At 41.8% G+C, this 142,732-nt stretch overlaps 8 protein-coding genes and 1 long non-coding RNA gene across 31 annotated transcripts in view; 3 read left to right on the top strand and 6 right to left on the bottom strand.

Annotated features, from left to right (window-relative positions):
• The window catches only part of LOC101464743 (uncharacterized), a 16,470-nt gene extending 14,556 nt beyond the window's left edge, over positions 1-1,914 (top strand). For all 5 annotated transcript variants that reach the window (XM_076879164.1, XM_076879167.1, XM_012922784.3 and 2 more), the window contains 3 exons: positions 370-405; positions 1,060-1,104; positions 1,579-1,914. In XM_076879164.1, the coding sequence (XP_076735279.1) occupies positions 370-405; positions 1,060-1,104; positions 1,579-1,613 (116 nt within the window). In that variant the 3' untranslated portion in view covers positions 1,614-1,914. The remainder of the gene's footprint in view (positions 1-369; positions 406-1,059; positions 1,105-1,578) is intronic.
• Positions 1,915-5,597: 3,683 nt separating this feature from the next.
• On the bottom strand, positions 5,598-14,141 carry hsf1 (heat shock transcription factor 1). 3 transcript variants are annotated; one of them, XM_012922789.4, is made up of 15 exons: positions 13,758-14,141; positions 11,633-11,741; positions 10,583-10,719; positions 10,180-10,304; positions 10,032-10,107; positions 9,802-9,863; positions 9,347-9,419; positions 9,051-9,169; positions 8,789-8,970; positions 8,560-8,713; positions 7,849-7,920; positions 7,263-7,368; positions 7,121-7,174; positions 6,970-7,015; positions 5,598-6,884 (listed from the first exon to the last, which is right to left on the bottom strand). In XM_012922789.4, exons 1-15 carry the CDS (start codon positions 13,875-13,877, stop codon positions 6,715-6,717), a joined length of 1,605 nt encoding a protein of 534 aa, XP_012778243.1. In that variant the 5' UTR covers positions 13,878-14,141; the 3' UTR covers positions 5,598-6,714. The 3 variants fall into 3 exon arrangements, with proteins under 3 accessions (XP_012778243.1, XP_012778244.1, XP_023009000.1); XM_012922790.4 differs by having other exon boundaries at positions 8,560-8,710; XM_023153232.3 differs by lacking the exon at positions 7,849-7,920 and having other exon boundaries at positions 13,758-14,140.
• A 5,353-nt stretch (positions 14,142-19,494) lies between these two features.
• ntaq1 (N-terminal glutamine amidase 1) lies at positions 19,495-27,093 on the bottom strand. 2 transcript variants are annotated; one of them, XM_004564422.6, is made up of 6 exons: positions 26,943-27,093; positions 22,109-22,208; positions 20,460-20,510; positions 20,225-20,370; positions 20,017-20,141; positions 19,495-19,928 (listed from the first exon to the last, which is right to left on the bottom strand). In XM_004564422.6, exons 1-6 carry the CDS (start codon positions 26,996-26,998, stop codon positions 19,780-19,782), a joined length of 627 nt encoding a protein of 208 aa, XP_004564479.1. In that variant the 5' UTR covers positions 26,999-27,093; the 3' UTR covers positions 19,495-19,779. The 2 variants fall into 2 exon arrangements, with proteins under 2 accessions (XP_004564479.1, XP_004564480.1); XM_004564423.6 differs by having other exon boundaries at positions 20,040-20,141.
• A 767-nt stretch (positions 27,094-27,860) lies between these two features.
• bop1 (BOP1 ribosomal biogenesis factor) lies at positions 27,861-36,128 on the bottom strand. The gene is made up of 16 exons (XM_014409487.4): positions 35,957-36,128; positions 34,913-35,077; positions 34,712-34,789; positions 33,487-33,641; positions 33,290-33,407; positions 33,013-33,114; positions 32,721-32,933; positions 32,442-32,603; positions 32,271-32,351; positions 32,123-32,192; positions 31,312-31,444; positions 30,366-30,552; positions 29,980-30,271; positions 29,732-29,816; positions 28,304-28,411; positions 27,861-28,164 (listed from the first exon to the last, which is right to left on the bottom strand). The coding sequence occupies exons 1-16, from the start codon at positions 36,020-36,022 to the stop codon at positions 28,011-28,013; spliced, it is 2,169 nt and encodes a 722-aa protein (XP_014264973.3). The 5' UTR covers positions 36,023-36,128; the 3' UTR covers positions 27,861-28,010.
• Positions 36,129-41,357: 5,229 nt separating this feature from the next.
• Positions 41,358-50,134, top strand: lrp12 (low density lipoprotein receptor-related protein 12). The gene is made up of 11 exons (XM_004564424.5): positions 41,358-41,913; positions 43,897-43,953; positions 44,053-44,188; positions 44,321-44,523; positions 44,614-44,861; positions 45,520-45,669; positions 45,748-45,969; positions 46,057-46,323; positions 46,877-47,079; positions 47,159-47,291; positions 47,493-50,134. Exons 1-11 carry the CDS (start codon positions 41,859-41,861, stop codon positions 48,420-48,422), a joined length of 2,604 nt encoding a protein of 867 aa, XP_004564481.1. The 5' UTR covers positions 41,358-41,858; the 3' UTR covers positions 48,423-50,134.
• A 4,157-nt stretch (positions 50,135-54,291) lies between these two features.
• On the bottom strand, positions 54,292-112,987 carry LOC101485948 (regulating synaptic membrane exocytosis protein 2). Of its 15 annotated transcripts, XM_023153223.3 has the most exons (40): positions 112,765-112,986; positions 112,349-112,518; positions 107,234-107,266; positions 106,995-107,096; positions 106,527-106,737; positions 100,091-100,260; positions 98,849-99,029; positions 97,937-98,171; positions 97,412-97,693; positions 89,071-89,138; positions 88,833-88,952; positions 88,623-88,722; positions 88,392-88,515; positions 88,243-88,289; positions 88,042-88,130; positions 87,921-87,956; positions 87,008-87,138; positions 86,694-86,865; positions 83,361-83,520; positions 82,535-82,558; positions 80,763-80,831; positions 80,376-80,511; positions 78,581-78,688; positions 76,944-76,991; positions 76,765-76,830; positions 76,613-76,672; positions 70,443-70,552; positions 64,856-65,365; positions 64,647-64,688; positions 63,673-63,711; positions 63,307-63,333; positions 63,095-63,117; positions 62,906-63,003; positions 61,291-61,437; positions 60,941-61,122; positions 60,386-60,521; positions 59,568-59,680; positions 59,268-59,369; positions 57,895-58,034; positions 54,292-55,046 (listed from the first exon to the last, which is right to left on the bottom strand). In XM_023153223.3, exons 2-40 carry the CDS (start codon positions 112,501-112,503, stop codon positions 54,858-54,860), a joined length of 4,785 nt encoding a protein of 1,594 aa, XP_023008991.3. In that variant the 5' UTR covers positions 112,504-112,518; positions 112,765-112,986; the 3' UTR covers positions 54,292-54,857. The 15 variants fall into 15 exon arrangements, with proteins under 15 accessions (XP_023008991.3, XP_023008990.3, XP_012778239.3 ...); XM_023153222.3 differs by having other exon boundaries at positions 112,349-112,986; XM_012922785.3 differs by having other exon boundaries at positions 88,833-88,949; positions 112,349-112,986.
• LOC143414613 (uncharacterized) lies at positions 89,147-94,423 on the bottom strand. The gene is made up of 3 exons (XR_013095262.1): positions 91,582-94,423; positions 91,356-91,493; positions 89,147-91,157 (listed from the first exon to the last, which is right to left on the bottom strand). It is a non-coding gene; the product is annotated as an uncharacterized LOC143414613 (long non-coding RNA).
• Positions 112,988-117,637: 4,650 nt separating the features above from the next.
• Positions 117,638-123,982, top strand: LOC101486452 (uncharacterized). Its single transcript, XM_004564431.6, has 2 exons — positions 117,638-117,812; positions 122,685-123,982. Exons 1-2 carry the CDS (start codon positions 117,794-117,796, stop codon positions 123,641-123,643), a joined length of 978 nt encoding a protein of 325 aa, XP_004564488.1. The 5' UTR covers positions 117,638-117,793; the 3' UTR covers positions 123,644-123,982.
• A 3,016-nt stretch (positions 123,983-126,998) lies between these two features.
• Positions 126,999-137,670, bottom strand: jtb (jumping translocation breakpoint). 2 transcript variants are annotated; one of them, XM_012922804.4, is made up of 6 exons: positions 137,456-137,670; positions 136,849-137,103; positions 136,717-136,769; positions 134,675-134,757; positions 129,966-130,045; positions 126,999-128,462 (listed from the first exon to the last, which is right to left on the bottom strand). In XM_012922804.4, the coding sequence occupies exons 2-6, from the start codon at positions 136,935-136,937 to the stop codon at positions 128,306-128,308; spliced, it is 462 nt and encodes a 153-aa protein (XP_012778258.3). In that variant the 5' UTR covers positions 136,938-137,103; positions 137,456-137,670; the 3' UTR covers positions 126,999-128,305. The 2 variants fall into 2 exon arrangements, with proteins under 2 accessions (XP_012778258.3, XP_004564489.3); XM_004564432.5 differs by having other exon boundaries at positions 134,675-134,760; positions 137,456-137,669.
• Positions 137,671-142,732: the final 5,062 nt, after the last annotated feature.

The raw sequence follows: 142,732 nt of genomic DNA, 5'->3' as shown, positions 1-142,732 counted from the left end.
ATCCCACTGTCCAGACGCTTTTCTTTCCAAGCTCCTTCCATTACGATGACCTGGGTGACTGAGAACCTGCACAGACACTCTTACAAATCCGGCAGTTTAAAGTGTGAGCATGAAACAAAGCAGCATCGCTGAGAAAGGTGTAGATCAGTGTCATGTGGTCTATCACGAGGTTCTGGCTCATTCCCGTTAATAAACTCACATTCAAACGCAGGAGAAGATCAAGTTGTGAGGTTTAGTGTTTGTGACTGACTGGGATTGAGTTCATGTTTCAGAGTGTCTGTTCTTATTCTGCTGTAGGTCTGTGTCTCTTTGTGGGTGTGTCAACACCCACTGAATACACAATGTGTGTGTCGTTTTTTTCTTTTGCAGGTCCTCCAGCTGTGACAGATCACACACAGATGGCTGGTAAGTCTTAAAAATGTTCACAGCTTTAAAAGGTTTAGAACACATACCTGAAATACGGACAGAGCCTGTATGTCACGTGGAAACCTATGCCCTCTAGAGGACTAAGACTGCATATGCTCTTTTCCACATTGCCACCATATTGGAAAATTCCATGTATTCCATGGCTTCTATGTACTAGCGGGGAATTGTAATCTTACCAAGTAGTTAAAAACACACACATTGGGGGGATTCTGTATTTGTGATTTTTGTATAAAAGCATCAGAGGTAATAAGTAAGAAATCTTTGTCATCCTCAGGGTGAAAACATCTAGTATATCAGACCACTGACTAATGATTGCATAGTTTCTTCAGGGGGAGGGGCTTAAGCTTTTCAAGCCTGGGTTAATGCTAAGATAAGTTTCTTCTTTGGTTGTTAATATCAGTATTTTTGTAAAAAATAAATAAATAAATAAATTGCAGATTGGATGAAGAGAATTCTTCCCTCCAAGTGTACTTTCTCCTTTGCATCTGTGCCCCAGAAGGTTCAAAGGTGTGCTGGATGCGGTTTGGGGTCCCATTTTTTGGTTAAAGGATATTTTGCTGTTTGTATCTGATATGAGATCAGGTGCTGAAGGCTTGTTCTTTCTCTTTTCTTGGTTCTGCTTGTTCTCTGCAGGTTCAGTTACTGAACAGTACAACCCATCTGGTCAGGGTCCTGAAGGTTTGTTATCATCACACTCTTGACTCGAATCTTTACAATATTTCATTTAATACATTTTCTCTATCACTGAAGATGTCCTGAGCAGTCTGATGTTTCCTGTTTAGTTTACACTTTCTTTGTATTCAATGTTCATCAAACCCTGAAACTGATTTTTATTTAAAAGAACCTTATGTCAGGGTCATGAAAACCCTGCAGCATCAGTACTGGATGTGTTAGATCTGTCCCTCCAGATCCAGATAGTAAAAACCCCCACATAAATTCATTATGTGTTTTAACTCATACCAGAGGGTATAAAAATGATCCAAAATATGATCCATTATTTAAACCGTCTATTGTAGCATGCAACAGAGAAGCTTTGCAAACACATGCTGGAACATGTTGAAAACGTGTGTTAATTAATATGTTTGTTCGGAATGTTTTTATTTTTATTGTTCTCATGTGAAGCTTTTCACTGAATCTTAGTTTCTCGTTCAGGTACAGAAAATGTGGAACTGGAGGATACCTGCTGACTTCCACATCAAACCGCGAGTTCGCTTCCTGCGTTACCGTTTCCAGTGTACCGACCAATCAGCACGGCCAATGAAATCTGACCCCTCCCACTAGCTGTAGGCCCCTCCAGTGAATGGCAGCAGGTGTTTTTTTGTTTGTTTGTTTTTTTAATATTTAAAAATGTCGGTTTATAGACATTTATTTTGTCTTAGAGAATCATGGAGGGAAAGTAAAGAAAATTAGTCTCAACAGTGTGCTGATTCAGATTTGATCTGATGACAAAAAGGAAGTGACATGTTCATTGTAAAACATGGTTTAAAAATTCTGTAATAAATGTGTTTGTTGAACATCAAAACTGAGAATTTGTCTTTTGCCCAAACTGGTGACTAAACTGTCGTCCTGGATTTTGTGAGCTCTGAATAAATCTTATTATTCATCACTGATTGAAGAAAATAAGAACAACCCCAGGTTTCTTAGACTCCATTTCTTCTGCTATCTGGACCATCTAGTTGACACAGCCCAGGTCCACATCACCCTGAACCCTGGTGAAGGTCTGGTCTGGTGACCCCAGTATGACACTATAAACAGATTACTGGAGGCCAGCATGATCATCCCATATCAGTCATCATGGAATATGCCAATATTTCCCGTCTTTATGGGCCCAGGTAAGGGTAGATGAATGGTACAGGATTTTAGACCCGTGAACAACACCACAACACCAGACGTTCTTCATCCCACTGTAACCATTTGCTTTACTCATCTTCCTGTTTAGGTTTGGAGGCAAAGTCACCCTCTACAATGTAGGCGATTGTAAATTCTCCTTAATTTTCTCTGCTCATGTTCTACATCCTGCTTCTATCATTTAAGAAACATTTCTAAATTGAGCCCTATGGTATCTCATTCTGAACTGGAGATTGTTATTCGTGCATTCATTTCATCGTAATTGGACTACTGTGATTCACTGTTTACATGTGTAAACAAAAACTCCCCGGAGCGTCTGCAGATTGTCCAAAATGCTGCAGCAAGGATTCTGACAAAAACATCTAAGTACTCTCATGTAACACCATTGCTTATACAGCTGCACTGGCTCCCCGCTGAATTCAGAGTCCATTTTAAGACACTGGTTCTGACATTTAAAGCTCTTCAAGGACAAGCACCAGCCGACATTATTGACCTTTTACAGCCCTATGTCCCTATAGTAGGTCCCTGAGGTCTTGTGATCAGGGCCTGCTTGTTATTCAGCATATAGAGTGGGGCAAAAAAGCATTTAGTCAGCCACCGATTGTGCAAGTTCCCCCACCTAAAATGATGACAGAGGTCAGTAATTTGCACCAGAGGTACACTTCAACTGTGAGAGACAGAATGTGAAAAACAAATCCATGAATCCACATGGTAGGATTTGTAAAGAATTTATTCGTAAATCAGGGTGGAAAATAAGTATTTGGTCAATAACAAAAATACAACTCAATACTTTGTAACATAACCTTTGTTGGCAATAACAGAGGTCAAACGTTTACTATAGGTCTTTACCAGGTTTGCACACACAGTAGCTGGTATTTTGGCCCATTCCTCCATGCAGATCTTCTCGAGAGCAGTGATGTTTTGGGGCTGTCGCCGAGCAACACGGACTTTCAACTCCCGCCACAGATTTTCTATGGGGTTGAGGTCTGGAGACTGGCTAGGCCACTCCAGGACTTTCAAATGCTTCTTATGGAGCCACTCCTTTGTTGCCCGGGCGGTGTGTTTTGGATCATTGTCATGTTGGAAGACCCAGCCTCGTTTCATCTTCAAAGTTCTCACTGATGGAAGGAGGTTTTGGCTCAAAATCTCACGATACATGGCCCCATTCATTCTGTCCTTAACACGGATCAGTCGTCCTGTCCCCTTGGCAGAAAAACAGCCCCATAGCATGATGTTTCCACCCCCATGCTTCACAGTAGGTATGGTGTTCTTGGGATGCAACTCAGTATTCTTCTTCCTCCAAACACGACGAGTTGAGTTTATACCAAAAAGTTCTACTTTGGTTTCATCTGACCACATGACATTCTCCCAATCCTCTGCTGTATCATCCATGTGCTCTCTGGCAAACTTCAGACGGGCCTGGACATGCACTGGCTTCAGCAGCGCAACACGTCTGGCACTGCGGGATTTGATTCCCTGCCGTTGTAGTGTGTTACTGATGGTGACCTTTGTTACTTTGGTCCCAGCTCTCTGCAGGTCATTCACCAGGTCCCCCCGTGTGGTTCTGGGATCTTTGCTCACCGTTCTCATGATCATTTTGACCCCACGGGATGAGATCTTGCGTGGAGCCCCAGATCGAGGGAGATTATCAGTGGTCTTGTATGTCTTCCATTTTCTGATGATTGCTCCCACAGTTGATTTTTTTCACACCAAGCTGCTTGCCTATTGTAGATTCACTCTTCCCAGTCTGGTGCAGGTCTACAATACTTTTCCTGGTGTCCTTCGAAAGCTCTTTGGTCTTGGCCATGGCGGAGTTTGGAGTCTGACTGTTTGAGGCTGTGGACAGGTGTCTTTTATACAGATGATGAGTTCAAACAGGTGCCATTCATACAGGTAACGAGTGGGGGACAGAAAAGCTTCTTACAGAAGACGTTACAGGTCTGTGAGAGCCAGAGATTTTCCTTGTTTGAGGTGACCAAATACTTATTTTCCACCCTGATTTACGAATAAATTCTTTACAAATCCTACCATGTGGATTCATGGATTTTTTTTTCACATTCTGTCTCTCACAGTTGAAGTGTACCTCTGGTGCAAATTACTGACCTCTGTTAACTTTTGACTGTTTTTGTTTTATACCTTGTGAAGCACTTTGTGATCTTTTATCTAGAAACATGCTATATAAATAAAATTTTACATACTTACTTACATAATTGATTCAACCTGAGTACATTTATTAGAATTGTTTTTATTAGAATTTAGACTGAAATTATGTTTGCATTTCCATCTAACTAATATGATTTTATTGTATTATTATAGCACAAGGTTCAGTTAGCGTTGCAGAACTTCTTTTTTACTTTTACTTGAGTAAAGACATTGAATCACTTCTTTAACTTTTACCAGAATATTATTTTTAAACCATGTCTGCACTTATTTCAGTTGCTCCAGGGGTCTTAACAGCGGATTATCTGCCTCCATGTCCTCCTATCCCAGCATTCTCCTCTGTCACAACAGTCCTCCCTCTCTACATCCATGAACCTCCTCTGAGGTCTTTCTATTCTCCTTGTGCCTAGCAGCTCCATCTTCATCCTCCTTTGTCCAGTGTATCCATTCTTCCTCCTCTGCACGTGCCCAATCTTACCTCACCTCTCTGTATCCAAACTGCTCAAAGTGGGCATCCTACACATTACCATCATATGTCTAACTACATTCTCCTCTAACACCACCTTTTAGATTGCAGTCTCTGCATACAATACAGTCCATCTGTGAGTACCTTCCTCCCTCTTGATGAAGTAAATGTTCACCAAATTTATTTACATCATTTTCTCACAGTGCTGCTGTGTATGTCAAAGAATGTGCAAATGTGAAAGACAAAAGCTATGCTTTAAACTGGATCTGGACTGATACATTTAAGCTTCCTGTTCCACAGCCAGATATAGCAAACATGGAAATCAAATTAATTTTGACTGACTGAAAAGATATTTCTTGTGTGTTCTATTCTAGTAGCTGCAGGGGGTAAAAGGTCTGAGCTAACTTTACAGCTGAGCTTCACTGACTGTTGTTAGAAAAGTAGCGCTTACTATAAAACATGGTTTCCTAACAGATAATCTATCAGGCTGAAAACATGCTGGAAATAAACATAGTTGATGTTAAACTGAAACTCTGAACTTTACCTGCTCCTGACCAGGTGATCTGTTCAGCATCAGTTAACGTGGTGATTTAGCTTACTCACACATTCATTTCACTTTGTAGAGACAACGCAGTATTACCAACCTTATGACATCCTCACAGTTTGATTTAAATCAACCAGTCATTCATTCACATGCTGCTGTTTAAAAACATTTTATTGAATCAAAATTTTACACTCAGAATACATCAACATTTCATCTGCCCTTTGACCCCGTCTTTGTCCTCTCTACACGTGGAGCGCCATCATGTTAGCCTGGAGGACTCGGGTGGATTTACCACTTGCCTTAAATATAATTGTACTATATTAACAGATGTGTTAATACTGAAGGGAGCTTTCTGTTTGTTCAGCTCTGACCATGTGACCAATAAAATATCCTCAGGACTTCAGGTGTTTCTTAGCCATCAAAGAGACGACTGGTTCAGGTGAGCCACAGGTGACTTAGCATACAGAAAAGCTGCTCAGTAAGAATGACGACATCACAGATGAGCCCTGTATCACAGCACTGAGCCTGAGATGTGGTTAAGATCTCGGCCTTTGTTTAAACTTTAACCAAGTGAAGCTGTGAGGAATGTTAACCCTGTGTCTGATGACATAACAACGTGCAACCCCGACAAATTCAAACAAAGTTTCCTTAAACTGGCCTTGCAAACACAAACACAATTGGCAGCACGGACCATCATTTGGTTACCTTCAGAGTTCCATCCATGAAGCTTCTGCAGACAAGAATCTCAAATCTGATCCAAAGCATCTCTAATATACAAGTCAAAAAAGGCGCTCATACCATCTCAGACATGTCTCTGCATTATTTCTGAAACATGGGGACACAGCAGTGAGCAGTGATGTGAACTCATGTTTCGGGAACTAACTGAATATAATAGTAATATAAACTGATGGAAACAAACTAATGAGAAATAACACTGATCCACATGGCTCTTTCATATGGGTAGGCAGTCAGTCAGGTCGCACAGCACTTGTTGATAAAACTCCAAAAATATTCTGATTCTTTTCAATCTATTTTACACAAGAAAATAAAGACGACCATAAAATCTGACTTCAACATGCATTCAACAGCAACAAAGGCTTCCATTTAAGCTTCAACAAAGAAGAAAAGAACAAGAGTAGAAGAAGAAGACAGATTAATATCAATAACATCTGTGTAATAAAAACACAACCTTTGACCTATCGACTGTTCTCATCTATTGCTGCAACTGAGTCAGTGCTCAGGTGTCACATTGCTATGGTTACTCGAGAGGTCAGAGGTTGGAGTCCAGATTGCCATGGTTCAACAAGGTGATGCCTGGGTCCTCGGTGTGGGGGTCAGAGCTGAGAAATGGCTCAGTTTCCAACTCCAGCAGCGCTGGCAGGTCAGCCCCGCTGTCAGATTCAGACGTTTGGACAGGTGTATACTGAACCAGCTGCTTTCCTGCACCAATCAGAGAGCAGCACAGTGTCATGACATGACAACAGACAGGTGGATGGAGCAGCAACTTACTGAAGGCATGACTCACCCGTTCCGCTTTCTTCACTTCCCTTAGGAGCTTCATCAGACAGCAGCTAGTGGGAAACGGTAACATCAGTGAGACAGGTCTGACATCATCGGCAACAGTACGCTCTTATTTTTGAAACAGCAGACCAAAGAATGTGAAATTTGCAACTCACGTTGTCCAAACTGTCGAGGTCAAAGTCTGCAGGCGAGCCAGATGAACTGAAAAACTAAGCACCCACACACACGCACACACAGTTAGTGACACACAAACACAAGTGATAATAATGTGAGGTGGTAACAAGAAGTCAGACTAACCTCAATAAATGGAACTGTATCCAAGGAGAACGTCTGTGTGTTGAGTATGTTCTGCAGGTTCTCTAAGCCGCTGTCGATAGTATCCACATGATCCAAAAGCTCAGACCTGAGGCACACAGGTGAGACAGGTCTGATGTTAGGTCACATGTCTGCCGTTATTCTACATTTTCCTTTATGTCTGCAGAGATCCAAATAAATACATGATCTGCATCTCAACTGTTCCATACAGGTGAGCTCAGTTTGAACCTGCCAGTTCTCTGCTGTTAATAATCTTATGCAAAGGCTCCACCCCTCACTGTGGCCACACACAGTATTTCCTGTAGTCAGAACATGCCTGAAACATTTCCTGCTGTGAGCCACCTAAGAAACCTTTTTTGACCTGTTGACCGGATTGCTTACTTCTGCACTTAATATTGACCAAATATAATCAATTAACTATCTCATGACCTCTGACATCTGATCAGCTAAAGAAGCTGATCTGGACCTCACACATTTGACAAGAAGAAAATGCAGAATGTCACCAGAAGACTTCAAAACTTTACAAATATTTACAAATCAATAATTGTTTGTAGAGTTAGTGATTCACTTGTCAGGTTGTGCTGAGAGGAACCGCCAAACATCAGGTGGGAGTCCACCTGCAGAGGGAATGGGGCGTGGTCTGAAGGAAGCACAGGGGTTTTAATGACACACTTGTCCTGCAACAGGACCATCACCTTAAATGTAAGACAAACTGAAACCACACCATGGTTAGTTAAGAGGCTTTCAGATAAGGCAGCGCTGCACTTGCTATTCAAGTGGGCTGAATAGGAGGAGGTTCCTAAACTTGTAGCACAAACTTCAGACTGAGGTCTAACTCGCACACTCCTGACACAAGCTTGCAATCTGCATTCAGCAGAACACTTTCAGTATCCTGTCTGAAAGACACTTTTCAGAAAGACACTCAGAATGTCAAGGTGACGGATGCAGGGGGTGGGGCAGCTGTTCAGGGAAGCTGCAGGTGTTTGTTGGGGCAGTTTCTGGAGAGATGCTGGGGAAGCTGTCAGTAAAGGGTGACGCCTTCCCCAGCGTAAGGGTGGACTGAGGACAGTTTAATAGACAGTCTACTGAGACGGTTTGTTGGGCAGCTCTTTGCAACCTCGAACACAGTTTCAGCTTTAGTCAGAGCAGGGCCACTGTTGGGGAAATACTTGGGCTAACTCTTGGTAAACACTCATAGTTGTTCATTGCAGGTGGTACTAACTCTATTAGAAGTCTCTATGAATGTTTCACAACTGCATACTGGTGTAGTCACACTTACCTGTCAATACAGGCGATGGCTTGACATTTCTTCTGAGGTGCTGTTGTGCTGGGGGCTGTGTTTGCTGTGGTAACAGAGGTGAGTGATTGGGTGGATGAGGCAGAAGACAGGGGGCCAGTGGAGACGGGGCTCATCACCACAATGGGACTGGCTGCTGAGAGAAAGATTTTTATTTACCAGAAATGCTCTGAACAGGAATCAAACTGCTAACCACAAACTTAATGTCTACCAGTGGGAGCACTGCTCGTGGAGGTGACTGGGGTGGGTGGCTCATTCTCCTCTAGGATGGAGTTAATGAAGGTGGTGGGGGAGAAGGGCGTGTCCACTGGTGCAGCCACTTCCTCCAGAACAGGACACACCTCCACCTCTGGACTGGACGGCTCCTCTTTGATATCGACTGATTGGCTCTCTCTGCAAGGAGGTTATGCACTCTGACTTCTGAAGGATCAATCACTTACTGACTAAGCAGGACTAATCTGATCAGTACTCACCCTTGGTCCGTCCAATCACTAGCCAATTCATCTGAACCAGATGTGGCCATGTCTGTGATGTCAGAAATGATGGGTCCTGAAGTCACAGAGGTGTCAGCTGAGAAGAGATTGGCTGCAGCCTGAAATGAAAAACACAAAAGCACAAGTGACCAAGTGAGGACAAAGATCTGCACAGGTAGATATGAAGAGTCTAGTTTTCAAAGCTAAAGCTAGACAATCAGCTAATGTCACTCTGAAAGATAATCACCGCTGACTGTGCAGCTCTGAGTGAAAGATGTAAATCAGAGACAAGTTACCTGCTCCAATGAGAAGGGACGGCTATATTTGGGCATTGAGTGGGTGTTGCCAGAGTCGTTGAGCATCAGAGGACTGCAGAGAGAGTTAAAATGAATAAACGAAAATGCAAAACATGTAGCAGCTTAGGCTGCTGCCCCTGCGACCCGGCCTCGGATAAAGCGGATGAAGATGGATGGATGGCAAAACATGTACAGACGAAACTGAATTTAAGGTCAGGTATGAGAGGGAAATGGAACTGGTACTTCAAAATAAAAGCAAAAGTCAGAAATTTGGGCAGTTGGATCCTCATTTTATCACCTGGGAACATTTTCTTGAAAATGTTCTTAGCAGAGAAAATCTCACAGCATCCAATCTGCACTTTGAAATTATCTAGTGTCTAAGTCACAATTGTAACATTTTGTGGTGTACAGTGTAGCATTTGTTGTAGTATCTATGGTATCAAAAAAACACTTGCATCTTCCTCTTGACTCCTAGCAGTCTGTTGGACTGAATGAGAGACACCAGGAACTGTATGAGCTGGAGAGAGAGAAAGACAGGCAGAGAGTTCATTAATGTTAAGATAATGTCTGACAACTATGTGGCATCACTCTCCCCTGAGGTTTTCATATTTTTAGAGGGATCACATCAGGTGTATTCTTACAGAGTTCTGCTAATTGGAAAGGTGTGGACAGTGAGAACAGGTACCTTGTTGACAACTTTCTGCTGCTGAGTGTGTTTCTGTCTCAGACTGGCCACCTCTCTCCACAGAGCCTCGTTCTCACTGAAATACAAAATCAGCCTTTAGTCAACACTGCCGAGTGGTTTCTAGCCCCGATTCTGGTTTGGTACTTACTGTTTCATTGTGACGATCCTGGAGTCGATGGTTTCTTGTTTTCCCTTCATCAACTGGACATCGTTCAGGATCTTATTCACTTCCTCTGCTGAGATTTTCGCATCATCCTGACGCACTGATGACACCTGTTCCAATCACAGCATACCGTTACCAAGGAGATGGACAGGACAGGTCAGATTGGGTTCTGAGTTCGTAGTACCACATGCACAGCGATAGATTAAAGGCCACTCTGACCCCACATTAAGGGGGCTATACAAAGTATTTATGATTGATTAGCTGTATCCTGTGATGTCACACAGCACTCTGAATCATCACCTTTCAGAGGAAGTCCAGCAGAGTCTGCCTTTAGTCTATCACCTGTCTGCATTTTTAGGTATTCTCTGGTGTGTGAGGCACTACATACGTTGGTGACTTTGCGTTTGATGTTCTCCAGCAGATGTTCTTGTCCTCTGATGAAGAATGGGTGCTGAAACTCTGTGTCATCTCTCTCTGGTTTCACCAGACCACCCTGCTCAATGTGCACCACCTTACGGAAACCATCTGAGAGAAGTACCATTACACCATCAATAAAGGATGTGGACACCATCAATACAATGCTACACTTGCTAATATCACAGCTGCTCTTTCTGGCTCTTCCATAGTCCAGATGCCTTTGCATGCACAGTGCTAGAGGTGGAGCATGCACAGGTGGGCCTGTCCTTTTCTTCTATCCTACTTTTTATAAAGATGGTTCTGCTGAGTGTTGAGAAAAGTTAAGCTTTTCAGCATACCAGTCAACTAGCACTTCTTCAGTGACATGGAGAAAAAGAAGTTGCTCATGCACAAAGATCATCATGATGAACGATCAGTTGATATACACAAACCGGTACCTCCAGCGCACAGACCAGTACCGGTCTGTGAGTCGTTTGGTACCGGACCACGAGAGTTGAGGCTCAGGTGTGAAATTTGTGGTTTTTATCCGTTTTTATCGTTAACTCTGTTTCCCTGGGTCTTTTCCCATGTGTTATGAATAAATGTTCTTTTTTGGGGGGTACCGATACTCGTTTTATTTGTTGTATTTATCCACAACACCTTTAAAACCAGTCCGTGAAAATATTGTCGGACATAAACTAGTCTGTGCCGCAACAAAGGTTGGGGAGCACTGGCTTAGCTCATTAACTGCTATCTTCTCATTAACTGCTATGTTAACTGCAGGCTACCTTGCCTTGTGATGACTGGTTGTTGCTGCTATGATAATTACAGCAGCAAAGAAAACCCGCTAAACACCAGACATTTCACTCATATCTCAATGTTTCTTCACAAAGCACACTTGATTGGGTGAATCTTCTTTCCCAAAAAATAAATCAATGAAAAAAAACAAAAAAAAACAACCAGTGGTGATAGCCCCACCTCTGAACAAGCTACCATTCAGAGGTGGGGCTAACACACTGATGATTCCTTGCTGGTTACTCACACATGTTGAGTTGGCGGATAAAAGAGGCCATGTTGTTGTGCTTGAAGAACTTTGGGAGAACTTCTTTGGAAAACCGCCCCTGGTCGAACACATGGAAACTGGTACCACTCTTATACAACAGGAGAAAAAGAAAAAGAATCTGTATTATTGTGGTGGCTGTGATTCAGGATGCAAAGCAGGTCATCTGTTAATCAGAAGGTTAGTGGTTTAATTCCTCTCTGCTCCATTCCTTGGGCCACAAACTGAACCCTGAGGTCCGGGTGCTCTTCGATGCGTTCATTAGTGTGTGACTGTTCGACAGAAAGCGCGCAGGTTGAAAAAAGTGTCGCATGAATGTGTGTAAATGAGACATGGTGTATAAAGCACTTTGAGTACTTGAGTATTAAGGAATGTATAAGAACCACTCCATTTACCTTATAATCAACCGATAAAAACAGAGACTATATACGCTCTTACGCTCTCAGGAATCTCCAGGAATAGATCTGAAAGTCAGAGCACACTGCTAACACTTTAATCTCAGCTGTCTGCTCTCCTGCAGACTGTGTCTGACCAGCTCACAGTTTATTGATTATTTCAACATTTTGGTTTTTTTGCACATCAGGCACTGATGAATAGATTACTGATTGGAACTCTTATTTAAACAGAACACACACACACTGCAGATGAAAGTGAACTCTTTATTTGGATCATCTATCCATGGAAGAAAAACAACGATATAAAGAGAACCCATTAATTTTGGGGACTTGTGATCCATATCCTGCCGCGGAAGCTTTATGTAAAGGAGGTGAAGAACAAGAAAATGTTTGTTGTTAAAGCAAAAGTAAGCGCTACATAGCTAGCTTAATTATGACAACCTCAATCAGGATTTTTTTTTCTTAAGTATTTTTAATGATCTTTAGGCATGAAAAAAATATCTTGCAACTTCATTTCTTAAACATGTATTTTTCAAATAGTTTTTTACATGTCCACTTAGGTGGACATTTGGAATGGGTGGCAGGGTATGGGGTGACACATCAGTGTCCAGTGTAGTGGTTTATGTGCAAGTATACCATCAACTCTGACACAAATACAAGAAAACAGCCTTTGAATAGGTGTCCACTGTAGTGAGCACTGTGCGTGAAAGGGTTAAACACAAACTACCAAATGTAAATCTTACATTTTGTTGACTTGGATATTTACAGTGTAGTTCCAGAAAAGTTCAGGTAGTATTAACTTGTCACAATAATATCATGTCATAACAGTAAAGTTGACCGAGTATTTTTCTAATGCCAGTTAAATCATTCCTGCACTGCACAGCCAGGGTTGTTGTGAAAAGCAGATGTAGCCAGTAAGAGTTAGGAGGTGTGCTTACATGTTGGTGCCATAATCAAAACTCCTCTCTGGCAGTTGTAAATAAATGTTGATTACTGCATCTGATAGCCCAGCAACTATCTGGCACTTTGGTTTCTAGTTAAACTAGGAGACGTTCACAGGGAGGCTGGAGAGCAAAGGACCGCAGTATTGTTTTTGCCATCTAGGTGGGGGTGTGGCAGTAATGAAAACCATGGATTAAAGGTTCATTTTCCTTTTTAAACTACACTAGGAAATTACACTTGAGAATCTTTAATCTGGTGTTACATGACCTTCAGCTGTGGGCGGAGCCTAATAGTTATGCAATTTAAAAAAAACAAATAAACAAAAAAAAAACCCACCTAAAAATCAGGAAAATAAAGATGGAGACCTCTTGGTGATAAGTGACTGATTTCAGTGCAACTGGTAGTTAACACCTGCAGCTGTACATTGTGTGGGCTATGACACTACAGTGACATCAGCTTATTTGAATTCAGGCTTTATGCCAATCACCAAAACAGCTGCTGGGATCTGTTAGTCAGAAAAACAACCGTCAACTGATCATTTACTGACTAGCTGATGATGTCTGAAATCATTTGACCTCTGACGTGAGATCTGTTAGCCTTAATAGCTCACTGAAGCCAAGCTAACTGAGCTGACCTCTTTTCCTTAGTCAGTAAATAAAGTTTGTCAACAAACCTGTCTGCATTCCAGTTTAAATAAAGTTGTGTCTGTTTCTGCAGTGTAATTAAAGTTAAACTTGTCTGCGTTAGCTGTTAGCTATTAACGTGCGTACCGGACTCCAACAGATGAGCGGGTCGGTGTCCGGGTCCTCCACCAGGGTCCACAATTTGGTCAGGAAGGCCGGGACGTTCCCGCTGCTCAGCACCGCCCCCCCTCCTCCGGGATATTCCATCTGAGAGACGAAAATCGAGCACACACCTGAGCTAACGACGCTAACTGCTAGCTGCGTCAGAAAGAAAACAACGAACTACGACTCGGGTCCTTGATCTGACTCGGACCGTGCCTGTTTGGTCCCACTGCTGAACTCAGAGTCCCCCGCGGGGCTGCAAACAGACGTCCTGAACTTTATTTCACTTAGAGCAGCGACAACTCCGCAAATCCGATAAAACACAACTGCGCAGATAGCTGCCCAGCGCGGTCTGATGGCGTCAGCACAATACGTAACCCTAAAGTTCTGTCGCGCTGTGATGTGATGTGCAGTAATGCGGATTATTATTATTATTATTATTTTAACTTCATTAGCAATTCAAACATTACAGATATAAATGAGCAAAAGACAATGTCAGGGGGTTTCGTGTAATAACAATTAGACACAGGCTAATCACAAGATACCAAACAAGGAGCATAAATTTATAGTTTTATTGCTTTTATATTATGAGAATGTTGTATAGTTTTAAAATATTGTCTGGTTTCATTTATAAAGCATTGAAAAGACGGTTTTGCATTAGAAATTTTGGATTCATGTATATGAAATTTAGCCATTAAGATTAGTAAATTAATCAAATGAAATGTGTTTGACCTATTTGCAGGGCAATCAAAGAAGCCAAACAATATTTTTCCGTAACAAAGATAAGATAAAAGAAACAACAAAAGCACAAACATCTTGCCAGAAAAGATTAGCGCATAAGTAGGATCAAAATAAGAGAGAAATATCTTTCTTCTAACAGTTAAAAAGAAATAACAGTTAGCATCAATGTCTTTTTATATCGTACAAGAAAGGTTCTGGTGGGTTAAAAACTATGAATAATTTTAAAAGATATTTCCTTTAATTTCTTGGTTAACAGGAATTTCAATGGTGTGGTCCAAATTTTCTTCCATTCCAGGTCCTAGTATAAATTATTCCATATATATATATATATATATATATATATATATATATATATATATATATATATATATATATATATATATATATATATATATATATATATATATATATATATATATAGATAGATATATAGATATATAGATATATAGATATAGATATAGATATATATCTTTATCTACATATAGATATAGTTCCAAATATAGTATCTGTGCAGAGAAAAGTTGTGTTTATAAAGCAACGACCAGGAAAGAAGCATCTGGTCGTTGGCAAAGTTGGACAGTTTTAAGGGGATTTTATCAATACTGTAATTACAAGATAAAACAAAGACTAAAATTTATTTATTTATTTTTTAATTTGGAATAAAGTTCCAAATTGATGTTGGGTTCCTGAGAAATTGTTTGATCCAGTTTACTTTAAACACATTGTTTACTGTAGAAAAGTCAAGAAAGTTTATTCCACCATGTTGGTATGAGTTGGATAAACTGCTCCCTTAATATAATGTATTGTATTCTTATAAAGGAGTCTGTCAATATCCACCAGGGTTTCTGTATTTACATCAAGAGACAAAGCAGCATAAGTCAATCGAGATAATCCCTCCGCTTTGGTGTGTAAAACTGAAAAGCCTTTCAGAGATAAATCCTGTTGGAGCCAAGAATTTAGTTTTTTGTTGTGTTTTATGTCAAACTGGATTGAAATTGAAGAAGTATCTGGTGGTTTGACTTTTATTAATTACCAAGGTAAGTGATCGACTCTTTCACTGGAATGCCAGCAATAGAGGGACTGGTAGAGTTTCTGAGGGCAAGCAGTTCACATTTACCGATGTTTAAGTGGAGTGCTGAAGCTACAGAAAAAGCATCAGTTGTGTTAATGTTTATCTGCACCTGTGAAGCACTTTTTTAAAAAGAGGGTGGCATCATCAGTAAGCTGACTAATGAATTTTTCTTTTCTGCAATTGTAATGCCTTTCAGGGGACTACGTTTAATATAGTCAGAGAGGAGCTGAGCACAGATGAGAAACAAATATAGGGAGATGGGGCAACCTCGCCTGATACTACGGTTCAACTTAAACCTAAAGGATGTACCGGCATGTAATTTGATGGAACAATTAGCATTTTTGTACATTGTTTAAATAGCATTCTGAACATAAGGGCCAAAATAAGATGAGTGTTGTTTGCCTTCTTCTAACCACCATCTATCTCCTTGATCTCATAAAGCCTCCCGCATTCAATTTATAAATGTCATTTAATTTATTCTGTTGCAAAACAAAATCAATCTCATCATCTTCCGATCGGTTCTGGAGCAGTTATCCTTGTAACTACATTAATTCCTTCAGTTTTCCTTTGTTTTGCTGTTGAAAAGCCATACTCAAATATTTAGCGGCTTCAAATTTGAAAAGCTCCCAGTTTTGACAGTAAACATGACTGGCTAGGGATTTATCCCAGAAACATTTAATCAATACCAGAATATCTTCAATCCCTGTCTCATGTTTTAGAAGGGAATTATTACGTTTCTAGTAGCAGCTCCTACGTGCTTGGGCAGCATGAAGACTTAAAGAAACCTGAAGTGATACCGCTTTGTGTTCTGTAAGTGGAGTTGGCATTATATTGACTATTATGTTATTCTTATCTAAGCAATCAGGGACTAACCAGAAATCAATACAGGATTTAGAAGAGCTGGATTTATTATTCCATGTACAGTTTGGCTTTAGGGTTCTTAACTCTCCAAATGTCTATTAAAAGAATTTTTTGCATAAATGTATTTATAGCAGAGTTATTTGAGCAAGGTGGGCATCTGTCTAAGGAAGGATCTATTATATTAAAGTCACCTCACACTAGTAACAGAAGATTAGGGTATTTGATAATCAGAACAAAAAGCATGTTTCTGGGGCGTCCAACAAAAAGTATTTTTCTGACTGGCAAGAAGAAAGACATTATCAACACTGATGGTAAATTCTAACACATAATGACCTACTGGGGTATACTTCAGAGTGTATAACATTCTCATTAAATTTGTTCTTTTTTTTTTCAACTTTAATTTTTATTAGTTTTAGTTAACATTGAAAACGATACAGTAAAGAAAATTACAAACAAACGAACATATATGCAGTCTGGAGTTTACATTTCTTTTTCCACCTATCAAATTTCTTTTTATGGTGTGTTTTTGGTGCCACTTTGGAATGCTTTCCACTTCCTCCATTGTCTATCTTTACATCCCATCAGTCTAATATTGAATGTGATTTTTTTCCATCTCTGAGATACCCTCTACAATCCTAATCCAATCTTGTTGAGTAGGAGGGTCTGGGTGTAACCACTTCTTTGTGATTGCTTTTTTAGTTCCGGCTAGAATTATTTTTACCAGATATAAGTCCTCCTTTTGTATCTGTTCCTTTATGTTTCCAAGGTACATCACTTGACAGGTGTTTAGGAGTGCATAACCCAGATTATTATCTATGGTCATTTTAAGGTCTTCCCAATACTTTTTAATTTTTATGCACTTCCAGGATACATGTGAATGATCTGCTTCTGTTTCTCCACACAGTCTCCAACATTTCTGTGGACTTGAGATCTGTTTACTTTTTATTTTGGATGTAATGAAAAAACGCATCAAATTTTTCCAGCAAAATTCCCTCCACAACGGCGAATTCGTTGTGCTGTGTTGTATTTCACACATACTAACCCATTCCTTCTCTGTTATAGTTATGGCAAGTTCAGCTTCCCATTTCTTTTTAAGGTAAAAGGTTGTGTCCTGTCTATCTTCTTCTAAAGATCTATAGAAGGTGGAAATTGCTTTGAATTGTTTATGTTCATAGCAATTTTTTACTAGTCCAATAACACCCAATGGTTCTTCAAGCCATTCAGTCTTTATTTGCTTTACACAATAGTCCCTTACTTGCAGATATCTAAAAAAAAATCTCTATTTTCCAATTTGTATTTATTTTTTAGTTGTTGGAAACTCAGTAGTGTTCCATTTTTCATTAGAGTAAAAACTGCTGTAATCCCTTTTAACTCCCATCATTTGAATGTTTGGTCCAATTGTCCCGGCTTAATTTTTTTTTCGTGTCTAAACCATCTCAGCAAAAATAATTGTTCTTTTAACTGATGTTTTTCTATTACTGTGTGTCTAATGTAAATTTCACAATTTGATTCATTCTACTTTTGTAAGAGGTCATTGTTTGTCAGAGATAAAAATTTGAATTTTGTTTCCCTCATTTTCTTTCTCAATTTCCTTCCACCGTGCCTCATAATCTGGTCTACACCAACAAACAAGAGGTCTAAATTGGGCTGCGTAAAAGTATTCCCTTAGGTTAGGCAAAGCCATCCCTCCCTTACACTTCGGGAGTTGAAATGTTGTTAACCTTGTTCTGGGCTTCTTCCCATCCCATATAAACCTTGACATCATCTTATCCCATATTTTAAATTTACTTTGAGGTATAGAAAGTGGGAGTGATTGAAACATGTAAAGCAATCTTGGGAGAACGTTCATCTTTATTATTTGGATTCTAGAGTAAAAAATTTGTAGGTATTGTTGACCACCGTTCTAAGTCTCTTTTGTTACCCTCCACCTGATTGTAGTTTGTGTCAAACATAGCAGATAATGATTTTGTCAAGGTTATGCCCAAATATTTCATGGTATTCAAGTGCCACTTTAGTTTATATTCATCTCTAATCTTTTGAGAAGGTGTATAGTTGAATGATAGAATTTGTGTTTTGGATACATTAATTTTGTAGCCCAATAAGTGTTCGAAGGTATGGAATAGTTGCATCAAACACTTGTCAGGATCTCGTAAAAAAACAATGACATCATCAGCAAATAATCCAATAAGATGTTTTTGTCCGGCTAGAGTTACCCCCTCCATTAAATTTGTTCTTAAAAGTAATAACTCCTGCCGATCTTTCTGATCCATTTGAAAACCATAGGTCATTGTCCCATTGCGTTTTCCAAAAAGCAGTATCCTTTTAAACAGAGTGTGATTCTTGAAAAAGATGAATAAAAAAGACAGTATTCTGTTGATTTGCAAACAAAAACAAAGCTTTACGCTTAACAGTGTCTCTTAAACACCTGACAATGAGAGAAAAAAATTGATATAGACAATGTGGCCTTAACACAAAATAATGAACAGTTTACTTCCCTTAGTGAACATAGTACTGACATTAACAACTTTTAGCCTGAACCTCAAAATTGTAGATAATCCCTTATGTGACATCTGTAACTTTATACCTCATCAGCGCTGGTGCTGCTTGATCCTCAGGCAAAGTGGGTGCACCTCCTTTCCCTCAATAATCACACGGACCCCGGCAAAGTGAGCTCTTTTTCCTTCTTTCCTTGCAGTGCTCTGTCAGCAGAGGACATCTTCAGTGACTCTCAGGTAGTTTTTTCTTCAGGAAGGTGGTTTTTAGCTTTTCTCCAGATCTGGTCGCAAGCTGATCTTGTTGAAAACCGAATGATAACCAACCTTGACTTCTGATTTTCGTTGTAGCGGCCCAAGTGATGAACTACATCAACGCTGTCCCTAAATCCTGCACTAGTCTACCCGACAACGGCGCAGCAGATGTCAAAAACCTCTGATGTTATTTCTGGAAACTGACAATCATGTTAAACATACCAACTGTACCCCAAACAAACAGAAACCTACTACTGTTTCCTTATTTTTAAATTCTAACAGTGAATTGAAGATGCTCAAAGACATTATGGAGAGTTTTATTGATCGGGGTGAAAGCACTCTTCTGATCAACAAGTTCACCAATAAGTCATCAAATGATCAATATGTTCATATGTACATCGATGGTTTTTGGCTGAACAACTATCAAAATATCTTGGATTTTATAAGGGGGTGGGACAATGGTGAACAGTTACAAGAACCAATTTCGTTTCACATGGTCATGTGGGACAGCAGCTGGCAGGAGGACTCTTCATTCCACTTCAAACATCTGGAGCCCACAATCGAAAAAAAACCCTCAAAGCCACAACTACCACGATCTTGCTGCTGATGAAGAAGAGGATGAGGCTGATGAGGTGCTTCCAATGTATCTCTGCAGGAAGTGGTTAAGGCTGAAGACCACACCCCAGCCGATGGCAGGGTCCATGTTGATGAAACCATCTAGGTTCATCTGGCACTCTGAGGGGAAAATGCAGCCCAGTATGATGACATCATAACTAAATGGTACACGCGATTACACACGCTAATAACTGGGAAGTCATGTGACCTGCAGTGCATATAGGGGCGTACGTAGGGGGAGGCATCTTCCACGATCCATCAGAGTTCCTCATGTGAGATCGATCAGATGCGAAGTTCAACAGGAAGCTGTCAGCAGGAACCACACGAAACTTCCTGGCAGACAGAAGGGGAAATTGTAACTATGATGTCACTCAGGTGTGTGTAGTTTCATGTCATGATGCTCAGCTGTGTCTTACCTGTGGTATTCTGGTCTGATGTCACTCTCTGAGCGTAAGGCTTGGGCAGCGTAAAGCTTCAGGCTACAGGGAAACGAGAGCGTTGAATCCAGATCATACACTAGAGAGTCCGATTGATCTGCCTGCAGCAGGATCACATGGTAGTCCTGAAACAACAATGTTATCTTTAATGTCATTTTGACATCATTTGTGTTTATGTCTGTGCTCTCACAGTATTAACAGTGACATCACAAACCCAGATAACCGGCAGCTCTCCGTGTCCAGACTTCTGCTTCCACAGAGGAACCTCAAAGGAGAACAAATACAGAACATCAGCTTTAGAACCTCACCTGAGATGTTTCAAAAAACCTAAAAAACCAAGTGGATGTTTTTAGAATGTGACAGAAGTTCATGTGTTATTGTAGGGTCTTTACCTAAGAATATAAAGCACCTGGAGGCACCTTTTGTTTTTGCGATTTGGTGCTATATATGTAAAACTTAAATGACAGATGTCTAAAAGAGCATGACAGGTGTTTCACAGAACCATCCTTTAATCCATTTTTTGCCACTTATCCGCATTCGGGTTACGGAGCGGCAGTCTGAACAGAGAAGCCCTCACCCAAGCCACCTCCTTTAGCTTATCCAGGGGGGCGCTGAGATGTTTCTAACCCAGCTCTGAAATGTAATTTGCCTCCTCCTAGCATTTCATGCGCAGAATAACTCACCTGGGAGTTATCCAGGAGGCATCCTTGCAGGATGCCCGGACTACCTCAAACTGGCTCATTTCAATGTGGAGGAGCAGTTGGCTGTATTCTGAGTCCCTCACGAATAACCAAACTCTATCTCTAAGAGAGCCCAGCAACTCTTTGAAGGAGACGCATTTCATTCAGTTTCATTTATATAGCGACAAATCCCAACAACATTTGCCTGAAGGCACTTTATATTGTAAAGTATATAAAATAATAGTTTCTTCATAACCTCTCAGACCGGTTTCCTCTTTTTCTGTATTTCTTTGGTATAGTCGTGATTAACTTAAGACGGTCCAGCCTTCATATGTTACTTTTTGTTTCTATGCCTGCCATATTATGTGCTTTTTAACCTGGTACTCCAGGAAGCAAACAATAATAGCTCAGTGGGCCCTTTCACTGTGTGTGTTTACATTCTTGGCAATCTTCAGCAATGAGCAAAAAAAGTTTGTCACAAATCCTATGCTGTCATTTCTTCCAGACCCCTCAGGAATTCCGTGTATCCGTATGCTGTTGCGTCAATCTGGACTCTAGATCATGACATTTAGCAGCTAGTTTAGCCACTTCTTGAAGTGCAAGACAGCAGTCCTACGTATTGGTTTAATATGCATGCTGAAGGATATATCCTGATCAAAAATGACTCCAAGATTCCTCACAGTGTTGGAGACCAAGGTAATGCCAACCAGAGTAAGCATATTGTTAGATACCAAATTCAGAAGCTGAAAAGTTAGAGGTCATCCAGGTCTTTAAGACATTCCTGCAGTTTAACTAATTGGTCTGTTTTATCTGGCTTCATGGGTAGATAAAGTTAGGTGTGATCTGCATAGCAGAGAAAATATGTGCTATGCCTTTTAATGCTCCTATCACATAACCCCGTGGAACTCCATAATTAATCTTGGCGACGTCTGTGGAGAGGACTGTCCATGTACATAAACAAATTGGAATCTATTACATAGATATGATTCAAACCACTGCTGTGCATTATGTTTAATACCTACAAGCATGTTCCAATCGCTGTAATAAAATGTTTCCCCACCACCTGCTCCAACTCACCACCAGACGGTGATTAATTGACATAGAGCAGCAGATCTGATGATACAATTACAAAATCCATCATCTTCATTTTAAATCTGACATTATACTGGCATTTGGTTCTCACCGTTCTCGTCTCATTGGAGATGAAGATCACAAACAGATGTTCCAGCGGTGCGGTTCTCTGTTTTCTGACATAGTCACAGAGTTTCCAGACATTTTCTTCACTGCAGAACAAGAACAGACAGAAGGGCAACAGACAGTCAGCCTGTAGGACTTCCTGAAAGTTCTGAAGGATTAGTGTGTCCTGCTGATCCATATGATCGTTTTTATTGATGGCTAATAGAAAATGTTTCACCAAGTCTTTAACTCCAATTCCAATTCCACACGTTGCTATCAAAAACATTCACTCCTCAGTCAGAACCTACACAACACAGAGAAAAACACACACCTGAGGACAGTCAGAAAAAAGGGATGAAGAACTTTTCAAACCGGAATCTCACTGAACCTGAAAAGAAAGTGCTAGCCAAAGGACTCCATTTTGCCATTTCTCCTCAACAGTTGCCCATAGTGGACCTCATCACAGCCACAGAAACCGCCATACGGATTAATAAATTATCACAAACAGAAGCAGAGCAAATCAAGATGAAAGTTTCAGCCACCCTCTCCAGTGCCAAAGTCCCTCCGTCTAACCTCACAATTAGAGCTGGGCGATAGAACGATAACGATATGTATCGCGATATAACTTTTACTCGATAGAGAAATTAAGCTATCGCGATAGACCTCGCCGCTCTTGTCCTCTTAAAAAAAAAAAAAAAAAAAAAAAAAAAGGTCAGCCAATCCAAATTAAGTAGCGCAGAGCCGAACCAATCACAGCCGCAGCGTCACGTCGCGTGACTTGTTACGTACAGCACAAGTGCCAAGCCGCACGTGTGTTTGTTTGGGAAGCAGCCAGCGGGTAATGGAGCCAGCACGTAATGGAGGAAATGAGCGTGACCGAAGAGAAAACAGATGATGGTTCCAATGCCGGAGAGATTGTCAAACGGAAGAGCCAAAGAAGTTCCGTAGTGTGAAGGTATTTCGGCTATTTCAAGTCTGACAAAAAACAGAGTAGCGTGCACTGTAAATTGTGCCGAAAGCAAGTCTGGAAATACAATAAACTGGTGCATGCGTCACACTGTGCGCCACGTTATTGTTTCGGTGAAATGAATTTCTACAATACTGTTACTGTTAATTGTACTCTCTGCAGTGTTTAAATGCTTACATATACACACAGTTACTGTCCGTCCACACATACGACTCGGTTCTGCTTCTATGCCCCAGCTTTGTTTACTTTTTCCCACCGAGGCTTCTAGACTTCTGATTGGCCAACATTTCTGCACGGTTAGGAATCTAGCGCCACCTGCTGCTTTGGCATGTTCATAGCAGCGTTTTCCTTCATTTCTGCCTTTATGTGTGGACGGGATTATTTTTTAAAACGAAAACGGAAAATCTCAGTTTTCAAAAATACCCGTGTACGTGTGGACGTAGGCTCAGTCTCTGACTGGAAGCGCTAATTCGTCATTCGGCTTTTGTCAGACTAAAGTAACTGTTAAAACTGTTTGAAAAGCTCAGCTATACAACAAGGAGAGATTGAGAATTTCCTTTTAGTTCTCAGTTTATTTGATATTGACAAAAGTTAGTCAGTTTTGTCTGATCTTCTGTAAAACAAACTAAGATTTATTTTTAGAATTAATATTTTGTTTCTAAGTGGAATTGACAATTTAGTTTGTTTCGTTTGTTCTATTTTGAAACTTAAACGCTTTAGCGGCTGCCTTTTGTGTAGTTTGCAATATTTGCCTTTATTTATCTGAAAAAGTCTCATGTTCCTTATGTACATCTACCCTGTTGAACTTATTATGGGAAATAAATATTTAAATAAAAACAAGCTGCTGATTATTTCACATTTTACTTGTGAGCAACGGCACATTTAAATCTTACAAATATAGTTATTTGGCTTATATCGTGATAGATATCGTTATCGCCTGAAATGAAAAAAACATATCGTGATATGAAAAAATCTCATATCGCCCAGCTCTACTCACAATACAAGAAAAGAAGGCCGTTGCTTCCCTGAGCATAGACCACAACATCACCAGCTGACAAAGGAAGGTGCACCGTGGTCCTAAACACAACAGATTACCACACAAAGATCACTACTCTCCTCAGTGACAAAAATACCTACGAAGCCTTAAAGCGAGACCCCACAAGCAGCTACAAAAATAAAGTTATAGCTTGCCTTCAAGACCTTGAAAAGGACAAAATCATTGAGCGCCCTTTATATCATCGCCTAAACCCAGGGGATGCCATACCCTGCATTTATGGACTTCCTAAGATCCACAAAGAAGGTGTCCCACTCAGACCCATTGTTAGCAGCATAAACTCAGCTACTTACAACATTTCAAAACACCTAGCTACCATTTTAGCACCTCTGGTGGGGACCACCACATATCACATCAAGAACTCCACCGACTTCACCGACAAGGTCCAGAAACTTACCCTGGATCCAGATGAAACCATGGTGTCCTTTGATGTAATAATAATAATAATGGATTGGATTTATATAGCGCTTTTCAAGGCACCCAAAGCGCTTTACAATGCCACTATTCATTCACTCTCACATTCACACACTGGTGGAGGCAAGCTACAGTTGTAGCCACAGCTGCCCTGGGACAGACTGACAGAAGCGAGGCTGCCATATCGCGCCATCGGCCCCTCTGGCTAACACCAGTAGGCGGTAGGGTAAAGTGTCTTGCCCAAGGACACAACGGCCAGGACAGAGAGCCCGGGGATCGAACCGGCGACCTTCCAGATACAGATACGATGTTTGCCTTTCCTGGACTGCGCCGTGCGCATTGAAGAGAATGGAAACCTCAACATTGAAGTTTACTGGAAGCCCACACACACGGACCAGTACCTCCTCTTTGACTCCCACCACCCTCTGGAACACAAATTTGGAGTAATTAGGACCCTACATCACCGGGGAGAACATGTTCCCTCTAAGCCTGAAGTGAAAAAGAAGGAACACACACATGTTAATGAAGCTATTAAAACAAGCGGTTATTCTAATTGGGCTTTCATCAAGTCTGCAAAGATGCACAGAAAAGAAGATCAGGCACCAGCGAGGGAGGATAAGAAAGAAAAATGCAACAACATTGTCATTCCCTACGTAGCCGGTGTATCAGAAAAACTCCAGAGAGTCTTCTCCAAGCATGACATCCCAGTTTACTTCAGACCCAGCAACACACTCAAACAAAAACTAGTTCATCCCAAAGACAAAACTCCTAAACACAAACTTAACAATGTAGTGTATGCTGTACAGTGTAGCGAGGAATGCCCAGACCTCTACATTGGAGAGACCAAACAGCCACTTCATAAATGCATGGCACAACACAGAAGAGCCATCTCCACAGGACAAGACTCGGCATCTAAGAGGACAAAGGTCACTCTTTCGAGGATGCAAATGTTCATATTTTGGGTCCTTCACTCTAGTTAGCAGTGAGCGCAGCACACGCCACGTCCGATATGAAAGGGCCTTTCATATCAGATCAGGAGCGCTGATATAAACAAACTGAAGCAAGAGCGGCAGAGGCTGCTTGGGCTGATCCGCTCCCTGGAGAGTGACATTGAAGACCTGAAGAGGCAGATCTCTGGAGATGAAAAGACCAGTCAGGACAAGGAGAGAAAGAATCAGGAACTGGAGAAGTTTGTTCTTGAATTCCAGCTGAAAAGCAGAAAACTGAGCCTCTGCAACATGACATCAGTGTGAAGAAGGAGCGGATCAGTCAGCTGGAGGAAGAGCTGATACAAACCGACAAGAGCAATGCTCAGCTGAAGCTCACCGTCTCTGAGCTGAAGCTCAAACTGAAGACCAGAGACAAAGAGATGTACAAAGAGAGTCAGAAGGTCAAAGATTTGGAGACGCGTCTCCAGCGATTGAAATCAGACCTGGACAACTGTGTGGGCTTCATCCAGGAGCCTAAAACCCTGAAGGACAACATACAGATGCTATACGCTCGATATGTCCAGCAGACTGAAAGGGTGGAGAGAACCAATGCAGATGATACTGTTCAGAAGGCGCTGCGTCACCAGTGTGAGCAACAGGAGAGGACAGTAAATGGCCTCAAAATGAGGCTGGTCAAATCTGCAGAGGAGCACGAAAAGGTCTACACCAAAATCATGAAGGAAACATGACTCTGATAGCTGAAATCAACAAGCTGCGGAAGGAGCTGCATTTGGCCAGGACTCAGGCTAAAGACGTCAAAGATCAGCTGGCTCTCTTAAAGAAGCCCAAGAGGTCACAGCCCATCAGAAGAAGCAGCCTACCAGGAGCCCAAACAGCTAGGAGTCAGCTGATTGTCTTTTACCTCAGCAATAGCTCTGCAACTAACACACAGCAACAGATACACATACAAGAAGAAAGTTGTTAGTATGATTGTTGTATTCATTCTTAATGTAAATTGATAATGAATGTGTGGATTTGTATGTTACCATAGCAATTTACTGCAGAAAACAATCATATTGATAAAGGTTTGATCACTGACCTGTTAAAAAAATAAAAAATAAATGAAAGGGCCTTTAAAGAAGATGGGGCGATAGTCAAACTGACCAGCAGATGTCACTGTGGACATGGGTTTCACATTTTTTCGAAGCCTCGATACAGTTCGGTTGTATGTTTGTTGATAACCTGATATTACCACTGTTTAAAGGAGGATTATTATTCCTTTAAATGTTCTTGTGATTTTTATTCTCTCACTGACAAATTTAAAGAAACTGCGCTAAAAATTAAACGGAAATCTGAACTAGCCAATCATTGTAGTTGCAGCTGCTTTGACCAGACGTGTGTTTACAATTCTCAGGAGCCAAGTAATGTTCTGACACAGAGCCTGCACGTCACCTGTTGCAGGTATGTCGAGACTCACCAGTAGCAGCTCGTGTACACGCAGTCCTCTCGCGTCGGAACGAGTCTCCGATTCATGATCGGGTGTTACACTGAAAGAGCTCCAAGGGAAACGGGCTGACGCCAAATCCGCTAAGGAAAGGGGACTTTCAAATTAAAAGCATCGACAAAGTAACAGTAAGACTGGGGTCTAACTGCTAATTTCACTTCGCTGCCGCCACAAGAAATTAGCTTCAGTGCTCCCTTATTTACCTCCTACATTAGTGACACTGCATCCTTCATGAAAGGAGAACACCGTTTACAGCAAAGCACTATGAGAGAAACAAACTGACCTCTGAACCTGTTAGCTAGCTTAGATTTTCAGAGAATAACTACTTTAGCAGGATACAGTCCCCATTCACTCAGGAGTTATCCTTCTGCTCAGCACCATAAATCATCAGAAAAGACTTGTTTTTCATTAAATCTCTTAGAAATTGTAATTTTTGTAAACATCTGCACTGCAAATTTCTCAAGTTTTAATTAGATTTTAGATCAAATACTTCATCAAACTGAACTGAACAAATCTGTTCATATCATATTGATTATACGGTGAACTAAAAACTACATGAGTGAAATTTTCTCACTGAAATATAAATAAAACCCAGACAGATCTGGATCATCACTCCAGAAACTAATTCGAAACAAGCTAATGAGCAAATCTAAAACTAGAATAACTGTGGTGAGATGGGCGGAGTTCACAGGGGGTCCAGGCTCCTCAGCTAACTCTGTAAATATGGCTGTCATGATATCTGAACTTAACATCTTAAACCTGATCGATCACCCACAAATAGCCAATTATGCATGTTTTTATTCATCTTTAATGGCCCTAGACAGGAAAGGGATGTCACACTGCTGATCAATATCAGCTCCTTTCACCAGACTGACAGCGCGCACACGCACACACTCAAAAACAGTTCAGTTTATTCAAAAAGGAACTGACATCACAGCAAGGAGACCAGTGAGGCAAGGACTCATGGTGTCACATGTTAAGACATTGTGTCTGAAAGTAAAAACATTAGAAAAACGGCATCTGTGGTTGCTAAGCATGTTGCTATGTGAAGAGGCAGATAGTAGCATCAGCGCCAGAGGAGAAGACCCAGGGTTGCGTGGGGTGAAAGGTCACATCCAGAACACCAAGATCATGAGTCATCACATGACCTCTGAGGACTTTCACTGGGACGATGAGTGGATTCTGCAAAAGGTCACTGTGGAGGTAGGAAGGAGGGGTTAGAGTGTAACTGAGAGGAGGAAAAATGTGTGTGTGTGTGTGTGTGTGTGTGTGTGTGTGTGTGTGTGTGTGTGTGTGTGTGTGTGTGTGTGTGTGTGTGTGTGTGTGTGTATTACTTGTAAACAGTCCCGTGACAGACTATCACTGAGCCATCATCCGACGCCGAGGCAAACAGCGGGTACAGTCTGTGATAGGCCACACCCCTCACTGCTTTCTTATGGTGTCTGCAGAGAGAAGGTGATCCATACCACATGATAAATGATTAAAAACAAACAAACAAAAGAAAACAACATCTGATCAATATGTAGTATTCAAAAATCAATGATGACACACCAATGTCAGCGTCATGACTGAGTACACATGCTTTGAGACCACTCTGAACCAATCACAGCTCTGATTTGTTTGAGGTGAGACTCAGGTAAGGTCTTTGTTTGCTCAGCAGGATTTAAACTCCTCACCTTCCTGGTGCACGTCTGACTGAAATCTAATTTCCTGAACTGCTGCACCTGCTGGACTGTGAAGGCACTGCAGATCTTTCTTTTTTTTTGTCAATTTAAACAATGCTGCTTTATGTACAAATCAGCTCTGGCTATGCAAAATTCTGTTGGCATCAATGTATAAAATGTGAAAAATACAAGCTGAACACAAGAGGGAGCATTATAAAATAAAATAAAGAGCTATAATCATTTTAAAACCGGGATACCATACAAATAAACTACATGGCAGTTCTGAATAGAGTAATTCACACTTTTCTTAGGGTTTAAATGTAAACCAGACACTTCAGAAAATATGTGGATTTTATTGATGACAAGAGGGATTTGTTCTGACCTTTTGAGGAAAACTGTAGTATCATCTACCAGCTGAGTGCTTAGGTCTATACATGTGACATTGTGATTTTCATAACAGTCACAGCTTGTGTGACTGTTGCGCAGTGGTTGTGGTTTCATTGTCAGAGTTAGGCACATCAAATGTAGCAGATATGAATTATTTTAGATTCATGCCCTGAATTCCACTTTCATACCAGCTGTATAGTGTCTAATATAAAGAGAGCATAAACAGTGATGGTAATTACCCAGGACAACTCAAACTCACAAAACACTTGTTAAATTTAGGTGTGTAAAGAGCAGTAAACCTCCAAATCTGTAATTAATCTTAAAAATATTCACTTGTTAACTCTTAACCCACCTGTGCTTTCCCTTTACTCAGCATTGATGCAGCTGTCTGTGAATCTACTTAATTTATAACTTCTGACAAAGTCTAGTCAAGCTGTGTTAGATAATCACTCTAACAACACCACCTTCTGTAGGGGACTACATAAACCTGCAATATTTGTAACCTTGAGAGTTACTAAGTACAGCCACCATTTGAAGAAACCCTGACCCCCATTCTGGAGATCAGGTCTGAACGAAGACAGGAGCACTCAAGGTCACCTGTAGCTGACCAAGACATTGCTTCCATTGTAACAATTAACAAAGTGGTAATGTTGACAGCTCATGTCTAAAAGGGTTAAACTCAGATGATCAGAGTGACTGGCAGGTACGTACCGGAGCATCTTGTAGGGTTTAGTTGACAGATCGAGGTCAAACCAGCTCAGCTTACAGTCATAACTCCCACAGATCACATGATCACCTGCAGACACACGAACAGACAGGTGGGACAGCTGTGAAGAGAATACTGCTCGTATAAATACAAATGACTTTAGGACGAAGCAACTGCGGCGAGCGAAATGACCATTGCGGCGGGTTTATTGGAGCCTTTAAGACTTGTGTGTGGGGGACTGGGGTGCGGTTACCTCCTGGATGGACAGCCATGCTGGAGATCCACTTGGAGTTGGTTTGGAGTTTTTTAGTCATTTCTTGTTTGACGAGGTTGTAGATGCGGATCGAGCGCTGTGTGGCCACAAAGAAATAGGGCCTGATTGGGTGGAAGGATATGCACTGGACCAGGCCTTTGTTCCTGCTGAAGGGGTTCTGACTCCGCCTCCGGCTCAGCTGGTGGATATACACCTGCAGGTGGCTTGTGTTATCTGGCATCACTGATGCTAGGTAGTCTCCTTTAGCATGCCACACCACCTGGTGAACAGCCTGCAGAGATCAACAGCGATTAGGCCAGATGTGGATCAGAGTGGGGGGGTTTAAAAACAAATGAATAAATCAACCAATCAGGTGGTTTTCTCACTTTGGGGTGTTGGATTTTGAGGCGGAGCCCCTGGTTTAGCTCTTCCCCCTCAGCCTCGCTCCAGACAACAGACCCATTTCCTTCTGCTGGCTCCTCCCCCTCCTGCTGGGCACTGAGGAGTCGTTCTGACGACAAGATGACCTGTTTATCTGCCAGAGAGGGAGACAGGATCAAGACCACAGAGTCCCTGAAACCAGAGAGAAACAGAGGGACAGGATCACATCAGTGGGAGAGGAGGGAAGAGTTTAAAATCCTGCTTGTTTCTAGAGTATTTAAAAGTATAATGGGAGGCAGATCCTTAAGCTTTCAGATCTCCCTCTGTGGAACCAGCTCCCAGTTTGGATTCAGGAGAGAGAAACACTCTACTTTTAACATTAGGCTTAAAAGTTTTCTTCTTGATAAAGCATATAGTTAGGTCTGGATCAGGTGACCCTGAATCCTTCCTTAGTTACGCTGCAATCGTGCTCATAAAGTTGGATGTCCACAACAACAAAAAACCCAGTTTAAACCATCATTAGAAATCACTGAATTAAATTATTAATACATGCTCTCTTCCTCATATGACATATTTATCCCCATCTCGCTCCAGGGGTTATGTGATTGATGGGATATTCTTTGTATTACTGTAGGACAGGGGTGGGCAACCCCAGGCCTCGAAGGCCAGTGTCCTGCAGGTTTTAGATGTGTCCTTGATCCAACACAGTTGATTCAAATGGCTAAATTCTCCAGAGGCTTGAGAACGAACTAATCATGTGATTCAGGTGTGCTGACCCAGGGTAATATCTAAAACCTGCAGGACCTGGAGTTGCCCCCACTGCTGCTGTAGGATCTTTACCTTAGAATGCACAGCACCATGAAGCAAATGCTGTTGTGATGTTGTGCTATACAAATAAAACTGAATGTCACAGGCAGACGGAGAAAGAGAGAGAGACAGAGAGGTGCTCACAGGGCAACAGCCAGCAAACAGACAGACGGATTTGGGTTCCAGGCAACGCTCTTCACAGCTCCGCCCACCTGGACCGTCTTCATACAACGAGACGAACAGACCTCCCAGAATCTGACAGAGCCATCATCACTTCCTGTGAACAGGGAGGAGAGAGATTACAGTCCCGCCCACACTCAATGAACCCATCCAAAGGATGCATGTTTTATTTAAACATCACCTTCAAACTGGGTTTTCAGGAAGTGCTCTGACCACAACACAGAAAACTCAAAGAAAAGAAGATAAAAATGAATATGGAGTTTAAAAAAAATTTAAAAAATCCAAAACAGGTTGTTTTTAGGAAGAATTTCAAAGACAGAGTCGTGAAAAGCATTATCATGGATACTCTGTGGCAGTACAGTCGGTCTTTACAAAACACAGACTCCTGAATCAAATACTTATTTCCTGATACTAATTCAAAGACGACTGGACTCCGCCTTTCCAATAAATACATCAAGGAAAGTGTAAATGGATAAGACCACACAGAATAAAGCTGCTTTGTGCACAGACACAATTTGAGATTATCAGGCTGAGGTCTCTGTGTGGAACTGTCATCATGTCTGGTTTTAAAACAGTAACAACAGAATGCTCATCTTGAGACTCAATCAATGAAGCTGCCTGCATCTTTTACACACTCTGTGGTGCAGGTGTGTAGACTGGTCGGTCAACAACCCTGCCTGGGATCAAACACTTGACTCTCACTGTGAGCTTTACACCACTCCGTCACGATGTCAACAGTTTCTATTGATGTGTGAGTGGGACAAGCTGAGGTTACCTGAGGCAAGCCACTGTCCCGATGGAGACACACTGATAGAGCGAACCAGACCGCTGTGACCTCGATAGACCTGAACACACAGATAAAAGATGTGAGAAAGGGTTCACCACTTTGTTTGTGTGCATGTGTTCAGGTGTGTGTGCTGTACCAGCGACCGTGTGGTGGGAAATGGCTGAAGGTCCTTTGGTTTGGGAAGTTGGGGAATCAGATCCTCTGGATTCACATTCACCTACATGCAGACAAACAGGAAATTATTTAAACTGCATGCCTAAAAGGGCAGCTCCAGCTTTAGGTAGTAGGACAGACTGAGAAAGGTTACCCTCATCTTCCTCTGTCGTGGGCACAGATAAAGGTCCAGGCAGCGCTCAAACCTCTCGTGGATGAATTGAGAAAATGCTGGAACCTGACGGAGGCTCGAGTACTTCCTTGGAACAAACGGCAACTTTCTGTCTGCTGGATCCTGTTGCTCCCACAGTGCTCGCTGCAGACAGGTGAGGTAAGTGAGGACAGACAGACGGGGGGGAAGAAAAATGTGTCTTTGAATGCAGTTCTATCTATCCTCTGAACAGAAACCAGGTGAGGCAACGCATTGACAAACCTCCTCGTCAGTAAACAGATACTCGGGCGGTGGGTTGTAGGACTCATGGTGACCAGGTAAAGGGATTTTGGGGGCGGGCAGGTGCATCTTATGTCTGGCCAGAATGGAAGAGTCTTCGCTGGCCCACAAGTTGTAATACCGCCCCCTGCCATCATCCTCTACCCGCCTGGGTTTGATCCAACCCATTTTTATGGCATGGACCAGTTTGGACACCTGCAGACAGGCAAGTCAGACAGGTGAGTGACAGACAGCTGAGAACAGCCAGGTAAGCCAAGTGAGTCAGGTGCATTACCTTCTCCTTCTCTGTGAGCGAGGGGATAAAGCTGCGTTTGTCTGCGGGTCTGTTGGTGACGGGATGAATCATCACGTCGCTGCTGAAGAATTCTACCATTGGCTGCGGAAGAGGGGTAAAGAGACAGGTAGCCAGCGTGTTCTACATTTTTAAGCCACACTCACTTCTTCTAGCTGGTCTGGGACATGTGGGGGACATGTGGTTACTAAAGGGTGGATCAAGCAGGTAAATGCGAGGCTAGTGAACAGAACCCCGGTGTCACTCTGTGAGGGCATACCTCGCACTCATTGAAGTTGACATCTCCAAACTGTCCTCTCTGCAGACGGTTCACCAGCTCCACCTGATCATCGGACAGCACAACGTCACTTCCTGTCTGCTTGTCATGCACCGTTCTCCTGCAGACAGCAACCTGTTAGCTTCATCAGCATTCCCTATCAAACCTATGAAGAAGTTAGCATCATGCTAACTGCTCACCAGTACTCCGGGTTCTCCATCTTATCCAAGAAGTCATCAAGCTCATCCTTGTTCCTTATAGGCTTGTAGATTTTTTTCCCATCCAGATTGTACCCAATGTGAGGGAAATCTTTGTACCACTCCATAGGAATGTTCCCCACTGTGTTCCTGATATCCTGAAGAACAATGTGAGCATGAGAAACCACCACAGGACGGAGAGGAGAACATAAAAGAAGCAAATGCACCAATCAGAACATGTGTAAAGAAACATGTATCCTGTACAAAACATGTTGTATTGTAGCCACTTTAACAGGAACACTGACAGGGATTTGTCTTAGTTATGCTCACATATATCACAAGGCAAATGTTGATTATGTTAAATTTGGTTATGGATTTAACAGGAGCCAAAGAAGAGAAGCCAGTATGGGAGAAATATACTCTCTCTTTTTAGTCCCTGTAAGTTTTCTTACTGTAGCATTTTGGAACGATTGAAGGCTTTTCACGAAGCTTTTAGGACATCCTGATAATAATGAATTACAGTAGTCCAACCTAGAAATAATAAATGCATGAACTAGTTTTTCAGCATCACTCTGAGACAGGATGTTGCTAATGTTAGAGCTATTGAATAAAGCAGTGTTTAATGTGCAGGAAGGACATAATTTTTTTGTTTTGGTAAAACACCGGTCCTGTCTGGCAGGCATGATCCGAATGCGTTGTTGTACCAAATACATTTGTTTTCACAAAAACAGCACTATGGATTCTCTGAAGGCTCTCTTGTTAATCTTTTTTCTTTTAGTATTAATAGTATTATTTTTATGGATATTATGTTAGGTCAAGGCCAGGTTGGTAAAAGACAGAAGAAAGCCGCTGAAGACCCAAGGCCACACATTCAGATGACAACCGTGTGTCTACTCCAACCAAGGAACTATGGACAGAGCTCCCACAGTCAAGGGTAGGTGTGACAGGGGCCAGAGGCAGCGGGTGGATAACCAACCAGCACAAGCTATGGGTGGGCCCTAAATCCCAGACCCCTTGAGAACGACACCTGGGGGAGCAGGGATTCTCATCACAGCTTTTTCAGGCTAATAAAGGTCAACATCGGGTGAAACAGAGAACTCTGAGCTTCACCAGGAGCAAAAATCTCCCAGCTTTTTATTAGTGTACATGTGGCTAAAATTGCATACAATACACCAGACAAGCATAAGAAAAGTAATGACAAGCACACAAATGAATAAGTTTAGATCACCTCTTCATCTGAAGAATCGTGTTCATACTCATGTTTCTTCTTTTCTTCACTCACTTCTCCCTCTTTTTTTTCCTTCATCTACAGATGGAACAAAGTTCAGGTGATGTTCTGCAGCAGAACACTGAGGACACTTTTAACAGCAACCAATCAGCAGTCAGACCAACACAGAATTAAAACCCCTCTTATCTGCTTACACTTTACCTTGTCGTCATTGTCATCAGATCCCTCTTCCTCATCGTCATCAGATCCCTCTTCCTCCTCAGAGTCACTCCCAGAATCCTCCAGTCCTGAGTAGACACTGTCCTCGCTATCTGATAAATCATCATCCTTATCTTCATCAGCAGGTTTCCTGTTAAAGTTGAAGATCTGAGAAGGAAAACCCAGAATTACTCAATTAAAAAACCATCAGTTTTTTGCTGAGATTTCCAAGAAGAGTGTAATTAAAGAGCAGAAAAATAAAACCTATGAATCATTCGCACAAGCTAATAGCATGTGCGAATGATTCTGTGAGTGATCACACACACTTAAATCAAACAATAACCAGCAACTAAAAGCAAAACATGTCAAATCAGGATAAACTTATGTACTCTACTCAGGATTGACGTCACCCTGTGCAACCCTAACCGTACACATGTACTCTGACACACTACCTGCTGCAGTGCTCGTTCCATCACAGTATGTCTGAAGGTTCTCAGTCATCCAGGTGATCGTAGTCAAAGGAGCTTGCAAAGAAAAGCGTCTGGACTTCTTTAAGTTGCTTGAAGAGGTTTCACCTCTCATCCGAGAAGCTTCTTCAGTTCTATTTGACCTTAGAACTGAAGAAGCTTCTCGGATGAGAGGTGAAACGTCTTCAAGCAACTTAAAGAAGTCCAGACGCTTTTCTTTGCAAGCTCCTTTGACTCGTTCCGTCACAGTTTTACTGCCATTTGCGTCACTGCTTCCATGTTGGATCGTTAGCTCTGGGTCGGTGAGGTTGCTCCGACAATGCGAGTTAAAATCTGAGTTGAGGAGGTCTTCCGTTTAAAACTCCGACATTATAACGGAGCCCTAACCCGAGACTGACATCACACATGTGCACAGAGGATAGTTCTGTGTTTATTATAGAAGCAGCATCGCCCCGGTCCGGTCTCATGGCTCTGTGTCTGCTCTGAGGGCTAAACAGCAGCCTGCCCCGTGTTAGCATGCTAGCTCGTTACTAGCATGTTACCAGATCTTCATCACTTTCCTCCTGTGTGTGTGGCTCACCTGGTTCTGCTCCTCATCCTCTTCTTTACTCCTCTTCAACGCTGTTTTCCCCCCTGCTTTCTTCATCGCTCCTCTCCGGTCGCTCCACGCGTTTCTATCCTCCTCGATTCAACCACGTGAAACCGAAGGTTAGAGGTCACGTGTCACAGCTCGAGGGCGGGGCCTGCTGGTGACGCCTCGAGCTTCTGGCAGAAAGTCATAGTTACAGTGACACGACCTCTGCCGGGGAGTTTGCTGTTCTCCCCGGCTCAGATATTTGAAGTTTACGCAGCTACATTCTGGCCTGAAAATATCTTAATAGTTCATTTTGCGACCCAGAAAGAGTAATAAGGGTAATATTAAAAGGAGTAATTAAAAGTAATAAAGGTAATATTAAAACTAAGTTGCTGCAGTAGTAGTAGTAGTTGGAAGCTGGAATTAGCTGGGCCAATCTGGGATATGGTTTTTCAATTTTGTTGTCCGGGTGGAAAATCGGGAGAAATTCGGTAGAATGGTGACACCGGGAGATTTTCGGGACGGGCACTGAAATTCGGGATTCTCCCGGAAAAATCGGGAGGGCTAGCTTGTATGACTACGTCCCGCTGGTTAGCCACCACCACTTTGTCCGTATCTGGAAGTCCCACAGGATCTTAGCTCAGTCATTCTCGACCACCTTAGCTGGCATCTCCCATTTTGACCTTGGGACTTCCAGGCCATTCCTCAGCACAGATGTTTCTGTATACTATACTCTGTTGCCTGTTGTAGTGTGTGCTAGAAATTAGGACTGGGCGATGTGAGGAAAATATGAGTAATATGACTAGGGTTGCCAACTCCCTGAAAAATAAATAAGGGACACCTCGTGGCCAGGGCCGGGCGACCCAGTTGTCTTCACCCTTCCCAGTGTGGTGAATTTTCTAGCTCTTTTTTTGTGTGTGAAATTATTTTTTTTAACCATTTGACTTGAATTTGATTTAAGTAGATGTGTATTCTTTGTGATATGAACACATGTGAAACAAATGATCATTTAGCCATTTATTTTTAGCTCAAAATGACAACATTAACACAGTAAAACAGGTCTCTTTCTTAAACAGAAGCCTGTCATGCTTAACTTTTGAGAATATAAGTAAATATTTCTTTAAAAGAATTCTGTCCTGCTTAACTTAAAATAATAGAAAACAATAGAAAGAAAAATATTCTTGTAACAGTGCACATTTAGTGCATTTAGTACAATTGGCTTCAGCTGAGGTATTATTTCAGCTTTTCTAATGCTAATCAGCTGCTCCCGTTTGAAAACCCGCTTGTTCCCATGATTACGCATCTTAACTCATCATCATTATTCATCTATGTATTACTTTTATGTATTAGTCATCTATTTGTTGTAATCATCCATCCTTGCAGTTGTTTATTACACAAAATAAATTATATTATCACACTTCTGGCCACATAGCGCTGATATTCACTGCACATGCCCATATTAACTTTTTCCAGCCAGGTGTTTTCCTTTTCCCATTCTTCCCTTTCTCTGAGGGGAACAAACATTGCTGCTCTAACGCTGGGCTTACACTGTGCAGTTTTTGGCCCATTTTGAGCCGATTTTTGAGTGATCGGACCGATTTTGGCCTTCATCGTGTAGTATACGTGGGGTAACGAGAAGTGATTAACACCTCACGACCAGCTCCCGATCATCAATCGCTCGTGAAGGTGTCACCACAGGCGCTCACACTGCTCGCGCGCAAACACGTAAACGCCGTGAAAAAGACTGAGCAGCACGGCTGTGCAGCGTGTGATCTGGACACAAGCGATGGAGGCACAACTTGTAGAACTTTGAAAAGCTCATCCGAGCCTTTTCGATGTGGCCTCACAAAATTATCACGACCACAACAACCGTGAAAATAGTTGGATCTACATCGCTGCTAAATCACAGCTGCCTGATCATGTTTTTCATTAGCAATTTAGCAAAGTTGATGGTGGTGGTGTGTCTGTGTGAGTGAGAGACAGAGAGAGAGAGGGAGAGCGACAGATTTTCTGTTATAACCTTAATTTTATGGACGCACAGTGTGAGCACTCAGGTCGCATCAGAGCATCGGGCGGTATAGTGTGAGACCTGCATCGTGACCTACCAACTTCTAACCCCTGCGAGTCAAGATAAGATAAGATAAGATAAGATAACCTTTATTAGTCCCACACGTGGGAAATTTGTTTTGTCACAGCAGGAAGTGGACAGTGCAAAAGTTATGACGCAAAAATTAGAATACAATAAGAATAAATACAGTACACAGCTGTACAGAATAGAATAAAATAATATACTATATACAGTAGAATAAAATAGAATAAAAATATACAATAAGATAAAAATAGAATACGAATGCTATATACAACTGAGTAAAAATACAACGATGCCAGAAAAGATTATTGCACTTAGTGTTATTGCACATGTGTGGATGTGTGTGCTTGATCAGTTAAAGTCTTTGTTGTGGAGTCTGACAGCAGTGGGGAGGAAAGACCTGCGAAATCTCTCCGTCCCACACCGTGGGTGCCGCAGTCTCCCACTGAAGGAGCTGCTCAGTGCTGTCACAGTCTGCTGCATGGGGTGGGAGACGTTGTCCAACAGGGATGACAGCTTAGCCGCCATTCTCCTGTCACTCACCACCTCCACTGGGTCCAGAGGGCATCCTAGAACAGAGCTGGCCCTTCGGATCACCCTGTTCAGTCTCTTCCTGTCCCCAGCAGAGATGCTGCCGCCCCAGCAGACCACACCATAAAAGATAGCAGAAGCCACCACAGAGTCATAGAAGGTCTTCAGGAGTGGGCCCTCCACCCCAAACGACCTGAGTCTCCGCAGCAGGTACAGCCTGCTCTGCCCTTTCCTGTAGAGGGCGTCTGAGTTATGAGTCCAGTCCAGTCTATTGTTCAGATGAACACCAAGGTACCTGTAGCTGTCCACAGCCTCAATGTCCATACCCTGGATGTTCAGTGGTTGCAGTGGAGAATGCTTGTGCCTGCGGAAGTCTACCACCAGCTCCTTGGTTTTACTGGCGTTGATCTGGAGGTAGTTCAGCTGGCACCAGTCCACAAAGTCTTGAGCCAGTCCTCTGTACTCCTTGTCGTCCCCATCAGTGATGAGGCCGACTATTGCAGAGTCATCAGAGAACTTCTGCAGGAAGCACTGGGTGGAATTGTGGGAGAAGTCTGCAGTGTAGATGGTGAAGAGGAACGGAGCCAGAACCGTTCCCTGTGGGGCCCCCGTACTGCAGACGACCCTGTCCGACACACAGCCCTGAGTCCTCACATACTGTGGTCGGTCGGTGAGGTAGTCCAGGATCCAGGTAGTGAGGTGATGGTCCACTCCAGAGTTCACCAGCTTGTCCTTTAGAACCGAGGGAAGAATAGTGTTGAAGGCACTGGAGAAATCAAAGAACATGATTCTCACAGTGCTTCCAGCGGTCTCCAGGTGAGCGAGGGAACGATGTAGGAGGTGAATGACGGCATCATCCGCGCCAATGCCAGGCTGGTAGGCAAACTGAAGTGGGTCCAGTGATGAGCTTGTTAGGCACCGAAGCTGAGCCAGGACCAACCGCTCCAGGGTCTTCATCAGGTGGGATGTCAGAGCCACCGGCCTGTAGCTGTTGAGGTCCTTGGGGCGTGAAGTCTTTGGCACTGGTACAACACAGGAGGTTTTCCAGAGCTGTGGGACTCTTCCCAACCTCAGGCTCAGGTTGAAGAGGTGCTCCATCACCCCACACAGTTGGTCCGCGCAGGACCTGACGACCCTCGAGCTGATGCCATCTGGGCCCGCTGCCTTCTTGCCATTAATCCTCCTCAGTTCCCTCCTAACCTGGGTGGTTGAGAGAGACAGGCTGGAGCCTTGTGTTGAGTGTGTATTGGATGCTGTTGTTGGGGGTGGGGGGGAGTGAGCAGGGTGAATAGAGGAGGTGTGAAGTGTCTGAGGTGTCAGAGGTGGAACAGCAGCAGTGGGGGTGGGTGAGTCTGCAGCCGATGTTGTAGACTGTCTCATGGTTGAATCAAATCTGTTGAAGAAATGATTCAGTTCATTTGCCCACCTCACATCCCTCCCAGGCAGAGAGTTCTGCTGTTTGTGGCCTGAGATGGTTCTGAGGCCTCTCCAGACTTCACCAACGTTGTTTTGCTGAAGCTGGTTCTCCATCTTCTGCCTGTAGCTCTCCTTCCCATTCCTTATCAGTCCCCTCAACTCTCTCTGCACCCTTTTCAACTCCTCTTTGTCTTTGGAATCAATCGTGCAGTTTGAGCAGGAGCTGAATAACGCGACTGAAAAAATCGCACAGTGTCTGCCCAGCTTTAGGTGTACTGTCGTCCGAGACTTGCACCGCAGTGACGGCGTTTGTTTCCCTGTTGGCCATGCTTCTTGTTGTGGTCATCTGTTGTCTTCCGGTATTTTCTCCGTAAGTGACCTTTCCTCGACCAATGAGATGAGCGGTAATCTGAATTGTCATACTCGAATTGTCATAAGTGTGCTGTCAGCTCATTGGTCACAAAGCAGGAGAGAGGCTGGGAATTATGTTTTCAAACAAAGCGTTAATTCCATAAACATTTATAGACTACTTTTGATTCTCACTGTATTACGGGACAAAGTGCGTCCCTTATTAGCTCAATACGGGACGTGTACTTTTGTTTCTAAATACGGGACGATTCCGTATTTTAAGGGACGGTTGGCAACCCTAGTTACAGCCACAGATATTGGGTAATATCTGCCAAACATCACAGTGCTGCAATAGAGACTTATACATAACACTACACTAATATTTTGCTTTTCTTTAAACATAGGATTCAATTTACAGGATAGTAAAGAATTGTTTTGGTTTAGAATTTATTTATTTATACAATCACGTGATCCTGTATTCTAAAATAAATGCACATATTTTACTTTACACTGTTATGTGTATGATTTAGCCTTTATTTGTTTTCTGAGTTACCTGAGTGGCAGTTCTTCTAGTCCCTTGGTTGATGAGCTAAGAGGTGGAAAAGGAGCGGAGCAAGCATGGAGACTTGCAAACTGGGTCATATTTAGGGTTGCCAACCGTCCCTTAAAATACGGAATCGTCCCGTATTTAGAAACAAAAGTACACGTCCCGTATTGAGCTAATAAGGGACGCACTTTGTCCCGTAATACAGTGAGAATCACTATATATATATATATATATATATATATATATATATATATATATATATATATATATATATATATATATATATATAGATAGATAGATAGATAGATAGATAGATAGATAGATAGATAGATAGATAGATAGATAGATAGATAGATAGATGCCAGAACATATGAAGGACGTTCGGCTCTTTGATTAATGAAGTTCTTTGGCATCTTCAGGAAACAGGAAGTTCACATAAACCAACAAATGACAAAAACGGCGGGGCCATGTTAGTGACGCCACTGTCAAAGGGGCGGGGATTCTCTCTGCGGTCTGTTGTTGTTGTTCGGCTCGACGGAGGCTAAAAGCTAACAGCTTCGCACGGAAATGCGCTCACACATACTATCAGATCGACACTACTGCTGCTGACTCGGTGCCGGTCCCGTGAGCTCGGATTGACCCGGTTCGGGCCCCCCGCTCCGGGTCGGATGACTCTGTCCCGTTAGCATGTTGAAGCTAACGGGCCGGTGTTCTTAGTGTCAGCCTGTTAGTCGGCAGCTAGCGGCCCTTTGTTTGCGAGCTAACCGAGGTTCTTCGCAGGATGCGGACCAACCTTGTTAACGTCCCGTTTAGCGGCTCGTGTCTGTGTTAATTGAATGCCGGGTTTATCGGTGAGATCCGTTATCCTCGGTAGCCGCTCGGTTCGGAGCCGAGGTCTGCTAACAGCTGACATGCAGCGCTCAGCTCTGTGACCTTGGACTCTTCACCATTATCTTCATCATAACATCAGGGTTAGCATGGCCCTCAGAACAGACTGCAGGCAGGGTGTGGTTTGCCTGCTCCTCCTCACAGGTAAGTGCAGACTGACCTGTTGTCAGGTGTGTACACTTATGTTTTGTTCTGATGACGCCGGGTCCTGTCTCTTTAAGACTTCCCCCCTTTCCTGAAAACCTACTTTGTCCTGAATAAAGTGCGTCTGGAAGACTGCAGAAGGGCAGAGCTGTACTACTGTAACCATACAAGGACAAAGTATTACAAGCTAGTGTTACTTAATTTAATGTTTAACATAGACATGTGGCAGGAAGTGATTGTGGGCACTTACCAGTCTAAGTTAATAGCCTTCCAGGATTAACTGTCACCCAGATTTTATATCCCAAAAACCTGGACCTGAATCTGTAATATTTCACAGTACAGCTCTTGCTATATCAGTGTGTGCTCAGGGCCCCACAGTGCGTTACAGCAGCATCCAATCTGCTCCAAATCCACCAGTAGAGAAAGCGGAAGTACAATGGAGAGGCAGATGTGGAAGGAGGAGACCATCTAGTAGTGACAGCTGCAAATGGCTCTTACAGATTTCTTTACATTCGGTCTGCTGTGATCTGTTGACAGGTGTCACTACAGCCATTACTCCTTTTTTCTGTGTAGTAACCATAGCAGTTGGAAGATATCAATCAGTTTCTATTAAAGCTTGAAGATGTTGAGCATGGTTCAGTAATAATAACAATCATGATAATGAAACGGTCTATGTAAGTGATCAGGGCTTCACAAGTATCTTAACAGGGACCATCTTCTCTTAACCACTTTGGGCTGGAGTCAGAATGACACGCAGGTACACCTGACTAGGTCCTGTCCACCACAGGGCTAGCACTTACCACCAATAAGAATCACCAGTTGACCGGCAAGCTCTTCTTTAGTCTGTAGGAGAACAGATACCACAGAAAGGACAGGAAGTCTGATCCTTTTTCCTTAACAGCTGTAACCCCTGCAACACCCGACCTCAGACTGCTTTATGACACAACTACACTAAAACTGGCAAAACAGCACCCGTGGTGGTCAAACTTGTAACATTTGATTATCAATTGTTGAAAATTAACAATGTTGAGCATTGGCCAGCTATTTGACCCTGCAAGATTGAGCAGTCTTTAAGATGCCAAATTTTCAAAATAGAATCCTCCCATGAAGTATCATCTGCTATCTTCCTTCAGCGTTTTGTCCATCCTGTTTAACTTTTTCTTTTTTACATGTAACTTTTAATAGGAACTTGCTGGATGTAGAACACTGTGTTAAGACCACAGACGGGATAAACAATGACTAAAGCTTGTGGATGTGAAAAGCAAACCTGCATTCTTTTTTTTCTAATGATCACCAAGGCCAAGTACCTGTAGTTCTTTAGTCTGTGTGAAACCTGACCCCTGACCTCCGTAGACACGTTCCCGATTCGTTTAGGGGCTCAGTCATTTGTTTGAGTGATTTAAATATGAAGTCCTGATTACTAAGGATATACTAATGACTGATTGACAGGTCATTAGCCAATAATGGGGCAGTTTCACAGTAAGCTCCAGCTCTCACTCTGTTTTAAAAACAGCAAGATGGCTGCAGCAAAAACATTCAAAGCTTCATAATATGATTGTAAACTGACTGCAAAAGTCCTTATCTGATCTTCAAAGGGGATAATCTGAGTCCATGATCTAAACATATAAAAATAAGCTGCTCATGAATCAGGGTGATCACCTGGCATACTGTCTCCTTGCATGGTTTTCCAGCTGCACAGGAGCACAGAAGAGAGCACTACGCAGGGCTGTACAGGTTGCCTAGCAGATCGTCAGATATCCTCTCCTCCTCTTTTCTCAGGAAGATTAACAAATTCCTTCCAGGCCCATAACATTCTGGTCATGTACTGTTTCAACATCTACCTTCAGGCAGACGTTTCAGATCCATAAAGACAAAAACTAACAGAATAAGGAACAGCATTGTCCAGCGGTTCATCAGCTGTACGTCAGACTGTTATCAATATGACATCACTTCTAACCATGTGTTGTTGTGATTTTCCCCCAGGATGCATTGCTGTCTCTCAGAGGAATGAAAATGTCTATGTGTCAGGGATTTCTAATGGTGAGGTCACAGTCACATCTAGACATCAGGGCAGCACTAATGGCACACACACACCCACAAACACAGTGTCACACTAACAGTCCAACCCTGCCCCCCCAGCCTGCAGTGATGTGGCAGAGCTCCTACGGGCATCCAGCGGTATAATCACCAGCCCCGGATGGCCCTTCCAGTATCCAGCCCGACTGAACTGCAGCTGGAATATTAGGGCGCGACCTGGAGATGCCATCACCATCAGGTACTACACTTACTGTCTCCATAGTTACAGCTGCCACACCCACATCAGGGCACATAGTGAAAAGCAATAACCACATCCTCATTTTAACCCCATCTTTGCTCTCACAATGCCCTCCCTGTTCTGTCTTTGCAGCTTCCAGGACTTTGACCTACAGGGTTCCCATCGCTGCACCTCAGACTGGATGTCCATCAGCAGCTACAGGAACCTGGATGGACTCCGGGTTTGTGGCTCTTCCTTGCCACCACCCTACATCTCCTCTCAGGACCATTTGTGGATCCACTTCCACTCGGATGACAGCCTGACGGGAAAGGGCTTCAGACTGTCATACATCAGCGGTGAGGAAACACTGTGTGCTATTGGTGATGTAACTGGAGTAGAGGCTGATGCTCTGGATAGGAAACAAGTAAGATTTGCTGTGTGTGCAGGTAAGCCGCTGGCATCCAGCTGTGATGTGGACCAGTTCCACTGCTCAAATGGGAAGTGCATCCCAGACTGGTGGCGCTGTAACTCGATGGACGAATGCGGCGACAATTCAGATGAGGAGATGTGTGTGGACTCGCCGTTCTCCTTCCAGCCCTGCAGCCTGAACCAGTTCCCCTGCCTGTCTCGCTACACCCGCATCTACACCTGCCTGCCCCACAGCCTGCGCTGCGACGGTAGCATAGACTGCCAGGTAACACGCCACCTAGGTGACCCATTGCAACTGCTCAAATGGTTCCTTGTCCACTTGCCGCTGCTGCTTATGTGACTTACATTAATGTGTCAAACAATAACAGGCAGCCGGAGTACCGAACCGGTACTCCGAGCATTCGCCCAATGCATATCCTCGGGTGCACCACTCACAGCACATGTGGGCTAATCACCACAAAGAGTTCTGCTGACTCAGATCTAACAGATTTATAAGGGTCCGTTAAGTCACCCATAGTTTGTGGTACGCCTGTGCTGCTCTGCTATCGTGAGTGTAACTTCAGCTGATCTGTTGGAGTTTATGAAATGGTCTCTTTATGATGCAGACATCATGTCAGAGCTAAAGATGAGCAGAATGCAAGCTATGGCGTTAGGATTGTAAGCATGTTTAATATGAATATAGCTGTTTATATCTTACGAGGTATTAGTATTGTACTAATGCTGTGTTTACACAACATATTGCTACAAGTCGTTACATCTATGAGAAGGAGCACCTTATGTTGAAGATTTAACCCAGTGCTTTAGAGCTCAGGTGATCGGGACTCTGCCTGGTCTCCAAAGGACACAACAATCCACTTCAGGGGTTCCTTGGGCCGGACTGCTGACCATGTCCTCAACTTGGTGTGTCACAACGTCTCTTTCAGGACCTTGGCGATGAGATAGACTGTGATGTTCCCACCTGTGGCGAGTTGTTGAGGAACTTCTATGGTTCTTTCAGCTCTCCAAACTATCCTGATTTCTACCCTCCAGGAAGTAACTGCACCTGGCTGATTGACACTGGAGACCACCGAAAGGTAACCTCTGATCCCCGAGTGTGTTTGGGTAGCAAAGGACATCAACATTCCTGATGTTGTTCCTGTCTTCTCCTGCAGGTTATTCTAAGGTTCACAGATTTTAAACTTGATGGGACTGGCTATGGCGACTATGTCAAAGTCTATGACGGGCTGGAGGAGAACCCCCGTCGCCTCCTCAGGGTGCTGACTGCCTTTGACTCCAGAGCGCCGGTCGCTGTAGTTTCATCATCCGGTCAGCTCCGAGTTCACTTCTACGCTGACAAGATCAATGCGGCCAGAGGCTTCAACGTCACCTACCAGGTGTGTTTGATTTTTGAGGTGTTGTGCAGGTGGCCGTGTTCTGTTCTATTGTTCTTGATTAAGTAGTCTTTGTGGTCCTGTTTTTAGGTGGATGGGTTCTGCCTGCCCTGGGAGGTTCCATGCGGGGGGAACTGGGGCTGTTACACCGAGCAGCAGCGCTGCGATGGGTACTGGCACTGCCCCAACGGTCGGGATGAGCTAAACTGCTCCTCTTGTCAGGAGGATGAGTTCCCCTGCTCCAGAAATGGAGCCTGTTACCCTCGGTCGGACCGCTGCAACTACCAGAACCGCTGCCCCAATGGTTCTGATGAGAAGAACTGCTTCTTCTGTCAGCCAGGAAACTTCCACTGTAAGGTACGATGGTAAGACCAGACTGGTGTGTTCTGACTTTAGTCTTTAACGATTCAAATCAAATGAGAAGCAGTAGGGTGGTCCTGTGAATCATCACAGAAATATGATCTCACTCACACAATAAACTGGAGGTGAACTTTGTTTAAAGCAGGTTCCATATTCAACTTTTTGTAGATGATTGTTGGGTTTTTCTCTGTATGCATTATTTTCGGGTCTACCTTATAATATAGAGAGCCTTGAGGCGACTGTTTTTGTGATTTGGCGCTGTATAAATAAAATTGAATAGATGTAGTTTACAAATGCCTTCCAAACGCCTGACATCACAGCTAAAACATTAGAAATGCTAACCAAATAACTCCAAACACATTTCGGTTTGAGGCCGATCGCATTAAGGCAGCATCAGGACAACTTTGTGGAGTCCAAGTCACATTTCCCACATTTGTCTTTCGGTGTGTGCCATTCTGTCTAATACAGAGAAAGGCATGTTTAACATCCAGTTACAGAAGACTAGAACACTTTAACCTCTGACTGATCCCTGTGTGTCTGATCCCTTCAGAATAATCGCTGTGTGTTTGAGTCGTGGGTTTGTGACGCACAGGATGACTGTGGGGATGGCAGCGACGAGGAGAGTTGTCCTGTCATTGTTCCCACACGAGTCATCACAGCTGCCGTCATTGGCAGCCTCATCTGTGGCCTCTTATTGGTCATTGCCCTTGGTTGCACATGCAAGCTGTACTCTCTGCGCATGTTTGAACGCAGGTAAGAATGTCAACAAATTTCTGTTCACCTCATGCTTCTGAACTCATTGTGAGTCAAGGCTTGTGATTGGTTGTTCCAGGTCATTTGAGACCCAGCTGTCCAGAGTGGAGGCGGAGCTGCTGAGGAGGGAAGCCCCGCCCTCTTATGGTCAGCTGATTGCGCAGGGACTGATCCCACCTGTGGAGGATTTCCCAGTGTGCTCAGGGAGCCAGGTACAGTTCTTATCTCACATAGCAGGAAGCTCCTGATTAAAGTTTTTGCGCACACTCTCTCTGTACACTGAAGAATGATCATATGGTTAGGTCCAAGGTCAAATGGAGGTTAAATAGCACCTTATTAAAGGTGACTCTATGTGGTCCTCAGGGACTTCAGGTAGATCCAGTTTGAACTGGTTCTCTCGTCTCTATCCTCAGGCTTCTGTCCTGGAAAATCTTCGTCTGGCGGTCCGCTCTCAGCTTGGCTTCACATCCCTCAGGCTGCCTTCCTCTGGTCGTCGTAGCAACCTGTGGCGTCGCCTCTTTAATTTCTCACGGTCCCGGCGCTCAGGTTCTTTGGCTCTGGTCTCTGCAGACCTGGAGGACAGCGCTGGCACTGGCAGCACCGGAAGCTCCGGCTCAGACCTGTTGTCTCCAGACTCGGATGACACAGACACTGAGGGCGAGCGAGGGCGAGGCATCAGTGCAGTGGGTGGACCTGTTGCACCCCTCCCCCAGAAGACCCCGCCTCCCTCCGCTGTAGAGGCTGTGCTTTCGGTGACACCTTCTGTGACCCTGACATCTGGCCGAGACAATGACAGGCCTAGAGAGGCCCTGCCCCCATCCAGCCCTGTCACTATAGTAACCTCCAGTCCAGATCCCGAATGTCACAGTGACACCTCTGACCTCCCTGCCCCAGCTGCCTCTGCCCTGCAGCGCCTGGCCCAAAACCTGCACCGCTTAGCTAGAAATCTGACAAGAACAAGTCAGAACCAGCAGAGCCAGACCTGGACCAATCATAGCCCACTGCACCAGCTGGAGACAGGAAGAGGTGGGGTTGAAGTCACAGAGCGACGGGGGAGTGGAGAGGAAGACGAAGATGTGGAGCTCCTGATCCCCATCTCTGACTCAGACTCCTCTTCCTCGTCCTTGCTTGTCAGCGACATCCGACAACCTCTGCTCGAGTCATACCCCTCCTCCACCGTGAACCATGCCCCCCGCCATCACAATGGGAACAGTGGTCGAGGAGGGCGGGATGGCCCCTGTGAACACTGCGGAATGGTCCACACAGCTCAGATCCCTGATGCTTGCCTGGAAGCGACTGGCAAAACAGAGAGCAGTGATGATGAGCTGCTGCTGCTGTGCTAACAGGCTAACTGAAAGGCTAACGCTAGCCCTACTCCTTCAGTGTTCTAACTACACTAAGTGCAGCTGTAAGCCTGTCAGTTAGCATGTTAACAACATGCTAACTGACAGGATAGCACTGCACAATGCCACACAACTCACTCCTCAGACACTCAGAGGGGTGGGATTATTATATTATAGCACCCTAGCTGGATCAGTGATGTCAAAGGTAAACAAACTGAGTGATGTCACAAATTGAATTTTATTTGGTACGACTTTAAAAACAGTCCCTCTGTTTCCCGGTCTGTCTGTTAAGGTACTGCCCACCTTATGGTACGACTGAATTGTAGAGCTCCCAAGCAGGAGAGGGTCATTGACTGTTGGAGGCAGCCAAACGCTTCTTCTAAGGCCAGGCCACATATAGCCCTCCCCCAAAAAAGTTCAGTTGGCATTTCCTTTACTCTCATTGGTCCTTATTTCAGTCACTGACATCAGAGTTCAGGTTATTTCCTTTGGTACTGCACACAAACTGAGGAAGAGCTGAGTTCAACAGGTTCTCCTGTCGCCTGCAGTCACTTGAGAGTGGTGCCAAGTACGAAGGAATATTAGGGCCACATTAGGCAAAAACATATATATATATATTATTGATTATTTAGATAATAAACTCGTAATTTTGAGAACAGTCAAAACGTGGAAATCACATTTTCAATACAAACTGCCACGGCGTCTATACCCTCTACAAAATGCCTTGTGTAGCTGAGTTAGTGAAATGACTTCAGAATTGATTTTCATTATAGAAACTTGTTTCTCTTTTAGCTCATAAACAAAATGACACTGAAGAGATGGTGCCAGAAAGCTGCATCTGGTCAGAAGGAAAAAAATACACAAACTTGAAAGAGTGGGTCGGATTTGTGCAAAATGAAATGGCTGGCAATGGACAGATGCAAAGATACCAATGGTTGTATCACAAAACACAATAAGACGGATCATCTGTTTGTTTCACTAACTTATCTACACAAGCCATTTTATAGAGGATATGGGAGCCGTGGCAGTTTTTTGGCTTGAAATAACTGTAATCTCCACATTTTGACTATTTAAAATTTTAAATACTATTTCAAGTTTGAGCTTACATTTCAACTTTAATCTAAAAATGGACACTTTTTTTTTTATTAATGTGACCCTAACACTTCATCCTATTCAAGAGACACTGGATGATTAGGTCAAATATTTGGTGTTTTGAGTAGGTGAATGTTCATTGGCTATTGACGGTAAAGCACAATGTGACATGTTCAACAGTTGAGTTTGATTTTAGAACCAGACCTAAATTATGTGACCCTCATGTCCAGTTCAAAGAAAAGGAAAGTCAAAGGTCAGTGTTTACAGCTCACATGGGACCTGAAGGGTTTGGTACAGCGGAGGATCAGAACTCGAGTCAGACTTACCTGAATTATAAAGGTTTTGTAGCCCCGCCCATCGTCACTACTTCTAGACTGAAGCCATTTCTGATGTTTGTTACAGTTTTTGGTACTCAGCTGACCTTGTGTGTGTGTGTGACTATGTATATTTATTATTATTATTATTATTATTCATGATGTGGTTATTATTGTTGTAGTTATTATTCTTGTTGTTGTGGTTTTGCTGTTTTCTGGCCTGCATGAATTTGGCCATTTCGTGTTTTTCTTTGTAGTTAAAAACTGATAAACTGCACTAAACATTAAAGGTTCACCTCCAGTGTCTCTTGTATTCTTTTTATTTTGCTCAGCTTTCCACATGAACGAACATAAAGGTAAAGGTGAAAAAAAAGTAGGTAATTCAGAGCAAGCAAGTGAACTTAGCTCCTGTCAAATGTGTCAAATATCAATTTTATTTATTTAGAAAAATTTTATTATTTCACTATTTTATGACTGCATGCTCAGTGCACGCTGTTTATTTGTAAGGTGACGTTAGAGCTGTGAAACTGAATCAATTTAATCATTAAAGCTTAAATCACTGCATTTTGCCACAGATCAAAGTAAAATGAATTCGATTGATTGAACACAGGTGCTGAGCTGTCAACTGATCGGTACTTGGTGTTGGCTTTGATCAGGTAGGGGAACATGCTGAACTGATGTGGTGTATCCAAATGCATAGTGAGAGTGCACTGACAACACCTAGCAGAGGCCCCTAAGACTCCTACCTCCAAAAAGCTTTGATTGCATTCCAAGGGAGCCTGGGGGGACAGTCCATGTGGATTCAGTGGACTCAGCCCTTTGTCACCAATACTGTTCATAGTTTTTAATGAACAGAATATCTGGTTTTGCCAGATGGTGGACAGTGGTCTCCGCTTCATTTGCCTTGGGATTTTATCTATGCTTTTTGCAGATGATGTGGTTCTGTTGGTTTCATCAAGCAGGTGACCTGCAGCTTGAGCTGGAGCAGTTCGCATCCGAATGTGAAGTAGTGGGAATGAGAATCAGCACCTCCTTGTCCAAGTCTAGGAGTGCCCAGGAGTCCAGGTCAGGTACGAGTTAATTTCCCAGGTGGCAGAGTTGAAGTATCTTGGGGTCATGGTCACAAAAGAGTGGAGAATGAAGTGTGAGAGCTACCAGTGGATTGGGGGCAGTGTCCGCAGTGACGTGGCTGCTGTATTGATCTTTTGTAGTGAAGAGAAGCGAATTTTGATTTACTCGTCAATCTATATTACTACCCTTACCTATGGTCACAAGCTCTGGGTAGTGACAAAAAGAATGAGATTGCAGATATAAACAGCAGACACTTGATTGCAGTTGTTGCTGCTATGGGTGGCCCAACCAGTCATTAGTTATAGGGAATCAGTCCCACTCATAACCACTGTTAGCAGTATCAAATGAATCACCTACAACCACTTTCCAAGTGCCTCACTACAATACTACAGAGTACTAGAAGTGTGGTGCGCATCAAAATATTTATATTTTATACACAGTGTGTGCAACGACTGCAGCCTTTAAACTTGTGATTAAAATACTGTCTGCAAACATCAGTCCAGATGTCACCACATTACTTTTCTGATACTTCTAGTTAAAAGAACAGGGTGATTAAAATAATAGCTGTCAGTTCTCTCATTATTTATATTACTGCCCTCTGCCAAGATTGAAGAGGACACTATTGATTTCATTTTGTTTATTATTATTTATCTTTAAAATCTGATCGCTTAGATTTCTGAATCTAAAGAATGAATGCATTTAAATTAGGAACTGCACACCTAGCTTTTAAAAGTCTGGTAAAGTATGAGTACCGTTTTTAAGTGTTGTAACACCCTGTTAAAGATCACATAAGAAACACACCACATCTCATTTTATATAGTACATTGTTGAAATTATAAACTATATATTCCAGTTCCGCTTATCAGTCATTTTTCACTGATATCACTGATAAACCAGTTGTGAAATTCACCTGGAAATGTTTTTAACAAACTGTTTCTTGTTTTTGTACAATTTATCAGCAGCTGTGGAGAGATGTATTTGAATATCTTCTGTTCCACTTTTCCTAACCTGGAAATCCTGACAAGGACACAAACCTCAGTGCTTATCATAGACGTTACATCCTCCGTGCAGCAAATCCACAGAGAGATCAGTGATCGGAAATCTACCCCTTTATGGCAGCTAAAGTTTGCATTCTTTGAAAAATGCTGGATCATATATGATTTGTCTGAGACCTAAGCTTGTGGTGAACATGCCCCATCACACCTCTACTGACTTCACCAACAGTACAGAGATTCTGTGCTTAAGTAGAAGTACAAATACTTCTGTTAAAAATACACCAGTAAAAGTTGAAGTACTGATTTAACTTCTTTACTTTAGTAAGTAAAAGTAAAAACGTACAGGCTTTGAAATGTACTCAGAGTAAGAAAGTAAAAAGGAGTATGTTTCTATTTCTGTGCAAAGCTAACTGAATCTTGTGCTAACATAGTGATAAAATATTATCAGTAGATGGAAAAGAAACTTTAGTCGAACTTTTTTCATTCCGATTATGCTCAGCCTGAGTCTGAGGAAAAAGAATGATAATAAAAACTATATATCTATTTTCTGTTGCCAACACTGTAGAGGATGACTTTGCCTCTAAATAGGAAAATGTGTAAAGACGGGGGAACCCTGAAATTGGTTGTAACAGCTCGGTGTGGGTAAAGGAATCACAACTCACAATAATTTTTATTTCTATTCTTTTTGAATCTCCGCTACATTTGTTGTCACCTAACTCGGTGCACGGTGGCTGTGGTTTCATTGTCACTGTTCTTTACTTTAAACCTATCACAGTACAGTAAACTAACCAGTTTATCTTGCACTAACCTGCAGCAGTCCTCCTTAGTTTGATAAGTAAAAAGTAGTCAGTAAAAACTACTGAAGTAGAGATAACTGAAAATTGTACTTATGTTGCTACAGTAATGAAGTATTTGTCCTTTGTTACTTCCCACCTCTGCAAAGGATAACAGTTTGCCGCTTCTGGACTGTGCTGTGTGCATTAAGGAGGATGGAAGCTTCAACACTGAAGTTCACTGGAGGCCCAAACACACAGACAAGAACCTCTGAAACACAAACTTGTCCTAATAGGACATTGCAACACCAAGCAGAAAATCTTCAGCTGCAACTTCATTAACAATGTTAACAAAGTGTGGAGTGATTTCAGAACCATCCTGGGCCATAAGCAACAGAGCCTGTAAGGGACACAAAAGTGGGCAAATGAACTGGATCACTTTTTCAGTAGATGTGATCTGCCCCCTGTCAGGTTTGGCCCCACTGTGTAACTTCTAAAACCTTATGATGCTACTACAGCCCATGGGCTCAAGATTTGCCAGACACCAAATATTTGAACACTTCAGAAAGGAACGACTACGACGCTTTCTAAGATTTGAATAAGTACCATTACTTTGTAGCTAGTCACCAGGTAGCACAGCATTATATTCCAGGTACCTGAAATTAAGTAATCCTACAAACATTGTTTAGTTTCGGTCTTCATTTTTTTTGCCAGAAATTTTAGTCGAGTTGCCCGTTTTAGTTTTTTTATGTAAATCCCTCAGTCAGAACATGGCATATCATGTTTGGATCCAGAAGTGGCTAGTGAAATCAGACCACAAGAGGTGTATAGCAACACAGTGAGAATCGGTTTTGCAAACCAGTAAAGGCTCTCATCCCACGATGCTTTAAATCCTTCACCCGGATGCAGCTGGATCCAAACCTGAACTCCTACTCCAGCTATCTATTCAGTTCAGTTTTATTTATACACAGCTAAAACACAACAACAGTTCACCAAATGGAGAACGCTGACCCAGTCTTTTAATCCGAGTCAAACACCAGGGAGCCAAAAATCATGACTTTGCATCTCCATGACTTTGCATACAGGTAAACAGAGAGAATACAGAAAAGATAACAGACGTTATAGCTCACCCGCTAATTGGAAGGTGAGTCAATCATTGGCTGCTCTAGTCTGCATGCCAAATATCATTGGGCAAGATACTAACCCCAAGTTGCTCTCTGATGCATTGGCGTGTGAATGTTAGATAGAATGCAATCAAGCAAAGAAAAAAGTGCTTGTGTGAATGGGGCATGTTGCAGAAAGCGCTTTGATTGCTCAAGTACAGTAGAAAAGCATTTAAGAACCAGTTTATGTAGCATTTACCCATAGAGTAGTAGGATCTTTTAGATACACCAGGGTCAGCGGTGCAATAGAATTTGTAGAACCTAATGAACTCTTGCTTCAGAAATAGTGAGTCAGCTACAGGCGAACTTTTAAAGACCCCAAAACATTTTAATGTGTAGAAGCTCACAGTCACCTTTGTAAAAATCACAGAACCAGTGTTCTCAGTAATATCATCAGAACCTTGTAAAACCAGAGTTATGTACCTAACTTGATCATAATGTCCTAAACAGAAACACAGAGATTGTTTAAGAATCTTTATTTTGAAGTTTTAGACAACATTCTCATGTTCTCACAGTCTGGCATGGTCTTACATATTTTCATGCTCTCACATGTTGTCATGTTTGTGGTTCTCATGTTCTTTTGTTTTCACGTTTTCATGATTTTACTGGTTGGTGTGGTGTTTTTCTTCGATGGAGTTTATGTTCTAATGTTTTTGTCATTCCATGCATAAACATAAAGAAGCCCCCTCTATGTTCCTGTGTCTCCATGAATACTATCACATAACTCAATCTTGTGGGTTCCTGACGTGTCTTTAACAGTCGTATGACTTCCAAGGAGCTGCTGTGATTAGCTGGCAGCTGGAGGTCACATGGCCACTCCTTTCTTTACCCAGCATCCTTTGTTGAGTGTCTCCCCCCGCAGTGGGCGGATCAGGAATAGCACCTTCCTCATCGTCCTAGTGACATCATCATGAATTGTCATCTCTGTGATGTCATCATGCAGCATGCAGCAGCAGAGGATTCTGAGACTTTGTTTTAGGGCCCATCCTGTAACGTGTCTATGACCAATCAGCCATGCCTCCTGATGCTAAGACTTGCTACCTTCTGTCTCCTTATTGGTCAACGGCGCCAACGCAGGATCCACTAATGAGGTGGCAGGAAACAGTTTGAACCAGCCAATTACCATATTGGACAGGTCCAGATCATCCAATAGAATCTGGGCAGCGCCCATGAATGATTTATGGTCCATCCGACCGTAGTCACCCCAGACGATGATCTGCAGAGAGAGGAGAGGAGGAGATCCTTAGTGACATCACACACATGAAGGTGTGTTTTTTTTCTTTGTAGATGACACTGTGAGTGTTGCAGCATTTTCCATAATTTTTTTTTCTTTGCTGTTTTCTTCATTGTTGTAGATATTAATTGTATCTTTCTGAGGTTCATTATCTAATGAACCTCAGAAAGATACGATTAATATCTACAACAATGAAGAACCTGACTCGAGACACCGAGTCAGTTTTTATGAACCATGGATACCAGTAGGTTTCCTCTGTTCTCAAAGTCCTCATGATCTCGGTCCCCATGTTCTTTTTAAACCTCCCAAAAGGCTGATTTTATTTATCTAGACTTGTGACTTCTTCAGTCTCAGCTGACTGCAGTACGGGATCACTAAAGGTTTTCACTTAGGCAGAAGTTGTCCTTCTCTTCTGATTTGCCTGGAGCATTCTTTAAAGCCTTCCCAGCTTTGACAAATGTCCAGCTGGGATAATCACATTTACTTGGGGCCTTTTTGAAATGATTTTCTTCTGCTTCCCTGGCCACTGTATCTGTGGGGACGGTGTTTGCTCTGTGATTATGGTACACATCAACCTAAATATCCCCCGTTACTGATCTCAAAGTCTAAGAAGGCTAACTTGTTATTTTTCATGTGGCTCTGAGGCGACCATATCCTGGTGAACTTGATGTGTTTGTCCACTGAGACATTCTAACGCACTTTGGCAAGGATTGCCTAAAGCTAGTACCCGAGCACAAGCAAACAGCATGTAAGATGGCTGAATACAGAAACCACCAAGGATTCGGCCTCAGATGCAGACAAAACAGGATTACTTCTAAAAGTCTGCAAATTAGATCTTCAGTTAAGAGCCTCTGAGCTACAAAAGCAACAAAAATACACCAGAAGGCCAGCTGCTCAATGAATGGGTAAGACAAACATTTTTTTAATAATTTCCCCTAGGATTCAATAAAGTATTCTGATTCTGATTTTACCATCAACATGCTAAAATCAAAAGGGGAGTAGAGCCGACAAAGACTTACTATGGTTCTAGAGAATACCCTTCGAGAGGTGTTTGAATTCACTGAGAAGGCTCGTCTAGCACAGAATGTCCTCAGCGGCCAGAAGAGAGAAGGATGCCACACTGAGGGTGTGGACAAATCAGTGAAAGATTTATCAATTTCTGACAAAAAATGTTATCAAAATCTTGTCAATTTGACAACTCACACAAGCGGAGAAAAACATCCTTGCAAAAAGGCTGAACTTTGCTGTGATGCCAAGACAAATCCCCCTAGTGGAACTGATCACAGCCACAGAATTAGCAATTCGAAGCAACAATATTACAGATGTGGACGAAAGTTTCGGCCTGTCTCAGCAATGCAAAGCCCCCAGCATCCAACATCAGCACGGAGGAGGGGAAGTAATGACAAAATTATCATCCTACCAGCAGATAAGGGTTGGTGCACGGTTTAGCTAAACTTGAAAGACTATCATGTGAAAATTTTGTCACTACTCACTGTGATAAAAATACTTATGAAACTCTGAAACGAGACCCAGGTAGTGGTTACAGGAAGATGGTGACTGAAGCAGTTGTTATTGTCACATACAATGTTCACTACTACAGGCAGAAACATGGGTATGCCATGAGTTACCCAATTTCATCTATTGTGGCCAACTTTTATATGGGGGAAATATAAAAGAGGGCTCTGTTATCCTACCCTGGAACACGACAAAGTAATTAGTTCAGGTATGTGGAATACACCTGGGTTAAAATCAAATCTCAGGATGTACCATAATTCACTGATTATGTTAACCTCAGTGGACAAACACATCAAGTTCACCATGGAGGATATGAAAATGACAGGCTAGCCAGCTTAGACTGTGAGATTTCCATCAGTAATAAGGGAAATTTAAAAGTTATTGTGTACTGTAATCCATTACATACAGATCAGTACTCATCATCCACTTGAGCACAAACTGAGTGTGATCAGGACACTAGAGCACAGACTAAACACCATCCCCACAGATGCGGTGGCCAGAAGAAGATCATATCAAGAAGGCCTTGAGTAAATGTGGTGATCCAGGAGAGAAGGACAACTGCTCCCTAAGCGAAAACCTTTAGTGATCAAGTGTCGGGAGTATTGGAGCCGCTGAGATGCATTTTCTCTAAACACCACATCTCTCTCTCTCTGGGGAGCAGCTTTTGCTCTGACTTATGATTGCTGCACTGTTGTGCCAAAGCAGGTGGTCTCATTAGTAATATGAATGGAGCTTTGAGTGCAGGTAAGACATCAGAAGGAGTATCCAGAGTGCAGGATCGCCAGTGAAATGAAGGCCAAAGTAGATGGTCTTCAATTCTGGGAACAAGGATTACTCGAAAAGCACATAGTATGAACTGAAAGCAGGGCGGAGAAGGTGTAAATATACATACAGGGAGACCAAACGCCAACTGAATAACATCAAAGGCATGTGGGGGGGGGATGAAGTTGATTACCGGCCTCAAAGTGATCAGCAGCTGCGGGGGCAGTCTGGACAGAGCCAGTGAACTGAATCTGTTTTTCAACAGGTTCAATAGTGAACCCTCTGTTGTCCCTGCTCAAATAGTATTAATCTTAACACCCCCTCCTCCACTCAACTTGGACGTTCAGAACGCCCCACCCACATTCTATCCTAGATTCCTCTTCATACACACATTGCTATGACTGCTAGCCAGATGAGGAGTGGAGTTGCTTCAGCCTCTTTGTGTAGAGGCTGGAGCAACAAAAGAAGGGCTGCAGGCCCTGATCCCAGGGTCCTGTAATCCTGTGCTGTCCAGCTGTCTGGCATCCTGCAGTATCAGTACATATATAATTACCTGTAGAACTTTGCCCTCAGGGTTTTCTTCAAACTGCAGCTGTTGCTGATAAAGAGGGTCAAGGGTTTTCCTTGCCAGACGAGTTCTTCTCTTCAACAGACACTTTCCATTATCCATTAGATACACCTTCACATAAGGAGCTGCAAAACACACACACACACACACACACACACACACACACACACACACACACACACACACACACACACACACACACACACACACACACACACACACACGAGCTGTTTCACAGATCATAACCCATGACTACTAAACCTTTGTACTGCGATGGTTGTGTGCAGTAGTATTCAAGTGTGAAAATTTGTGGACTTCGCTTAAAGGTCGGGCCTGTGCCAGGAAACCAGCTAATTTAAGGGAATTCTGCAAAGATGAGCAGCCAAATATGCATCCAGAATTATGCTAGAAGCGTAATGATGGCTAACAAAAGCATTTGGTTGAGTTGCAACTTCCTAAGTTGCAATTTTCTGTCTGTGTGGATTATTAAAAATCCAAAATATATTAAAGATGTATGCTGTTCAATAATTCCACATTGGAAAAAATGTGGAATGATTGGAAAAGTTGGAAGAAACATTAAAAGAATTACCTTGACACAGAAACTTGCGACCAAAAATTACATGAAAGTAATGAGCGCTACTGAGAAAATTAAAGCATCGAAGAGGTTTTAATTTTCTGGTGATGCGTAAAACTGAAAAGCCCTAATACTTGTTAGCACAACACAAGTAGTTGTGCTAGCTTTCAGCTAAGCCCTTATATTATTAATGAGGAGCAGAAAGCAGTTCATCTTTGAGGAAGAATGAAGAACTCCAGCACTGCATGATCCACAATACAAGACACCTCCAAAAAATGTATATATATTTCTAAACTATTTCAGATTTATTAATCAGAAATGAGTCCATAATAAAAGTGTAGTCACACATCTCTGCATCACCACAGCTCAGGTTCATGGAGTTTCTTGTCTCAGATCTGTCACAATGCTCCAAGTATCTCAGATTAATATAGGTTCTGACTTTACATTTAACACTGACTTTAATAAACACCTTGTAAACAATGGCATTGTGAGCATTTCCACAAGTAACACAGTTAATGCGGAGCTTGAGTACGTGAAAGGTCAGGTTCTGAGAGTAAATCATGTTTGGGATCTTTTGCTCTTTGTACAGCTCAGCTGGAAGACAGAATTCAGGTTGTAACAAAGCAGCTCTCATCTGGATGAGAGACTGAATGAGATACAATACACGAGGCAGGAGAGAGCTGAGAGCAGCATGGAGGAACTGATTAAGTTCACGTTCTTACACTAGAGTGTACTAGGTAGAGTGTATTTGTAGTCAAGTGTGCATTGTGTATAGCTTTGTCACCTGGAGTGTTCTTGTTGCCTTGTTTACCCACAAGCCCCCGGGCTCGGATAACCTCCACGTCCAGACGCTCCTTCCTGTACACCATCCCGATCTGGATGTCACCTAACCAAAAGAAAGCCAATCAGAGGAGAGATTTTACTGAAACACAACCGCACGCTTTCATGGGCAGAAAGTGGTATTGTATTTTAATATGATTTATTAACACACACATTTGTCCAGATTACATAAATCTGAATTAATGAGTTTGTATGTTGGTAGGTTGAAATACATAAAAACAATGACATTTTTATTCATGCTAACCCATGGGGGGCGTGGCCAATGTCTGCCGTCCAGCCAGCTGGGCGGGGCCTAATCCTTCAAGGAAACCAGTGAACTGTTTGTCTGATGCAAGTTTTACTCCTGGAAATATAAGCCTGACCAGACAGAAAGAAAAAAAGAAAAAGAAAATATCCGACATGTTAGATGGCAACCCCGGGAAATGGGAAGTGTTTAAGTTCAATGTGAGAATAAATACACATTAAAGGGGATTGACAGATTGAGGGGTAGAAAAAATAGGGAAAAGGGTGAAAGGGAAGACTAAAAAAGGAGGGAGTGACTAAATGAGCAATTAAAAAAGGAGGTTAAATATTGCACTCAGGAAAAACTAAATTCAAAGTTTAGAGAGAAAAAAGTAGAAGTAGAACTGTAACTATGTAGAACTGCCTTCTTTCATCTAAACAATACTGAGTGAAAACAAGAAGCCTTCATTCCACTTTGTTCTAGCTCCTCTGTGTTTATATAGCACAGGTGCAGCACATCATATTTAGTCTTCCCTCTCCCTTAGTTTGTCTTTTGTCCTCCCTTCACTCCAAAAGGTCATAGCAGATGGCTGCCTCTCCCCGAACCTGGTTCTGCTAGAGGTTTCTTCCTGTTAAAATGTGGTTTTTCTTCCCTGCTGTTACCAAGTGATTGTTCACAGGGGGTTGTGTCATTGTTGAGTTTTTCCCTCTGCTATCACAGATTATTGCTATCATAAAGTACCTTAGGAAAACCCTTGCTTTAAATGAGTGCTGTATGAATAAAGTTTAACTAAACAGAGAATACAAGATAAAAAGAGTAGAAAGAGGAGTGATTCGTACGCTCCAGGTTTTGGGTCCTCGGCATCTGGGTCTCGACTCGGCTGTCTGGTGAAACGAGCTTTAAACTCGATGGCCAAACCGGTTTCAACACTTCTCTGAACGGGAAGTCTCACCACCTTCTTCTTCTTCTCTTCCTCTGTAAGGATGGAAGAAGAAAGAGAAAAGAAGCAGAATAAGTTGTTACAAGAGCATAAACAGCCAGAGACTAATCAGAGCCCTGGACAGGGTGCTCTGTGACTCATATTGGTTCTGTTCTGTTCTGTTTTCACTGGTTCAACTGGTTCCGTAATATGTTTGCTCAATTGCTTGTTAGTACCTAACTCATTTGGTCATAGTTTATTTTTTGGCTGATGTTCCTCTTTGGATTTTCATTCTGATAGTGAGTTTTTATTGAGACACTCTTGCAATGCTACTCAGATTCCCAGTTTGGCTAAAACACACTGTATGTCTGAAGATTCAATTCAGAGAAAACTTTGTTTATGGCAGAGTCCATGAAATAAAAGAAAAACAGCAAGAATTGAGGTTATATTTTTTAATGGTTAAACTAGGACTGACCCTCTGGGTTGAGCTGGGAGGCACTCTGACTCTTCTTTCCAAGTCCAACCATCCCCATCATCCTTGCACCGAAGCTTGAGCGTCGCTTCTTGTCATCATCGTCATCATCGTTTCTCCCCAATGAGCAAATCTCACCACCGACACTTGACGACTTGGTGAGAGGAGTGGCAGCTGCAGACACCCTGCAGGAGGAAGGACCACCACAATAATAAGTGAGGGAAAAGGGCCAAAACACAAGAGGCAGGGCACAAACACATCACAATAGCACAGAGAGGAAAAGGAAATGGGTAGTGAGGCAGCTGTTGCTATGACAACTGATTCCAACAGGAGGTCATCTGTTAATTTCTTACTTTGAAGGCTCAGGCTCCTCCTCCCCTTCTTCCACTGAGTTGCTCTTCTGCAGTTTATCCCCGCCTTCTGATGCCCCCACTATTTCCTCTGTTCCCTGCGAGCCCACCCCCAGCTCTGCTGACTGGCCCTCCAGACATTCAATCAGACTGTGGCAGCCAATATGAGAAGAGAAGAGTAGCATGCAGACAGAATCATGCAGAATGGTAAATGGACTGGTTCTTATGTAGTGCTTTTCTACTTTACCTGAGCACTCAAAGTGCTTTACCGTATATAACAACCTTCCAATAAGTAGGTGACCTACTCCACCTTCTGAGCTACAACCACCCCATGGTGAAGGTAACACATGCTAACAAAAACGGGACTAAGCATTATGTATTTTCACTGATTTGAAACCAGCAGCAGAGTTAAACATTCAGAATGATGTGTTGTGGGAGGATTTACAGGACACATGCTTATGAGCGTGAACTGTGATTGTACACAGGATGAGAGTGAGCGGTTGATTTTAATATAGTTTACTCTGTATTATTCCTTTCTGACTCCAACAATCATGTAGGTGATATTTGAAACACATGTCAACTTAATATTTCATTTCCATTTGTGACAATACTCAAAATTTTGAGAAACTACCTGTATTAACAAATACAATCCGCTAGACTCTATTTAGCAATCTGACAATCTTAAAACCAGCAATCTGACCTCACAGAAAACATTTCTGGTCATTTTGTGTGAATTTTTGTGTTTTTAACAGGGATTCTAATCCAAACTGACCCATTAACACCAAATCCACACATTAACACAAACTGAATAATCAGCAGATGCAGCAATAGACAAAGAGGGTCACCTGCCCTATGAGCTAAACTTTCTGTTCTTATAAATGGAGTCTGGTAGAAAGTAAAAATTTCAATTCCTGTCTGAGAGCAGATAAAGAGGTGAACATTTTAAGTGTGTTGACTTAAATACACAGCAATTCTTTCAGACAAAATGCAGTTTCTGTGTCTACTTGGGGGTATGCCCTAGACCCACCTGCAGCAGGACATACACTGTGCAGTTTGTTACCTGCACAGTGGAAGAAACAAGCTGGCATCTAGCAGTAAACAGTTTACTAAGTGAAACAGCACAAAGATGGAATATGTTCTAAATACTTTTACCTAAAAGCCACAAACATATTTAAAAAAATACTTGTTTGTTGCCATTTTCTTTTCCTTTTGCCCTCTGTTTCATAAAAGTGAATTTTCATGTTGCTTTAGATATCTTTCTGATCAGTAGACAAAGTCAACACCTTACCGTTAAAAATATATTATTACTTTGAGAAAAAAAACCCTACAACCCCACATTAGAAGAGAGCAATAAAACATTGGATGCCATCATCTGTGATTCATAATCTGATGAAAAGATTCAGAGAAATGTGTGCCCACAGAGAGCAGCTGCAGAGCAAACCCTTACATATTACTGAAATCCCTGCATGGATTCAGAAAGCTAAGACTTCCACTGAAAGGTCAGAGAAACAGGAGCCAGAAATACCATTGTGCTCCAACCAATCAGAAGCTGAGATTCTGTCTAGAAATCATGGACACTTTATTCTCTCTTGTCATCCAAGAATGGATTCCTGCTTACCCGATCTTGTGGACAGATTGAGTGTCAGAGGCGTTGGACATAGCTGAGACATCACTGACATCACTGTCTGATGACTTAAAGGAGAGATTGTCCTTCATCTATAGATGGAGGAGAAGAGGTAAGCAAGCTGTGGCACACACGTAATGTAGACACATATATATAAATAAAAGTGGTGTAATGTTTGTTTACCTTTGAAGGGTCCTTCAGTACACCTGTAGAGACAGAAGAGCAGCATTAGTCATAGTCTAGGTTGGTAATGTGTGATAGCAGGAAATGACAATAGATTTCACTTTTTTCTCTCTTCGGACAGCTTCAGGCTGCTGATTTCTGACAGCACAGAAGTTAGTTTCAATTCACAGCAGGTCAGAAAAAAAGATGAAGCTGACAGAAAGTGTGTGTACCTTCTCTGCCGGTTGGTAACATCTCCCCTTATAAAAAGATGGAAACAGAAGAATATCAACGAGAAACCACAGACTCCTCAAAGCACACAGAGCTGGATAGATTGACAGAAGACTAGATGGATGGAAAAACAGATGTATGGATGGACAGATGGCTGGTGGAGTGCTTTATGAATACATGGATTAGTCTGGTTCTTATATAGAGCTTTTCTACACTGAGGATTCAAAAGTGCTTGCGCAAATGGGTGAATGAGTCTAAAAACCAAATCCAAAACCAATCCACTTCAGTCTAACTAGATAACTAACTAGATAACACGAGCTAAACACTACATTTCTATATGTGGGTGTGGCTTAAGGTGGGCATAATACCATTGGCTGTTTTCTTCTGTTGGTCCTCCCATGTGACCTCTGCATAGTGCGGACAAAGAGAGGTGATTGGTCAGGCTACACTAATGCTCATACTCTAGTCAGATGACCCATCCAAACCAGCACCAAACCGCAGTGATATAAACACACCTGAACAGCAACATTTTGAGCAGGTTACAAATCTGAAATTTATCATCTGTTCTTGTCTTCTTTAAGTTTCATGTGGATGTTTCACGTCTCATCCAAGAGGCTTCTTTGGTTCTAAAAACCAAATGGTGGAGAGTCGCAGCTATTTAACCCTAGCAGGGGTTGTTGTCCCTTAAGAGAGTTGCTGACACACTATTAAGAATTTACCTCATCACATGAGCCAAGGTGTTAATAAAAAGAGATGGGTCATTAACACCCAAGGGAGAAACCAAAATAAGAAGGAGGACAGGACTAATAGTGGGTCATTGACTCTCTCAACAGCCCCCAATATTCAACTCATTTCCATTTTATTTATATTATGCCAAATCAAAACAGTTACATCAACAGTTACCTGCTTTATATTGTAAAGTAAACCCCTACAATAATACAAAGAAAACAGAGTGTAAAACTAGGGTTTAAACACCAGGGACTCTCTATTTGATTTTTAGAACTAAAGAGGCTGCTTGCTTTTCAAGTTCCTTACACTACAATGAATTGGATGACTGAGAACCTACACAGACATCATCTGTTGGTTTTACTGAGCCTTTGGGGGCAGTTACCAAGAAAATCTGTTTCTGACTGGAGATAAATGTTTAAAATTTGAATCATCATAAGATGCTCGTGATGGATCCTAGCCTGAGCTTAAAACCCCCCTCTCTCTTTCTCCACACAAAACTATAAATCTTCATCACCTAAATGCTGCGGCTATACTTATCTTCTTACAAACCCTCATAGTTTACATGGTGAGGATCACCTGACACTTCATTAGATCCACCAGTGACTGGACTTGCCTTTTCTGGTTCCTCCTGGTGTTGCTGAGCGCCTATCCGGCTCTGACATGCAGGGTAATATGTGATGGCGTTATGTAAACAACATGAACACGTGAATCAATAAGTAATGATTATGATAAAGAATGTCTGACAGACATCTGACTAGAAGAATCACGCTAATTGTTCTGTTCTATTGGAGATGCATTGAATGTTAAACCTGATGTACACACCTGGAGTCTGTGGGGGTGGGACTGGTGATGGGGCGGGTGAAGGGGAAGGCGTTGGAGTTGGAGGGGGTAGGGTGGGTTCAGGAGGTGGAGGCTGAACTGGAGCAGGTGCAGGGGGTGGAGCAGGGGGAGGTGGAGCTACCAGTGGAGTTGTTTGTGCAGTTGTGGGTACAGTTGTGGGTAAAGCTGTGGATAAAGTTGTGGATACAGCTGTGGATAAAGTTGTGGGTAAAGCTGTGGATAAAGTTGTGGATACAGCTGTGGATACAGTTGTGGGTACAGGAACAGGTACCGGTGTGGGTAAAAATAGTGGTGGTGCTGCTGTAACTACAGGTGGGAGCACAGGTGCAGGAAGTGGCTGGGGCTGGGTGAGTGGGGGAGGCGGGGCTTGGACCCTTATAAGAGGAGGTTGTTGACTGACAGAGGGAAAGTGTTGTTTATGGACAGGGGCAGGGGGGTGATGATGTGGAGGGATTTTAGTTGCTGTTGCTGGAGCTGCAGTCATGGTCAAAGCTGATGGGGGGAAAAAAAAAGCTGTGAGAAGAATGAAAACAATGACATGATGAATGACCACACGACCTTTTCCAGAAGCAAAATCACAGGAGTGACCTACTCAAACGGTATCCACCCTCTAACACCTGTTCTTAGAGGGTGGGTTCTGCTGGATGGATGCAGATCCTGATGGTAGCATACATATTCACTACCACTAGAAGGAACTCAGTCATGTTGAATTTCTCTATTATTATGCAGGCTGAAACCTGAGCCAATCCCGGCACAGAAACCTGGACCTGGTCAAGGGACTACATCTCTCAGTACTAACATGCTTTCACCAGAGGAATTGTCCCCCAAGAACCTTTGTGGAATCCTGTTATAGTAGTTTCCAGTAAAGGAGCTTGGGTCAGAGAGAAGTTCGGGAGAGACAATGTTTATGCCCCCAACAATGATACTTTGAACACTCTGAAGGTCCAGGAACTTTTGGTTGGAGCGTGCACTGCTATACACTATTTATTGGAATAGTTTTGTAGCCACAATTTTAAAATAATTGAAAACAATGTGCTGTTTTTGTCATGAGGTGGTCTACATTAACTGGGGTTGTTATCCTTTATTTTTGTTCATCTGACTGATTTATATTCTGTATTCACAGGACTTTAAGGTAAGGTGAAATTAGTCTTTATTTCACTGGAAAGTTCCTGACTGTGGAACAGTAATGTGAAGAGCTAGTCAAGTTTTTATTTACACATCTCAGCACTCATCTTTTATCGGCAGTGCCACTGAATCACTAAATTACTACCACTACAGGGGGCTTGTTATTAAGGAGTTACTACTCTAAGTAGGTAAACTTTCAGTTCATTACCTGTCTGCGCAGAGTCTAAAAAACAAACAAATCCATGTTAGATAGCTATGACCCTCAGTGGTCCATATGCGGGTGCTTACTGACTCCTAACCAGTGTTGGTCAAGTTACTTGAAAAAAGTAATCAGTAACTAATTACTGATTACTTCCCCAAAAAGGTAATCCAGTTACTTTACTGATTACTTATTTTCAAAAGTAATTAATTACTTAGTTACTTAGTTACTTTTTAAAAACACGATTTACAACCTGAATAGGTGATAAAGCGATAGATCTTTCAGCCCAATTCTACTTTTTCTACATAATCCATCATACAAAATGTAATAAAAATGGAAAAGTCTCTTTTTTTTAACTTGTTTTATCAGTTTTAATCTTTTAACTTTATGCATCAAGCAAAAATGTAATTATATGCAACATTCTCTGACTGGAAGAAATTTGTTTAACATTTAAACCTATTTTCTGCACATTCCAGCACATAAAATATTTTTTTTGTGTTTACACTCACTCTTTCAAATAGATGCAAGTAAAACACAGCAGAAAATAAATAAAGTCAAAGACTCAGCGGTCCTGTTGCTCTATTTTCACCTGTAAAGCAGGAGTAGGATAGGCGGAGGTTTACCCTGGTGCAGGTGTGCTGCGGTCAGTTGAAGAATCCGCGAGTTTCTCTGTGAGTTTCCCATTACGTCGTTGCGCACTCGGTGCTTGCTCGGAAGTTTAGGGGTTTTTTTCGCTGTAAAAAGAAGTTTTCTTCCCACGCACGATGGACGCTAATGTTTTTGTCACTTTTTATGGAATCAAACTCAAAGTAAGGTCAGTACTTCCACGCTTTAAACGCTGCACGCTCACATTCTCTCCCGCACTCGATATATTATCCATTGTTGCTCTGCACACAGCTGTTGACACTAACGTCGCACTTGCTTACGTCACTGTCATGAGACATTCTCGCAAAAAATCATGGTTTTAGTAACGCAGTAACGCAGCGTTCCTACGGGAAAGTAACGGTAATCTAATTACCGTTTTTGCAATAGTAATCCCTTACTTTACTCGTTACTTGAAAAAAGTAATCGGATTACAGTAACGCGCCCATCTCTGCTCCTAACTATGTCATTTTCATTATTTGTCCCAGAAACCAGTGAACACTCTGTAGCTAAAGTAAAAATCTCAATGAATTTATTCAATTAATCATCTGACATAGATAGGAAACCACTGTTATATTCTATTCTATTCTTTTCTATAAGTATTTTACAAATATTATTTTATTAAAATGACAAAAATTCTTTACTGCCAGCATCTCATGCTTGAACTTTTCTGTGACACAGAATTCAAAACCTTTTGAATCAGTTAATTACGTTTTTTAAGTAACAATCAATTCATTAGCTTACTGCTGTTGTTCTGTGTCAGTAAATGTGCAAAATTCAGTTTAGATAGCTCATGGAAGGATAGGGTGCAGGTATTTAACAAAACCAGAGAAGAGACTGAAAGCAAACAGTTGCTATCAGCATTTTGTCAAACCCTGAATATTTGCTCTGGTTTCTTTTTAATGGGTTTGGGATTTCCCAGCTTGTGTCTCTAGGCATTTAATATAACACATATAGGTAGAGTCATAATTTATGTGAGACAGTTTTTGTAGCTTTTGTCTATATTGTATGCAACCACAGTGCAGACTCTCAGCTTTAATTTAAGCAGTTGTGGATTAACTATTTAGGTTTTCTACAGCTATCTTTATACACAGTTCTCCATTTTCAGAGACTCAAAAGTAAGTGAGGAAGCTGACAAGCTGTTTCATCACCAGGTGAGACCTGTTCCCTAATTTATTTATAACAAATAATGTAGACACAATATCTTGTTGATTTAAAGTGTTTGATTTACATTTTCACTGTAAATATGAAAATATTGAAATATGAGGCCCTGCCTGTATAATTGTATGAAATTAATTAAGTTAATGAAGATCTGGAGTTGAATTGGATTGAATTTGTATTATTTCACTAAAACTTTCAACATGAGGTTCAAATACATGCCAGTGTAAGTGAAGGAGGACATTGTTAGGCTGAAATACCCAAATGAACCAGTCAGGCAAAAACTTTCTTAAAAAGACTGAATCCACCGAGCAGCAACACCAAAAGACCACAGAACACAGAAGAGCATGATGACAGAGTCTAGTCTAAGACCCGACTTGACAAACAGATGTAGACAAACAGGCACACTCAGACACAAACATGCATTCCCACCCTCATGCACACATATCCCAGATGGCGATTGTGTGCTGTTCTGAAGTGGGAACATGGGAGTGGGATGGTACCAACGACCCTCTGCCAGATAGCAACCGGTGTCAGCACAGACCCTCCCGAGAAACCTCAATGTCTACATATATTCAAAACTGAGTGATAATTGACACCAATTTATCTGTCGATCTCAAGCTCCTGTCTCCCATCACTCATGAACAAGACCCTGAGATACTCAAACTCCTCCACTTGGTGTAGAAACTTGTCCTTGACTCGGACTGGGAACTCCACCCTTTTATGGCTGAGGATCATGGCCTCCGATTTGGAGGTGCTCATTCTCATTCCCACCGCTTCAAACTTGGCTGCGAACTGTTCCAGTGCGAGCTGGAGGCCATCACCCGATGAGGCAAACAGAACTACATCCTCTGTGAAAAGCAGAGATGAGATTCTGAGACCACCCAAGTGAAAGACTTCTGCCACACTTCGATGGACACGGTTGAATGCCTTCTTCCATGACCAGGACAAAAACCACATTGTTCCTCCTGTTTCCGAGGTTCGACTAACAGCAGCACCCTACCATAAAATATCCCAGAGAGGCTGAGGAGTGTGATCCACGTATAGTTGGAACACACCCTCCGGTCCCCCTTCTTAAAGATGGGAACTGCCACCCTGGTCTGACAATCCAGAGGCCCCTGATCTCCATGCAACGTTTCTCCACAATGCAACATTGTAGAGGCATGTCAACCAAGACAGCCCTACAACATCCAGAACTTTCAGGAACTCAGGGCAAACCTCAACCCCCCTCCAGGGGCCGTGCAACCATGGAGTTGTTTAACTGCCTCAGTGACCTCACCCCGGAGATAGATGAGTCCTCCCCCTCGTCCCCAGACTGTGCTTCCGCCACGGAAGATGTGCCAGTGGGATTAAGGAGGTCGTTGAAGTATTCCTTCTACCACCTGACAATCTTCTCAGTCAAAGTCAGCAGGGCTCCACCCACACAATACAGAGTGCAGGTTTCTCTCTTCGAGGCACTCCAAAATCTTTTTCCTCTCCGAACTTCTCCTACACCCATGTTTTTGCTTCAGCCACTGCCCGACCCACTTTCTGCTTGGTCTGCCTATGAAGTCCCACAGGCTAACCAAGCCTGTTAGGCCTCATTCTTTAGCCTGGTGGCTCCCGTCACTTCTGGTGTTCACCACTTGGTTCAGGGGTTACCACCACGACAGGCATCAACCACCTTGCGGCCGCAGTTCAGTACAGCGGCTTCAGCAATGGAGGTGCTAAACATGGTCCATTTGGACTCAATGTCCCATTCTCCCTGGGAATGCTGTTGAAGCATAATAATAATGCTTCAACAGCATTCCCAGGGAGATAATGATTAATAATCATCATCATCATCATTGTTATTATTGTTATTATTATTATTATTAAAGCAGCTGTGGTTTTGTGTGTGCTACAATAGTTGGGCAGCTGGAGAATTACGCACATTGGAAAGTCAGTCAATAAAAGACGTGTTAAACTGCAATGCTACTGTTGTTGGGTCCTTCATTGCCACAATGGCTAGATGTTGATCTACTTAATTCTGATCTGCTGCTGAGTCTCTTTCACTTTGCTGAAAACACAAAACACACACCTGAATTCTACCAGTCTGAAGTCATAACTCTCATCAATTACTGCAGCATTCACGACTTGTCTCATTTGCAAAAGTGCTACAATTTTTATCCACTTTTATCATCGTCATCTGTCTGTGATTGGACTAGGCACCATTTGCAGTATTCATTATTTATTTTGTGTGAAAGAAGTTACACTTCATCCATATTCATACCCATTAGGAAATTATCTCAGACCTCATCTTGAAATTTGTAAAACCTCTATTTTTCTCTATTTTTTTAATAAGTCTGCAGGCTTGCCTTTATATAAAACAAAGTTTTGTTATAGGTGGATGGTGATGGGTCCATCAGCTGATTGGTTCAGAGATGCTTGGAGGTGCTGTTTGACTAATATCTCAAGTATACGCACTTCTGTCGAGAGCTCCTTTGGGGGGGACAGCAGGTAGCTGGCGTCCTCGGCGACCACAAATAGGCGTCCCCGTTGGGCTTGTCAAGGTGGAACCGCCTCCAGCATTAGCCCTGATGAAAAAATAAATAAATTCTTAAAAAGAAGAAGAGAAAGAAATTAAACAATCAAACCGCCATCCTGACAGGAGAGATTTAAGGTCAGATGTCAGGGATGACAGTCAGTTTGAGGTTCCCTCCATAGTCACAGATAGAGTTTGATCAGCATTTAGTCTGGCACTGTATTCAGTCAGTTAATGAAAAGTCTGCAGTCACTCCAGATGTTTTTGCTTGAGAAGCAGTAACAAGCAAAAGTTAGAGTGGACTCTTCTTGCACATGCAGCCACACCCAACTGTGATGTTACAGTGTCCTGAAGCATACCTGTACATCACACAACCAGGTAGGAATGTAAACCTTTGGACGTCATTAATTCTGTATAACTGTTGGAAAAAAATTATAACATGAACAGAAAGAATTCACACTTGAAACAAAGAGTGCAAGGCCCCATCACTGCTGAAAACCTGTTTGTAGCTCTAATATCTCTAAGACGTTACAAACAAATCTGTCTCTGTGAAATACAGATACATACAGCTGACCAACATCAGCTGCCACTGGGTGTGTTCAGAGCTGTGATAGAGGCAGCACTGTGATCGCAGACAGAAACCTCCCTGCTTAAATTTGGTACTTGTATGTTGCAGGCAATACGCCTGAGTGCCAAGCCCAGTTTGGAGGAAACTGAACATCCAACAGTTAGGTGTCAGAAAGTGAACAGAAATTCTTTAGAAGCACATGCAACACAACCATCAAACAAATGAACAACAACAACACAGACTAACTTGCCACCCAAAATAAAACAAAACAATCAGAATATAAAAGCTGCGGCCAAATATGAAACGTTCAGGTGTTGGTGATGTCACTGGGACATATGGTGGGGCTAAAATAAAGGCGAAAAATAAAACTGTTGTGGTCACCATTGAGTCAGAATTCATGCTTGTCTAAAACAAACAACCAACCAAATTAAAAAACAAAAACAAAAAAAAAACATGCCCCAAACATGGAGATGGAGCTGCTTTCTAATTGGATGGCTGAGGGTCACCTGATCAGGGCAGGTGAGGGGGGAGCAGACCGTCCAGACCTCATGTGTGTGGAGTCAGATCGATCGGTTGAGTGTGAGCGTGTGTAGATGGGTCGGTCGGCTGAACGAGATCGGCTGTAGTAATCTCTCCGGTCCATCCCACGACTGTACCTGCACATCACCATGATAACTGTCACCTAGATTACTATGACAACCACTGCAGCTGCAGGACAGGTCAGTTATCCACGTCGCGCTGACGACCAGATCTTTGTCACATGTGGTGGACTGGGAGTCATGAAGTATAAGGCACTGAAGGCTGATGAAATGCCACCAGAGAAGAGGATGCTTTTATTTGGCACTGAATTTCCCAGAGGGCTTCAGTGAGACAGTAGAAAAACAGTGTTCCCTACATCTGCTCTACACAGTGTCAGCAGCCTTTCATTCTTAAGTCTCTTACACCTGAACTAGAAAATATTTTTTAAAAAGTTTTATTTGCTTTTGCTTATCTTCTGCTTGCCCCTTACTTACTTTTAATTTGAATTAATGAGGGCAATCACTTTAGATAAAATAATTATTGTGGGAGATGTTAGCATTGATGGCAAGTTTAGCAACAAAGCACTAAAATAAATATCAAAACCTGCAGTTCCTTTGAGGTCCAACAGAGGCTCCAGCAGTGAGTCAGTCCTCCCGTATTAAAACTTTACAACAGAAATAAACATAATTACAGCCTGATACAAAAACTGGTCTGGTCTGTATAGATAATTTTCCCCTTCATATGAGGAGGATGTTTTCATAACTCACCCGTTTAAACTGGCTTAAAATTTCCATTATTAGTGGCGTGGCCTCTTTGACTAACAGGTGGATGGCTGTAGCTGCTAGCTCCCTGCTAGACGTCATCTCAGCAAATCAGTCTCTGAACAGGACTCTGGACCATGTTTGTGATGTTGGAGCCTTTTGGAGCATTTTTAAATTGTATTATCTGACCAATAATATGGCTGCTGCAAGGTTAATGTAATAACAGACTGTCTAAGAAGTTTCAGCCCCACATTTGGTGAAATTCTAGGATTTCATTTTGATCTTTGATCTTAGTAATTAACAGGTATTTATGTCTAAGTCAGGGGTGTCCAAACTCCGGCCCGCGGTCCATTTTTAATTGGCCCACAAGTAATTTTATATATAGAATAGACTATGGCCCGCACTTCAACTTTTGCTTGAGTGTATTGCACTTCTTAGTCTGTGAAGGTTCTACATCATCGTAGTCAGATGACCTGAAGAAGCTTCTCGGATGAGAGGTGAAACGTCTTCAAGCAACTTAAAGAAGTCCAGACGCTTTTCTTTGCAAGCTCCTTTGATTGCACTTCTTAGTTTTAACACCAGGAGGAGCTACTGTTGATCAAGGCAGTTGCTCCACCAAAAAGGACAATGGTAAATGGCCTGTATTTATATGGCGCTTTACTAGTCCCTAAGGACCCCAAAGCGTTTTACATATCCAGTCATCCACCCATTCACGCACACATTCACACACTGGTGATGGCAAGCTACAGTGTAGCCACAGCCACCCTGGGGCGCACTGACAGAGGCGAGGCTGCCGGACACTGGCGCCACCGGGCCCTCTGACCACCACCAGTAGACAACGGGTGAAGTGTCTTGACAATCACAGAAGAAATTTAACCCAGGTTACTAAATATGGCAGAACCAAAGAAGCGAAAGGTAGAAAGTGAGTGCAGAAAATTTCAGACACGGTGGGAGAGTGAATATTTCTTCAAAGAATTCAAGGGGAAGTGTCTGTTTGATCTGCACTGAAACTGTGGCAGTTATGAAAGAGTATAATGTACGACGTCATTATGAAACCAAACATCAGGCCTATGCATCCTACACTGGTGCTGAGCGAGAGCAGATATTAAAGCAAAGGGTAGCTCTCCTGCGGGGTCAGCAACAGTATTTTTTTCGTGCTCAAATTGTCCAGGAAAAGGCTCCAATAGCCAGCTATGAGGTCGCCCAACTCATCGCAAGACATGGCAAGCCTTTTTCAGATGGAGACCTCATAAAACACTGCCTCGTTAAAGTCACCAAAATAATGTGCCCGGAAAAAGTGCAGAACTTCAACAACGTCAGCATGTCCAGAGATACAGTTGTGCGACGCACACGCACTGAAGACTTGTCAGCCAACATTAAACTGCAACTGTCTGATAAAGCTGTGCTTTTGATTTTTACTCCATCGCATGTGATGAGAGCACCGATGCCACAGACACCGCACAGCTGCTAATTGTTTTGCGGGGAGTGGACGAGAGCACTTTAGGTGAGTAAAAGATATATTCCACAGTACCCGTGTGTTAATGTGCGCATCAATTCTGTCACTACCCTGCTTTTGCAGACCACTTTCTTATATGCGTTTTTTAACACTAAGAGTACACACCGATGTGCACAGCGCACGCACACGCAAAATCAGCTGATCTCATCTGATGCACATCTGCTTCTTGATCAAGTGACATTTGTCCGGATTTTTGCCACGAGTGGCGACCAGCACCGCAGCTGGATGGCCCGATTTACATACCCGGCGCAGCTGATACTCACCAGAATAATTTACTAAAATTAGTTATTAAGTCTGTTATTAAGTCCAGTTCAGTCTGTTAATGTTGATAACGGTTTCAAACAAACGTTAATAGGTGTGTTGCTAAGCCTAATAACTTAAATAACAAGCTTGAAATGTACTCGTCCCATTTTCCCCTTTATTGTTTTTTGTCTGTGCTGTAAATCTTCTGTCCAAGAAGAAATCTGAGGCTGCTGTTCTGAGAATGAGCAACCAAAGCTTTTTCTGAATAAATCAATAAAGATCCATTTATGGAAAGCTGTGATGAAGGCAGTTTTGTCTTTAATTATATTCAACAATATAACATATTTGACCACTTTTAAGTGATTTAATAATTAATTAATTAATACACTAAAGTTAAGGTTATATACCTAATTTCTAGTAAGTGGCCCAGCCCCTCCTATATTTTTATGTATGTGGCCCTCAGTGAAAAAAGTTTGGACACCTCTGGTCTAAGTGATGCTCCTGTACAGTCTTTGAATGCAGCTAGATAACCGAGCTAGCTAGAATTAGTTTATAAATGAGCACTTCATCCTTGAAATATGAAACAAAAAGACCAACAAAAATAAAACAAAAATCACAAAATAAAAGAAGGTTCAAGTTGAGTCCAAATGTGGACTCCAGAAACCAGTGGGTAAGAAGACAGCTACATCATAAACATAACTACTCTCATAATGTAAATAAACCAAGTCAAGTTTTAATTGCACTGTGGATCTTGTCCCGACATAGATCATAGAAATTTAGCATTTATGTCCTGAAAGTCATTGCACTGCGTCATCAGAGCACAAATGTTCATTTGACATTTCCCCGAAAAACATCATGATGATCCTTAAGATTTCTGGGAAAACATTCTGTAAATCGATGACACAAAAGCTGAACTTTTTTGGAAGGTTTGAGTCATGTTACATGTGACATAAAGCTAACATGGTGGCGGTAGTGTAATGATCTGCTGCTTTGTTGTTTCAGGACCTGTACAACTTGTTGTAATTGATGGAACCATGAATTCTGCTCTCTACCATAAAATCCTGTAGGACATTAAATCTCATTTAAATGAGATTAAGATGCTCTGAACTGAACAGGCTGTTCATGCTGGAAAATCCTCCAATGTTGCTGACCTAAAACAATTCAGCAAAGCAGTGTGGGCTATGATTCTTTCACAGTGATATAAAAGACTCACTGCTCATGCAATTCTTGCTGCCAAGGTAAGCAGTTATGAGGTTTAGTGGAGAAAAATTGTTTGATCGGGAACATTTAAGTCTGACAAATATCCCCACCCCCCTCAAAGTACATTATATAACTTGCTTCATTCACACCCTTTCACACAAGCACTTTTTTCCCCCTGTGCTTTCTATCTAACATTCACACACCGATGAACACGTCAGAGAGCAACTTTGGTTTCTGTGTCTTGCCCAAGGATATTTGGCATGCAGACTGCAGAATCCTGGGACAGAACCACCAATATTGATTAGTAGATCGCCTGCTCTACCTCTTGAGCTACAGTAACTCCTAAAAAGAAATCAGGGGCTGATACTTTTTCATGACACTGTATAAAGTGTCAATTCACAACAGTTGGCTTAAGGTGCTTTATGCTGTAAGGTTGAGATGCTACAATATTAGAGAGAAACCCTAATAACCAGACAATGCCTGGTGAGCAAACACTTGGCAACAGTGGGAAAGAAAACCTCCCTTTTGACAAGAAGAAAACTTAAACAGAACCAGGCTCAGGAAGGGGTAGCCATCAGGCCTAGGACCAGGTTTGGATTAGGGAAACAGGCCCCCCATTTACTTTTAAGATAAGACTCAAAACTTTCCTTCATAATAAAGCGAAAGACTCAAATCAGGCCCGCTGGGTGGCTTTCAAAAATGTGAAGAAGGACATAAATTTTGGACATTAGCTGTATTTTGTCCGTTTGAGTCTGTCAATTAACAAAATGTTTCCATTCCATCAATCTGGGCAATGAGGTCCCAGAACTTTTTCTTTTATTTTACACATTATCTTACAATTTAAGCCCTAACAGTCGTGTTGACAGAATTCTTTCATTTACTTTTTTTTTTTATAAATGTAGAAAAACTGAGATTTGTTCTTGAAATTTGAATCCCTTTTCTTACATTAAAATATCTCAGGGATAAAATGTGTAGTTAAGTTTATTACATTATTACATAGTAAGGCGAATTTCAGTGGTCCGGCCCACTGAAGATCAAAGTGGGCTATGTGTTGCCCATGATGAAAAGTTTGACATCTTTAAATTAGAAGGAAGTTCTTCATTCTCCACTGTTGCCAAGTGCTGCTCACAGGAGATCATCTGATTGTAGGGTTTTAATCTCTTGTATAGTTTTACCTAAAAATATAAAGTGATGTATTTAAAAAAAATGATCTGAATTTAATACATCTGTTCTTTACTGCCATAACTACTGGTCTGAATGTCCACCTTTCTAATAGTCAAACTGTTTAAATGTTCATCCATTTACCTCAGTAGTTCCTCATCGTAGGTGTCAGGCTCATAGGGAAAATCAGGGATGAAGTCCTGACTGAAGAACAGAAAGACGTCAGAACTGCAAAACATGATGAGTCTGAACCTGCCATCAACCTCTAACACTACATCCTAATTTCCAAGGCTCACCTGTAGTCATCACAGCTCCCATTGATGATGTGGTTTGTCCAGCTCTGGTTAGGGCCATTAAAATATCTTACACACAGAAAAGGATTACAAGACAGAAAAATACCCCACTTTCTTAGATCATTGCTTTTACTGTTGGTACTATGACTACTGCCACTGCTGGAATTCTGATAGAGAAGTACCTGTCATGGGAATCAAGTGAGTTGGCAAGCGACATCCTCCTCAATGGCCTTGTAAGTACACAGGGAGAAGCAGTGTCCAGTCAGAGAACCAGTCAGACCAGTACAACTGCTGTTCTACAACCAGTACTATTAACTGTACCACTAAGTGCTCTACAGGGACACTAAAACTAAATACTTATTATAACCTGGACCATAACTACTACTACAATCAATATAGGCAGTATAAGCAATACTACAACTCTAAGCTGTAATGTCAAAACCAGTTCAAAAGCAGAACTAAATGCTGCAGCACAAAAATATCTCTGTAACCCAGTACATCACCCAGTAAATTAATTTACTCCAACAAGATCTAACTGCTACTGTAGCCAGAAGCAGAACAACTAGTAGTAAAACATCAAAGAAAAGCACTAAATCTACTTCTAAAACCTGTACAAGGATCAGATGTCCAATCAAGTATGCAACCTGTTTCCTGATTCAAACCTGTTCAGCAGCAGCAGACAGGTGGGGTTTACCTGACTCTGACACACCTGCTGCAGTCCGACACCATGTTTACTGGTTATTCTTATTCTTATTATTAGTTTGCAGATAAACAATATTACATGATGCAGGGTGCATGCTGATTAGCTGATGTCCAGATGACTCACATTGGGCATGTTCCTATGTGTTACCTAGGGATGGGTACTGGTATCGGTTCTGACATAAACGGTAGTAACCAGACCGAAAAGCAGCGCACATTTTGGTGCTTTATTTTGGTGCTTTTTTCCCCTGAGATGTCACACACTTTGAATTCTAGCCAATCATTTTACCTTTCCAAGGATAGTAGGCGGGCCCAGGTACGTACGTTCTTTTAGAGCAGAGCTACAGATTAAAAATGCCCAAAGCGAAGCGGTCAAAAGTCTGGCTGTACTTCACAGCAAAAGATGCAAACTCAGCAGCCTGCAACAAGTGCTTTAAGCTGATACTGTGCAAAGGAGGTAACACCTCACCTGGCGACGCATAGCGGGGGGTTTTAAAGCCGAAAAATGCACCGTATTTGATAGCTTGCTGCAAGAGCTCACACCGAGCACATCTACTACAGGTGTGGTGCCTGTTATTGGACCCGGAGTTAGCAACATCCCCCAAGAACCCGAAGAGTACAGTCCTGGCCCCTAGCCCTGCCAGTGTAGCAGAAATGATGAGGATGATGATGCAGCAGCAGCCGTTCTTCTCTGCGTGAGTAGCTTAATGTTGTTCGTGTGTAATTTACGTTGAGTAGGCTAACCACGTTATTACATTAATGCATATAAGGTGAACTAGCAAACACCGTCGTAGTTACATGCGGCTGTCTTCTTGTTTGATGGCAGATACTCCCTTCACCCTGGCAAAAAAGGCTAAAATGACCAAAGAAAAAGAGGGAAACAGCTAAACATGAGAGGTTTTTGGACAAAGTTTGTGTGTTTTTTTTTTAATTGTTTAAGCGCGGCTTCCAGCCAAGCGTGATGTCATAAATCCCCTATAGCTGCTGAAAAGGCTAACATTGTTATCTTTTTACAAAAAAACAGCTGAACATGAGAGGTTTCATGTTTCAAAAATACCGGTTTGGTACTGGTATCGGATAAAACCTAAACGATACCCATCCCTAGTGTTACCATAGTTACCTGTTCGGGGTGCTGTATTGGCTGGCATCAGAGAATGCTCGGCTCAGTTTGGAGCCCCGCAGCAGCCGCACCGCGTCCTCCCGATATAACGGGTAAAGAGGGTTATTGCTGGCAACCAGATGTCAAAGGTCAGAATGGCAAGAACAGAAAAGTCTGGATAAAATGAGGATGATGCCTTTAGGAAGACCACTTCCTGTCTGGCTTCAAAAGCTTATTTGTTTAAAAATTCAAGTTCAAAGTTCAAGATAAAAACCTGTGAGTCATATTAAACCTTGAATACTAATGATTACACTTTTAAAGTAGTAAACCAGTGACAAAAAAATGCATAGCAAAAGAAACTGCCAGGAAAGGGAAGATAACAACTCGTGTGAGTTTTATGGCTGCCATCATGCCAGACCAACATAACTTTAGATTTGCTAATGTAGACATGAGAGCAATTTTGGATGGTGCTACAATTCTAGAGTGTGAAACAGCCGCGGACAATGCAAAGATTATTAACTTTCTTAGAAAACATCTAAACAACAGGGAAGGATGTTAACACATTCTTCACACATGGTCGAAGTCCCTGAGGTGACCAACAGTCTGAATGATATCAAGGACAGTCTGGATTTTTGGAAAATGCTGAAAGAGTTATGAGAGCCAAAGTACTTGGTAGAATCCGTCTTGATCAAGCTCGTTTTATCCAGTCAAAAATTCTGTAGTCATAGGAACACTAATATATTCCTTCCTCTTGAACAATATGGATTTAGCTACTAATGTTTTGGGTTTATTAGGCTTCTATTTGATAATGGACTGGTACTTATGTAGTGCATTTATACTCAATTTGAGCACTCAGAGCACTTTCTATTACAAGTCTCATTCATCCAGTCTCACACACACATTCATTTAGTGCAACATTTGCTGAACATTTGGACTTCAGGTTGGCTGTAGCTTGAGAGGTAGAGCAGATCATCTAATAATTGTAAGGTTGGTGGTTGATCCCTGTCTGCTCTAGCCTGCATGCCAAAGCGCGTCGGGCAAGATACTGGAACATTCCGACGCGATCACTGCAGTCTGAATAGTAGGTAGAAAGCACGTCATAAGAACCACTTCGTTTATAATTTACAAGGAAATTTCAACCGACTGGAGTAGCTGGGGAATGAACCACCAACCTTTCGATTGCTCGACAACCTGCTCAACCCGATCCACAGCCGCTGATAATATAAAAACACTGGCATTATTTCCACAGCATTTTGACTCATGTAGACATACTGCACAGCTGCTGTTACCTGTTGGAGCAGTGATTTCCAAGGGATACAAATAGGACATATGCACTATAAGATAATGCTGCACACAGTAAATGATCACCTGGACAAAGTCTGAAGCACTTCATCAGACTCGATATCGCTTGAGAACAGCTGAGTTTTAATAGCCTAAACACGGTGTTACTTATTACAAACTTAATATTTGCATACAGTCACTCTTTTGGATAAGCTCAATAAGGATAGAGAAAGATGGAAATACATATTTATAACTTTATGGGGAAAGACCAATAAACTCACAATAAATTATCTCCAATAAGCTCTCACATGCAAGAATCTTTTCACGTACATGATAAGACAAATACTGTAGTTTGATTGCAGATTAAAGCATCAACTTGCTGTACTCCCAAATCTTCTCTGGTGGCATCTTTCCCTTTCTACCCTCACGTCCCATCTTGTTTTTCTAATTTTAGCTCTTCAGGTACCTTTTTTAGTTTCTTCTTCTGTTGTCATGTTTTGGGCCCATCTCAAATCCCCAACACACAGATACTTACCTGTGAGGAGGCGGCTGGCTCGGTGACCGTGACCTCATTCTGACCATGTCGGAACGGGAGCAGTGATTGGGAGAAATCACTTGCTCTGGCACTGAGAGGGTGGAGCTATGGAATTCGCGCCCATTCTGTCTGTAGTCTGCACACAGAGAAACAGAGCAGGAGTTCAACCATCAACCCTGACTCAGTTATTTTGTAATTTCAAGTTATGCAGTCACATTTATGTCATAATCCTCAAATGGTTTACCTTAAGCAGTTTGAGGAACTTATAAAATGATTAGATTCCCATTGTCTTACAGCAGCATGTTTTTAATCCACTTGAGCCAGTTAGTATTCTCTCCTGTATCCTTTAAAATGAGACTGCAGTGAATGATGGGATATGGAGTTTACCTGATATCACCCCAATGCCGTCTTCACAGTCATAATCTGAAAACTCGCTGTCACTGATCCTCTGAGACCCTGCAGATGGAGAGAGGGAGGACATTTAAGCCTGTAAGCAGCTCATCTGTAATCTTCTACAAGAAGGTCAACAAATCTAACACTCCAGACCGAACAGCCAGAGGACAAACCAGTTAACGCTGGAGCAATAAAAGACACATTCATCTGATATTACACACAGACTCCCTTAAACCTTTTACAACTCCTTGACCAGAACCTTTTCATCCACATCCACATCAGCCTTTAACAAATGCGTGAAATTTAACAGCAGTCAGAGTTTCGGACTGAATGCTGAAATTAATAATTTTCTGGCCACACAAAGGCCAGCATGTTTATACACAAATAAGATTTCTGCATTAGTCCCAAAAGTGAAGCAGAGTGGTCAGAGTTTGATGATAGGTGGCTGCATGAGAGATTAAGGTACTAGAAAGAGAACATTTATAGATGGCATCATGAGTGTGTATCAGTGTACCCAAATGAAGTCAACTTCCTGTTAAAGCATAAAAACATCCAAACAAAAGATCCAAGGAGGAAAGTAGAGATGAGTGTGTCACTTGCTCTCATCTTTTAAAGAGAAATGTGGAGCAATAAAACCCATCCAGCAAAGATCAGCTGGAAGAAAAATATAAAGAGCGATAGAACACCTGTGGGAATTTGAGCAGCACTGACCTCCTCCGTCCTGAGTCCATGCTCACGACTTTAACATGAGTCTCTCTGCAGAAATAAAGCTGGACATAACAACTGCATCACTGTTATAGAAATGATGCAGTGATCACTTCTGTTCTCTGATTTATTTTTCTGTTGTGAACTCCAGATCAGCGATGGGTCATATTTTGTTCCACGGGGCCATACAGTGCTATCAATAACATAAATGAAGTCCAACTCACAGGATAATTGAACTAAAACACAGTTACAGGTTACAATGGCAATACTGACAAAAAAAAAAAATCTGCCTTCGAAATTAAGCAACATTTTGACCAGCTGTCTGATATGTACCACTGGTTAGGTCATTGTAGCCGTTCACCTGAGGATTTCCAACCATAAAACTCCTCATAAAACTGTGTCTTAGTTGTTGTTTTTTTGTTTTAAGAAGTTGAATTAGGCTGACCATATGTTCATATATTCAACATCCTACACCTAGAACGTCCAATTGACTCCTCCTGGTACAACATCAAAGATCTCCCACAAGAAGATCCAGAACTCCCTTGAGAGATTTACCAATAATCCATTGAACAGTCTGTCCAGAACCTTTTCATGCACAGTTTGACATGTCTTCAAGTATTATATGGAACCCAATAACCTTCTGGATGCACTCGCTCTAATCAATCATTCCAGGATCCAGGCAGCTAGTTCTGTTCTAGTCCCTCAAAGATCAAACCCTAATCATCAAGTTTTGAGTAGCTGAGGTACAAATATTTCAAGAACTACGTCTCCCATGATTTGGCTACATAATATCTTTCATGAGAGCTTTCTGCCTGGTAAAATAACATTTAATTGCATCACTATGATATGATCAGGCAGGGCTATATTTGTGCAGCAATTATCAATCAATGACTTATTAAAACTATAAATACTAAATAGCACTTGAAATGGATAGCTTAGCATCACACAGGGAAATGCCATAGAGCTCACTCGTGCATGCACACACACACACACACACACACACACACACACACACACACACACACACACACACACACACACACACACGTGCACGTTTTTACCTGAGTTATAGTAATGACCTTTGTCTAGCAAAGCGTTGTGGATGATTTAAAATAAAGAAAAACAAATGAAACAAAAGAAGAAGAAGAAGAAGAAGACGTTAACAATAAAGCATAATAAACAAATAAAGAAATGAATGAGAGGACTGGTGTTGGATTGGATCTGCCAGAGGCCTGCTCTGCTGTGACTGGTTGTTAGGTTGTTGGACTAAACATTCACTGATGAAATAAGCCCAATCCAACATTCTTTCATTTTGAGCTCTTCTACAATTGACTTCAGGGGCATACACGTAGGAAGAGCCCAGCAGCAACGTGGCAAGCAGAGACCATCGTGTTAGTGAAGCAAAGTGACTGTATACCGAGGTTTTTTCTCCCTTTTTCTTTGCTACTACCCGCTGACTACCAACAGAAACAAAGGCTACCATTGATAGACATGTTAGAGGGTTTCAGCAACCAGAGGCTGGACTCTCCATTAAGTCTGCAAAAAGATGAATGTCAAGTTTTGGACTCCTTCACTCATTTGACTTTTGTCAATTTTTCGTTACAAATCTCAGAGTTCACCTTTCTTCTCTGACTCTATAACATGGTAAACCAGTTTGAACAAAACTTTAGCAACCGACTCATTTTCCAGTGATCAGAGCATGTATCAACTACAGTGAAATTACCAGTCCCAGCAGAGGAGAGCATCCCTCCAAATGATCCATCAAATAACATGTTGTTGTGTGAGGTTGTGACACAGGTTTGTTGTGTGTGTGCGCGTGCGTGTGTTTGTGTGTGTGTGTGTGTGTGTGTGTGTGAGTGAGAGAGAGAGAGAGAGTGTGTGTCTTACTCTGCAGCCTCCTGCTGCTGTGTGTGTGCTCAGCTTGCAGTCCCCTCCTCTGCAGGTAGGGGGAGGCTTTGGGCAGTGGCAGTGAGGAAACGTCATGAAGCTGCAGTTTGTACCAGTGAGGCTGATCGTCGAGCAGAGCAGACTCCATCTCTATCAGGATCTGACTCAGGAGAATGGATGCAAAACATACAGAGAACACTAAGAATATACAGAGTATGTAGAAAGGAGAACAAATAAAGAACTGGGAGCAAACACATGGACCTGTTTTAACATTTTCAGTGCTAATTAACACTAGAATCACAAAGGGGGTCACTTTGACCCCTTGGAATTTTCAAATTCTGTTAAATTAAAATTCCATCATCTCAGACTTCATGACTTTTCCGAAAATGTGTTTAATCATCTGTGAATTTAGGGGTGTGTGGGACAAGAAAAAAAAGATAAGATAAGATAAGATAGAACTTTATTAATCCCTCGGGTGGGTTCCTCTGGGAAATTCGACTTCCAAAAAAAGCACAGCAACGACCGAAGTTACAGTTACAGAATTGATATATATATATATATATATATATATATATATATATATATATATATATATATATATATATATATATATATATATACACACACACACACACACACACACATATATAAATACAGAGACAAATATAAATAAAATATACAAAGGGGATAAATAGAATAAATAGGAATAAAAAATAAAAATACAAGTGAATTGCACATTTCAAGTATTGAGTCTATTGCACTGTTGACTATTTACAAAAGTATTGTACAGTGAGGTGAAGAGGCACTACAGCTTATTTGTTCCCCCCTCCTTTGTCCTCCTGTTTCCCCTCCCTCTCCCCTCCAGAGAGGAGTTAAACAGCCTGATGGCGTGTGGGACAAAGGAGTTTTTAAGTCTGTTAGTTCTTGTCTTGGGGAGAAGCAACCTGTCACTGAACAGACTCTTCTGATTCTTTACGATCACGATCACTTATATTCAGAACTGCAGAGGACGTTATTCTGACCCCAATAAGTAATGTAAGACAACAAGTCACACTGGGTTGCCTAGCAACATGCATCATTTATTGGTATTTTGATATGTAGGCTGCAATAAGATGAACCAGTGCTAGGGATCTATAGTTCAATAAAAACTGAATAATTACTGCAGGACTGAACAGTAGGAATGGATAACGGTATCCGGTGCCATTATTATCTAACATAAACGGTAGTAACCAGACCGAAAAGCAGCGCACATTTCGGTCCTTTTTTCCTGAAATGTCATACACTTTGGATTCTAGCCAATCATTTTACCTTTCCCAGGATAGTAGGCGGGCCCAGGTACATACGTTCTTTCAGAGCAGAGCTACAGATTAAAAATGCCCAAGGCAAAGTGGTCAAAAGTCTGGCTGTACTTCACAGCAAAAAATACAAACTCAGCAGCCTGCAACAAGTGCTTTAAGGTGATACTGTGCAAAGGAGGTAACACCTCGAATCTGATGAAACACCTGGCGACGCATAGCGTTTTCTTAAAAGTTGAGAAATGCACCGTATTTGATAGCTTGCTGCAAGACCTCACACCGAGCACATCTACTGCGGGTGTGGTGCCTGTTATCGGTTGATGATGATGGCAGCAGCAGCCGTTCTTCTCTGGGTGAATAGCTTACTGTTGTTTGTGTGTAATTTACATTGAGTAGGCTAACCACGTTAGCCTATCGTCTGGCTGAGTGGTGCGACAGAAACAACCTTCTGCTTAACACTGAGAAGACCAAGGAGCTCATCGTGGACTACAGGAGGAATGCTGACCCACATCCACCCATCCACATTAAGGGGACGGCTGTGGAGCGTGTGAGCAGCTTCAAGTTCCTGGTAGTCCATATCTCCGAGGATCTCATCTGGACGACCAACTGCTCCAAGCTGGTCAAGAAGGCTCACCAGCGCCTCTTCTTCTTGAGGACTCTGAGGAAGAACCACCTGTCCTCAGACATCCTGGTGAACTTCTATTGCTGCACCATCGAGAGCATCCTGACCAACTGTATAACAGTCTGGTACGGGAACTGCTCTGCCTCGGACCGGAAGGCGTTGCAGAGGGTCGTGAAAACTGCCCAGCGCATCGCCGGAGCACCACTTCCTGCCATAAAGGACATCTACAGGAAGCGGTGTCTGAAAAGGGCTGGGAAAATCATCAAAAACCCCAGTCACCCATCACATGGACTCTTCACCCTCCTGCCCTCTGGGAGGCGCCACAGGAGCCTCCGGACTAAGACCACCAGGTACCGGAACAGCTTCTTCCCCACAGCTGTCAGACTCCTGAACTCTGCCTCCTGACATCTGACCCACGTTAACACATGGACTGGACATACACACACACACACCCGCAACCACCTACACACACACACACACACACACACACACACACACACACACACAGGACAACTGTACCCTCAAACACACAATAATAACATGGACTGAACCACCACTCACAACCACTAGCACTATATATAGCCTCTGTAGAAATTATCCACATATCTCACTTATCTTAACTGCACTACTGTATAATTCTGTGTAAATAATCATTCTGTACATACGATAATTTTTAATCCTACAACTGTTTATAACTTGCATAGTTCACATTTCTGTATAACTGTATAGCTCAGATTTCTGTATAGTTTTTCATACTTATATCCTGTTCATAGCCTGTACATACTTATAGTTATAGAATATTCATAACATACTTCATACCGTGTACATTATAACATACCATAATAGACCCATTTCTGTAATATACTCACATGTCTATATTATTGCTAATATATATTGTAATATATCTATATCACTAAAGCACTTCTGGATGGATGCAAACTGCATTTCGTTGCCCTGTACCTGTGCATGTGCAATGACAATAAAGTTGAATTCTATTCTATACCATATATATAATGTTCTTCCTCTACCCCCCCCCCCCCATTTTTGCACATGTCGAGGAGCGTGTCAGGTTACATTTCACTGTGTGTTATACTTGTATAACTATGCATGTGACAAATAAAGAACCTTGAACCTTGAACCTTATAGCTGCAGAAAAGGCTAACATTGTTATCTTTTTACTTAAAAACAGCTAAACATGAGAGGTTTTTGGACAAAGTGTGTGTTCTCCATTCTTTAAGCACCGGTTCGAGTACCATTTAAGCACCGGCACCATTTCAAAAGTACCGGTTTGGCACCGGTATCGGATAAAACCTAAGGCAAGGCAGAGTAGGTCAGAACTGAACTGTTAAAGGTTCTTAGTTTAATGAGTTTTCCCCATATCCTCTCCATTGTTCTGTATTGTTCATGGGTTCTCACCTCTCCCAAGAACTGGCTCTCCTCCTCTCGGACTCGAGCCTGGTCCCAGACTGTCAGCTCAAGCATTCGCTCTCTGAACTCACGTCGATGGACCGGAGAGTACATGAAGGTTTGGTTCCACCGAGGTTCCAATGACTTCTTCACTGTCTTTGTCCTCCGCTTACTCTTATCACTGTTAAAGGAGGAAGGTACAACTAACAGCCAATCACAGAGAATAGTCCACTACTGGTTTTAAAGGATATCAGAAGTTCTACAGTTTTACTTTTCAAGGAACCTCTAAGCCATAAAATACTGGTCTTTGATTGCTTTTTCACCTTCTATCTGGCAGGAAATAGATCTTGACGTATGGGTTCCGGGGTCGGCCGTCATCCCGAGCAGGAAGTTCTTTGGCTCCAAGAACGGTGACAATCAGTTGGTGGCCGACTTTATCATACCATAGCTTCACCTGTAGAATACCCACAACATCATCATTAGGACACCATAGTAATACAGAAGAAGCCTGGAGAACAACAAAAAAGGACCAAAGAAAAGAAGCTCCAGTCATCAGCAGGAGATACCCTGCAGAAAAGTTTTGTTAGCAGAGCAGACCGAAAGCACCTACAAATTCAAACAGACAATATAACCAATTACCAGCTAAGCCCAGTGAAACACCAGGTGATTGCTACAGAAAACCCAGAAAACCCAGTAAGATGATAACCAAAAGGGGACATGAAGAAAATTGTATCAACCCATAACTGTAATGGAACCCCAAGGAACAGCAACAGAGTCAGGACCCCTGGAAGGAACCTTAGAGAGTTTTTACAAAGCAAAAAGTAGAGGTACAAAACAGAATCACAAAACTGCAGGGGAGCCTTAGCATGAATACATATTGAAAAATAGTTATGGAACACAGCTAAAGGAGGCAAAATTCTTTGGAAGAGCAAAGGACCCTACAGACAAGAACAGTGCTAACAGAACTATACTGTAAAGTTCTCATATTTATACTACACTTTTCTACTCTTACCGACCGCTCAAAGTACTTTAACTACAAGGCACATTTTAGAACTGTCTCTAGCCACATAAGCTGAATCATTTACAACAACAATGGATACCCTCAGAACCACTAAAACCAGAAACTTGGAGTACTTTGTTCTGCTTCTTCTGTGATACATTTATCTACAGCCTAAAAGACTACACTACAGAGTAAATAAAGATGAACATGCACACGCCGTCCTTTTCAATTTTTACCTGAATCCGGGGAACCAGAGGTTGCCTGTCCACAGTCTGAAAACACACATCACCATGGAAATGCTATTAACTGACTGCTGAGTGGCTGTGTTCTGATGCAGTGCATGCTGGATAAACTTACCGAGACCTGTCCAGACAGAACACTGGGGCTCATTGGAGATGTGACAGAGATGGATGGGCCAACTTTCTGAGAGTCAAAGGAACTGGAACCTGAACATTAAATAGACCAATTCTGAGTCAGCAGGAACTTTGTCCACTATCAGATCTATGGAAGTTCTTAATGAACAGGACAGATGTAGTTTTTGTTTTTTTATAGACTCACTGGAGTTCAGCTGGACATGGGCACTCTCTACTGATCTGGAAACATCTCTGAAGAACATAGAATCAGCAACAATCTGTTACTATGATGTCCTAAGAGAAGAGAACAACCTCAGAAATATTTTCTGCCTCTCAGCTTGATCAGAGACCCACCCTATTGGTCGACACACCACCAGCTCCACCTGTGGTTCTTGTTTGGAGTCCAGGATGATGTTGTAGACCTCATTAAATGTGGCTCCTTGAAGAACCCGACCGTTCCACTCCAGAACCTGATCTCCTAAAGAAGAAAAGATAACATTGTAGAGTCCATCTAATTCAGTTTTAGCAACCTCTGACTCAGTGAACAAAGTAACTAAGACCTATCAGGAAAATCAGTGTGTTTACCTGGTCTCAGGTGACCCACAGTGTCAGCCAGACTACCTTTCTTCACCTTAGTGATGAAAGCACAGAGACGACCAGACTCTGTCATCTTTCCACCGACAACCTGCAAACACACAGCACCAAACTGTATTATCAAAAGAGGAGAATGAAGAGAAGAATAGTGAAAGAAATAGTAAAAAGAAAAGGCAGTAGAACAAAGCAGAAGAAGGCCACCTTGAGTCCCAGCAATGCTCCTGTATCTGCAGGAACAATTCCGTCCTTCATCCTCTTGTTCAGTAGAATTCGACCAATCAGACGCTCTCCATCCTTGGAGGGTTGCCATGTGACTGGCTGCTGATGATTCACAATGGGAAACACATGGTTACTTAACAATAACAGCAACCAACAACAGTTCCGCATTCAGAACAGGGTTTGTTTGATGGATTACTGACAAGGCAGGGCGTCAACTCACCATAGACATGGGAGCAGGCTCGCCATGCCAGGAACCATGATCCCACCACTGACTACTGTCCATGTCTCCTAGCAACCAGAAGAGGTTAAAGGTGTTTTAAAACACATACACACATGTCTTTGGCTTGTAGGAGGAAGTGGGAGTATCCAGAGAGAAGCCACAAATGCACAATGTGAACCTGCAAAATCTACACAGGAAGAACTTTTGTGGGGGTCAATCTTTTGAGGATGCCAACGATCACATTGTTGAGTGAGAAGACAGATATTTGAAAGGAGTAAAAGAGGCCATCTATGTTCACTGTGAATGACCATCTTTGAACAGAGAGGATGGCTTATTACACCGTCTGCTATCTACAATGCATTCTGAGATCCTTCCCAGTCACACTGAGCCACGCCTTTCTTTACACCTTGTCTCATGTGATGAGGCACATGGTAAATGCCTCATTAACGACCCTTCTAAGGGACAACCCCGCTCTAGGGTTTAAGACCAATAACCGACGATAGATGGTATATTTGCCCAGGGGCAGACTTTTTGATGGGGAGAGCATATATTCGTGCATGGAGTGATTTGTACATTTAGAATTTATACATTTTGTTTAGAGGGAATATTTTACCTTCCTTACCTTTCTTTTCTACTTTTTGGACTATTCATTTATCTATTCATTTGAGATGCGCCAAATCTAACAAAAGACTTAAAGCTATGTTTGCTGGAAGAGACATTTTGATTTTTAACATACTTTTTGTTTAATTTTGTGTTTGTTGTTTGGTCGAGCGTGTACAACAGATAAACACTGGAATGTGTAAACAAAGTTATAGTGGCAAAACAAAGCCAGTTTCTCTTTGTTTTCCTTCCAACCATTGTGTGGATTTTAATTAAATAAAATGTTTGGTTTTTTTCTGAACATAGGCTACTGCCTTTCTTTCTTTCTGTTATGAGTTTGAGTAAATGAATTGCAGCATTTGGGCACACTCTGAGGAGGGTGCATTTGCTCGTAGCTGGAAGACGGTGCCGTTAAAACAGTTCTATTATTTTTTCCCTTGACTGCTTCTCTTAACTTTAACCAATAGTATTAGCAAAGTTACTCTTGGGCAAATAAATAAATAAATCGCTCTTGTATAAACGATTAGCGAAAGGCTCAGCCTATCGTTGATGGTCGATAAATTTTACCAGTTGCCCAACATCACCTTGGACTCTCCACCGTTTGGTTTTAGAAATGAAGAAGCCTCTCAAATGAAACGTCTTCAAAGAACTTTAGGTCCAGTTGAGGTTTTTTCCAAGCTCCTTAGACTCCTCATGACCTGCATGTAACCTACACAGACATCCTCTATGTACATTAACACCAACATGAAAATTGCTGAATAACGTTATCAATCAGCTGCTCAACAAGCTGAGGTTTTTGGCACCAATTATGGATCATCAACAGGAAGAATAGGAAGAACAGTTAACCTGCTGTAACCACACTTACTTACACGTCAATTCTCGGTTCTGGATGAGCAGAACAAAATGATGCGGCTGTAAACAGCCCATCCCTCAAAATAATCAAAATTTGATTTAAACTGTTAAAGCAGCAACTCTTCACATTAAGCAGAGCTGGTTTTAAGCAAACCAGGATGTCAATCATGTAGCAGCTCACCTGGTTCACCATCCATCACAATTCACAGATTTTGTCTGTGAAAAGAAAAATATGACCTTGAGTCATTATGGCCATTGGCCATTATGTGACCATAAGAAGTTTCACTAAAATCTGAACAATCCTCTAGGAGCACAATCGATTCTTGTGAATTATGGATGCACGGACTCTTCATTAGTCGTTAAAACAGAGGCACTAAAAATGACTGGTTAATAAACCTGAACAAATTCAACAATGGATAGATAAAAAATTAATTTAGTTTCAAACATCACCAGCATTGTTTTGAAAAGAATCCTTTGCAAAATGAACCCATGGACCTGAGCACAGAATGGATTTCCTCCTTTGTGCTGTATGAGGCTCCTTCTGCTTTTATTTCAATCTTCAGCAGTGAAATGCAGCTGCATCATCTTCACATTTGCTCTCTGAATGTTCCTCCTGGTCTTCATGTGAAGCTGTGCTGCATATGTGGACAAACATGCTATAGTCTGAATGCCTGAAGATACTTGACAAAACTAATCAGAACAGCCAAATCAGAACAGTAACACCAGATCACTGAAACGTCATATTTATCTCCAACAAAATGTCAAAACATGTTGATGTGTGTACTTGTAATCATAGTTCTCCAAGTTACATAGCTTTCAAATGCTTCACTCACAGGTCCGCCTGCACGCCATGAAGGACAAGGAGGAGGCTTCAGGTGAGCAAGAGGAAGATGAGAAAGAACCTGTAATCCATGTAGCAGCCTCTCCTCCTCCTCACTAGGTTTCTGTGTGCTGTTTGTCCCGAGCACTGCCTGCAGGTTGCAGAGCAGTTCATTCCTGTCAGTAATGAGATTATTGGAGTCCAATTGTCAAGTGCATGTTTGTGCCTTCAGTACTTACAGTTAGTTTGGAGAAGACCCGAAGTTGATAGAGGGGATCAACTTTGGGGGACTACTGCTACATTAACCCCGCCCCCTTTCCCCCACCTTTCCACCAGATTAGAGTTGCTGAAACAGATGCCCAAAAATCCAGAAATTTTGCAGGTAATCACCAGAAGTCTAGCTCAGCAGCATAAACAGTCTGCTGGTTAAGGACCCCGCTGTATTGTGTGGTCACACACGAGCAGGTTAGTCTAGCGTGGCGTTCTCTCCTGCAGTCTGAGCTTCTATTCTTACATCTCTGCAGTGACTCTTGATAATCCAGACTCTCCTCTTTTAATCCTATTGAAGTAGAGCAAAGATGGTGATTTGGAGGTCCGACAGCACTAGAGCGGCAGTCTCATGCGCTCTAATCTGGATCAGATTGTCAAACGATGTCTCCAGGATCTTTCAGAGTTCTCCAGGAATGGAACCATCAATTTTGGTGGCGAATGTGCTGGTTTTTGTTTTGGTCTAGGTGTTCTCAGAGTGACGGTAGCAGAGATTCTGTGCTACTTAGTCTCTTCAAGGTTTAAGGGGAGGAGCCAAAAGTCATATGAGCGAATCAGAGCTCATGATCTCTGACCAGGTGATTTGTGGCCCAGTAACATAAATGCAACAGATTAACTCGTCAGCATGATGTCTGATTTCCTGAGAGGGGCCATCACTTTTCACTACAGCACAGGTCAGAGTCACAGGAGCTTTAATAACAGAGAGCAACCCCTTCTGGACCTCTTTAGAGCCAGAACACATGACAGACCCTAAAAAGTACAATTTAACCAATATAATAATATAATGACCAAATCACAGAGAACCCTTCAAAGGTACAGAAATTATATCATTGTTATTCCATCCTCAAAACTTTCTAGAGCAGGGGTCGGCAACCCTAGGCACGCGTGCCACAGTTGGCACGCGAAGGGTTAACTGATGGCACAACCATAGCTGGACTGGCCATCGGGCATACCGGGCATTTGCTCGATGGGCCAATGATTTTTTTTTTTGTAACGGTATAAACAATGAAAGGTGGTGGATTGGACAGATGCTGGCCGGTGTGTAAAAATAACTCAGTTGTTTGGTGGTGGCTATGGTGGAGCTTCCACAGATTCAGTAAAATTAACAAGTGGTGGAGGCCAGCAGGTGGATGAGGGAAGGGGAGGCAGGAGGAGCAGAGACCCGAGGCGGCTGCTGGTCCGAGTGTCAGGTGAACTGAACTTCAGGTAAGAAGTTATGACCTGCAGTCTATCTGGGTCAGATATAAACCAAGTTTAGGTGGAGTTTATTTTCGTTGTGCTGACTTTTTACAGTCAGTTACAATAACTAGCTAGCATGACGGAGTTTCTATACAGCTGGGTCGGTGCTATGATGTTACTGATAGTGAACTTTATTTTATTCATAAGATTAGTTAGTAGAGTTGCCAACCGTCCCGTAAAAAGACGGAATCGTCCCGCATTCAGAGAAATTATTACGTGTTTCGTGTTGAGCTGAGAAGGGACGCAGTTTGTCTAGGATGGAAAAAGACACAAAGGTGGAGTTATTCTGTCTTTACGCTGCACAGCTGCCTCTTCTTCTCTCATTCTCTCCCCCTCCCTCTCCTGTTGCTACTTTAATCATGAAACTGATCAATGATCAGCTGATCGGCTTTTCTCTCTTGTTTGTTTATTGCCCACTTTATGCCAGAAAGCGGAAACCAGCGGATGTCGCGCTAAACAACAGCAGCACGTTTAAGCTTGATCAGATGTTGTTAGAATTTATTTAATATCAATTTCTACTATCAGCTGAGGTTTGCTGGAGCCACAGCTGTAAAACCTGCTGGTCATGATATCGGTTTGTATATCTGGTGAGAGGGAAACATGAAGATGAAACCAGGAGATGTCCTTACTGAATCATCAGAGCTGAACACGTGATGGAGAAACAGGTTTACCTTTTAGGTGACATGAATGGGTTGAAGGGAAGTTATGAACTGTTTCTGAGAGACAAATAACACCAATATCATTTTCTAAGTAGCTGACAGCTGGTAACTGTGCAGGGGTGGATCTAGCAAAGTTTTGCCAGGGGGGCCAGGTAGGGCATTAACAGGGAGAGGGGGGCACAAAGAAATACTTTCTTATTCTCATTTAAAATGTCTGGCTGTTATTAAATAATTATCTGAATCTTACAACCAAAGTTTTTATCTGACGTAAAATGTATAGAAATCATACATATACCAACAAGACTGTACATCACTGTCACAACAGCGTTTGTTTTCATTCAAAGGCTTTATGGCTTTAATACCTGGTGGGCCGGTCTTTAGTCAAAATGCCCGGGCTGGGTTTTTTTTTGTCCCAGTCCAGCCCTGTGCACGACACGCAGTGAATTAATCTGAGAAGGTGCATCAAAAAAATAAATGGCTGCGCCAGCGGTGCACATCGCAAATCAGCTTGCATAGACACATTAGTTGTGTCTCTTCTTAATGACGGTATCTTAGCTAACAACCCAAACTACCAGATTCAACTTGTAATTGGCTAAAAATAACTTAGCCTACTGGTGAGAGGGACATTGTTAGCTTTCCACATTCCAACACTTCAAAAGCTTCAGGAGCTTTCCGCTCAGCACAGCATCAGCACCACAGAGATACACGGATACATCCGTAGACTCAAGACAATGCATTTTTGGGACTTTCAGGTTTATGAATGGTTTATGACCAATGTTTTATTTTCTGAACAAACCAGAAATCTATAATGAGCAGCTAGATTTGTCTCGCATTAACTGGCTCAGTTAATGCCAGTTAATGCAACAAACAGCTGGAATCCATAGCTGTGTGTTCATGGAGCTGCATTTTCACCTGCTGGACATCACTACCTGACAAGTTTAACTGTCTTGAACATTGCAGAGGCCTTATTGACAGTATTTTGCTCTACATATCTGTGTGAGCAGATTTTCTCTCACATGAGTGTCCTCAGGTAGCCGTCTGAATGCTGGACACTCTGAGACCTGTGTCTCTGAGTGGGAGACCAGAGGTCATATTAACATGTGTATCTCTGTATTAACAGACATGCCATATTGGCCCAGTTTATTTTTCTTATCAGTGTTGTGAGGAGACCATAAATAGGATTTGTATTTTCTGTTGTACAGTTCATTTGCTATTATGGATAAAAAGTGTCTTCACACATTCATTCCTTTCTTTCTACTTGGGATTAGGGATATCTGGTGACATCTGCATCCAACTGACAGGGAGTACTCTTTTTTCTCTAACATCCATCACACCTTTCCCCAAATATTTCTAGCCTTTTAGTTTGGGATTCAATGAAGGCCTATCTCCGAGGACAGATTATTTCATACACAGCTAATATGAAGAGGGTAAACTTAAAAGAATTAGCCGATAAAACAAAAGACTTAGTCCATCACTATGCACACAATAAGGACTCTGAGATCTTCAAGAAACGTACTGAACTCCAAACCAAATTTGAACTTCTTTCAACTCATGCTGTGGAGAGGCAACTATTAAAGAGTAGGAGTACATTTTTTTGTGCATGGAGAGAAATCAGGCAAACTCCTAGCTGACCAAATAATGGGTGTAAAGCCACGTCAGTGTAGAACTGCCATTAACTGAGATGACGTGCTCGTTACTGATCATGCCAAAATCAATGACACATTCAGGGAATATTATATGAAGCTTTATTCCTCTGAATCTCCCACCAACCACTCACTAATCACAAATTTTCTTAAAAGCTTGGACTTTCCTGACCCACAGAGAGATCTTGGATGCGCCATTTTCCAAAGAAGAGATTAGCGCTGCAATTTTCTCTCTACAGTCAGGGAAGTCCCCTGGCCCAGACGGCTTTTTGGTAGAATTTTTCAAATCATTTGCCCCACAGCTCGTACCTCTACTCCACTCGGTTCTATCTGAAGCATTCACACAGGGCAAACTGTGCGTCATACAGGCCAATTTCGCTTTTGATGTGGACTTTAAGATCCGAGCTAAAGCGCTGGCCCACAGGTTGGAAAGGGTCCTGCCAGCAGTCATATCTGAAGATCAGTCTGGCTTTGTTAAAGGGCGCCACCCCTTTTTCAACATCCGACGCCTTCTTAATATCCTGCACACGCCGTCCAAGGACACTCCAGAATGTGTTCTTTCCCTTGATGCGGAAAAAGCATTTGACCGTGTAGAATGGAACTATCTATTTGCTGTGCTGGAAAGATTTGGGTTGGGTCCCAACTTCATCTCATGGATCATGTACCTATACTTGTCCCCTGTTGCGTCTGTTTGCACTAATAGCCAGAAATAAAAACCATTCTAACTTAAACGAGGCACACGTCAGGGTTGCCCCCTTAGCCAGTTGTTATTTGATCTAGCTATTGAACCCTTAGCAATGTTTTTTCGAAGCAGTAAACTTGTCCAGAGTATACAAAGAGGTCAAACTGAACACAAAGTCTCTCTCTATGCTGACGATTTATTGCTTTTTATTTCAAATCCAAATACTTCCCTACCGTCTATATTGTCACTACTCACGTGTTTCAGTCAAGTCTCTGGTTATAAATTAAATCTGTCCAAGAGCAAACTTTGTCTACTAAATGAAGAAGCGTTTCCAATAGGTTTGTTGGGTTTCCCCATCAAAGAGCAGTTCACCTACCTGGGTATTACAATTACAAGAAAGTATAAACAACTTCTTAAAGCCAACATTTTTACACTATTGAAGAATGTCAAACAAAGCCTTCAACAGTGGTCACCCCTGAACACAACTCTGGTCGGATGAATTAATTCAATTAAAATTAATATCCTTCCTAAATTCTCATACTTATCTTTACCAGTCTTCATCCCCAAGTCTTTCTTTATAACTCTAGATTCTATAATCTCCTCTTATATTTGGAAGGGTAAACGATCTCGAGTAGCTAAGATGCATTTACAGAAACCTAAGATTGAAGGGGGTCTGGCACTCCCCAACTTCCGCTTTTACTATTGGGCTGCCAATATTCGGTCCCTGACCTACTGGTTACAGTCTGGGGAGGGTGTGGGCCCCACCAGCTGGCTGGCAATGGAATTAGACTCAACTCAGGGTATTTCTCTTGCCTCCTTTCTGGGTTCTTCTCTTTCTTTATCCATTGACAACTTTACATCTAATCCGATAATTCGGCACTCCCTCAGGGTGTGGGCACAGTTAAGGAGACATTTCAATCTTAATCATTTTTCACTTCAAAGCCCCATCCTTTCAAACCACCTATTCCTCCCCCCAACTTTGGACAACTTGTTCCAGGTCTGGTTTAGAGCAGGTATTATTTTCTTTAAAGATCTCTTTATATATAATAAACTAGCATCATTTGATCAGCTGGCAGGAAAATACAGTCCTCCCAAAACTCACTTTTTTAGATACTTACAACTCAGAAATTTTTTGCAATCCCACCTCTCCAATTTTCCAGAAGCTCCAGCTGCTAATTTACTGGACAAGCTCCTTAATTTGCAACTATCAGGCAAAGCTGTAATGTAGCTGTAGTGGTGGTATAGCTAACTTCTGTGTGGTTTTTTCCCTCTTTTAGTTTTTTTTTTCTTTTTTCACGTCGAGAGGAAAACAATGTTCCAACATGAGAAGTTCTGTTTAGTATTCATTGTAAACAGCTTGTGTTTTCCGTCTTCTTTTTTTCTTTGTAAACTATATCCACAAATACTCAATAAAAATATTTTGAATAAAAAAAATAACCACTTGATCACGGGTCAGAGAATACACTTTTCTCTCTCGTGACCAGTGGCTGTATCATATCCAGCGCGACAAACAACTCTCAAGCAATGTGCACACATGTAAGAAAAATGATTGACTGGCTGTTAGCATGTAGCCACTTACTGTCAGGCTCATCAGCGCTAGTGTACTCAGGTGTGGTAACAAGATCCTCCTCTGAGCTGCTAAAGCTGCCAATCACGTGCATCTTCCCTACATGCCGACTCCTCTGTGCTACATTCTCAGTGGCTGGCTTCCTCTTCAGGGTTGAGCTTGGGTCCAGTAGTTGTTGTGATAATGGGCTGTGACGGGAATATGTTGGGCTTATGTGAGTGGTTGCACGGTCCACAGAGTATGACCTCTGACCTCCAGATTTGACCAATCCCAGAGGCAGATTCTGACGAAGAGCTGAGAATGAAACGAGTAAAACCGATCACAGCCTGCTAATAAATGGTAAATGGCCTGCATTTGTATAGCGCTTTACTTAGTCCCTAAGGACCCCAAAGCGCTTTACACTACATTCAGTCATTCACCCATTCACACACACATTCACACACTGGTGATGGCAAGCTACATTGTAGCCACAGCTGCCCTGGGGCGCACTGACAGAGACAAAATAAGATGTGAGTAGATGGGCGGACATGCCCTTACCTGAATGCCTCATGGTCAGGTGGTCAGGCTCTGGGGTTGCCAGGGAAACATCACTGTGGCGGCGCTGGTGGCGGACCCTGCCTACCTGAGCTAACATCCTCATGGTTTCTTCACTTGGTTGTGTCTTCACTGGGTATCGGGCAAGGTTTGGGTCACTACGGTACCGTGCCTGAAACTCCACTTCCTGTTGTCGCCGCAGCTCAAGCTCATCCTGACGTTGGTCTAGAGGGTGATCCTGAGCCAGGAGGTGAGAAAGGTGAACATTATCATCATCATCAGTTTGGTAAGCCCTGAAGCCTGCTATGTTTATCACAGCTCAACTGTCATTCATAGCACGACTTAACCATCAATAAATGAAATTAATTAAATCATTAAGAAAAAACTATTAAACTAGTGAAAAATAGTTAAAACATTTAATTAATTGCTTTTGGCAAACAGAATGGTTCTTTTATAGCACGTTGTGTACTCGGGGAGTGCAGAAAAATGCTATATGACAACCAGTCCATGTAACAAAGACAATCGTATGAATGAATTTAATGAATGGGTGTCAGTGGCATGTTGTATAAAGTCCTCAAACAGAATGAAAAGCGCTATATGCCTCAACATGCCTCATTCTCCCATTCATAGAAGCACTTTTTTAATACTATGCAGTGCTTTCTATCTAATATTCACACACATTCACACTCTGATGGATGCACTGGAGAGCAACTTTCCCAAAAGTTATTTGGAACGCAGTTCAACCTTTACACTAGCAGACCTGGTCAACCACCTGTGCAACAACTACTCCATTTTCTTTGTTGCATTTCATCTTTCATTTCTAAAGAAAATAAATTATTAAACAGCTTCCCGCATCAGATCAAATAATTTACAAGAAATGTGAGCAAATAAATGAATTTCACCTGTCAGACTCACCTGTGAGTACCAGCGACCTCGCCCATCTCTTATTGGTTGCCTGTGTGCCTGTAGCTCTTCCTCTCCGTAACCATGACAGCAGTGTGGCGATCGAGAACGGTTGTTCACAGCAAGGTCCGATGGTGAGCTAGGCATCCTGCTCCTCCTGCCATTATAGTACAATCCCGAGGGGCTCTGCCTCCTGTCAGTCACAGAGTGTGATCCAGTGAGAGTGGAGGAGGAGCAGATTGTCAGCCAGCTGATACATATATACCCACACTCTACACAGAACCAAAGCTTCAAGAACTGAGGAGTCTATTGTTAATAGTATTACTACTAGTAGCAGTATATGAAGTTCTTCCTGTTCAGACTTCCTTTTTATCGACCTGTTTCAAGGCTTTTTCACCTGTACTGTCAACTTTTTAAAAAGGTCTTCACTGTAATAATAAACTCATTGTTTAAGGAAAACTACATTTTGACTCCTGTTCTATGTTTACGGCCATAAAATCTCAACTCTGTCTGAGTTAAATTCTGTTACCAAAACCAGAACCAGCAGCAGACATCGATGCAGCATAGAAACATTTAAACTTTTCTCCAGCAGCTCCAGACAACATGCAGTGTTCACAAGCATCAAAATATCAAAGCACTGGTTAAACCTACTAACGGTGAAAGTGAATCCGATTTCTGATCAACAAAGTTTGAGTCTGTATCAACAGACATAAACAGACAACAACAGCATAAAGAAGCTGAGATGTGTACTTACATGCAGTCAGTCTGAGTGCAACCACATACACATTTAATTAAAGTTTTTACAGCTCTCCTAGGAGGTTTGAAGCTTCATATTGACCAACACCTTGACACGCTCAGCAAGTTTATGACTGACATGGATCACACCGGAAGGCCCTCCCCCTCTCCAATCCCAGCAATACAGGAAATGACATCACTGCTGTTAGCCTGCATGCTGTATTTAGCACCAGCAGTAATCCTCTGCAAGGTACCAGATTATTAATCTGTTAATTTGATTACAGGATGTGTGTGTGTGTGTGTGTGTGTGTGTGTGTGTGTGTGTGTGTGTGTGTGTGTGTGTGTGTGTGTGTGTGAGAGAGAGAGAGAGGGAGAGAGATGGAGGTCACTCTCTAATTAAAAACAATCTCACTAATTAAAAGTTTAAATTTAAATGAGAAGCATGCAGGCACAGCTGACAGTTAAATGGCCTCGGGAACAAAAAAATGATAAATAATATAAACAATGAATAATACCCACCATTCTGCTGCACCATTACTCAAGGGCCCCGTGGCACCCAGTGGCCCATGTGTAGGTGGGTGGGGAGCCCTGTGTAAGCTGTAATTGATGGATAGCATTTCAGGGGAAAAGTCCCCTGACCGAGTGAGAAACTCCTGCTGCTTCCTGCACACATTGCACACCCACATCACCTGAAACACACACACCGAGTTTGTTTACTATAAACGCATGTAAGAGGCTGCTGTTGCCTGATTGGCTGGTTTTCCTCCTGATGTGATAGTTGGCATGCTTTACAGATCATGTGGTGTCTCCTGAGTTCCAAACAACCAAAGATGCACAACTTCACATATTTTCCAGAGATGATGCAATTATGTCATTAGTGGATGTTGATAAATGAGTTGCTTTTATTGAAAATGAACTTCTAGTCTTTCAGTTTAATACATTCTGTTAAATTTCCTGTAAGTTTATCTTTTTACACAACTTACATATTGAGAAAAACGGATAGGTTTTCTCTGTACTTAGATTTTCCTGCCATGGTGAATCCTGGGCCCTATTTCAGGAAGCCGGTTTAGTGGAAAAACTGAGTAAGTATACCCTGAGTTAACGAAAACTGGTTTTTCGGTTTCACAAAGCGAGTTCAGCTGAAGCCTGAGTGAGTCACTATGACGACACACGCCGTGAAGCTAACCTGCCCCCTAGCAGGTTTACTACAACTAACCCTGACTGTCTCCGCCCCTTTGTCGGAAACCTGACAGTAGGAAGTGTCAGACATGGCGTGCTCTTTCCTTGAAGAGCCAGTAGATCGTGAAGCCCAAATTCTCCGCAGAGCTCTCCGCCGGGAGAAAGTGATCAGAGCGCGTTTGGACATCTTATCATTTCCTGATGATTTTCTGTGCGAATGTTACCGTTTTTCAGCACAATCTATAATTTATTTGGATAACATCCTCAGGCCATATATTACGCATGTGACACATCGCGGACATGCTCTCAGTTCTGTACATATTATTTGTATTGCACTTCGGTTTTTTGCAAACGGGAGCTTTCTGTATAATATTGATGACGCTGAGCACGCTTCCAAGGCTACCGTCTGTCGGGCAGTCAGGAATGTTACAGTTGCACTGAAACGTCTCCTGTACTCGTTTGTGGTGTTCCCCGGTCATAGACCCACAAGATTTATCAAAGAGGGATTCCACAAAATTGCAGGTATCAGGGTGACCAAAACGTAATGTATGATGTGGTGATACTTGGACTACTACTTAAATTTTACATTTATTTTCAGGGTTCCCAGGCGTGTATAGATGGCACTCACATTCCAATCATTGCTCCTTCAGTAAATGAAGGAGACTATGTGAACAGGAAGTCTTTCCACAGCATCAATGTACAGGTACATAGTTCCCTGTAGCATGTCAAACTAACAAATTATTTCATTATAGTAATGGATGCTAATTCGTGTTCTCTGCACTGTGAAGATCATATGTGATGCTGCCAACATTATCACAAATGTGGAAGCCAAGTGGCCAGGCTCTGTCCATGACTCACAAATATTCCGTGAATGTACACTGAGCACAAAATTTGGACATGGTGAGTTGAGAATACTTTAAAATATATAAAGACCAATTGCTTCAGGGACATTTGAACTGAAGTGTATCCTTCTGTCTTAGGAGAGTTCACTGGCTACTTGCTTGGTGATAGGGGGTATCCATGTTTACCCTATTTGCTTACCCCTTACTCTGACCCTGAACCGGGCCCACAGCAGCGATATAATCTGGCTAATTGCAGGACAAGAGCCAGAATTGAAATGACTATCGGAATGCTTAAGGCCCGGTTCCAGTGCCTGCAAAGACTCAGGGTCACCCCAGAAAGGGCATGTGACATTATTGTGGCATGTGTGATTCTTCACAACATTGCCACAATTAGAGGAGAACACTGTCCTTCTGAACCAAACATCAGCAGTGATCCAAACCATGAACATCCTGACCCTCCCACGGACATACAAGATGGAAACGCAGTCAGAGACACCATATGTCACAATAATTTCTTTTGACCCATCACCTCAACATGTTGAAAGAAGAATAAACAGATTTTTTGTTCAACTGGCTTTATTGGTCGCCTGTATTTCCTGTACACAAAGTATTAAAAGATGTAAACCTCATAAAGTGTCTCTGTTGCTTCCTCCTCCGTAACAGCTGTCAATGTTTCTTCATTATTTTCCTGTAGTAAAGAAATAAACAACATTGCTGTTCTACTGTAAACTCATCTAATCTGTGGAGTATTACTCACAACTGCATGTTGGTCTGGCTCAACAGGAGGCTGCACCAGATGCAGTACACCATCACCATCAACTGATAGAATATGAGGTTTATACAGGTCACTTAAACTTACAAGGGACCAAATGGCAATTAACAAACATACCAAGCACCTTACACTTCATTGTCATTATGCTCTCAAAGACAACCAAGACTGAAGGAAGGCAAAATCAGTCGGAAAATAACTTCACTACAAAATAATCCATTATGGTAAAGAGTTTATCAAATGAATGAGCAGCACTGCAAAGGTGACTGTGAAGAAAGGATGTATGCACATCATGTATTATTTTGAATTTACCCCCTATGTCGGCACTTGTGTCTTGCGGGGTTATTGACTCAGAGGATGTCCCCGCAGAGATGCCTTCGGCCACAGGGCGCCCACTGTTTTGGCTGAGGGCCAACTGCTCAGCCTCTGTGAGTGGTGGTGGTGGAGGACCCCCACCTGTTTTTCGGGCCTCCGCTTTTTTTCTGTTGGCTATAACGGGTCACATTTGAGCATACAGAGTAAGCAAATATGTACTTGTAATGTGCTCAGATAATTTCAATGAGTGCTTACAGAAAGGAAATTAATGTAGCCTCTAACTGCAATTGATTTACATCGGACAAACTGACCAAGCACTATGGCTCATAATACAATTACACCTTACCTGTTTGGACTATATTTTTATATTTCATTTTTACTTGCTGCCAGGAACGTTTGGGGCCTGTTGGGTTGCACCTGCGCTCACATCACATCACAAAATAAAATGTATAAAATAACAAATAAAATAACATATGATAAAATAACGTGTTAAATGGGTGGAAATCCCTAGATCAATGTTTATATTAACACTCACGCATTGACTCTGTCGGCTATGTTTTGCCATGCATGCTCCCTTTCTTTTGCAGCTGTGGCTGCGTTACTTTTTTCCGCGGAATTTGTATGTTATCGGCATATGCTGCCATCAGAATTTCGGCCTCAAGCGCTGTGACATACATTGACCGCGCCTTCTTTCCCTCCGTCTCCATGGTGACTCGCTTAATCTGTGCTCCGCTTATCAGGGCTTTATGTATCCTCGTCCGCGCGCTTCACTTGGGGTTAAAGCAACTCCGCGTTGACTGAACTAATTGTTATCAGCCTTTCTGAAACCGAATATTCCGAGTTGGACAGTTCGGGGTTACTCAACCCTGCGTATCGTTTTTCACTCTGAGTTTTCTAAACCGGCTTCCTGAAACAGGGCCCTGGTATCAGAATTCACCATAGCAATGTGTGGCAACGGGTAAATGAAGAGTAGAGCTTCCATTTAATCCAGAGGAGCTGGAATATGAAGATGCATCAGTGCTGACATGATATTTACCGTAGAAACAGGAGGGGAGAAAAAAGTAATTTTAATCAAATACTGAATAAGATATAGCTACAATGTCTGCTCTTATGTTTCTGTCTGCTCTGGCTTCATGAATGAGAAAATGAGTCATATGGTCAGTCAGCTGGTTCATGTGCGGCAGGAGGGGAGAAGTCAGAGGGACCAGCCGCCAGAGAGCCAGTCAGGTTCACAGAGCTAAGTTTTTCCTGTTGTCAGCAAACAATTTAACAACACTTTATTGTTCTATAAGCAAGCAATTTATTTATAAGGCACTTTCAGACAACTCCCAGCTGAAAACAAAGTGCCGTACACTTGACATGCCTAAGAAACAATACATTGAATAACTTAAGAAATATAAAATACTAATTAGAATTAAATTAAAATTATAAATCTGCACATTAGATTAAAGGCAGCCAGCCAATGGAGTGAAGCCAGAATGGGAGTTATGTGCTCTCTTTTGCAAATTCTGGGTTAAAAGTCGTGCAGCAGCATTTTGAACCAGCTGCAGACGAAAGAGAAGAAACAGACTTACTACAAAATACAGTGCATTACAGTAATCCAAATGAGATGAAATAAAAGCATGGCTTACTGTTTCAAAATGTGGCCTGGATAAAATAGGTCTTACCTTTGCCAAGCACCTTAAATGATAAAAACTGGACTTGACAGGAGCCCTAATTTGAGTGTCCAATTTAAAGTCACTGTCCATCTTAAAACCCAAATTAGTAACAACAAGTTTAAAATGCCGGGGGTCCCAAATCAATAGCGGAGGGATCACTAGGTCCGCAAGGACCAAACACAATCTCCTCGATTTTTCTTGAATTACATTTTTAAAAGTTTAGGGACATCCAAGTTTTAATATCTTCTAGACATGCCAGAAGTAGTTTAATAGAGAAGGCATCTTTCTGCTTCAGAGGCAGATAAATCTGGCAGTTATCAGCATAACAGTGGAAGGAAATTCCATGCTTTTTAAGGATGGTTCCCAAGGGCTGTAAATATGATGAAAAAAGCAGAGGCTCTAGAATTGAGCCCTGCGGGACCCCAAACTGAAGAGCCGCAGAAAAGGACTCATACCCTAAAAAGTTAACACTAAGTTTGATCAGAAAGATAAGACCTAAACCCATTCAAAGTAGTACCACGAATGCCTGCAAGACGGTGTAAACGAGACAGTAAAATGTTGTGGTCTACAGAGTCAAAAGCAGCTGTTAGGTCAAGGAGGACAAGAACAACATGATTACCAGAATCACAGGTAGGGAAGATATCATTAAAAACCTTTAAGAGTGCTGACTCAGGATACTATTCTCATTTTTTCTTAAATCAATCAATTGGGAATGTACAATTTTCTCTAAGATTTTAGACAGTAAAGTCAGCTTGGAGATAGGCCTGTGGTTAGTCAATACAGTGTGGTCCAGGGCGGGTTTCTTAAGAAGGGGTTGTACTACTTCCTGCTTAAAATAAGCAGGGACTACACCAGACATTAAACGGCTGTTTATAATAGTAAGAACAGTCTGTGCGAGGCAAAATCTTTTTAAAAAATTGTCAAGGGACAGGATCATTTGGAGACAAACAGGGCCTCAGATGACCAACCACATCCTCTAAAAAAGAAAGAGTTACAGGCTCAAACTGGTCAAAAACAGCAGAGCAAGGGATCGAGACGGAGGGGTCAGATTCAGGGGCAGAGATGAGAGCCCACGTAGCTGCTATCTTCTCATTAATAAAAAAACCCAACACAAAATCCTTAGATAGTTTATGAGAGGCTTCCAAACAGCCACTTTGTGGAGCATTTAAAACTAAGTTGATGGAGTTAAATAACACACGTGGATTATAACTGTTGGAGGAAATTGTCTTGTATTAAAAGTATTCCCTTTTAGCCTCCTTGACTGTATCCTGATAGAGACACCACCAGTCCTTTAAGATTTGAAGAGACACCTGCAGTTTGTCCCTCTTCCATCTGCGTTCAGCTCTACAACACTGCCTCCTCACAGCCCGAGTGGTGTCATTAAACCACGGCTCGGTTTTAGCCTTGAGCTGCCTGGTTTTTAATGGTGCCACAGAGTCGAGAATAGCTTGGTAGGAAGATTCAAAGCATTAAAATCTGATCCTAAAACAAAAAACCTGCACTGCACCTGCTGACCTCGTATCAAATTTGTATTGAATTCTGTTTTTAGATTCTTTAAAAATATTTAATCACCAGCTAGAAAATGTCTAGAGTAGGTGGCACTCATAGGGATCATTTTCTGTGGAAGAAGAGTCCCGTGACCTGCAAAATGCCCCTTTTAGATTGATCAGATGCTGCAGCACCATCCCTTTCATGTGAATGCACAGGTTAAATGCTGAGTTGATAAGGAGATCAGGATAAGTGTGAACACTTATCCTGATCTCCAGTGTTAGGGTGAGTACAGGGCATTTTGTAGTACAGGGCACAGTTGTGATAGTTGATGGTAGCAATCTTGATTTATACATAAGTGGGCAGATGACTCAAAGCAGTGACAGTGGTGCTGAAACTTTGTGAGTCTGATCTTAAGTAACATTTCCATTTTACCGTATCAAAGCAGAGCTACCTGAGGGACAATACCAAACGCATCCAGACCATGGCTGTATAAACATTTCATTTACCACTTATGAATTGCTGTTGCTTTTATGCACAGTATCCAGCCTGTGTCAATCAAATCAAAGCTAACAGTCTGACATTTAATCGTTTCATTTCAGACGATCTAGAGTTGTTAAACTGTCACTGAAAAAAATAATTAAACTGAAAATGACCCCAGATATTCAGCAATGTCCACAGCAAAAATGCACTCATAGACCAACCTTATTGGCTCTCAAGGAGACACGCCCCCCACAGCGGCCGCAGAAACGACTCTGGCAGTAGCAGCATGCTCGGCCACAGCCATCAGCAAACTTGGTCTTGCGACAGATCCCGCAGGTTGGAGACTCTGCCCGCGCTGGCTGAGCCTCTGGAGACTCCTCACCCAGCTTCTTCATGTGGTCTTTATACATCTCAAACTGCTGATGTAACTTCCTGTGAGGAGGAGGTTTTTAGAGAGAGGAGAGGTCAGAGGGTGACATATGCTAAACTTGTACTGAAGTCTAAAGGACCAGTGAGCTGGTCCTTGTTTGGTTCATTAAAGAGGCGAAGCCAGGCATGTACGATTGGATTTGGACCTTCAGTGTCAGACTGCGACATGATGAATAAACACAGCATCAGGTGTCTACCTGAACTGAGGCTCAGGTGAGACACAAACACCTGTGCTCAGGTAAGCCTCTGGGTTTACTCACATCTGCAGCTCGTTGTCTGTTGGACTTTTAACCTGCAGAACTTCGGACACGTTGGTGGCAACGTTACTGACCAACTGACTGAACCCTGAGAATGGATTCCACCTGTCCAGGTAATACACACAGTCAGCTGACAGGAAGCACATCAGTGGGTGGGAGGGGCAGCGTGGGACACAAGAAATAGCTTATTGAGGAAAAGAGGCGTGGCTAAGGGAGTGCACTCTGGGAGATGAGGTACTTACGAGGACGAGGGAGGTTTCACTTCCTCCTGCTCCCTGCAGACATAGACATGATGGCGATGATGATGATGATGATGATGATGTCAGTGATATAATTAATCATGAAATAATATAAAAACAAAATCATAACAGAAACAAACTGAAACTGAAGCTTTAAATTAGAGCCCTGCATTGGGACTGGGATCCCACCCAACGCAAATCTCGCAGGAGTGGGGGGTTTTAAGGTTGCCGTGGGCAACAGTTGGTCTCAAAATTGTTAGCAGGACGAAGAGTGCAACTGCTGTTGGTAACAAAATTCAGATTGGAGAGTCTAAAACTAAAGAAAAGAGTGGAAAGATGGATATTTGGAAAAGTTATAAAATAAAGAAAGTAAAGCGCTGGACATAAAGTGCCACATACACATGCATTAATCATAGCGCGTTTATAATGTGGTTCACGTGACCAACTCACTACCCCAGTGGGCAAGACATTACAGTTGATAGTACTGCAGGACAAAAGTGTTGTTTTTTTCACCTGTCTCAACCCAAGATTAACTGGATAATCAATTGATTGAAGAAAAATGAAGACATGGAGAGACGCTTTATTTAAATCCCTGAAAGTGGCGATGCCTCTCATAAAGGCTCCAGTTCGATAACATCTACATGCATCTTGTAGAGAATCCCTCACCTTCTGCTGCTGCCAGGACGAAAGCTTTCAAAAGCTACAGGTACTTCTGATCTAGGTAAATAATGCAGTGTGTAGGAGGTGAAGAGAAAGAAACTGTTTGTTGTTAAAGCAAAGGTAAGTGCTACATAGTTCGCTTAAACGAACTACCACATGTAAATCTTATATTTTGTTGACTCGTACATTTACAGTGTAGTGTCAGAAAAGTTCTGGTAGTATTAATTTGTCACATTATTATCATGTTGCTGTGGAGAAGCAGGTATTGGTGGGATTTGGCCTGTAAGGCACGGCTAGCAGATGTACTCACATGCCATACTCTACATCCTTCTGGCAGCTGTAAATAAATGCTGATTAGTGCATCTGATAGCACAGAAACTAAATGGCATTTTATTTAAGTTAAATGTGCGGACGTTTGATGGATGGCTGGAGGGCAAAGGACTGAAGTACTGTTTTGCCCTCAAGGAGGGTGAGTCCTAGTAGCTCTGACATCATGTGAAAGATAAATATCAATAAGTCTGTGGGTGCGGGCAGGATTGGACACAGACGGACGGAGTGGGTGGTAATGGTCAGAAATTCAGAGGAAGAGGGATTTTAAAAAACAAAACAAAACAAAAAAAACAGTCCCACACAGGGCTCTACTTCAAATAAGCAGAAACAGAATGAGACATCGAGCTGCTGAAACGGGATTAATTCAGTTCTCTTCTGCCACCACCAGGATGCGTCAGAATGCAACAACTCATCCAGTAGCACACACAGCTGAAACAGTTTGTTTGTTGGTTTGGCCAACCATAAAGGTAAACAAACCGAGCAAACAAACAAAGGATTCATTGAAATGATTTTATTAGTCTTCCTGTCACTTCACCAGTTCTTAACTGAAAATCAAACATAAAAGCAAAATGAACAAAATATGAATGAAACAATAAAATAAGTAAATGCACACGGTCAACAGTCATGATGCAGGCTTGGCCAAGGCCTGACATGATGTCACAGCAGCTCCATAAGAGTCCGCAAGCTGAGAGTCGGGAGGTCTGTGATTTATGGTCTAATCACATGCTGGCAATAAAATCATGAAAGTGTTGCGATGTCTGCCCTGTCCTGCCCTGAAAGGTTGGCAGCTGGTCTACAGTGTGTGCCATCTCTTTAACACAGCAATGTTTACATAGAAGTCATTGCTGATTGGCTCATACTTGTGACACACACCAAACAAACCACAAACAAAAAAGCAAAACAAACAAACAAAACTTTCAAAGCTAATCATGCTTGGGATAGGCAGTAAGTGACAGGCAATGTAGGGGCTTAAAACAACAAAAGAAAAAAAACATCCAACACACAGTGAGGACAGTAAGATGCTCGGTTTGACTTCACTGATGAAAGGGCCCACACAAACTAAACATTTTAAACAGACTAAAATAAAACTGTGTCAGATGTGTTCACGAAGACTGCTTTGAAACCCTTTGACCTCAGTGACTCTGCAGTGACATCTGGAGGCCACACGTGGTTACAGCACCTCACAGATAGCTACAGTCCTCAGACGGCCCAAAACCACCAGATGCTCTGATCCCTGTTAAACCACAAACCCCCTCATCCACCAAGCAACACCCACACTAATGGGATAACTGGATTTAGTCTGCAGTTACAGTAAACTCGAGAGACAGACTGTTAAGAACCAGCAAGCCTGTAAAACCTACAATATCCACCAGAAATACAGCAAAGCATTCTGGGAAAAATTCTGACAGACACTACTTATTCTACTGCAGCACAGCACTGTACAGAGAAACAGTGAAAACCAGCTCCATCTGCACCCTGCACAATCAAACTGAACACGCCAGTCCTCATTCTGTAGGATCTGTACTCATACCAAGCCTGTCTCAATTAGCTCAGTCTGCCACTGCTGTCTCATCAAAACCTCCTCGAACAGGATGAACCACACTGAGATGGCCGCAGTTCATTTGGAAGATTTTACATTAAAAACACGTCATGAAGGATTTGAGCAAAGATTCCAAAAAATTTCAACATGACATAAAAATGTGACTTAAAATTATTCATCTATTATCTGATGAGCTTTCACATTTATCTGGTGACCTTCTCGAGTGAATGTATAAACATTTACTGTATGTAGATCAGGACAACACTCTGATGTGTGAGGAGACACAAAAATTACAAACAACTCTTCAAGGATGCATTTATGGTAAATGGATGCTGGGTCTGCCGGAACACCTCCTCCAGGAGGCGCCCAGGAGGCATCCTTGTCAGATGCCTGAATCACCTCAACTGGCTCCTTTCGATGTGGAGGAGCAGCGGCTCTACTCTGAGCCCCTCCCGGATGGCTGAACTTCTCACCCTATCTCTAAGTGAGAGTCCAGCCACCCTTCGGAGGAAGCTCATTTCCGCCGCTTGTATCCGCGATCTCATTCTTTCGGTCACTACCTACAGCTCGTGACCATAGGTGAGGGTAGGGACGTAGATCGACCGGTAAATTGAGAGATTTGCTTTTATGCTCAGCTCTCTCTTCACCACTATGAGAACCAGTCTATAATAAATAACACAATAAAAGGCTGATTGATCATTACAAAAACATTTTCCAGTTACTGGTGAAACTGATCTGCTGAACGAACCAATGAACCTCTGTTTAATATGCAGATCACCAGCCTATTTGATTTTATTATTATGTCAAAAATGAAGACATTTCAGTGGACTGTGTTGCTCTGTGAAGGGGGGAGTATTCATTCCTTAAATACTGACTGCTTTCAGCAGAAAGTTCTAACTCACTTCAGTCTGTGCACCACATTCAGACCAGTTTGATCACTAAAAATATTTCCCAGTGACCTTCACATGGTTCCCCTTTATTTTGGTGTAAAGAAGTTTAATTTCATTCTAAAACATCTCAGAAAACACCAAAGAGGCAGAGCAATTATGTCACTTCCTGACAATGCTCAGGAAAAACAACCTGGGTCAAAAGATGCTACTGCTAATCTTTATGCCAGCACGCTAAAAGATTAGCAGTAGCATCTTCTGGCATATTTATATCACAGCTTCAGCAGATCAATGAGCACAGCTCAGAAGATAGCTGGCCACTCTCTGCCCTCCCAATCACATCCTTGTTCTCACCTGAAGGATCTGTTGTTCTCTGCCAATCAGTACAGGTCCCTCAAATGAAACTTAGAAACAGCTTCTTCTCTGTGAGCTCAATATCAACCCAATTAAAAGTGATCAGTGAAACAGTTCATCAATCAGCCTAACCTGACATACAGCAAAATTTTATAGGGGAGTGAATTAGATTAATGATTGCATTAAGCAGTTATTCTAATACCCACATAGCAAAATTGGTATGGCCCGGATCTGGCCCGCACAATGTGCTTACACATGGCCCACATACCGCAAAGAATGATGGCCCGCACAAGGCCAGTTGCAGACAAACTGGTGGTCCTGTACTGACCCAGAACAGTTTCAGCTCTGGCACTAGATGTAAGCCTAATGTGTACCTTAATCAAGCCATGTAATAACAACGTGCCGGAACATAATACTGCAAAGTAACATGAAGAACGATTCTTATAAAGTGCTTTTCTACTCTGCCGGATTACGGAAGGCACTGAACACAACATGCCACATTCACTCAATCACATCCTTTCTATCAACTGAGTACGTCCTAACTACATTAATACACATTCACACTCTTGACATGCAGATAGGAGAAGCTAGGGAGATTGAACCACTAACCTTCCGATCAGTAGGTAACCTGCTCTACCTCCTGAGCTACAGCCACCCAGTGGTAAACATGAGTAAACCTTCACTAGGTTTTGGATAAAGTGTACACTCACAAACCTGTCAAACCTGCATTTGAAATGTTTGCAACATGGGATTTGGGTCTTCAAACTAAAATAGGAAATTAGGAACATGAATAGTGCTATCAATGCCAGACTTGGCCCACATCTGGTTGGAATACACCCTGCCATGACACCAGTCAGTCAGAAGTGCCAGCTTGATGATAGATCTGGGCCAGACCCGTTTTCTATGAGCCTGGGCCACATAAACCAAACCACAATCGAGCCAGATACGGCATGCCATCACTTAAACAGTGACAACTATGCCAGGCCTGGCCCATATCTGGATGACATACCACTCAGCATGCCAGACGTCAGCCACTGCTGGCTGACGGTGATCCAGGCCAGACCAGCGTGCTGTGTGGGTATAACCATTTCTGATTAGTTTAATCGGTTTTGTTTTTAAGTAAACGCCAAATTTATGAGCAGCTTTTAAATCTTTACTTTATTTTATCTTCACTTTTTTTCTTCCGTTGCTGCCTGAACACCTGCAGTCTGCTTCTGCCACTGACGATCTGGAGAGGTCAACTTCTTAAACCTTCCTGCTGCAGCTGCTGAGGTTTTTTAATTAAAATGCTCACTGATGCTTTTATTTTCTCTGAACACCAGCTGATTCCATAATCAATAATCTTACTTGAGCATGCTCTTTTCCTTCGTCTCCTCCTCCTTCTGCCTCTCCATCACCGACAGGATGATGCTGCGCTCCTCCTCCGTCAGGTGGCTCAGGTCCGGCAGCTCCGGCCCAAGCCCAGGCTCCGCAGCCAGTGCCGGTCCAGCCGGCCCGGACATTGTGTCTGTGGGCCGCTGGAAGAGAAGGTAGCGTCGGTCAGGCCAGAGCCACGTGACTGGATCCCGTCATCATAATCATAAATGATGATGTTAACGACGAAGGCCAGGGAGTTGCAGAGTGTTCACATTATTTTGTCCAGCTCCAGGTGCGTTCAGCGGCTCTGCTGCCGCGGCGAAGGCTCGAGGAGCCGCTCCACCTGCAGCTGCACCTCCATCAGACCATCCACCATTCACCACCATCCTCCTCCTCCTCCGGCTCACCAGCAGGCGCAGCGGCGTCCTTTTGCTCGCTACTCCGCAATCATGTCGCCTCCGGGGTCAGCGGCGGTTCCGTCCCGCTCCTCCCGGCCCTGCGGCCCTAATACTTGGCCTTCTGTGGTCGCGGTGTCCCGCTGTGGTTGTACGGTGCTTCTCGGCGATAACAGGCGCAGGGGCGAGGAGGAGAAAATAAATAAATCTTCACATGACGGGGAGGGAGGGGGGCACGACGTGACGTACTACAACAAAGATCAGCTGGTCGGGCGGGGGGGAGGAGCTAAAGATAGAGCTGCAGAGGAAGCTACAAACAGCGTCATCAGTCAGTCACCCAGTCAACTGATGGATCGATAACAAACATATTTAATAATGTGAAAGAATAATGGTACAGCGTAGAGCTGCCACTCAGACAAAAGAAAGCGTTAGTACGTTATAATATTGATATTGTAAGAACCTAAAATGTTTTTGCTAAAACGTGATAATTATGTATACTTTAATAAAGTGATATTGTGTTGTTCAAACGTGAAAAGTATATTGTACTGATAGTATATTGAACAAACATGAAAAGTATAACGTTAGAAAAACAAACTTTTCAGGTTATAACGTGATATAGCTCTATTTTTCTTTTGCCTGGGTGGCAGCTCTACGCTACAGTAAGAGCGCATTAAAACAAATTAAAAAATACACCACTTTAAATTTAAAGTAGAAAGTGTAGAATTCATGAAATACAGGCCGTCTGTGAATTCTAACAGACATAATTATAAACGATAATACAGTGTAATCGAATCGAAAAGACTGTAGTGCTATGTAACACAAGTTATGTCAAAGTATATATTATATTATCTAAGACATTAACTTGTGATTTTTAAGCTAAGTGATATCTATTAAGCTATAGGTGCTGCTGTTTCTGCGTGAAAATTACGGTAATTAAATTTTAAAAAGAGGCATCATGCAGGAATTTGCAGTGAAAAGAGTCTAAGGAAATTCACTGTTCATTGGCATTGCGTGAAGGTACAGCTGTTTAGACAGGTCAACCCTAATCTGACAGTCAGTCATTATTCACAAGTTAATAAATATGCGATAACGACCCGGCAGCATAATGAACTGCCAACCTGGAAAGTCTGCTGCCGATGGGCGCCGCCCTGCCCGTACTTTCCAAACTGTGTTGTGTTCTTTTTGTGTTCAAATGTTGGCATAAATATTTTCTGTATGACAACGCTGGCATTATGATTGACTGGGTTTTATGTGCCTAAAGAAGAAAATGTGAAGAGTACTGTGCATATTATTTAAAGAAAATATGTTACAGTGTCCATGCCAAAGCTGTTTATGATTAAAGTTATAATAATCCTAATTATTCTGTATTTGTTCTTAATTATTTTAAAGTTAGCACCAAAAGCAAGGTAATTTTGTTTGTTTGTTTATTACTTTATCGTAACAATGCTTCTGTGAAACGCAATAAATCCTATATTGTTGGAAAGCCTGTTTATTTCCCCTTAAATGGTGCCACTTTTTTAAGGAAAATGCATTTGTGGGTTGCTTTGCAGAGTTGAGTATGTGGCCTGAGCCCATGAAAAACTTCTTTGCTAGAGTCAAACAGCTGATTTACTCTTGTTTATTGTTGTGTTCCAACAATATAAAATGTGTTGCCAAGAAGCATTGTTACAACAAAGAAGTAATCAGCCAAAGACAAATGTCCTTACTTTTTGTGCTAGGTTTATCAACAGCAATATGCTGTGACAGGTACAGAGTACAAGGGAGCACTGTGGTTTAGAGACTGAAGACATCACCTAGAGCGATGAAACACTACTCCCACTGAAAGTCCACTAAACCAATCCCAGTGCTCCCTGTTTTTACAAATCACACCCTAAGTCTATGAGTATATGACAGAAAAACATACACATTTTATTCTTATTCAAACACTAACAGCTGTTTGAATATAAATTAATCAGGAACTGATCAGTAATTATAATCTGAGATAAACATAATTTATGTAATTTCCTTAGGGATTATTAAGGTATTCTGAATCTGTAACAGAGCGCCATCTGATGGACAGCTGCATTTTTGATCATTCCATTTGCTAAGTCAGCTTCATGTTTTCACAAATAAGCTGGGAATGAATATCTCACTACATCTGGTGCACTCTGGATCAAGTGAAAAAGCTTTCTAAAGAATTTTAGAGATGAATGACTATTCAGAATTACCCTGGAATTTTGAACATTTATCTGAACACTCCAAACTCCAAACACTCCACTGAAAGAGGCTCAGCAGCATATTCACTTCCTCAGTGTGGTCTAAAAGCCAGGTCAACTTTTACTTTTCCCCCACAAAGAAATAAAAACGTTCAGAATCAGATAATCTCAGAGGGAAACCGAGACTGAGGAACTCTGTTTCCTGTTTGGAATCTAAGGGTGTTTTCAGACCTACAAGTTTGTAAACTTGTAGCTTTTACCCATGGTTAGGTTTGTTTTCACACAGATAAAAATCCAAGTGAACTGCAAATGAACCAAATGTGTCACTACAAACCACATAAGAATGTTCAGTCTGCTTACTGGCCAGTTGTGTCTGTTCTTGGTCTCAGTTTATTCCGCACGTCCTTCTTGCCTTCCATATGTTCCTGTATCTCTTTTTTGTCTGTGGTTTATTCTATAGACTCATGTATGAAGTCAGTCTTGTGTGAACCTTCCTTCCTGCAGCTCAGCTTCAGCCACTGGATATGTCACTTTATGTTTGAGACTGTATGAAGAGTTTTCTGCAGATTAAGAAATAATCTGTGTGCTGAGTAATATGTCTTTCCAGATATCTTCCTCACTGCAAAAGTGGTAACTGAAGGGTTTAACAAATGATTGAGTAGTCAGATGTTTGTTCAGTACTGCATTCACTGTGAAACCTTTCTCACAAATGGAGTTTGATTTGCTTCTCTCCAGTCTGATTCCTCATGTGATATTTCAGGCTGTTCTCACACTCATGGCAGGAAAATGTTTTTTTTCTCTGGGTTCTTGGTCTCCCACTTAAAACGCTATGTCCAGATGAACAGAATTAACTTTTTGGGGTTTGCCCAGTACAGCTCTTTCCTCGCTTTGTATCCAATCTCTCTCTCTCCCTCTGTTTCAGTGCTTTTCCAGCAGAGACTTTCGCTATGTTCCCACATTCCATGATTTTGAATCCCTGTGTACTCAGTAAAGCTTTGTTAAAATTGCTGTCTCGATTGTGTCTGCATTTGGGTCCACTCCCATGTACTGGTTCCCAGGCCCCTTGACAACTGTGTTATTGCCTGCTCTAAATCAGGGGTCGGCAACCTTTCTGATGATGAGTGCCATCTAAAATTTCCTCAGAGGTCAATGTACCATATGGTTGCATTAGCAATCAATTTAATAACGGCCTATATTAACAGTTACACACATTTTGACAAAAGCCCAGCCCATCAGGTATTGTAACAGGTATGTAACAGCGCACTGCGGGCAACACGCCAGACAGAATAGGCTACACTAGGCTGGAGAATTGTCACTCGCCGCAGCGAGGTCAGACTGGCGTGTAAGCTGGCGAACGCAGGCAATATGCCAGGAGAACCCAGTCTACCACTCGAGCACGGCAGCTGGCTATCGCCGTGACAGAAACCCACGATATGCGGATGACGCTCCAGAAGGAAGTCGGAGCTGCTGGCTGGAGAGGCCGAGTCATAACAGATCCTCGCTTGGCACTGAGCAGTGACACAGTGCCAGGGAGAGACTTTTCGTGGCTGTTTTGATATTGCTCTCTCTCTTAACTGATCAAATCTCGCTGTGGTAGCAGCTTTAAACTCTGTATGACCCAGGATGATAGAGGGTGTCCAGTCTGGATCGCATTCCAGCATTTTGTATTCTGGTTTTCCTACAAAACACAACAAATATTAGCCCGCAAAGCCACAGTGAACAAAGCAGCATAGCGCAACAAATTTAATTCAAATTAATATAAGACTTATTTGTAACCTACATCAACAATGATGTTATGATTAATTACGTAATAACTATAACAGAAGACTTACCTTTGTGAAAATGCTTGGAGCAGACTAACATGTGAGCTGGAGTGCTCTGGAACGTTATATTTGGTCTTTGAATGGCTGCAATCCAGGCCATCCGTCGGCTCTTTGTTACTTCGGAAACATGGCTTGAACAATTTCTCTTCCACGACAGAATTCGATAAAGACTGATCTCTTTACCCGTTGGCTTCCCATGGCTGTCATGCGACTGGCTATTGCAGTTAATAATACTACAGCTTCTTGCCATTCTTTGTGTTTCTTTTTATCGCTGTGTGACTGTTTTCATGTGAAAGCCTGCGTGCGCTAGTACCGCTTGCCACTCGTACCTACAATCCTTTGCGGTTTTACCCCGGAAATGACGTCACGTTTTCAATCTCTATACACAAGAGGCTAATTAGGGGTGGAGACAGCACGGACAAATCAAGAGTAACAAGTAAGGGAACGCAAAACTTAATATAACATACAAGGTAACAAACATAGAAACCAGGACTAAGATACACAAAGTTGACATAGACAGAAGACAAAATATAGAGAGAGACATGACAGTCTGTGAGGAAACAGAGGAGTTAAAGAAACACAGAAACCAAAGTAGAGGAATAGAATGGAAATATAAAATAAACCGAACAAAAGCAAGCAAGGAACAAAAGATATTTTATGCAACCAAGAAAAAAAACATCAAACATGTGAGTATGAAAATATCTGGATATAATAACCCTTTACTTTCATAAGTAAAAAGTATTAGCATTGTACTTGGTATCAGTGATACTGCATTTGACCAATTTTTGCAGTATGATGTACCAGTTGTTGTAATCACGCCGGAAACATACTTTTATTTCGCGTCATTGTAGCTTTATTTTTAAAAGTGTCCCGGAAGTAGTAACTGACACTTCAGAGGACTTGACCCACCCTCCGTTAGCAGATTGAACCGCAGAGCCAGAAAGTCCTCCAGAGTTCGGTTCTGTGGACAGAATAGAGGGGGGCTGACATAGTTAACCGCCGGATGTGGAATTAAAAGCGGAAATGGAGGCGAGAAGAGGAGGTTAGTTTAATTCCTGTTGCTAGAAACGGAGCTGCTAAGCTAACGTTAGCATCGTGCTAATTTCAGCTTTTCCTTTCTCTTATTTTACGTCACTTCCTCTTAGCTCCTACTTGCGTACATAGCGTACTAGGAGGAGAGCGGAGGACTGTATTAAGTTAGATCTTAACTGAAACAGTTCCTGACGCTGTTCTGACAGCATCGGTCCTGGTGCCAGCAGTTATCAGTTTCTGTGCTTTCTGCATTTCACTGGGCGTTTCTCAAGTACACAAGTACATACTCGCATTCTTGTTAATCCGGAGCCGTTTCTCAATATGCGTACTTTTGTGTGGTGGGGGTTCTGTCTTAATTAGCAGTTCAAACATTTCAGAATTAAACGAGCAGAAGACAGTGTTACAGAGTGTTTCGTGTAATAACAATTATAACAAGTCTAAGAAGATACCAAACAAGGAATAGAATAGAATTAAACTTTATTGTCATTGCACGGGTACAGGGCAACGAAATGCAGTTTGCAGCCATTCAGAAGTGCTTTAGCCATGATATAGATATATTACAATATATATTAGCAATAATAGAGATATGTAAGTATATTACAGAAATGGGTCTATTACGGTATGTTATATGTACACAGTATGAAGTATGTTGTGAATATGCTACAAGTATGTACAGGCTGTAGTGAGTACAAGCTATGTACAGGCTATGAACAGGATATAAATATGAAAAAAAAACTATACAGAATATGAAATAAAGAACTTTACAGAAATCTGAGATATACAGCTATACAGAAATGGGAACTACGCAAATTGTAAACAGTTATAGAATTAAAAATGATCGTATGATTATTTACACAGAACTATACAGTAGTGCAGTTAAGAGGCTATATAAAGTGCTAGTGGTTGTGAGTGGTGGTTCAGTCCATGTTATTATTGTGTGTTTGAGGGTACAGTTGTCCTGTGTGTGTGTGTGTGTGTGGGTGGTTGTGGGTGTGCGTAGGTGGTTGTGGGTGTGTGTGTGTGTGTGTGTGTGTGTGTAGGTGGTTGTGGGTGTGTGTGTGTGTAGGTGGTTGTGGGTGTGTGTGTGTGTGTGTGTGTGTGTGTAGGTGGTTGTGGGTGTGTGTGTGTGTGTGTGTGTAGGTGGGTGTGTGTGTGTATGTCCAGTCCATGTGTTAATGTGGGTCAGATGTCAGGAGGCAGAGTTCATGAGTCTGACAGCTGTGGAGAAGAAGCTGTTCCGGTACCTGGTGGTCTTAGTCCGGAGGCTCCTGTAGCGCCTCCCAGAGGGCAGGAGGGTGAAGAGTCCATGTGATGGGTGACTGGGGTCTTTGATGATTTTCCCAGCCCTTTTCAGACACCGCTTCCTGTAGATGTCCTTTATGGCAGGAAGTGGTGCTCCGGCGATGCGCTGGGCAGTTTTCACAACCCTCTGCAACGCCTTCCGGTCCGAGGCAGAGCAGTTCCCGTACCAGACTGTTATACAGTTGGTCAGGATGCTCTCGATGGTGCAACGATAGAAGTTCACCAGGATGTCTGAGGACAGGTGGTTCTTCCTCAGAGTCCTCAAGAAGAAGAGGCACTGGTGAGCCTTCTTGACCAGCTTGGAGCAGTTGGTCATCCAGATAAGATCCTCGGAGATGTGGACTCCCAGGAACTTGAAGCTGCTCACACGCTCCCCAGCCGTCCCCTTAATGTAGATGGGTGGATGTGGGTCAGCATTCCTCCTGTAGTCCACGATGAGCTCCACGAGGAGCATAAGTTTATAGTTTTAATTGCTTTTATATTATGAGAATGCTGTACATTTTTAAAATATTGTCTGGTTTCATTTATAAATCATTGAAAAAACAGTTTTGCATTAGAAAAAGTGGATTTATGTATACGAAATTTAGCCAGTAAGATTAGTAAATTAATCAAATAAAATTTGTTTGTCCTATTTGCAGGGTAATCCAAAAAAAAAGCCAAACAATATTTTTCCATAACAGAGAAGTCAGAATAGAAAGAAAAGCACAACAAAAGTACAAAAATCTTTGGAGTAAACTCAAATGGGGGGGGGGGGCTCAGTTGGGCAATGGAATATGTGGTGGGGAGTGATCTGCGGTGCTGCTGCAGGGAAGCCAGATGCACCTGCATGGCAGCTGCAATCATGTCTCACCAGCTTAAAGTCTGTATTGGGCCGTGTGTGTGTGTGTGTGTGTGTGTGTGTGTGTGTGTGCAGCCGTTTGTTTGTGAAACAGCAAGCATAAGAATAAAGAGGCTGAAAAGCATGAGAATGTGGACAGGCACCACCACCACCCCGGTCTGCCAATCCACAGGTACCACCCCCTCAGGGCGGACCTCATCCACCCCAGAGGCTCTGCCGCCAAGGAGTTGTTGAACTGCCTCAAGCCATTTCCGCACTAATAGGTTTTCGTTTGAAAATGCATCTTTTTCTCTCTGTTTTGGCTTTCCGTCAACAATGAGATGGCGTTTTTGGTCAAGGAAAGCTGAGGTTTTTGAAAATGCTCTCCAAAGTGGATAAATTTGAAAATGCTGTTTTCGCGTCACAGTGTGGACTGCAAAAACGGAGTCTTTCGAATATGATGATGTATTTTTGTCATATGATGCAGTCATGTGACCAATTCAACTAAGATGACGGACGGCATTTTACAGCAGTTGTTTTGTTTGCTCTCAATTTGGACAGCCCTATTAGATTAATATCAATTTGTACATGCTCCAGAAAGCTCTGGATAAAGTATTTGTCCTCGACATCTTACCGGAAAGTAAATAAACAGCAGACGGAAATGATGCAGGTCAAATTGTCTTACGTTTCACGCATGCGCAGTACAGGAATGTAGCATTTTCAATATGGATTAAAACAATTGAAACGTTTTCAAATTTATCCGGATTAGTGTAGTTATTAGGTTAGCTAGAGAGTTGGGATGCTGTGTAATACATGAATAAACCTAAAATACAATGGTTTGGACATTCTTTTGCATGTTTCCCTACTGTAGCGGTTTCCTCAAGCATACAGGACTCTTAGAAGGTACAAGATGACAACTTTGGAATCATATTTGTTTGTCAAAGCTGAACCCAGGGCAAACTACGCTAAATTAGCGTTTTTAGCTAACAGCTACAATAAGCATAAAAGTTGCTGTACGGCTATCATTTGTTAACATGTTCTTATACATGTAATACATTTATTATCAACCTGAGAGTTTATCTGCAGGTCAATCAACATGACTTCTGAGGTCTTAATCCAGCTCAAGATGCTGTAGATTCCCGTCAGTAACAAGCTGGTAAAATGGAGTTCTATTAACCGGAACCAGATTAAGTCCCAAAAAACTGAATTTTGGAACTGAAATTGAATTGTAGAACTGAAACATAATTAGGGATGGGTATCGTTTAGGTTTTATCCGATACCGGTGCCAAATCGGTACTTTTGAAACGGTGCCGGTGCTCAAACCGGTGCTCAAACCGGTGCTTAAAGAATGGAGAACACAAAATTGGTCCAAAAACCTCTCATGTTCAGCTGTTTTTTGTAAAAATATAACAATGTTAGCCTTTTCTGCAGCTATGGGGCATATATGGTATCACTCTTGGCTGGAAGCAGTGCTTAAACAATGGAAAAAAACACAAACTTTGTCCTAAACCTCTCATGTTTAACTGTTTTCCACTTTTTCTTTGGTCATTTTAGCCTTTTTAGCCAGGGTGAAGGGAGTATCTGCCATCAAACAAGAGGACAGCCGCATGTAGCTATGATGATGTTTGCTAGCTCACCTTACATGCATTAATGTAATAACGTGGTTAGCCTACTCAACGTAAATTAGCTACTCACGCAGAGAAGAACGGCTGCTGCCACCATCATCCGTCATCATTTCTGCTACACTGGCAGGGCTAGGGGCCAGGACTCTCCTCTTCGTGTTTTTGGGGGATGTTGCATAACAGGCAACCCACCCGCAGTAGATGTGCTCGGTGTGAGGTCTCGCAGCAAGCTATCAAATACAGCGCATTTCTGGGCTTTTAAAAAAAACGCTATGCGTCGCCAGGTGTTTCATCGGATTTGAGGTGTTACCTCCTTTGACAGTATCACAGTATCAGCTTCAAGCACTTGTTGCAGGCTGCTGAGTTTGCATCTTTTGCTGTGAAGTACAGTCAGACTTCTGACCGCTTCGCCTTGGACATTTTTAATCTGTAGCTCTGCTCTAACAGAACGTACGTACCTGGCCCCGCCTACTATCCTCGGAAACGTAAAATGATTGGCTAGAATCTAAAGTGTATCACAGCTCAGGAAAAAAAAAGCACCGAAATAAAGCACCGAAATGTGCGCTGCTTTTCGGTCTGGTTACTACCGTTTATGTCAGAACCGGTGCCATCATCCCTAAACATAATAGTGAGAAGTGAAACTGAAATTATTCGAGAGCTACTTTTTAAAGGATAAAATACAGTTTCAAAGAAAATTAATTCATTTTCAAAATATAACATACAATTTCAATTTAATGACAATCTTTTTTTCAGTTTGTGGTGTAGCTGCAACATGATCAGCGTTATTGCTGTGTTTGACAGTAAACTCTAGTTTTAGCTTAGGCTATGTGTTGGTCTTCTGCTGCTCACCTGGTGTGGATGTTATCCTGTTGGTACAGTTTTGTGTAACCGTCTGCTTCTCTTGACCAAACCAGATGATTGTTGTTCTTCTTTAACTCCTTTGACATATTAGCCTTGTGTAATGTATGCTTATGAAATCTCATGATGTGAAACCTTTACAAGTCAATTTCATATGCTGTTAATATGTAAAGCAATCATCTCTTTATTTCTAACTAAAGAGTCAAACTCCAATAAACTGTCAATGTATAAAAATACTTGTAGTTTAAAGATAACGCAAGCTCAATATCAATATCTGTTTCAGGTTTACCTCCAGGCATCCGAAAAGTGATTGTTGGTGAAGAAGAGAGGCAAGAGTGGAGCTCCAGTCTGGACCAGGAGGACCCAAGCATTAAAGAGGAGCAGGAGGAAGTCAATATCACCCAGTTCACCTTTAGTGCTCTCCCTGTTAAGAGTGAAGAGGATGAAGAAAAACCTGGATCTTTACAGCCTCATCACAGCCAGACTGAAGACATTAAAGATTCTGTCGGATGGCCAGATCCTGATCCATATCTGCAGCCTGATGAGAAGACTTCAGACACAGATGTCAGTGATGCCGACTGTGAGCAGCCCTGTGAACCTGCACTGCCTCAGATGCAATGTGACAATGATGAGAAACCATTCAACTGCTTTGTGTGTGGGAGAAAATTTGGTCATCGCAGAAATCTTAACAGGCACCTGAGAACCCACACTGGAGAGAAACCCTTCATCTGCTCTCAGTGTGGGAAAAGATTTGTTGACAGTGGAAACCTGCACAGACACGTGGGGATTCACACAGAGAAGAAACCGTTTAGCTGTTCTGAGTGTGGCCGAGGTTTTAAAGACAAGTCTACTCTAATGAACCACTTGAGGACTCACACGGGCGAGAAACCATTCAGTTGCCCGTTTTGTAGTAAAACCTTCACACACAGTGGCAGTTTGAAACAGCACCTGAGCATTCACACAGGAGAGAAACCCTACAGCTGCCCAGAGTGCAATAAAACATTCAGTCGTAAAACAAACTTGAAGACTCACATGAAGATCCACACTGGTGAGAAAAGTTTCAGCTGTGGCTTCTGTCACAAAACGTTTACTCGGAAGCATCACATGCAAGACCATCAGCGTGTCTGTCGTTCTGCAAACCGTAGACCATCCAGAAACCAAATTCTGATGCCTCGCCCTCTAAGCACTGGACTGGTAGTGCTTGTGTACCCAGCATCTCTTTCTAAAAGTACCACTGAGTGATGGAAACCATTGTGGCATCAAATGAGAGAGAGAATAAAGCCAAACCTCCGTAGGTGGCCAGAATATGGCTTTTAGTGAAAGAGAAGATATTTGATCTTTTAAGTTGTTTTAGACTTCAAAGATCAAATGTCTTGAAAGTAGAGTTCCCGTAGTTTGTGGTGAAACGTGATCCATCTTTAGTAGTTTTGTTAGAGCTGTGTTTTGTGTGGTATGGAGGACCACAAGAGCCACGCGCATCGAAATAAATGATTCTGTGTTTAAATAATGAATTGTAGAACAAAATCTGCATTTGTAAATTCATTTTTGAATTCCAATTTAATAAACTGATTTTTAAAATGCTTTTTAAGTCTTCATTTCAAAAACATTTTCGAATTGCACTTTAATCAACTGCATTTCAAAATCCATTTCCCTTTCCTGTTTCCCGGCTCTTTAGGCTCCGAACTGGCTCTTCAGGTTGTTTTGTTGCTTTAATTAATTTATTATTAACAATAATATAAAATTATGCACAAAAGGAATTACTATTGTAAAAAAAGAAAGTGGTTTTATTTATATATGTTTATATATAAATATATACAGTGGCCCCTAGAGACAAAACGCGTACAAACTCCAAAACACATTTCTAGCATGAACTGAACTTCCAAAGCAGAGCTACTAGATCACTTAAAGTACACAATTGAAAGCATGTGTGTATTGTTTGTGTATTTATACACAAGCATTCATATATAGTCAAATAATAAAAAATAAAAAAAATGTTCATTTACCTGTTATTACCACACACCAAATCCGGTCGTTGGTACTTGCTGGCTTGTGTAGCCACTAGGTAACAAAAGCTCAACACTGCGCCCAACATCCTGGAGCACTTCTGTTGTGTTTTGTACGTGTTTTGAGTTTTTATGTGCTTCTGAGTTCGTACGTGCTTCAGAGTTTGTATGTGCTTTGTCTGTAGGGGCCACTGTAAATATGCTTTTATTTATTCACTCCACATAAAATGTAATAAATAAATCATATAATACAAAAACCAACTATTCACATTTCAACTTTTAACTATTTAAATTTTCAGCTTTTTCCTTTTACAAATTTAAAGTGAAACAACACAAAACACTGCAAACCACAACACAATTAAACATAAATTATAATATGAAAACAAAAAGATGCACATTCTCTGTCATATGGGCCTGCATGAATAAACTTTCTGAATCCTTTATCATCTTCAACTGAAAATAGTTGTGGATGATTACTATACCTTTATAATGTGACGTTGTTGTCCCTGGCACTCTTTCTCTCTCCCTCCCACTCTGTTCCTGTGCTATTGCGATTGTAACTACCGCCCCTCCCCCTTCTGCCCAGCGCAAGCACAAGGCTCACGTGCAGAGTGAAGCGGAAAAAAAGTGAGAGAGAGAGGGTGAGAGAAAGGGGGGGAAAAAACCAAAAAAAAAACCCCCCCACGGCTCCCAATAAGGAGCCGGCTCGTGTGGTTCACTTCAAAGAGTCGGCTCTAAGAGCTGTTTGATTCGCGACCAACACATCACTATATTCTAACCCCTGAGGTTTGAAGAAGGAAGAGGAGAAGAGCGCAGAGAATCGCCCATCCTGGAAGATTAGTTGTTTAACTGTAAAGAATGTCAAAAGCCCCTCAGACAGAGGTTCTAGTCTGAGCACAAAGGTTAAAGCAGGAAACAACCAGAATAGGTGATCTAAGAATTAGCCTTAGTAATAGTCTGTTATTTTTATGTTATGACAATTGCCCAAACACAGCAGTCATCTCATATATGGTTAAAGGGGGACAGAGGGCCTAAGAGGGAAAAGAAGCATAGAGAACTGACACCTGGTGGGCAAAAAGGGTCTGTGTGTAATGTCTGGAGAGATGAAAATGGTAAATGGCCTGTATTTGTATAGTGCTTTACTTAGTCCCTAAGGACCCCAAAGCGCTTTACAGTACATTCAGTCATCCACCCATTCACACACTGGTGATGGCAAGCTACATTGTAGCCACAGCCACCCTGGGGCGCACTGACAGAGGCGAGGCTGCCAGACACTGGCGCCACCGGGCCCTCTGAACACCACCAGTAGGCAACGGAAGTTGAAGTTGCTAATCCAAAGGTTAATCCCTAAGCCAACAGGAAAGGCAAATGGATTTTGAAATGAGTGGAATTGGTAATTTAAAAAGAATTTTGAAAATCACTTTATTAAATTGGAATTCAAAAATGAATTACAAATGCAGAATGTATTCTACAATTCATTCTTTAAAGACAGAATTCTTTATTTCTATGCCAAACTCATAAAGATTAAATTTGCATAACGACCAAAACTAGCACCACTGGTTAAACGTGGGCCAATTGAGTGTCATCAGGACGCTACAACACAGAGAACACCATCCCCACAGAGAAAGCTAGGAAAGCAGAAGAACTTCATATCAAGAAGCCCTGAGTAAATGTGGTTATCCTAGCTGGACATTTGTCAAAGATGGGAAGGCACCTAAAGAATGCTCCAGGAGGGAAGGCCTAAGGGTACATCTTTCACTATTTTACAATGCTTTGATTGCAACCATTTCCCAACTCTCTGTGTATGGTACTTGCAGCCATTTATTTATAATCAAGAAAATTTGCATATTAATGATCATTAAACTGACCCCATGGCCCATTGTTAATCAGTGGTGCTAGTTTTGCTCATTATGTGATATTTCAATGTGATATTTATAAGGCTGGGGAAACCAGCAGTCAGCTAAGACTGAAGTCACTTGGACGAGTGACAAAACGTTTCTCCCACTTAAAACGCTACCTCAAGATGAGCAGAATGAACTTTTGGGATTGTTTTAATTATATTTGTGAAGGATACTTGATGCAGATGTAGATTGCTGAGCCAAATCCCTACGACAGCAAAGAGAAGAATTCTAGCCACAGCAAGGTCCCACTGGATGCATAAACCCGTGATTGCGGACAATAATAATAAAAAACCAGAAAGGATCACAGCCGGCTCTAGCATCCTTAAATAGTCCAAAGATATCCAGTTAGAGGGTGAACTGGTAATTCTAAATTGCCCATAGGTGTGAATGGGTCTTGTTGTTAGCCATGGCACAGAATGGTGATCTGTCCAGGGATACACTGCCCTATGGCTGGGAAAGGTTTCAGCCTCTTGTGACCATTAATTAAATAAGTGGAAGTGGATGGATGGATAGTTTTTCCTATTATTATTTGGAGAAAAAGAAATCTGAAAATGTTTAAAAAACAAACTGTCAGCTGTATGTGTATTGAGGATGAGGAGGCTATGACCTTTCTCACATTAACATGTGTCTACTTCTGTTACTGAACACAAAGCCACTCCTCTTTACAAACTCCCAAACAAATATAGACAAAAACAGAACAAAAACGGAAAATGTTTTATTTAGATTAGCAAATTTCATATTTCCACTTTAAATATCTATTGATCAACTATCAACTCCACATTCGTGTCAAAGGCCCTGCCCATCCAGCTACACAGGATGTGAAGCTTCAAAGAAAGGACCAGAACTCTGCTGCATTAAATTAAGTACTGAATAACTTTATTTAGGGATGTGAATCGAGAACCAGTTCTCAAAGGATGAGAGCGTGATGGTAAAGTGGAGACCACTTCAGGACAGAAACAACTGCATTATACTGTTAACAAAACTCCGGCAGCATGCTAACACTAAGCTAACAAGAACCCCGAGTGATGTTAAAGCTGAGTAAATGCTGACCCCAGCCCACACAACTTGCAGCCTCCGTTTTTACTGGTTCATGTTTCTAAAGTAGAATCACTTTAAGGTCTCTTTGTGAAAACCTTTAAGGTTTTCATCTTTGCTTTGTGCTGTCCACATTAGGATAGGGATTTGTGTTAGTGTGTCGGGCTGTAGCCTCAGGTTTGTATTGCTAATTATGATACAGTGTGTTGCAGATTATTTTACAGACTAACATGACAGTAACGTAACGAGTAGTATAACAAATGTCTTTCTCCTGGGTGTAATTAAGTAACGTACTGCATTACTTTTAAAATAAAAGGGTTCTGTGTAATATGAGCAAGAATGACTGAGTATTGACCCTAACACTGATCAAAACAATGAGAGGAAACACCTGCAACATGCACACACATTTGACATCTGAGCATGTAATAATTTTGGGTGACTGCAGTGTCTTTGATATGCTGCTTAGAGATGGTGGTGACTCACAAAGTGGAGCCAAAGAGAATGGATAAAGGAATCGATAAGGAAACGAATTTATAAGTGATATTAATAATGGAATCAGAATTGCAAAATTCTTATCAATTCTCATCCCCTAACTTTATTGATCCAAACGTTTTAGCAAAGAACCAAACAACCAGAAAAAAGGAAGAAAAAAAAAGAAGAAGGTGAGAGCTGCTGGTTACCATGGCATTGAAAACAGGAAGCAGAAACAATAGCCGCAATCCATCTTCTCCAATCTCATTAATTCTAATGATGTCGCGGACATGACTCCACCCCTTGACTTGACTGGTTCCTGTTTATCATATTTCTTAGGGCAGGGCATGTCAGCAATCCTTGTTTCTGTGCCAAGACTTTCTGTTTCCTATATTTGTTTCAAATTTAGAGTTAAGTGTGAAAACAGTCTCTGCAGGTCCATTTGCCCTCTACTGTTAAGACACCACTACAGTCATAGTTCTTGTCCAGGTATCCTAGATGGACTCAATCTGGCGACGGACCTTCTCAGAGGCAAGGCGGTCAAGTCGTCGCTGGCGGATGACAACGAGGACGGCGAAGAGGGTTGTCAGAGCCAACATGGCCGCCTCAAACTTCCAGAACAGATGTTCTTCCATGAGAACAGAGCGGCAGCTGAATAGGAGGAGGAAGAAAAATTAGTACCTTCATTGGAATAACGTCAGTTCCTGTAGTGACGATTAATCTATGGCTGAGGTGCATGCTCATCTATTAGCTGATGAGTCCATAAAGGGTTCAAAATATTCTGATGTGATGTGAAAGTTATTCATGAACCATGTGTAGCCTAGTCCACAAATGACTATAGCAATTAACTCTCTGGGGTCTAGGGTATAATTGGCCATTTTTGACTATTTTTGATTTGTCTTGTTTGGAATCATTCTTTTCAGCACAATTTCAAATGTCTGAATTTACAGTTATTTCATTTTGACATACTGTATTAGCACGATTGATCTAAATTAAGACAAAAAAGATCACATCAGAGTAGGAAAAAAAAAGTTATATTTTTCACTGTAAAAACCAAAGAAGAATGTTCAATGAATCATTTTCATAACTTGGAAATGCAAATAGTCGTAACAATAGAAATTGTAATTTTTTTAAAATTATGCACAGGTTTTGGAAAAAACAAAGTTATATGCAGCTATTTACCTAAAAATGCAGCCAAGGCCTCAGGCAGTTTTTATATAACCATTTAAAACTATTAACAGAACAATTAGGTGTTCTGCATCAAATAAGAAGGCACATAAATTAGTTGTACCAATCCAAAAAATATTTTCGGTCCAAATTAAGACAGAGGAGAACACCACATACCAAAACTCTGCAGGTCTGACAACAAGAGGTTTAATAAAAAAAACAAACAAAAAAAAACAAAACCATGTGTGTGTGTGTGTGTGTGTGTGTGTGTGTGTGTGTGTGTGTGTGTGTGTGTGTGTGTGTGTGTGTATATATACACACATACACACACACACACATACATACACACACACTGACAAATTGCTGAAGTTGATGGTATTGTACAGTGATTCCAAAATGTCAATTTCAAAAAAATAAAAAAATAAAAAAGAGGTGTATCACTCATGTTGCTGTCTGCCTTTGGTGGCTTTTTTGCAGCAACTGTGACATTCAGCAGTCGTCTCATTGTTCTGACACACAAAACAAAACTATCGACTACACTACACACTAACTACACAAGACAACATGCCGTGGAAGAGTTCGGGTCTTAGGAGGTTAAATTTAGGTTTTGTTTAAAGGTATGCCTGCACATGCCAGTGTTATTTTTTTCACCTCTAAAAAGTAAAAAAGCTCTTCTTATTATTAAAACATCTTATTATTCTTGTATTAAAAGTATATGTTTTATCCTCTCTGAATTATATCCGTCTGTTTGTTACCACACTCACTGCTTTGTTTTCCTCCCACTATTTGGTCGGAGGGGCTAAAATGGCTCTTTTGATGTTGAAGGTTGGCGACCTTTATTGTTTGCTTGCTGTCATCCATTAGAGTATTTCCTTTAATTTAGAATGATCAGCTGCTCAGATTTTAGTCCTCCCACCTGTTGCTTGCATTCATCATGATTTTGAATGATACATGTCGCCTGTCTGGTTAATCAGGACCCAGACTCACCTTTTGTACTCCTCTCTGCTGGACTGGCTGCAGTTCACTCGCTCTACATAGCCTGTCAGTCTGCAGGCCAACTGTGACTTCTGAAAAACACACACACGGCCAATTAGATGATGCTTCAGAAAACAGAGAAGATTGATCTGTGCTTATGTATTTAAAGTTACATTTTAAATATGATGGAAAAAACTCATGTGGAGGTGTCTAATTTTTACTTTGATTCACCCAAAAGCCCATTTTTCATTAGTACCCATTCGGATGGAGTCACCAAAACACAACTCTGATTGGCTGGTTTTCCATTGCAATCGAGTAGAACCCAATATGTGTTTTCAACATCGTTTGTGGCAACATTAGGGCTGCCACAAACGATGATTTTGATAGTCGACTAGTCACCGATTATTTTTGCAATTAGTCGAATCATGCAGATCGTGCATCCATTGGACGTAAAATGTACAGCTTATTGCACCAGCATGCATCTGCTCTTATATAACTATCATTAGCTTACAGCTTTAAGTGTTTAAGGTATGTGCTAACTAAAAATAAAGACAAGATGATAGTTTGTTAAATGTTAATGAAATTTGCAGATTGTTTTGGTGAAATTTAATAAACTTCTTGCTATCTAAAATATATCAGGACACCGGAGTATATTCTCGAGCATCTCACACTTCTGATAATCAGCTGTCTGCTTGACGTTTATTCAGCTGTGTAAAAACTATAACTTTAATCTCAGCCAAACCGATTTACTCAGGAACAAATAAAACACTAAAAAAAAGCCAAACAATAACATTTTTAAGTTATCTAAGTGACTTATATATCACAGGGCTCTAGGCTAACTTTTTGTCATGGGCGTACCGGTACGCCTAACTTTTTAAAGTTAGGCGTACCGGCACAAAAGTTAGGCGCACACAAATTTTATAATAATTTATATAATATAATGTGTTTTTCTGGATACACTGTGCTTTTTCAGCATTCAAAGATTGATGACACCGTGTCCGAGCACTGGCTATGAATTTCAGAAGGATCAGGCCTTAACAGAAAAGTTAGCAATAGTTCTTTTCCTATTGCAGCTACATCCACTTCTGTCGTGGCTAGGCGGCTCACTAGGGCTGGGTATCATCACTGATTTCTATAATCCATTCGATTCCGGTTTTCAAAGTCCCGATTCGATTCAACTTAGCCTCAGACAGTCAGAAATATTATAATTCTGATCATTTATCAGTACTGACTTCATCAGAATTGTGAACATCACAGCAGATGCCTTTGTGTGAAAGTAACTGAGAATAAAACACAGAAAAACATGAAGGAGATTTTCCTGGTCTGGCTTTTTATAGCAGATAACCTTAAAAATATTCTACAATGTTCTGCATATAAAGTTTAAATTTCTTCAGTATTGAACAACAGAAAAAATAGGCTTTCTTATCCGAGGTCATTTAAGGGAAAAAAAGAAAAAGAAAAGAAAAAGACAGCAGCCACAGCGCTGTAAACAACGGTAGACTGGTGGGTAATAAGCGAATGAATAATACAGAAAACAGAGATTGGAGACGGAAAACTGTTCTTGAAGTACAGAGAGAGATAGAGAGAGCTAGCTGTGCATGGAGTGGGATTTTAATAGTCGTGGAAGCAAAACAGCAAAATTCATGATGACATCGATCAAATGTGAAGCGCAGTTTGCTGCTTCTTTTGCTGCTGGCTCGGTGAATTTTGGTTGGAGAGAGACAAAACCTGCAGCTCAGAATCAGCACAAAAAGACGTAAACACAGCGCGGACCGGACGCATCAGGATCGCTGAGCTCCGACAGCGTGTCCGTCTACGGGCCGTCGGGTGAGAAAGCCGAGAAAGACAAAGTTGATTCTGATGCGTCAGTCCTCTGTGTTTACGTCTTTGTGTGGAATCCGTGTACCTGCTCTCATTTGCTGTTTGGTTGTTGTTGAAATGGTTTTGTGAGCTTTAATCTGACGTTTCTGGCAAAACACAGTTATATTTAAAAGTCATTCAGGATTTAATGAATTGATATCGCTTTATTCAAGCTACTCACCTCCCACTTCCACCTGCACTTTCAACTGGACCACGGCCAATCAGAGAGGTCCCGCCCCTTACTATCTCTGATTGGTTTAGTCCACGATAGGGGCAAAATGTGTCTGTTGTTGACCACAGGGCAGGTTGCAGATTTTTTTTTTTTTTTGCTACCCGAACAGTTGGTCGCACAGGTGCAACCAAATATTTTTTTAGTTGCACCACTGAAAAATTTGGTCGTATTTGCGACTAAATTGGTCGCAATCTAGAGCCCTGTATCATGTTTAACCTGAGTAGTGAAAGACAGCGGTGGGTTTGAAAACGATTTGCCGGGAGTCCGGTGTTCTCACGGGCTCTAGTTAGCCTTGCCCCCGGCTAGCTATCGAGCTAGTGGGTAACAGACGTCTCCGAAAACGTCGGAGCGCTTTTGAAAATATCTGGTGTCTTGATAAACTGAGCAGATATTTGAGGTTTACACAGCTACATTCTCGTCTGAAAATATGTTAAACGTGTATTTTGTGACCCAGAAAGAATAATAAGAGTAATATCAAAACTAACTAGCTGCCGCCATTGTTGGAAACTGAGCTGGGCTGCGCTATGAATTCTGGGACAGAGCTTCTTCTTCGGGGTTTAACGGCAGCTGGCATCCTTGTACATGCAGTGCTGTCATCTTCTGTTTCAATCCGTTATTACACTCTTAAATCCTACTACTTCTGCGGCTTTTGTGATCTTACAAAGCTTCAAAAGACGCGTTGACTATTAAACGATTTTGATAGTCGACGTAATCGTGACTAGTCGACTAATAGTGGCAGCCCTACATAGCATTGCGTCCACGCTTCCCGTGATGTAATTAATATGTAACACGAACACTACAACAAAGGTAGACATCAAGGCCTGCTACTTGGTTTGTGGCTTTTCATCAGACTCAGGGGAGCACAGCGTTTTTTGTAGACATTTCTCTCATTGCCAGGTTTCAAAAAGAGGTTGGTATGATTTTCTTGAATAAGGCTACATTCACACTGCAGGTCTTAATGCTTAATTCCGATTTTTTGATGAAATCCTCACACTCCTTCACACTACAAATAAAATGTGACAGCAAACGCGCTCTAGTGTGAACCCTCCAAGCGTCCCGCATGCGCAAAAAAAGACGTCACACACAATGCGCTCCGTTTAGACCCAGACCAAACAGCATTGTTTGACTGATGGCCCTGAATATAAAGACTTGTTCCAGACTTAACTTTATAACTTGAAGGAAAATTGGGAAACGTAATTTTGTTATTTACACATGGCCTAATAATTGTCCTTGTTGCTGTTTTAGAGAGGAGCGGTGCTTCAAAGAATAGTTGCAGATTTCTGTCAGATAGGGCTGCTCAATTAATCGAATTTTAATCTCGATTACGATCTGGGCTTTCAACGATCACTAAAAATGACTGAGCCGATTATTAGCCCCTCCCTCGTGCTTTACCCTCGCGCTGCTCCGTGTGGCAAATCGAGCGCACCTCTCTGCATTTCGAACATGTGTCACAACAATTAAGAGCAGCGGTCCCCAACCTTTTTTGCGCCACGGACCGGTTTATGCCCGACAATATTTTCACGGACCGGCCTTTAAGGTGTCGCGGATAAATACAACAAAATATAACTAGTACCGGTACCGAAAAAAAGAAAATTTATTCATAGCACACGTGAAAAGACCAAGGAAAACCGAGTAAACGATAAAAACGATAAAAACGATAAAAACGATAACAACATAACGCTGAAAATCGATAAAAACCCTGAAAACCATACATTTCACACCTGAGCCTCAACTCTCGCGGCCCGGTACCAAACGACTCATGCCCTGGAGGGACTTTCCGTGCCGGATACACGATGGACGGGTGGCAGAAATGGAGGGTCGTGTGCCTGGCGGGACTGTCGATCAAGGACGCTGAAGATATCTACCTATTCGGAACCATGATAACAGGGTTCTTGCTGATCGGACCTGGCTTGGGCCTGGCTTATCGGAGAATTAGGAGAAATAGGAGCCCAGCATGAGTAGAGGTCTCTTTTTCCTCTTCTACTTTCCCATTGTTGTGTACTTTTTCAGTGTTTTTCTGTAACGCTGCCGATCTCCGACCTGTATTCCCATGTGATGTCTGTGTTGTGTGTGCAAGTCGGGGGGGGGGGTCTATTCCACTGCGGGGCAACCTGCATGTGGCCAATAAAGCCTTGATTCATTCATTCATTCATTCATTCAAACAGCAGTCGCTTTCTAAAACATCAAATACAGTACACATACGAAAGTGACCCAGATCGGATTTGAAAATATCGGATTTGTGCTGTTCACAATGTCATACTATGATCGGATATGGGTCGCATAGAGTCAAAAAAGTCAGATTTGATGCGCTTTTGCCTGCAGTGTGAACGTAGCCTAAGACTCTCCTGACTCATGATGCCACTGAGCAGCCAATCAGGTAAGTACTAATGGAAAAAGGGCTTTAGGTAACTATTTAAAAAATAAATAAATAAAAATGTATTTTAAAATAAAATAAAATAAATAAATAAATAATTGAAACAAAACAAAAAACCCCACAAAAAAACAAAACAAAACACATGACCATCTGCCAGATAACTTCATCTGCCTGTCCGATGACTTGATCAGCTGATTTCTGAACAGTGGTGACCTGAGAGTTGACGCTGCCCTATGTGGGACTGAAATGACTCACAGTATTGAAGTCGCTGCAGCGCACGCACGCCTCCGTCACCACAAACTCCTCCAACAGCCAGCAGGGGGCGGCCTCAGGCTTAACTGCTGCCAGGACAACAACAATATGTTATTGGCTGCATATACTTTGTGTGTGTACCTGGAAGTGAAATTATTATTATTATTATTATTATTATTTTTGCTGTTGGATTAAAACTAGTGAACCTGTCACATGACATGACTTTGTTTCCACAGAATGAGTTCTTCAACAGTTCTTTAAAAAAAAGAAATCTTTAATTAAAGCCACACTTTATGCTGTTAACAAAGAAGGAAGAGGCAGGAGGAATCCATTTAGGGATACACATAGAACAAATGGGATTTCTGGTTAGCTCAGCGAGGTATACAGTCAAGCCCATAATTATTACTACCAGATTCTAGTGTGTAACTGTTCATATAGAGTGTTATAAAATTTATTGCTAATGCAATCATATGGCACATTGACTTCTGAGGAAATTTTAGAAGGCACTCGTCATCAGAAAGGTTGCCAACCCCTGGTCTAGTGCATAAAAAGACATAACACACAACGCGGACCTGGCACATCAGAATCAGTGAGATGTCGGCTTTCTCACCCGACATCTCACTGATTCTGATGCATATGGTCCACGCTGTCTTTACGTCTTTGTGCGGAATCTTTTTTCCCTCAAACGGCTGGTCGCACTGTTGCAATGTAGGATTTTTTTTTTGTCACACGATTGAGAAATTGTGTCTGACCAAATTGGTCGCAGTCTAGAGCCCCGGATTAGGTTGCCTGGTACATGGCCTGAAAAAGAGCTCTAAAGCATTAGGTCCATGTTTTACAGCGGGGATGGGGTTCTAAGGGTTGAAGGCTTCTGATCTTTTTAAAAACAAACAAACAAATAAACAAACCAAATTAAGGAAACATCATTGTGGCCAAACAATCCAATTTTTGTTTCATCTAACACAGAAGACCAGAAGTCTTCTTCTTTGTCCAGATGAGCATTTAGCCATGCAGGCTTTTGTATGCCTCTCTGGAGAAGTGGCATTATCCTTGGTCTCTCTAGAAGTTGATTCTGTTCATTTGGATGTAGCGTTTTCAGTGGGAGAAACGTTTTGTCACTCATCCAAGTGACTTCTTCAGTCTCAGCTGACTGCAGGTTTCCCCAATCTTATAAACAGTACATTTGCATAATGACTGAAGCCAGCCCACTGAATGAACAATGGGCTGGGGGGTCAGTTCCTTCATCATAATTATGCAAATTCTCATGACCATTGATCAACAACCACCAGCAGAGCACAGATTCACCAGGATGAGCTTGGTAGTGAGCCTTGGATTCTTTTTCACCTCTCTCACTATCCTCCTGGCCAGCACAGGTGTCACTTGGCTTCCGACCATATCCTCTGTGATTTTCCACAGTGCAGAACATCTTGTATTTTTTAATAATAATTTATACTGTAGCCACTGGAACTTGAAAACATTTATATATGGCCTTGTAGCCCTTTCCTGCCTTGTGAGCAGCCACAATGCACAGCCGCTGGTCCTTACTGAGCTCCTTTGTCTTAGCAATGACTATCCACAAGCCAACTGCAGAGAGCTGCTGTTTTTCACCTGTTGAGTTGATTAAAACATCTATTCCCAATTAATCAGGGTAATTATGATGCTTTATAAGTGCTTGGACTATTTGGAATAGTATAGAACTTTGGATTTTCCCAGAGACTGTGACAGTTGTGAAGGGTATGAATAATTTTAGACGCAACACTTTTAAATAAAAGCTGAGAAATATTTTTTTTCTACAATGATGCCACTTGTATGTCGTCTTATTATATTTTAATATTTTAGGAGAAGCCTGTGTCATTTCTGGTAAAAGAAAAAAAAAAAAAAAACACATGCTGGTTGAATAACAGTAACTTTAAGTCAGAATTTGCCCGGGGAATGAATAATTATGGACTTGACTTTAATACAGAAAGAACAATAACTGCATTTTTTTTTAAAGCAAGCTAACAAAACATAGCTCTAAAAACAGATGACAAGAGTTTGAGACATACCTGTAACTGTTCCTATAGATTTCTCCTCATTCAGCAGAGCTGATCCGAACACCCTGAACACATGAACATTTTTGAAAGTCATATGACTTTACCACAGTGCTGCCTGCAGGTTTGGATGACCTCTGAACTTACCTGAGTGACACAAGACCCCAGAACAGGGCATGCAGTACAAGGACGCGTGGGCGGCAGCAGGCGACAGGGATCCGACAGTCACCCTCCATCAGTCTGCTGCCCCAGCACCACAACGCCGTCGCCACGCTGTCCGCTTCCTGACCGGTTATTGAAAAATTATGATTCGTGGCCGAGTGCTATCAGTCCAAGCTGTAGTCAGTCTTTTACCATGATGCTCACATTGATCAAAGCCTTAAGGCTCCACGCTATTGAGAGCTGAAAAATCAAACATATGTCACTTTGCTAATCGATAATCAGAGTGCAGATGATCACAGTTCAGTGTATTTAATATAAGAGTACACAGCCTAATTACTATTTGATTGGATGATAAAGTTAATCATCCAATAAAACAGCAACAAACCTAATCAATAAATGAGTAATGAGCAGATTCATTAACACAGACACAGCAATATTTCACTCAGCTGATCATTAATAACCCATCAATAACTTAAAAAAGAGCTAATATCACACACTTTAAGCGGCTTACAACGTGATTTTCTTTGTATTGAGCAGTCTGCTAATGCTAACAAGTTGCTAACACGTTAGCAATACCGTTAGCTCTACTCACCGCGATCTCTTAAAAAACACACCCGCCATATTGGACTCAACGCAGGGAAGCAGAGAAGAGGAGCCTAAACATCAGAACCGCCGATGATTCGACACTGCTGTTAAATAAAGCGCAGAGTTAGCGGCGAGCAGCTGAAGTCCATCGATTGTTGTTACCGGATTCACACAGACAGGTTGACCACGACACTCACAGGCAGCACTTCCGCCACAGAGTTCACTACCCGCAAGGATAAAATGCTCCCAGGAAAAGCGTCTGTTATATTCATATAAATACAATAATATATATGCATGCATGTGCCCCGGGAGAAACGCACTAAACATTTTTCGCTAGGTTTTTTAAATAAAGTTTACGGACTGTAAAGATTATTTTAACACTTTTTGTCTTTATTTACGTCCTATTGTCTCTTAAACCTTTTATGTAAGTTAGGAACCGTTATTTTGAAGGGCAGAGTGCAGGCGCAGCCTCATCCTGTTTTGCTAGAAATTACACGTAGATTTAAACGTCATCATTCTCTACCCATCCTTTTTTTTTTTTTTTTTTTTTTTTTTTTAAATATTAAACTTTATTAAGAAACAGTATACAGAACATGTATACTATACAATCAGAACAAAATTAACATATGCCAGGGGGTGTAATACAAAGAATTACAAACATTCAAATAATTTGTAATTACTACAAATAGTAATAGTTTTCATAGCCTTTTTGTTAAGTGATCCACTAATCAATTTTATGTAACATAAAACATCATTATAGTAATCTTTAAAATTAGGTTTTTTGTTACTGTATTTGCATTTGTGAAAATAAAATTTAGCTAAGATAACTAACAAGTTTATTATAAAGTAAACATCTTCTTTTTTTTGCCTTTGAAAGAAACAAAATACAACATTTTCCCATTTCACAGTAAAGTCTTTATAGAGATGTCCAGCAATGAATCTACTGAAGTCTTTCCAAAATGTTCTAGCGTATGAACAGATCCAGAAGAGGTGTTGCACAGTCTCAGGATGGCTTCCACAAAATCCACAGTTCACATTTATGTCCCTTTTGAACTTCGTCATGTAATGATTAGCAGGATAAAATTTATGCAGTATTTTAAATGAGACTTCCTTCACTTTATTCGTTACCAGATACTTGTTAGGAATTGCCCATACTCTTTTCCAGTTAATGTCACTGACAAAGAAATTCCAATAAGAGACCACATGTGGGATAGTTAGAGATTCTGTCTGGAACAAAGCACGGATATTCTTATTACTTTTACTGTGGTTTGTTAGACAGATTCTTCCTATGTGTGAATCTAAAGGGTTGGGGAGAGAAACAGATGATATGCAAGGTTGAATACCTTTAAAAAGCATTATAATACCCGTAGGTATTGCATCAAATAATATGGCATATTCTTTGGGTGTGGCTGGAAATGTATAGGTGTTTAAGAATTCTGAATAGGACATAAGCTGCCCATTAGGATTAAACAGCTGATTCACTAAAACAATCCGTTTCTCAACCCACCTAGAAAAAAATAATGATTTATTTTTATACACTATGTTCCTATTATTCCAAATTGAATACGTATGGGGTGTAAAGTTGTGTTTATATATAAGGGACCAAGCTAATAGAACTTGTTTGTGAAACATCAAGAGCTTTTCTGGAAGCTTATCTATATTATAATCACAACCTAAGATAAAACTTAGACCACCAAACTTAGAGAAAATGTAGTGAGGAATAAAATTCCAAATGGATACCGGATTTTTAAGAAAATGTTTAGCCCAATTAATCTTAAATGTATTGTTTAGAGTAGTAAAATCCAAAACACTGAGACCACCGTGTTCATAGTCATTCATCAATACACTTTTTCTGATGTAATGTGTCCGGTTTTTCCAAAGGAAGTTGAAGAGCATTCGGTCAATATCCTTACAAGTTTTGCCGTCCACATGCAGCAAAATTGCTGCATAAGTCAGTCGAGACAGACCTTCTGCTTTTGAGAGCAATACCCTTCCTCTTAAACTTAAATCTCTCTGCAACCATTGATTTAATTTGGTTTGAGATTTTTTAATAATTGGGGGAAAATTTAGTAAAATTCTGTCTTTTGGATCTTTGCAGATAATCAGACCTAAATATGTTGCTTCATTTTTAACTGTTATATTACAAATACTCTGAACATTACACTCTTTGACAGGTAATAATTGACATTTATTTAAGTTTAGGACCAATCCAGACCCTTTTGACAAATCCTCTATTACACGTAAAGCAATTGGCACTTGGCTGGCATTTTTAAGAAAAATTGTGGTATCATCTGCCAATTGACTGATGACAATCTCTCTGTCTGCTATGTTTATACCCTTCACAGGGCTATTCAAAATATGAGAGGCAAGAATTTGGGTGCAAAGTAAAAAAAGATAAGGGCTAATCGGGCAACCTTGGCGTACACCTTGATTAAGACTAAAATGAAATGCTTTGAGAGACTAGTCCTTCAGCACATCAAGGATTACCTCCCCCCAGAATTCGACCCCCACCAGCCCTCCACGCTGTGCTGAGTCACCTAGAGCAGCGGCAAAGCTACGTCCGAATGCTCTTTGTGGACTACAGCTCAGCCTTTAATACAATCATCCCGGACATCCTCATCACCAAACTGGTCACTCTTGGCCTCCCTCCTCTCACATGTGCCTGGATAAAGGATTTCCTCACAAACCGGCCCCAGACTGTAAGACTCGGCCCTCATCTCTCCTCCACTCGCACACTGAGCACCGGCTCCCCACAGGGCTGTGTGCTGAGCCCCCTGTTGTATTCTCTCTACACCCACGACTGCAGTTCGACCCACAACAACACTCTCATCATCAAGTTTGCTGATGACACCACGGTAGTCGGACTCATCTCAAAGGGAGACGAGGCAGAGTACAGAGAGGAAGTCCTGAAGCTGGCAGCATGGTGTTCAGAAAACAACCTGGCACTGAACACTAAGAAAACCAAAGAGCTCATTGTTGACTTCAGGAGACACAGCACCGACTTGGCCCCCCTCGACATCAACGGGGAGTGTGTGGAGAGGGTCCACACCTTCCGGTTCCTTGGTGTCCTCATCTCTGCTGACATCTCCTGGACAGGAAACATCTCAGCGGTCATCAAGAAGGCCCAACAGCGGCTGCACTTCCTGAGAGTCCTCAGGAAGTACAAGCTGAACTCCAACCTGCTGCTGACCTTCTACCGCTCGTCCATTGAGAGCCTGCTAACCTACTGCATCACGGTATGGTACGGCAGCTGCACCAAAGCAGATAGAGTGAGGCTTCAGAGTGTGGTCAAGACAGCACAAAAGATCATCGGCTGCCCTCTCCCCTCCCTGATGGACATTTATTCCTCCCGCTGCCTCACCAGAGCAGCAAACATTATCAAGGACAGCTCCCACCCTGGCTTCAACATGTTCAGCCTGCTTCCCTCAGGGAAGCGCTACAGGTGCATCAACACAAAAACCCACAGACTCAAAAACAGTTTCTTCCCCAAAGCGATAACCACCCTGAACTCACACATGCACAGATAACACAGCCCCCCCACTTCCCACTTCCTCTATGGACCACCACTGTGCAATACCAATTCTATGTGCAATAACTCAACTGTATATACGTAACACTATTTATTACATATTACTTACGTCTTGTATATTGTACATTTTATATATATATATGTTTTTCCCTTTGTTAATACTGTCCATATGTACATAGCGCTGCAGAACTGTACCCCCCCCAGCATGTTTACACTGAGTAGGAGATGCTCTGTATCTCATTGTACAACTGTATAGTGACAATAAAGGCATTCTATTCTATTCTATTCTATTCTAAAACGAGAAGTGGTGCCATTTTTCATTCTAATAGAACTATTAGCATTGGAATACAGAGTTTTGATAGCTTTGCAGAAGATATCACCAAAACCAAATTTCTGAAGTGTAAGAAATATAAATTCATGCTCAATTGAGTCAAAGGCTTTATAGAAGTCCAGGAGAAGGATAAATGAGTCATCCGATATTAATGCTGAGTAGTCCAGAATATCCAAGACGAGTCTAATATTATTGGAGATGTGCCTGTTTGTCATAAAACCAGACTGTGTCTCGTCTACAATATCGTCCAAAATATATTTAATTCTTCTAGCTAGCAATAGAGCTAATATTTTATAATCATTATTTAGGAGGCTTATTGGTCTCCAGTTGTCTATAAAAAGTAGGTCCTTCTTAGGTTTGGGAATTAAAGTAATAAGTCCTTGAGTAAGGCTGGGAGGAAGAGTGCCCCTTTCAATACTTTCATTATAAACCTGCAACAAAAAGGGTGCAAGCTGAGAAGAAAATGATTTATAGAATTCAGCCACCAGCCCATCTGTGCCTGGAGATTTGTTGTTTTTAAGAAATTCAATAGATGTCAATATCTCTTTTTCAGTAATTGGACTGTCACAAAAAAGCCTATCAGCACTTTTAATCATTTCAACATTGTTTACAGAGTCAATAAATTGGGTAGCAACCTTTGCGTTATAATTGGATTCATACAACTTTGAGTAGAAATTACAACAAAATTGAGAGATAATTTTTGCATCATCACTGACCGTACCATTTATATTCAATTTATGAATAGTATTGGTTTTAGATCTATGTTTTTCTAAGCGGAAAAAATAAGCAGAATTCTGCTCTCCCTCCTCTATCCATCTTTTTCTTGAACGAACGAAAGCTCCTTCAGCTTTCTGGCGGTAAATCTCATCCAGTTTAGATTGAAAGGACCTAAGATGTAATCTATCCTCCTCCGAGACCTCGTCTGGTGGGAGTTGATATATTGCGGAAATTTGAACAATTAGATTTTCTTCTTCTGCTGCCCTTGACTTAGCTATTTTTGCCCCATACTGTCTCAACATTTTACTCGTCTCAAATTTAAAAATTTCCCAGTTTGTGCTATAGGAATTCTCAATATTAGCCTTGTGTATAAAGTGTTTTAACAGTCGTGTAATTTCAGATTTTACAATTGTATGGCTCAAAAGCGAGTTATTTAATTTCCAATATGAGGATCTATTAATTGCAATAGTAGGAAAGAGTTGCAGGTTAATATATATTGCTCTATGATCCGTAAGTGGAATTGTAAGGATATTGACCGTGACACTGTTCTTTGATAGACTACTTGATATTAACCAGAAATCAATACGCGATTTCCTTGAACCAGAACGGTTACTCCAGGTAAATGATATATCATCAGGAAATTTGTCTCTCCAAATATCAGTTACATTAAATTTATCCATAAATGTTTCCAATCTCAAATTATTCCT

Source organism: Maylandia zebra, linkage group LG22 (genome assembly GCF_041146795.1).
Source record: "Maylandia zebra isolate NMK-2024a linkage group LG22, Mzebra_GT3a, whole genome shotgun sequence".
In the NCBI taxonomy this organism is placed as follows: domain Eukaryota; kingdom Metazoa; phylum Chordata; class Actinopteri; order Cichliformes; family Cichlidae; genus Maylandia; species Maylandia zebra.
The sequence above is the reverse complement of the archived record's forward strand: the minus strand, read 5'-3'. Positions and strand labels throughout refer to the sequence as shown.

Coding starts and splice junctions, on each gene's coding strand:
- jtb (XM_004564432.5), bottom strand. CDS start 136,937: ATGGAGGGTGACTGTCGGATCCCTGTCGCCTGCTGCCGCCCACGCGTC. Junction 130,046..134,674: donor GCTGCAGCGACTTCAATACT/GTGAGTCATTTC, acceptor TGTGTTTTTCAG/AAGTCACAGTTGGCCTGCAG. Junction 128,463..129,965: donor AGCAGAGAGGAGTACAAAAG/GTGAGTCTGGGT, acceptor CCTCCTATTCAG/CTGCCGCTCTGTTCTCATGG.
- bop1 (XM_014409487.4), bottom strand. CDS start 36,022: ATGAAGAAAGCAGGGGGGAAAACAGCGTTGAAGAGGAGTAAAGAAGAG. Junction 33,408..33,486: donor ATGGAGAACCCGGAGTACTG/GTGAGCAGTTAG, acceptor TGCTGTCTGCAG/GAGAACGGTGCATGACAAGC. Junction 32,352..32,441: donor CACGACAGAGGAAGATGAGG/GTAACCTTTCTC, acceptor GTCTGCATGTAG/GTGAATGTGAATCCAGAGGA.
- lrp12 (XM_004564424.5), top strand. CDS start 41,859: ATGGCCCTCAGAACAGACTGCAGGCAGGGTGTGGTTTGCCTGCTCCTC. Junction 41,914..43,896: donor TTGCCTGCTCCTCCTCACAG/GTAAGTGCAGAC, acceptor ATTTTCCCCCAG/GATGCATTGCTGTCTCTCAG. Junction 47,080..47,158: donor CTGCGCATGTTTGAACGCAG/GTAAGAATGTCA, acceptor TGGTTGTTCCAG/GTCATTTGAGACCCAGCTGT.
- hsf1 (XM_012922789.4), bottom strand. CDS start 13,877: ATGGAATATCCCGGAGGAGGGGGGGCGGTGCTGAGCAGCGGGAACGTC. Junction 9,864..10,031: donor AGCAGAAAGTTGTCAACAAG/GTACCTGTTCTC, acceptor CTCTCTCTCCAG/CTCATACAGTTCCTGGTGTC. Junction 7,921..8,559: donor GCCATCGCCTGTATTGACAG/GTAAGTGTGACT, acceptor TGCTTCCTTCAG/ACCACGCCCCATTCCCTCTG.
- LOC101485948 (XM_023153222.3), bottom strand. CDS start 112,503: ATGTCCGGGCCGGCTGGACCGGCACTGGCTGCGGAGCCTGGGCTTGGG. Junction 107,097..107,233: donor GTGAAACCTCCCTCGTCCTC/GTAAGTACCTCA, acceptor TTACCTGGACAG/GTGGAATCCATTCTCAGGGT. Junction 88,290..88,391: donor GTGGTGTGTCGACCAATAGG/GTGGGTCTCTGA, acceptor TATGTTCTTCAG/AGATGTTTCCAGATCAGTAG.
- ntaq1 (XM_004564422.6), bottom strand. CDS start 26,998: ATGAATCGGAGACTCGTTCCGACGCGAGAGGACTGCGTGTACACGAGC. Junction 20,511..22,108: donor TCTCCAATGAGACGAGAACG/GTGAGAACCAAA, acceptor TTCTCCTTTGAG/GTTCCTCTGTGGAAGCAGAA. Junction 19,929..20,016: donor CGCCCCTATATGCACTGCAG/GTCACATGACTT, acceptor TTTTCCCCTCAG/AGTGCCAGATGAACCTAGAT.